Here is a 144,179-nt window from a genome sequence, read left to right on the forward strand (position 1 = left end):
TTAATGGACATGAGTTTGAGTAAACTCCAGGAGATAGTGAAGAATGAGGAAGCTTGGCGTGCTGCAGTTCATGGGGTTGCAAAAAGTCAGATATGACATAGTGACTGAACAACAACAATTGTAAGAATACTTTTAAGAAACTTAGGGAAAGACCAAAAGGAAATTGACTCACTTGGTAGAAAACCATGTCAATAGTGTATCTGGGATGATCCACTTTACTAGCTTGGAGTACAAACATAATCACCACATTTTGATTTATTCAGTTTATTGCTTGAGCACCCACCTGCCCACAGTGACAGGAAAGTGAAGTCGCTCAATCGTGTCTGACTTTTTGCAACCCTGTGGACTGTAGCCTACCAGGCTCCTCCATCCATGGGATTTTCCAGGTAAGAATACTGGAGTGGGTTACCATTTCCTTCTCCAGGAGATCTTCATGACCCAGGGTTTGAACCTGGGTCTACCGCATTGTAGGTAGATGCTTTACCGTCTGAGCCACCTGGGAAGTCTCTAGTGACAGTGACAGGAGGTCCCCCTATTTCCCAAAGCCTCCCCCAATTACCCTCCTTGGGCAGGAATACTATTGAATTAGTGCAAAGAAGACCAGTCCTGCTATAGGAAACCAAGAAGAGAGAAAACGGGAAGCGTGACCAGTACACTAATGCTGTGACTTGAGTCTCTGCCACTTGAAGTTACAGGTGGTCCTGAACATTCTGATGGAGGAAATTTGTCCATGGTTGCTACGATGCTTTTACTGACTCAGTTCCTTCCTTCCCATCACACCAACAGCATTCCTCTGAGCTCTGAGGACTTTCTTCTTTTAGAACACACTCATATGCTCAGCTATTTCTCCCTAAGTTTTAGCACAGTGCCAGGTGGGCCACACTAAAGAAGAACCTAGCCACAGCTCCTGAGGTATTAGAATAAGTTTTGCCCATGGAGCCAGGTTCTTTCCCCCTGCATGGGACCGTATCTCTATATCCCAACAAGGGATCTCCCCATTGCACACAAAGTAGAAATGCAAATGTTGCTAAGCAGCAAACACACACCCATTTAACATACCTACACCTACACACAAGCTTTCACTGGCAAGGATTGCCTTAAATTTTTTAACTTAGATGGTCTTTTAAATCTTTTTCTACAATGAAGCATATTCTCCAAGGCAGCAGTCCCCAACCTTTTTGGCACCAGGGACTGACTTTGTGGAAGATAGTTTTTCCAAGGACCAGGGGTTGGGAGGATGGTTTGGGGATGACTCAAACACATTAGATTTATTGTGCATTTTATTTCAAATCTAATGCTGCCACTGATCTAACAGGAGGTCCATGGCCCAGAGGTTGGGGACCCCTGCTCCAAGGGACTGTCTTGGCTATACAGTAGAGTGGCACCTCATTCCCATACTAATTTTTCACAAATGAAAATCTCCTCCAAGACTATGCCTATTGAGTGAGGCCAAGTAATTATTGCTCAGGGTTTGAATGCTCAGGATGGAGGGGAGAGTTAATCAGCCATTTGCATCTCTCCTAGCATCTGGTAATTTTACCCAGCATTAACTTATTTTTGATTTGTAACACATGTAATTGCAAAAGATTAATATCCAAGCTTTATAAAGAATGCCAATGGTCAAGAAAGAAAGTGTAGTAGAAAAATAGCTATTTCACACAAAGGAAATCTAAATGTCTAATAAGCCTTATTAGTTACCTTGGAAATACATATGAAAACTATGAGATCCATTTCACACCCACCAAGGATAAAAAAAATAGAAATTGGACAAAACCATGTGCTGACGGAATGTGGGGGAATGGAGATGCCAGTGGAAGAGTTAGTCACCTCATCTCCTTGGGAAGTCAGTGGTGATCACGGGCTACTGCACTGTTCAAACAGCCCCATGTGTGGGCAGGTCTGTGAGTTCATCCAATGGGCGTCTGCAGCAGGGGAGCAGCAAGGCCTTTCCAGGACTGGCTGATGTGAGCGCCCGTTGCCTCAAAGGAGGCTTCATGCCACCAACACCGACAAATCTCAAAAACCTTCCCAGACACCCTGCATCAGGGATGTGAGCTCAGGGAGAAGCTAGTGCTTCCTCACTGTGACTGGTATGGTCAGCAGCCTCATGCTGGTTCTAGTGAGCCTGCCCTGTTGGCAGTTAGCACCCTGGTTGTTTCTCCCAGGTCGAGTGAGGCACACTTATGCAATGACACAGGTGTATTTGGAGGCACGGGGACTTTCTCCTGGCTCCTGTGGACCACTTGCTGTGTGTTTGGGCCTGGCTGCCATATTGTAAGGACACTCCAGTGGTCCACTGGGGTTCCACACAAGCCTTGGCCAAATCCTACTGCAGCGTTATGAAGAACCAAGCTGGAGCCACCCGATGAGATTTCACCCGGCCCTGAGAAACAGTGTGATGTCATAAATATTTACTGGTTTTAGCATGTGGGACTTCTCCGGTGACTCAGATGGTAAAGCGTCAATGTGGGAGACGCTTCTCCTACAATGTGGGAGACCCGGATTTGATCCCTGGGTTGGGAAGATCCCCTGGAGAAGCAAATGGCAACCCACTCCAGTATTCTTGCCTGGAAAATCCCATGGATGGAGGAGCCTGGTAGGCTACAGTCCATGGGGTCGCAAAGAGTCAGACACAACTGAGCGAATTCACTTCACTTTTAGCATCTGGAGCGATTTGTTTTGTAGTTGTAGATAATTGAGAACCTTGCCAAATGTGGATTCTCTAATAATAATCTGCTGCAACTGCCAAGGACCTAGGATTTGGCACTTTCAACAAGATCCAGGTGATTCCAATGGACACCCCTGTGGTCTACAAGGAGGAGGCAGATCGGGTCCCACCCGGCTATAGGGAGAGGCAGTCAGGCAAACCAGCTCCTCCTCAGCAGCATCTGTGCCCAGCAGCCTCAGCGGGGTACCAGAGCAGACAGCCTGCCAGGACGGAGGGGCAAGGACACTCCTGCCCAGCGACGGGGACAACCTGAGCACCATACGTGGCAGGGAGGGAAGCGTGGTGGACTCCCGAAGGTTCTGTGAGCCTGGAGCCTCCTGGTGAGTTCTGGTTCCGTTTAATTCAGAGTTTGCTGCATGGACGCCAGAAAATTCTGTGAGCTTTGGTTCTGTTTAATTCTGAGTTTGCTGCATGGGCTCTGGAAGGTTCTGTGAACCTGGAGCCTTCTGGTGAAGTTCTGGTTCTGTTTAATTCAGAATTTGCTGAGTGGGCTCTGGAAGGTTCTGTGAGCTGTGACTCCGTTTAATTCAGAGTTTGAAATCATATTCTTAAGAAAGGAGTTGTATTCTAGCAGAACTGAGTGTATAGAACTAACACAAATAAGACTATCTGAAACTAACAGCATAGTACAGATGAATAAATACTAAGTAAATTCATCAAAGGATTTTGTTGAAGGGAAGAAAAAGGTTTGACCACTGCTTCCACTATTTGTTTTTTCTGAAAATTGTGGGTAATGCAAGAAAATTAGAAACAGGATTTAGAGTTGTAATCAATGGTAGAACACAAGATTACGTTTCTGTTATTCATTGATCGGAGAAGGCAATGGCACCCCACTCCAGTACTCTTGCCTGGAAAATCCCATGGATGGAGGAGCCTGGTAAGCTGCAGTCCATGGGGTCGCTAAGAGTCGGACACGACTGAGCGACTTCACTTTCACTTTTCACTTTCATGCATTGGAGAAGGAAATGGCAACCTACTCCAGTGCTTTTGCCTGGAGAGTCCCAGGGAAGGGGGAGCCTGGTGGGCTGCCGTCTATGGGGTTGCACAGAGTCAAACACGACTGAAGCGACTTAGCAGTAGCAGTATTCATAGATGTCATCCTTATGACATAGAAAACCAATAAAAGCAAATGAAACTTTGTTATATTAGAAAATGACCAGATTAAAGATAGGCGCACATAGATTCTGAATAACCAACTGGATGATGTTTTTTTTTTTTTCCTCAAAAAACTTTCTGTGTATGTATATATTTTTATGTATGTATGCTTGTCTATGCTTGAGTATTTGTATCCAGAAATAACAGAAATACTATTTAAATAAAATGTCTTTCCTCACAATCACTGTTTACCCTTTAATTTTTCTTAAAGCACCTCTTATATAATTATGAAAAAAAATTATAATATCTGTCCCTCAAGACTGATGAGAGCAGGGTCCTGATTTTTGACTGCTGCCCTTAGTGAACACAATGAATAATTGTGGTGGTAGTATAGAAGGGGTGAGTGAAACCTGACAAATGAAAACAGATGTGTTCATCATTATCTTATTTGAATAATCTGAATATTGCAAAGATACCAATCTAATATATTTAAAGCATAATTTATTCAAGCCCCAATGGATATGTAGTTTTGCAGAGTAATAACCAAATTTGATACTAAGATTAGAAAAAGGCAGTAAGAAGGAATTACTAAGAATGCACTGATGAGAGAGGGCTGAGACTTGCCCTAGCAGGTTGTAAAGTAATGTTTTCATTTATGCTAACATTTAGTAGCTGCATCAATGAGACCTAATAAACAGCTCTAAATCTGATCTTGATAGTGGTGAGAGTGGGCACCCTTGTCTTATTCCTGATATTAGAGGAAATGTTTTCAGTTTTTCTCTGTTGAGAATAATGTTTGCTGACAAATAATGTTTGTCATGTGTGGCCTTTATAATGTTGAGGTATGATCCTTCTATGCCTAATTTTTGGAGATTTTTTTAAAAATCATAAATTGGTGTTGAATTTTGTTGAAAGCTTTATTTGCATCTATTGAGATGATCATATGGTTTTTATCTTTCAATTTGTTAATATGGTGTATAGCATTGATTGATTTGTGTATATTGAATCCTTGCAACCCTGGGATAAAGCCTACTTGATCATGGTGTATGATCCTTTTAATGTATTATTGGTTTCTGTTTGCTAGAATTTTGTTGAGGATTTTTGCACTATGTTCATCAGTGATATTGGCCTGTAATTTTCTTCTTTTTGTGACATCTTCATCTGGTTTCAGTATCAGAGTGATGGTGGCCTCGTGGAGTAAGTTCAGGAATCTTCCTTCCTCTGCAATTTTCTGGAAGAGTTTGAGGAGTATAGGTGTTAGCTCTTCTCTAAACTTTTGGTAGGATTTGCCTGTGAAGCCACCTGGCCCTGGGATTTTGCTTGTTGGAAGATTTTTTTATTACAGTTTTGATTTTTGTGCTTGTGATTGGTCTGTTCATATGTTCTGTTTCTTACTGGCTTAGTTTTGGAAGGTTATACTTAGTCAAAATAAGAATTTGGCTAATGAAAAAAGAAACATCACAGAATAACAAGGGTAGAATTAGTCAATAAATTGGATTAGAAAAAATGGATATTAGTGAAAATATGTATAAAAAACACCTGGATATGCTGAGACATTAAACACAGAAATGATTACCACATAAGAGAAGATAGATGAATGAATATTTAACTACTTGTGGATTAGGAAAATGCACATTCAAAAAGGCAGAAACATTATATCAAAAATATATAAATGTTACGCAACAAAGAGAAACTGGTAGAAATGTTTTCAACAAATATTAACAAGAAGTTACTATGCCCCATGTTTTAAAAAACTCTTGCAAATTAATAAAATAAGCATTATAACCCCAATAAAAATGTGGACGAATAGAAACAATTTTCATGCAAAAAAGAAATTAAATTATCCAATAAGTATATGAAAAATTGCTCTGCAATGACATGCTACTTTTAATTTTCCAAGGAATAAATGATTTTTAGAATTGTTAATACTCAGTGATGGTGTGGATGTGGAATGTGGGAGGCATAAGTGGCATGCTGTGTAACAACGGGTTCTCTGGATTTAGTTCTCACATGATTATTGATATTTGTTGATATTTAAATTTTATATTAAGACAAAGGAAACAAAAGGGACAAGAACAAAAGTCAGCATGTCACTCATTCTTCAGTAAGAACTTCCTTGCTACATACAATAATTGACTTCTTGAATAGTGTGAGAATTACTTCTTCTGTGTTGTCACTATTCATAATATAAGCATTATAAACATTGTATATTTTAAAAAACTTGTATCATTAATGTTTTCTCCATTACTTCATTACCTCTTGAAAGGAAACAGGACAATAATTCTAGCACTGGTTTGTAGTATTTTTTTCATAGCTGTGTTGAAATAATCTCACCAAACTGATATCAAGATTTCAGAGTTGGGTTACAAAGAGATACACAGTAACACATCATATATAGTATTTCTACCAAACAGATATGAAAATTAGAGATGAGTTCATATGATGTTATGGGAAAAAATATATTGTATATACATTATAGAAAGTTCATGTAGAAAAGGCAGAGAAACCAGAGAGCAAATGGCCAACATCCACTGGATCATCAAAAAAGCAAGAGAGTTCCAGAAAAACATCTATTTCTTCTTTATTGACCTATGCCAAAGCCTTTGATTGTGTGGATCACAATAAACTGTGGAAAATTCTGAAAGAGATGGGAATACCAGACCACCTGACCTGCCTCTTAAGAAATCTATATGCAGGTCAGGAAGCAACAGTTAGAACTGGACGTGGAACAACAGACTTGTTCCAAATAGGAAAAGGAGTATGTCAAAGCTGTACATTGTCACTGTGCTTATTTAACTTTTATGCAGAGTATATCATGAGAGATGCTGGGCTCGAGGAAGCACAAGCTGGAATCAAGATTGCTGGGAGAAATATCAATAACCTCAGAAATTCAGATGACACCACCCTTATGGCAGAAAGTGAAGAAGAACTGAAGAGTCTCTTGATGAAGGTTAAAGAGGAGAGTGAAAAAGTTGGCCTAAAGCTCAACATTCAGAAAACTAAGGTCATGGTATCTGGTCCCATCACTTCATGGCAAATAGATGGGGAAACAGTGGGAACAGGGGCTGACTTTATTTTTCTCGGCTCCAAAATCACTGCAGATGGTGATTACAGCCATGAAATTAAAAGACACTTACTCCTTGGAAGGAAAGTTATGACCAACCTAGACAGCATATTAAAAAGCAGAGACATTACTTTGCCAACAAAGGTCTGTCTAGTCAAGACTATGGTTTTTCCAGTGGTCATGTTTGGATGTGAGAGTTGGACTATAAAGAAAGCTGAGCACAGAAGAATTGATGCTTTTGAACTGTGGTGTTGGAGAAGACTCCTGAGAGTCCTTTGGACTGCAAGGGGATCCAAATAGTCCATCATAAAGGAGATCAATATGGGTGTTCATTGGAAGGACTGATGTTGAAGCTGAAACTCCAATATTTTGGCCACCTGATGTAAAGAGCTGACTCATTTGAAAAGACTCTGATGTTGGGAATGATTGAAGGTGGGAGGAGAAGGGGACGACAGAGGATGAGATGGTTGGATGGCATCACTGACTCAATGGACATGGGTTTGGGTGGACTCCGGGAGTTGGTGATGGACAGGGAGGCCTGGCGTGTTGAGGTTCATGGGGTCGCAAAGAGTCCGACACAACTGAGCGACTGAACTGAACTATGTATTTTGATTTTTGTTAAACCTGTGTTTACATGAATTTTTAGGTATATATAAACGTTTGTATTTCATCTGGGCAGTATATTTGTAGATAATCTGTATTATATTATCTCGAGGATAATATTTTTCAGATTTTTCTACTCTTAACAGTTTCTGTTGGATCATATTCTGCTTCATGTCTTCCAGGATTTAAAAGGGAGAAAATAAAGATACAAAAAAAAAAAAAAAAGAAAAATAGGCTATGATTCAAAAGATCAAGTCCTGTGGAGTTTGTACATTATAGCATAACTTCATACACCCTAAACAGATTATAAATTCAATTTAAATAGCATTCTATGTCCAGTGTAGGCTCTTGAATTTTTTTCCAAACCATGTTTTTAGGTCTTGAAAACAAATTTCAGTCAGTTCAGTTGCTCAGTCGTGTCCAACTCTTTGCGACCCCATGAATCGCAGCACGCCAGGCCTCCCAGTCAATCACCAACTCCCGGAGTTCACTCAAACTCATGTCCATCAAGCTGGTGATGCCATTCAGCCATCTCATCCTTTGTCGTCCCCTTCTCCTCCTGCCCCCAATCCCTCCCAGCATCAGGTCTTTTCCAATGAGTCAACTCTTCACATGAGGTGGCCAAAGTATTGGAGTTTCAGCTTTAGCATCAGTCCTTCCAATGAACACCTAGGACTGATCTCCTTTAGGATGGACTGGTTGGATCTCCTTGCAGTCCAAGGGACTCTCAAGAGTCTTCTCCAACACCACAGTTCAAAAGCATTAATTCTTTGGCGCTCAGCTTCCTTCACAGTCCAACTCTCACATCCATGCATCACCACTGGAAAAATCATAGCCTTGACTAGATGGACCTTTGTTGGCAAAGTAATGTCTCTGCTTTTTAATATGCTGTCTAGGTTGGTCATAACTTTCCTTCCAAGGAGTAAGCGTCTTTTAATTTAATGGCTGCAGTCATCATCTGCAGTGATTTTTGGAGCCCCCCAAAATAAAGTCTGACACTGTTTCCACTGTTTGCCCATCTATTTGCTATGAAGTGATGGGACCAGATGCCATGATCTTAGTTTTCTGAATACTGAGCTTTAAGCCAACTTTTTCATTCTCCTCTTTCACTTTCATCAAGAGGCTTTTTAGTTCCTCTTCACTTTCTGCAAATTAGAAATGTCCTTGAACTGCCCATTTGAGGTTCTTGCATTAAAGTGAATGCTGTCCAACACATCATTATTCCCCAAAATGATTCAGTGTTTATTTTGATTTGGTATTTCTATAAACATTTTCCATATTGTTATTTGTAGAGAATGTTGCAAGTTCTGTTTTGATTCACTAGTTCAGTCAGAAATGTTCAGAATTAATCCACATAATTCACAGAACTTAAGAAAGTATATGTTTAACTCATAATACTCCAAATCTATTGCTTATGGTAGTAACTCAAGCATATTATGACCAGTTTGCCATAGCACTGTTGTTTAAAAATTGAGGCGTATTGTTTCTATAATTTACCAATGTAAGAATTGATTTACAATAATATTTTTGTCATGCACCTAATATACAATTTTGTGGTTGTTTGCCATGCAATTGTATTTGCAAACTGTAGTAGTAGAGGTATCAGTACTTTTTTATAAAGTATAACTTGAACTATGTTTTTAAGTTTGAAACAGTCAACCTAAAAAAAATACACATAAGTCAGTATGTGCTTGTGTGTGTATGTATCATGTGTGTGCCCTTTCACATGACTAATTTTTACCAAATGGCAGAACTCAGGTTTGTTTATTTTTAAAAGTGAAAGAGGTTGAATTTAAGTTCTTTTTCAGAATGGGTCAATACTCCACTTCTCCACAAGCAGATAAATGTACAGACCTCCTCTGATTATACTACTAATACGTTGTCAAAATTGCTGCAAATACATGGTCTTCAGTTCATTACCACTGACACCTAGTTAGTTCCTCTGATATTTAATAATAAATAGGAAGTTGTTAATAAGTATATTGCTGTACAACCTGTTCCTTGAGGAGGTCTTATTATGGTCAGATTTGTCCATTTTAGAATCATAAGTCAAAACCCATTATAGTTTTAAAAATAGCTCTTTCAGTAGAATTGCTTTGCCCTCAAAATTCAAATTTAGTTGGCCAATGCTATCTTATATAATTACACACTAACCGGAGTATTGTTGATCATTGTATATCCCTCCTTAGTTATCAGCATTTGATCAATATATGTGTTATTTTCATGTTCTCTTCACAGATTCGTATAGCAGAAAGATTTTTGCAGGAAGAACCTATTCTGCTATTGGATATTTATATGTTACCTCTAGATGTGTTTTCTGTATTAACTCTGAAAAGCAAGTGATATAGGAGAATTGTGACAGATAAGACTTCTACAAAATGACAAATATGAGGGTATGTCTCAAACAGATAAAATTAGGTAAGCTCATTCTCCACTAAGGCTTAACCCTTTGATGTTGGACAAAGGCTCTACCTGCCTAAAAACTAAGTTAATTTTGTCAAAAGTTAATAGAATTTTTTCAAAAGTCAAGGTTGCTTATTTGGAACTAAGTAAATAAAATAGGATAAAATAGGCCAATCCCAATACTGTGGCCAGAGCTAATGGTTTCCTTGAAAGTTTAACATTCCCACTGGAAATGAAATGTACCTAGCAGCTCTGTGGTTTAAATCCCCTGGTTAATTCCATACCAGTTATTATTTCATAGCATTTTATAGCAGGGAAATCATGTGGTGACTACCAAATGTATGATCCAAAGTTAAATGTGTTTTCAAGTTAACAGATGACACAAGCCAAAATAAACTGAAAAGGCAGAAAGTTCAACTGAGTACCAGTCATTTAATTGAGTAACATCTATGGGTGAGAAATTTGTTTTTTATGGTACTCATTTTTAAAGTCCTGGTAACAGAGAGACATCTAATCTACTAAATGTGAAGTCATCACATGTTTTTTTTTTTTTTTAAATTTTATTTTATTTTTAAACTTTACATAACTGTATTAGTTTTGCCAAATATCAAAATGAATCCGCCACATGTTATCTTATGTTGCCTTTTGAAGCAGCAGGCAGAATCGTTCCATTATTGTTTAATTCAGGTTTGAGAAAAAGAAAAAGGTGGGATATGAAGAGTCTAGGAAATGACCCCCTTCCAGTTTTCATATTGTACTTGAATCGAATGGAGGCAAAATGAAGAATTGGAAAGAGAATGGGGCATTTGACCAAACAACTAGTTTGTGTTTTAAGGAAAGGCAGGGAAGAAAAGGGATCAAAAGAAAGTGCTTTTTTTTTTTTTTTAATGTAAAAAATACTTCATAGGTAAAAGAACAACCAAAAGAGCACCGGGTTAGAGAATTAAAAAACAAAAGGATAATTCAACTTGATAAATGACAAATTTGAAGTGTCCTCAGAACATTGAAGTAACAATGTATAGAAGGTATTTGACAATTTGAGAGAGAAGCTTGGGTAGATTCTCAAGTACAAGATGTAAGTGAGGGATGAATCCAGATAGTAGAGATAAATTGAAGTCTGTAACTTTATTAAGAGTGATAAGGTAAAGCTTATAAAAGCAGAGACATTATCCCATCCCACTTCCAAGAACTTACAGGCTCACCCCTACATGTCCAAATTGACATATGCTATCAATTAGAGTGATTTTTTTTTTAACAAAGCAAGTATTCATCAGGAGGGGAGTGGCTAGGTAAACTAAGATATATCAGTAAAATGAAATATTACATAACTATTTAAAAGCTGTAGTAATATGCAAAGATTAATAATATATATTAAGTAAAAAACACATGGTTCAGAAGAGTCTATAAAGAGTGCCATCCTCTGTGTAAAAACATATGGAAAAGTAGAATATATATTTTAAATAAATATTTATTTGAATATTAAAAAACACTAAAACATTCAAAATTGACCAAGGTGGTCAATGTATGGTGGCAAGGAAAACAAGGACCAAGTGAAAGGGAATCTTGTCAGTGTATACCTTGTGCTATTGTTTTGATTTTTGAATCATGAGACTGTATTAACTATTCAAAACAAATAACAAAAGAAATTGTCTTAAACTAATTAAAATAGGACAGGCAGAGGGCAAGGATATTTTTTTGGATAAAAAAATAATTAAAAATAAAGCATGGAGACAAGATGCATATCACACAAAGCTGAGAGAAAAGAAAATGAAATGTCAACAAGGTAAGTGGAGACTGTCAGGAGAAGAAGGTGGACAATATCTTCAAATGCTGCCAAAGGATGTAGATGAGGAGACCTAAATAGACCAATGACAAGCGTTTTTCTTCCTATAGATACCAGTGCTGATGCTCTGTGCAGGATAGCCGGTACAGTGCATCGAAGTCTCTGTTGTTTCTGGCAGGTAAATGTATAAGACATAGAAAGCCTTCTTTAGAGTTGTCACAGGCCTCTGATCTTCCCCCTTTTATTTTAATCAAAAATACCCATTTTAAAGCTATAGAACCAAAGAATAAAACTGATGATTAGAAAATTATCCTCATAAATAACATCTAGCATTCACTGTAAAATTTTTTTAAATAAACAACAGCTGTGTGTTTGGTTAAAGAAAAACTTTTCAATGGATTTTTCTTCTAAAAAGGGTGCAGATTTTTTAGGAGTAAAAAAAAAATGGGTGGAGTGTTGAGGTCTGAAAGTTGGAATAGTAATTTTATGATGGAATTCCCTGGAAAAGTGAATATTATGGTTTAATACTGATCAAAAGAGGAGAGGGGAATTATTTAAAAACTGGAAAAACTTTGGATTTTTAAATGGGTAAACTAAGAAATGTGACTGAAAAGCCTCTTGATGAAAGTCAAAGAGGTGGTTGAAAAAGCTGGTTTAAAACTCAACATTCAAAAACCTAAGATCATGGCATCCATCCCCATCACTTCATGGCAAATAGATGGGGATACAATTGAAACAGTGACAGACTTTATTTTCCTGGGCTCCAAAATCACTGCAGATGGTGACTCCAGCCATGAAATTAAAAGACACTTGCTCCTTGGAAGAAAAGCTATGACCAACCTAGTCAGCATATTAAAAGGCAGAGACATTGCTTTGCTAGCAAATGTCCATCTAGTCAAAGCTACGGTTTTTCCAGTAGTCACGTATGGATGTGAGAGTTGAACCATAAAGAAAGCTGAGCACTGAAAAATTGATGCTTTTGAACTGTGGTATTGGAGAAGACTCTTAAGAGTCCCTTGGACTGCAAGGAGATCAAACCAGTCAATCCTAAAGGAAGTCAGTCCTGAATATTCATTGGAAGGACTGATGCTGAAGCTGAAGCTCCAATACTTTGACCACCTGATGCAAAGAACTGACTCATTTGAAAAGACCCTGATGCTGGGAAAGATTGAAGGCAGGAGGAGAATGGGACAAGGGAGGATGAGATGGTTGGATGGGATCGCTGACTCGATGGATATGAGTTTGAGCAAGCTCTGGGAGTTAGTGATGGACAGGGAGGCCTGGCGTGCTGCAGTCCATGGGGTCACAAAGAGTTGCACATGACTGAGCTATTGAACTGAAACTAAGAAAAGTGGGCAGTGAGTCAAACTTGGTTTTCTTTTTTTCTGAAAAATTATTGGAAAACACAAGTCCTCCCAAATTAAGATTATGATCCCTCAACTGAGTGATCTATGTTTGTTTGTTTTTTTTTTGCAATGATTTTTTTTAAAACTTTATTTATAACTTTTTCAAGTTTTTTTGTGGGCAGGCTTTCCTTTTGAAGTCTCAAATCTCCTTCAATGCAAGCTTTCTCTACAGCATGTTTTGTTAAGTGGTGAAGGCATTCACTAGCCAGAATAAAAGTACTATGTAAAAGATTTTTTAATAAAATTTTCCGAGCAATCTTCCTTTTATACCAAATAACTAGGACTATTCCAAACTTCACCTCCAAAGGCAGGGATTTAAGAAACCAGGAAAGTAGTTGCATAATACTTACATTTATATTATTAAATTGCTTTTAACTTTATTTTTAAACTTTAAGCTAAAATACTTATCTGGGTCCCTTGAACACTATATTTTCTGCATTTTAAAAAATGACATTTTAGGCCTTTTACCCACTTAGATCCTTGGGGCCAAAACTGTCTAGCAGAATTGGGTGAGGTTACAGAAGCTCCATGGGCTTCCCTGGTGACTCAGTGGGAAAGAATCTGCCTGCCAGTGCGGGAGACATAGGTTCAATGCCTGGGTCAGGAAGATCCCCTGGAGAAGGAAATAGCAACCCACTCCAGTATTCTTGCCTGGAAAATTCCATGGACAGAGGGGCCTGGCTGGCTATATATAGTCCATGGGGTTGCAAAAGTGGCTATATATAGTCCATGGGGTTGCAAAAGAGGTGAACATGACTTAATGACTAAACAACCATGAAAATGTAGAAGTCCCAGATATATCCTGTAATAATTCTGGTTTGCTATTTCTGCCCTTCTTATACTGTCTTCTCTGTAGAATGACCATTATTCAACAAGTAGGTAGGTAGATGTGCAATGAAGAGGGGAGAGAGCTGGTATAGATTTACAGAGAGAGAGAGATCTGAAATAGTAGGAAAATGGATGATCTAAGGAAACGTAGTAGCATGAAGGGCCCAACTGAGTGTAGTGACAACAGAAACCCCTATTGGATTCCCCTGCCAGTCTCTGCATGTCATCTCTCAGCTGCATAGTGTCCTTGCCTTTGTCCCAAGTGCCCTAAAACTTACACTAGGGTTCTTCCAATGAAGGCCTCTAGTCCTCTTTCTATAACCTAAACTTAGATTTTATGATTCCTTTGTTATGAATGCTCCTAAAGAACAAATTAATGGATTAATTGAATAGTTCTCAGATATGAATAGCTTTTACCGATTGAACTCTTACCTTTTTCAAAGTAGCTGAGCATTGTTCACACTAGAGAAAAGAAAAAAATAATCCAACATTTGGAAGATTCAGATATCATATGAGAGCCTGAGAGGGAGAAACAATGTTTTGGAATAGGCATTAGTTCTCACCTGTGGGAAGTCATGCTTAAGTCCAGACCTTCAGTCAGTTCAGTTCAGTCGTGTGTGACTCTTTGCGACCCCATGGACTACAGCATGCCAGGCCTCCCTGTCATCGCCAACTCCTGGAGTTTACTCAAACTCATGTCCATTGAGTTGGTGATGCCATCCAACCATCTCATCCTCTTTCATCCCATTCCCCTCCTGCCTTCAATCTTTCCCAGCATCAGGGTCTTTTCGAATGAGTCAGTTCTTCACATAAGATGGCCAAAGTATTGGAGTTTCAGCTTCAGCATCAGTCCTTCCAATGAATATTCAGGACTGATTTCCTTTAGAACAGACTGGTTGGATCTCCTTGCAGTCCAAGGAACTCTCAAGCGTCTTCTCCAACACCACAGTTCAAAAGCATCAATTCTTCGGTGCTCAGCTTTCTTTATAGTCCAACTCTTACATCCTTGGGATGATATTAAATCAGCATCTGGTAGGTCTACAGCTTCCAGGAAACAGACACTTTTTTTTTTTTCTTTTTCTTCTCTCTAAATACAGTTCAACCCTGGACAATACATTGGGTTGGCCAATAAGTCATTCTGGTTTTTCTGCAACATCTTACAGAAAAGCCAGAATGAACTTTTTGACCAATCCAATATAAAAACAAATATTAAAAGAGTATTTAATAATATAAATAACAACAACAACAAAAGACTCTTAGAGAAGAAGATCAGATCAGATCAGTCACTCAGTCCTGTCCAACTCTTTGCAACCCCATGAATCGCAACACGCCAGGCCTCCCTGTCCATCACCAACTCCCAGAGTTCACCAGGACTCACGTCCATCGAGTCAGTGATGCCATCCAGCCATCTCATCCTCTGTCATCCCCTTCTCCTCCTGCCCCCAATCCCTCCCAGCATCAGAGTCTTTTCCAATGAGTCAACTCTTCGCATGAGGTGGCCAAAGTACTGGAGTTTCAGCTTTAGCATCATTCCTTCCAAAGAAATCCCAGGGCTGATCTCCTTCAGAATGGACTGGTTGGATCTCCTTGCAGTCCAAGGGACTCTCAAGAGTCTTCTCCAACACCACAGTTCAAAAGCATCAATTCTTCGGCGCTCAGCCTTCTTCACAGTCCAACTTTCACATCCATACATGACCACAGGAAAAACCATAGCCTTGACTAGACGAACCTTTGTTGGCAAAGTAATGTCTCTGCTTTTGAATATGCTATCTAGGTTGGTCATAACTTTCCTTCCAAGGAGTAAGCATCTTTTAATTTCATGGCTGCAGTCACCATCTTCAGTGATTTTGGAGCCCAGAAAAATAAAGTCTGACACTGTTTCCACTGTTTCCCCATCTATTTCCCATGAAGTGATAGGACCAGATGCCATGATCTTCGTTTTCTGAATGTTGAGCTTTAAGCCAACTTTTTCACTCTCCACTTTCACTTTCATCAAAAGGCTTTTGAGTTCCTCTTCACTTTCTGCCATAAGGGTGGTGTCATCTGCATATCTGAGGTTATTGATATTTCTTCCTGCAATCTTGATTCCAGCTTGTGTTTCTTTCAGTCAAGCGTTTCTCATGATGTACTCTGCATAGAAGTTAAATAAACAGGGTGACAATATACAGCCTTGACGAACTCCTTTTCCTATTTGGAACCAGTCTGTTGTTCCATGTCCAGTTCTAACTGTTGCTTCCTGACCTGCATACAAATTTCTCAAGAGGCAGATCAGGTGGTCTGGTATTCCCATCTCTTGAAGAATTGTCCACAGTTTAATGTGATCCACACAGTCAAAGGCTTTGGCATAGTCAATAAAGCAGAAATAGATGCTTTTCTGGAACTCTCTTGCTTTTTCCATGATCCAGTGGATGTTGGCAATTTGATCTCTGGTTCCTCTGCCTTTTCTAAAACCAGCTTGAACATCAGGAAGTTCATGGTTCACGTATTGCTGAAGCCTGGCTTGGAGAATTTTGAGCATTACTTTACTAGCGTGTGAGATGAGTGCAATTGTGCAGTAGTTTGAGCATTCTTTGGCATTGCCTTTCTTTGGGATTGGAATGAAAACTGACCTTTTCCAGTCCTGTGGCCACTGCTGAGTTTTCCAAATTTGCTGGCATAATGAGTTCAGCACTTTCACAGCATCATCTTTCAGGATTTGAAATAGCTCAACTGGAATTCCATCATCTCCACTAGCTTTGTTCCTAGTGATGCTTTCTAAGGCCCACTTGACTTCACATTCCAGGATGTCTGGCTCTAGTTCAGTGATCACACCATCGTGATTATCTGGGTTGTGAAGATCTTTTTTGTACAGTTCTTCTGTGTATTCTTGCCATCTCTTCTTAATATCTTCTGCTTCTGTTAGGTCCATACCATTTCTGTCCTTTATTGAGCTCATCTTTGCATGAAATCTTCCTTTGATATCTCTGATTTTCTTGAAGAGATCCCTAGTCTTTCCCATTCTGTTGTTTTTCTCTATTTCTTTGCATTGATCGCTAAAGAATGCTTTCTTAATCTCTTCTTGCTATTTTTTGGAACTCTGCATTCAGATGTTTATATCTTTCCTTTTCTCCTTTGCTTTTCACTTCTCTTCTTTTCACAGCTATTTGTAAGGCCTCCCCAGACAGCCATTATGCTTTTTTGCATTTCTTTTCTATGGGAATGGTCTTGATCCCTGTCTCCTGTACAATGTCAAAAGCCATAATAAATCATGGGCTTACCCTGCACATGTCAGCAATAGCTATGTTGGAAACTCGGACTTTCACCCCTTTTGGATAGTTACAACCCCCCACCAAAGGGATATCAGTTGAGACCACATGGCCTAGAATTCCATACCTCCTTGAAAATAAGGAGCCATCCAATCCCTCCTCATTTCTCCATTGGAGAGGTGTCAGAGCAGACATAGTGGAAAGTCATGACTTTCATCCTGCTGCAATGAGTTTCCTTTCCCTACAACCTGCTCTGTGTCCGTGGAAATAATATGGGAGGCAGTAATAAAGCATTCCAACCCCTCTCATCAAGGAAGTTATCAGTGAAGGTTAGTGGAGAGCCAAAACTCCTACCACACCCAGAAGTAATAAGGAATACTGCCTGCCTTGGGTGTAGTACAAAGAAAGGCAAGCAGTGAACCTGAATTTCTATCCAAGCCTAATAGTGATGAGGTGACACTCTCATTCCCTTGCTCAAGAAGTGCCAGAAGAAGTCAGCTAAAAGAAATTTAAATAAAATGTAGAACTTTCAAAATATAATAACTAAAATGTCAAAGATTCAATTGGAAGTCACTCATCATATCAAGAATCTAGAAGGTGTCAAATTAGATAAAAATGAAAATGAATATATTCCAACCCAGGGATGACAGAGACTCATGAACCTAGAAGGTATCAAATGAGATTAAAAAAAAGAAAAGAATAGATTCCAAAACAGATGATAGACTTTAGAATTACTTGACAAAGCTGTCATCATAAAAATGCTTCAGTAAGCAATTACAAACAAAAAAACCAATGAAAATATACCAACAGCAAATTATCAGATGTCTTGGCCAACAATATAAAGGAGAATCTGGTGGAAATTTTAAAACTAAAAAATATAACTGAAATAAAAACTTAGTGATGAAGTCAACAATAGGATGGAAGAAACAGAGTAAAGAATCACTGAACTGAAGAATAGGACAATACCAGTGACTCAGTCTGAACAGAGAGAAAGAAAACTGAAATTTTAAAATAAATAGAGCCTCAGGGACCTACAGAACTATAGCAAAATGTCTTAACACTTGTATCATCAGATTTCCAGAAGGAGAGGAAAAAGAGTTCCCATATATCCCCTGTCTCCACACATGCATAACACCCCCCTGCCCCCACCATATAGACATCCTTGAGAATATTCCTTATGTGCTTGAGAAAAATGTGTATTTTGTTGCTGTTGGATGACATGCTCTCAATGAGTTTCTTAGTTCCACTTGGTCTAAAGTATGTTTCAAATCTAACATTTCCTTGTTAATTTTCTGTCTGGATGATCTACCCATTATTGAAAGTGGGGTATTGAACTCTCTCCTACTATTATTGTATTGTTGTCTGTTTCTTCCTTCAGATCTGTAAGTGTTCAAAATACTGAGATGGTCCAAAGTAGGGTATATGTATATTTACAATTATTATATCTTCTTAACTAATTGACCCAGTTATATTATAATGGTCATTTTTGTCTCTTGTTATCATTTTTGGCTTCAAGTCCATTTCATATGATGCAAGTGTAGCTATCTCTGATCTCTTTTCCTTCTACTTACATGGAGCATCTTTTGCTATCTTTTCATTTTGAGCCTATGTGTGTCCTGAAAGCTAAAGTGAGTTAGTTTCTTGTAGGCTGCATATAGTTGAGACTTTTTTTTTTTTAATCTATCCAGCCATTATATATCTTTTGACTGGAGAATGTAATCCATTAACATTAAATAATTATTGACATGTTAAGGACTTATCAATACCATTTTGTTTTTTTCTTGATATTTTGTACTTCCATTTTAGTTTTCTTCGTTTCTTGCTGTCTTCCTTTATAAATTGTTGCTTTTCCATAGTGATATCCTTTGATTCCATTCTGCTTTTCTTTTCATGTATCTATCACAAGGCAAGATTTTTGCCTTGTGATTCCCATGAGACTTACATAAAATGTCTTAGGCATGTAATGTCTACTTTACACTGATGATAACTTCTATCACATATATAGACTCTATCCTTTTATTCCCCTCTTTTACAATTTTAATGTCAGTAGTTACACCTTTTAATATTGTGTATCCATTAACACACTGTTGAAGCTATAGCTCTTTTTAAGACTTTTTTTAACTTTTCCACTAGGATAAGAAATTAATACATCACCATATTATAATATTAATGTATTCTGCGATTATCCTTGGTTTTTTGTTCCACAATGTTGTTAAAACTTCCTAAGTAAACTCTAGAGTCTCCTAGCACTGATTTTGTTCATGGATAGCTGTTCAATCATTGCTCTGTGTGGTGAGATGGGGGGACTGGGTTCTCCTACTTCAGCATTTTCCCACAATCTGGAAGTTTCTATTGGCATATCTCCAAGCTCAGATTCTGTCTTCAGACATGTCTGGCCTGCTAATAAGCCCATCAAAGGCAGTCTCCATTTCTGTGACAGTGTTTTCTTATCTCTAGCATTTCTTTTTGACTTTTCTCTTAGAATTTTCATTTGTTTATATTGTCTGTTCTTGAATGTTGCCTACTTTTTAAATTAAAGCCTTTAGTATATCAATCATAGTTTTTAAAAATTTCTGGTCTGATAATTCCAACATTTCTGCCATATCTGACTTTGGTTCCAATGCTCATTCAGTCTCTCCAGATTTTGTTTTTTGCCTTTTAGTATGCCTTGTCATTTTTAATTGAAAAGTAGACATGATATACTGGGTAAAATAAACTGCAGTGAATAGGCCTTTAATAATGTAATGGTATGGTGGGTGGGGAAGTGTGCCTTTATGATTAGGTATCAGTCTTTTTGTAAGATTGTGCTGCTGGACTGTCAGTTTCACTAGTGCCTTTCAGGCCAGGCAGGAGGAGGAGGCTGAAGGTATCTACCTTCCCCATCGTAGAAAACTAGAGAAAGCTGAATCTGATCATTTCCCTTCACTTCTGTTTAAGTAAGCTCAGATGAAACCCCAATAGTATCTAGTGAAATAGTTTCTCCTGAAAGTGGCTTTGTTAAGAAGAACCAAATGCTCTGGTATATTTAAAAATGGTTCCTTGTCCTCTGCCCTTCTGGAAGCTTGAGAGGGTTTTTCTCTGACCTTTACTAGGACTATTAGAGATCTTGGAGGCAAAATCACAAATGTGTGGAGCTCCCCCATGACTGGGTCTCCCTGAAGTTTTTAACTCTCAGATTTGTCCACAATGAGCTTCCGGCAAATTGTCAATTATACTTTTGGTTGTTCTACAATACCACAGGCTCCCAGAGAGGGTTCTGCTTGAGTTTCTGTCCCACTACATTGTAATTTTCTGTATTTTCTTTCTGTCTCTCCAATTTGGGGGGATGAAATTTGCCCTGTAACCTCACTTTTCTGATAAATTTCTAAGTTATTGATTTTCAGTGTTCAGATTCATTAGGACAGAGTGGTGACTTTTAAATTCCTTACAGAATGTATGGAACCTGGAGTGCTAGCTGGTGTTTTTTTACAAACGTGCAAAAGCCTTCAACAGAAGCAAGATAGACTTTTCAACGAAGGGTGCTGAGGCAACTGAACAATCATTGTCAAAAAGTGAACCATAACCTAAGTCTCACATCTAATTAAAAAAACAAAACTGAAAATGGTTCACAGAATGTATTTAAAATTATAAAATTTTCAAAAAAAAAAACATGGTAGAAAATTTTCAGTCTAGGAACAGGTAAAGAGCTTTTTGACCTAACAGAAAAATCACAACCAAATTAGCAAAAAATCAACTCATTAGACTATAAAATGAAAACTTTTCCCCTGTGAAAGATATTTTATAAGGATGAAAAGGCAAGTTACAGACAAGGAGAAAATTTTTTCAAACCTCCTATTTGACAAAAGACTAATATCTAGAATATTTAGTGAACTCTCAAAATTCAATATAAAAAATTCTCTTAGAAAATAGGATAAACAGAAGAAAAGAATATATTCATGGCAAGTAAACACACAAAAAGACATTCAACATCATAAGCCATTAAGGAAATGCAAATTAAACCACAAGATATTGCTATAAACCTCAGAGTAACTAAAACACCAAAAAAATAATAGTGATAATACTAAATGCTGGAGAGAATGTGGAAAAACCAGACCACTCACACACTGCTGCCAAGAATAAACAATGGTGCAGTCACAGCAAAAAATATTTTGGACTTTTCTTCAAAAAATAAATAAATAAATAAGCCTGTGACTACTATGTAGCCCAGCAATTACACTTCTGGAAATTTATCCCCCCAAAAATGAAAACCTAGTTCACTCAGAGGTATATATATATATATAGACATATTTATAGTAATGTTATTTGTAATAGCCCCAAACTGGACACTATCTTGATATCCTTCATCAGGTGAATGGTTAAATGAACTGTGGTACATCCATACCAAAAAATATTACTCTGCAATGGAAAAGAACAAACTATTGATACATATAGAATGACTCTCCACAGAATTATTCTGAATGAAAAAACCCAGCCCCATGATTCTACATATGTAATATTTTTGAAATCACAGAATCAGAGAAATGGAAAAGATTAGTGATTTCAGGGTCCCAGGATGGTAGGGATGGAAAGTAAGTGTGGGGATGGCTATAAAAGGGCAATTGAGGGATACTTGTGTTGATGGAAACCTCTATGTCTTTACTAAATCAATATCACTGTTCTGGTTATCATATTGTACTATGGGTTCTTAAGACATTACCATTGGAGAAATCTGGTTAAAAAGTATATGTGATCTTGTTACATGATTTCTTACAGGTGCATATGAATCTCTAGTCATCTCAAAATAGTTTATTTAAGAACAGAAGAGAGGGAAGCATACTAAAAAAAAAAAAAAAAAGAAAGAGAGAGAAAACAAACAACAGAGCAGAAAAGATTTCCTAAGAGGCTTCAGTGTGGAAGATAGTAAACCCTTTCATCGATTGCAATCTGATTCTGATTTCTACATACAGATGATGTAGAATTTAGAAATCCCTGGCAAGCCTGAGATACTTTCCTTTTAGGACCGTGCAACCTCACTCTGTGATAGCACTCCTGGAGTTCGTCTCTGAACAGGTCAACAATTTTTCTGGATTCACATTTTGACGTGTCCTTTTAGGACGATGAGCAAGCTACTTGGGCTTCCTACTATCCCAGTATCCCACTTGTAAAACAGTCAGCAACATGCCCAGATCTACTGAAAGCATGCCCTTGTCAACCTTCCAAGTTTATTGATATTTACATTTATGATACAAGTTTTTTGAGAGCCTCTTTTTCTGCTCCCTGGTGTTTGCTTTCATAGGAGAAAGGCCAGACAATTGAGAGGAAAGCAGGCAGCACTCATGCTGGATTTATTGGCACAGCACACTGAAGAGCAAGCAAACCACCAAACAGAGGATATTGATAAGGAGACTAAATTCATTTGAAATCACTAAGACTCAGTTAGGGGCATATTGTATTAAGTGAAATGCCATTACTGAAGGGCCCAGGGAAAGATTGTATGCCAAGTCATGAGAGCTTTTCAGCTCACTGGATGGCTGCCATTGCACCCACGCACTACATTTGATGGTTTGAAAGTAGAGATAATTTCTGCATAGATCATAAAGGGACTTGAAAATAGCTCAGTCCCTAGGAGCACAGGAAAGAGCTGAATTGTCTGCGAGTGAGAACATTCAAGAAAGAATCCCTCTGCAGTTAGAAAAAGAAAAGAAAAAATATACCAAGTGGGTATGAATCCCCACTTTTCATAAAGGCTTCCTTTCATCATAATGGTGGTATGTTAGCGTATTTTAAAAACTCCACACTGAGGACCATCATTCGTGTCTGTGATGGCTTTTCTGCAAAGCATCTTACTTTTTCTAGAGAATACGGCAATGGAACTGAGATTTATTTAATACAGTTTAACCATTTTTAGTTAGAACGTTCTCCCAGCTGAAAGTTCCCCACTCAGGTCATAAGAGCAGCTTAGGGTCTTTTCTTGCTGCAAGAACGAGTTTGTTGCCTGCCAGGAATCACAGAGAAGATTCAGAAAATCTGTTTTCTTCTAAGCAGCTTCCTAGCACTTCCTCAAAGGTTGTTTGAGGTTTCCTTGCTTGATGTCTCTCACACTGCCCTTGCACTGTTAATCCTGGGGAGCAAGGACATATTGTAAACACGAGTCCGTTTCAGTGATGTGTATAAATCTTGTTCAGGTTATTCAGACTAAGGCAGCCCCTTATCTAACAAGCACCAGAGCAGACTTTTGAAAACACTTTTCACCTGTGACAGTAACAGCCCAGTTTTGTCCTCGCCAACAATGGAATAAATGCAATATCTCATGTCAGTTAACTCCATGTCTTATTTATGCCAAATTCTTTTGGGTTCAGCACTTTAAGACTGGCTTTGCATTAGTATTTTATTCCAGGACAGACTCCTAGAATAGCATTGCCCTGAAAAGAAAGGAGAGATTTTTTTCTTTTAAGTAAAATTCTATAATGACCAAAGTAGACAGATTTGTCTTTGCTGTGTTATTTTACCTTAACTACATTGTATGTTAATCTGGAGAAATCATGCTTTGAAGCTATAAGTATGTTGAAAACTACCAGAATTATGCCAAAACAGTACGAGATGATTCAGGCAGTAAGCAAACAGGACTAATTGCTGGTTGGGGAAAGATCAAGGGTTATTCACTGCCCACTGAGTGTTTCTGCCTAAAAATAAGCTTTACAAGTTCAGTTCAGTTGCTCAGTCATGTCTGACTCTTTGTGACCCCATGAATCACAGCATGCCAGGCCTCCCTGTCTATCACCATTGCCTGGAGTCCTCCCAAACCCATGTCTATTGAGTCGGTGATGCCATCCAACCATCTCATCCTCTGTCATCCCCTTCTCCTCCTGCCCTCAATCTTTCTCAGCATCAGGGTCTTTTCAAATGAGTCAGTTCTTCGCATCAGGTGGCCAAAGTATTGGAGTTTCAGCTTCAACATGTCCTTCCAATGAACACCCAGGACTGATTTCCTTCAGGATTGACTGGTTGGATCTCCTTGCAGTCCAAGGGACTCTCAAGGGTCTTCTCTAACACCACAGTTCAAAAGTATCAATTCTTCTGTGCTCAGTTTTCTTTATAGTCCGACTCTCACATCCATACACGACCACTGGGAAAACCATAGCCTTGACTAGATGGACCTTTGTTGGCAAAGTAATGTCTTTGCTTTTTAATATGCTGTCTAGGTTGGTCATAACTTTCCTTCCAAGGAGAAAGTATGTGCATGCTAATGTGAGGTCCTACTAGAAGTATGGAGACATTTCCTTCTCTGTGGCCACAAATGCACATGGCTAGTCTTTTGGCAACAGGATCATATTTTTTTTTTTCTTGATACCTCTGAAGCACCAAAAGGAACTTTATTCTACTGAACTGCGCATTTCAAAATAGATTACAATTTGCAAATGTTTGTAAAACTATCAGAGACCTGATTTGCAAGTAGGTGTTTCAGTATATCAAATTAATAGCAAATGTATCAATTGCAAAATACCTACGTACACTTTCATTAATTGTGAAACTTTATTTTGAGGAAGAAGGCTCAAGTTTTGGAAAAAGAGAGAAAAGCCTGGAATGACTTGTACTTATTTCTCTAATTTTTGCTCTACATAATATCTAAGTGAATTTTCATCATTGAGATCTGATCATATTACTCTCTTGGCAGAACTCTTCAACTGCTGCCCACTTCCTTAAGGATTAAAGCTAATCTCCTTTGAGTAGTAAACTTGTATACCCATTAGGGTCTGATTTCTGTCTAATTCTGCCTCTTAGGGTCTGATTTCTGTTTAACCCTGTCCTCTCTTTCCTAGGTGTTTCCCTAGGTGATCCAGCAACACTGAACTATCAGTCTAGAGGTGTCATGTCTTCTTTGGCCTTTGTGTTTTTGCATTTGTCTAGAAGGCCTTCCCATTACTCAGTGGGAGAACTGTTTATTCAAGTCTGAGTGTAAATATGGTCCCACTCTGGAAGCCTTCCCTAGTGTCACCAGCAGGCTTTCCTTCATTTATGATGTAACTCTACTGCGTTTTGTGCATCTACATATTATGTCATTACAAATACTGGTGGATATATCTGTTTGCCAACTAGAATATAGACTTCCTGAGGGAAGGTACCATATATTTTCATCTTTGTTTCTCTGGCACTTAGTACAGTGTCTGGTATATGCAAGTTCTCAAAAAAATTGTTTGAATGTGTCAATGAATAAATGAACCAATTAATGACAGTAGCTGTAGAGAGAATAAATTTGTTGTTTTAAACACAAAGCAGCGAAGTAAAAATAGAGATGAAGAGAAAAGAAGGAAGTGTCTAATTTCCTCATTTAGTAATTTGCAGTGTAGTGTAGGGAGGCTTAAAGCCCATTCCCAGAGCTGCTGGTGTGCGACTCTTCCTCAACACTGCGACCCATGCTTACATTTTCTCAGAGGTACAATGGCATCATTGTCCTCTTCGTCCTCATCATCATGAATACATCACAACATTACACTCTTCTTTAGTTCAGACTCTGCCCACTCACTAAGACAAAGTAAAGGAAACATTTGCACAAGTTCATGGCTCAAAGAAAATCATTTTCCCCCAGTTTGTGAGGAGAATCAGCTTGCAGAAGCAAAATAAATGAGTCTTTTGGCAGAGCCAAAGAAATCTGCATGTCCAGATACATGCTTTTGTCAGCCTTTAAAATAAACAAAGTACTATTTCAACATGATGGCTTAATGTTTGAGTCTCTTGGACTACATCCTGTGAAGGGAACTGTGTCTGACCTAGGCAGTGTGATCTACAGCAAAATGATCGGAAGCTATTAGTGCTTCCTAATGCCCTTTTGGCATGCTCATAGTCAGATTATTCATGGTCTTCATTTTGAAAGAGAATTTATTTAAATATTTGCTGAATGGCTGTACCCAAAGACATAGTTTTCACACCTACCTCACAGTAATGTTGGTAGAAAAGAAAGAATTAGTTGCTCAGTTGTGTCTGAATGTTTGCAACCCCATAGACTGTAGCCTGCCAGGCATCTCTGTCTATGGAATTCTCCAGGCAAGAATAGTGGAATGGGTTGCCATTTTCTACTCAAACGGATCTTCCTGACCCACGGATCAAGCCCCAGTCTCCTGAATTGCAGGCAGATTCTTTAGAAATGCAAAAATGAAAATTGACATAGGGTTTGATTTCTTTCTTAGAACAATTTGTGTTAAAATTTTCAATGTTGAAGATAATGACTGAGCAAAATTATATTAACATTTGGAGTGCCCAGAGAGTAAAGCATGCTGGATATGCAGATTTTCTGTTGTGTTTCCAGTCAGTTCAGTCTCTCAGCCATGTCCCAGTCTTTGCGACCCCATGGACTGCAGAATGCCAGGCTTCCCTGTCCTCTTGTGTTTCCAAGAGAGCAGTGATTAGCAGAGCAGACCTGGGAATTAATTGCTTGGGTCAAAAATGTGCTCTGCAACTTCTTGTCTGTGTGAGCTTGGAAACTGTATTAACTTCTCTGTAACTTCAGAGTCTTCATTGAAAAAATAAAATAATGAGCATTCATCTTCCTTGTGACATCTGTCGTATTACAGCCTGAAACAAAAAAACAAAACCATGTGCCTCTATAAGTAGTTATAAACTATCCTCCTATATTTTGAATCAAGAGTAAGAAAAAGTTAAAATTTCTACACTCAAAAAACCATGATGACATTTCACCAATGAATTTGATAAAGTTTCAAAATTAATTTATTTGTAATTCTGTAATTACAAAATTAATATACAGACATCTGTTTCATTTCTACACACTAACAATAGACTATCAGAAATAAAACTTGAGACAATCCAATTTACCATTGCATTAAGAAGAATAAAATACCTAGGGATAAACCTACCTAAGGAAGTAAAAGATCTATATTTGTTAATAGAAAGTATAAGACACTATTGAAAGAAATTGAAGATGACCAAAAAGATGGAAAGATATATTGTGTACATGGAATGGAAGAATTAATATTGTTAACATGACCATACAACCCAAGGCAATCTACAAAGTCGGTGCAATTTCCTACAAAAATACAAAGGGATTTTTCACAAAACTAGAAAAAATAATTTTAAAATTTTCTGGAAACACAAAAGACCCCAAATAGCTAAAACAATCTTGAGAAAGAACAGAGGTGGAAAAATCATACTTCCTGACTTAAGACTATAATACAAAACTACAAAAATACAGTAATCAAGAGTATGGTACTGGTACAGCATATAGATTAATAGAACAGGATTGAGAGCCTCAAAATAAACCCATGCACTTATGATCAATTAATCTATGATAAACAAGGCAAGAATACACAATGATGAGAAGACAGTCTATTCAATAAGTGATGCTAGGAAATCTGGACAGCTGCATGTAAAACAATGAAATTAGAACATTTTGCCACACCATATACAAAAATAAATCCAAAATGGATTAAAGGCCAAAATATAAGACTGGAAACCATAACATTCCTAAAAGAAAACAGGCAAGACTCTGACTTAAATCATACAGATATTTATTTTTGGATCTATCTCCTAAAGCAAAGAAAATAAAAGCAAAAATAAACAAATAAAAATAAACAAATTTAAAAGCTTTTGCACAGTAAAGGAAACATTCAAAGAAAAAGACAACCTACTAAATGGAAGGAAATATATGCAAATGATACAATCAATGAGGGGTTAATATCCAGAATACATAAACAGCTAATACAACTGAACATAAAAAAAACTAATTGAAAATGGGCAGATGACCTGACTGGACGTTTTTACAAAGAGAAAATATAGATGGCCAACAGGCACATGGCAAGATGTTCAATGTCAATAATTATCAGGAAAATGCAAATCAAAACCACAATGAGGTATCACTTAAAACCTGTAGAATGGCTTTCATCGAAAAGAACACAATTAATAAATGTTGGTGAGGTTGTGGAGAAAAGAGAACCCTTGTCTACTATTGGAGGGGATGTAAAATGGTACAGCCACTATGGAACACAGTATGAAGGTTTCTCAAAAAAATAAAAATAGAACTACCATATGGCTCAGCAGTGTCACTCATACATCTAAAAAAATACTAATTCACATAGATACATGCATCCCAATGTTCATAGAAGCATTATTTACAATTTTCAAGATATGAAAGTAATCTGCTGCTGCTGCTGCTGCTAAGTAGCATCAGTCGTGTCCGACTCTGTGCGACCCCATAGACAGCAGCCCACCAGGCTCCGCTGTCCCTGGGATTCTCCAAGCAAGAATACTGGAGTGGGTTGCCATTTCCTTCTCCAATGATGAAAGTGAAAAGTGAAAGTGAAGTTGCTCAGTCATGTCCGACTCTTAGCGACCTCATGGACTGCAGCCTACCAGGCTCCTCCATCCATGGGATTTTCCAGGCAAGAGTACTGGAGTGGGTTGCCATCGCCTTCTCCAATGAAAGTAACCTAAGGGTCCCTCAACAGATGAATAAAGAAGATTTGGCGTGCATACATACAATGGAGTATTACTCATTCATCAATTTTTTTTTAACATTTGCAACAATATGGATCAACTTGGAGGGTGTTATGCTAAGTGAAATGTCAGACATAGAAAGATAAATACTGGATGATATATATCACATGTGGAGTCTAAAAAATAAAACTAGTGAATATGACAAAAAAGAAACAGACTCATTGATGTAGAGAGCAACCTAGTGGTTACCAGTGGGAAGACAGAAGGGGGAAGGGGCCTCATAAGGGTAGAAGGTTAAGATGTACAAACTACCAGGTATATAATATAGATAAGCTACAAGGATATATTGTACAACACAGGGAATATAGGTAGTATTTTGTAGTAACTATTAATGAAACATGGACTTCCCTGGTGGCTCAGATGGTAAAGAATCTGCCTGCAATGAGGGAGACCTGGGTTTGATCCCTGGGTTGGAACGGTCCCCTGGAGGAGGGCATGGACATTCACTCCAGTATTCTTGCCTGGAGAATCCCATGGACAGAGGAGCCTGGTGGGCTACAGTCCATGGGGTCGCAAAGAGTCAGAGATGACTGAATGACTAAGCACAGCACATGTGTGCTGTGCTCATTAGTATGTGTGCTGGGTTTAGTCACTCAGTCATGTCTGACTTTTTGTGACCCCCATGGACTGTAGCCAGCCAGGATCCATGGGATTCTCCAGGCAAGAATACTAGAGTAGATTGCCATTTCTTCCTCCAGGGGATCTTCCTGACCCAGGGATCAAACTTGGGTCTCTGGCAGTGCAAGCAGATTCTTTACCATCTGAGCTACCAGGGAAGCCCATATATGACTAAAATTCAGTTATAAAAAAAGAAAAAAACAAAAAACAAAAAAACACATGCTCCAAGTCATCCAGTCTATTAGTTCACCATTGTCAACCCTCATAAACCCACCCAGGGGAGGACATATTGGCCTCATGGTCCCAGAGCCTCAGGCTGATTGGAAATTATTGTTCTCATCATACATAATGCAAGGTCATAAAACAACAAACAGAAACCTGTCTTTATTTAAAAAGGGTTCAGGATGAGGAACACATGTATGCCTATGGTGGATTCATTTCAATATATGGCAGAACCAATAAAATATTGTAAAGTTTAAAAATAAAATTAAAAAAATAATAATAATAAAAAAATCTTCATGTTTTGCTCACCATGGATTTTTTGCCTTAGTATTTATTTTTAAAAATATTTCATTAAAATATTATTTATCTTGATTATTGATTTTTTTTGTGCATTTAACTCTCCTGAATCTCAATCCTACTCACAGGTTATCATGAGAATGAAATGAAATAATGGCAAACCCTTAAAACTGTGCCTGAAACATACTTAATGCTCAATAGTATTGTCATTAAAATTGTTTTTAATACAATCACACAGGCATTTAGACCATAGATTTTTTTTTTTGACCCTTTGGTTTTAGGCCTTTGTGAGGTAATCTTCAATATCCTGGTGTTATTCTTTAATTCTCCTGAGTTCTGTTGATTTATAAGCACCAAGCTGACCATATCAGCTAATTATAGGTCCCATTTTGTATCTTTTAGACATAATCATTGTATAAATACCTTAATTTCTACCTTTTGTCTTTCTGATCAGACCTGACATTCATTTGAATTGAAGAGGTGGGTTGATTTAGTCTGACACTCAAATTCATGCTTTCTCACTGAATTGATCATTTGAGCCAATTGACCTGCCAGTTCAGTCATAACAGTTGAGCCAGGTATTTGTGCAGATTTAGAGGTGAGGCCGATGCCTGTCTTGTGAAGTTTAGTGAGGAGGATGTCACTAGAAAATATAGCTAGCTGACAACTGGTCTCTCCAATCACACTACTCTTTGGATTCTTGCAAAGTGATGTCAATGATGGTTATGCCCTAACTTGAAAGTCCCTGACCCCTGTAAACAGTGCACTCTGGGGCCTTCTGAAGCCTTCTAAAAACCAATCTACTTGACCATACTACAGTACTGAATATACCTGGGAATGTGACACATGAGGTATTTTGAAAGTGTTTCCAATAACAACTTTGTCTAGATAATTTTGCAGTATGATAAAAGCCATAAAACAACTGCATGGCTGATTCCAACATACACAAAGCACATGATAAATAAACAAAAGTAAACAAATGTAAAAGAAAACTTAACTGATGTTGTTTTACATTGAGTGATAATTTGGGGAGGTTTAAGCATTCCTACAACCAATATACTACTGAGAAGACTCAATTTTAGTAACCGCATGAGAATATTATAAGCCAAGCCCACACAATATTAAAATAAGTTAAAATATGTGCAAAATTTATGAGAGAATGTCAGGTGTAATGCTTGATAAAGCAAGCTTAATGCTTAAGAAATTTATTTTCTGGCTAAAAACCAACTCTTCCAATTCTGAGTTCAAGTATAATTTTAGAAACTCTTTCTGTAAAGTCATTCTTTTATTAATGAGATCAACTCTAGGCGAGCTGAGAGAGGTAACTTCCTAAAGCATCTGTGAAGAAAAACAAGATCCTTAAAACACCAGAAATCAGCACACCATGTTAAAAACAAGATACTGAGAGGCAGGTTTGTGCTGTTCTTTCCTGGAGAAAGAGGTGAAAAATCAGTCCTCCAAAATATCTTTTGATTTTTATTCATTCAGTCCTTTTGTTTTCCCTTTAGAAAAGTTGTGAAATTTGCAAATAAATGTTAAAGAATTTGGTGCTGATAAAAGAGGGACATCACTCGAGAGCTTCTCCTTTACTTTGGGATGTCATGTTAATAACAGAGTCATGTTATTACATTGTCTAGTGTGTTCGTTGCTCAGTTGTGTCTGACTCTTGACTGCATAGACAGTAGTCCACCAGGTTCTCCTGTCCATCGAATTCTCCAGGCAAGAATACTGGAATGGGTTGTCATTCCTTTCTCCAGATGACTTCATGACCGAGAGATTGAATCCAGGTCTCCTGCATTGGAGGCAGATTCTTTACCAATTGAGTCACCAGGGAAGCCCGAATATTATACATTATACTTATTATCAGGCTGAACTTCAGTAACAACACATCTCCGGGAAGTCCAGAGAGCAGATTTCCATTGGCTAACTGATCACATACTGCCGCTTCCAGCTGAAATAGTGCTGCGAACCAGCAAGGCAATGAATGAAGAGAAAATCTGCCTCTGCAGTATGACTCAGCCTATCTCTCATTTGTAACCCAGATATCCTTCCCAGTGTCCACAAAGCAGGATGGTATGAACTCAACCAGCTAAGGTAAACCAAGGACTGCTGTATGGCACAATCATCCATCATGAATTAAAAACCACAAAAGACATGTTAAAACTTGTGAATTCACATTGTTTTCAGGACCACTGGTAATTTTTAGATGATTGAAACCATGAAATTAAAAGACACTTACTCCTTGGAAGGAAAGTTATGACCAACCTAGATAGCATATTCAAAAGCAGAGACATTACTTTGTCAACAAAGGTCCGTCTGGTCAAGGCCATGGTTTTTCCAGTGGTCATGTATGGATGTGAGAGTTGGACTGTGAAGAAAGCTGAGCGCCCAAGAATTGATGCTTTTGAACTGTGGTGTTGGAGAAGACTCTTGGGAGTCCCTTGGACTGCAAGGAGATCCAACCAGTCCATTCTAAAGGAGATCAGTCCTGGGTATTCTTTGGAAGGAATGATGCTGAAGCTGAAACTCCAGTACTTTGGCCAACTCATGTGAAGAGTTGACTCATTGGAAAAGTCTCTGATGCTGGGAGGGATTGGGGGCAGGAGGAAAAGGGGACAACAGAGGATGAGATGGCTGGATGACATCACAGACTTGATGGACGTGAGTCTGAGTGAACTCCGGGAGTTGGTGATGGACAGGGAGGCCTGGCATGCTGCAATTTATGGGGTCGCAAAGAGTTGGACATGACTGATTGACTGAACTGAAGAGCTAGACTTCTGGCACACTGTCCAAAACCAGGGGTTTGGCATGTACTTCTTTCTCATGGGCCTGAGTGGGTGAGAAAGATTGAAGAATTCAGGGCTTTCATGAGCCATGCATTTGAAAATCCCAGTTCCTCATTTTTCTGAAGAAGCAAGACATTCTGAAGCAAATTTGGAAACATAAGGAAATGTCTAAGAGATTGATTTTATATCTGTCATATTTCTCTTCAGTCACTTCAATTATGCAACCAAATATCAACAACAGGAATCTAAAAAATGCAATGATTTGGCTAAACTTTACTGAAAAAGCTCAACTCTTTTCTGGTGATTGGTGATTGGGTAAAGGATTGCCATTATTGTAGAATAGCATTCCTGGTGAAATAGCATTATAAGATACTTGAGGTGGTAATCATGCCTATGAAACTTAAATAGAACCAATGAACTTCTTCATAGCTGCTCTGCATCTCTTACGTCTTCATGTAATTATTTTAAAAGCTGTCATGTCAAAGATTAGCATCATTTGTAGACATCAGCTCAACATTAGCTTCTCTTGCTCCAAAGTTAACTCTCCTTTCTGTCTCTTTCATAGTATTTGTGTCGTTCCCTTTCCTCTCATCTCATCCTTCTTTTACTTTCATTGTCTTCAATTTTTTTTTTACTCAATATATTTTTATGCTACTATAGTTTCTCGAAACCCATCTTAATACTTCTTACAAAATGAGGATGATCAATAAATTGTCTGCTTGCCAATTTTAAGTAAATGAAATAATTTCAAAATTGCAGAAAATAGCTGTTGAGTTGTGATTGCCAGATGATGGTCTTTAGATGAGGGAATGCAAATCTATTTATAGAGAATGAAATCTGTAGATGGATTTCTGTATTCAGTAGAATTAACTGAAGCTCTTCCATCAATATTAGGTATTGAATATGACCTTTTTTGAGGAATACTTTATTGAATGGACAGTTGACATTACTTTGGGTCACATGGGTTACAAGGCAGTATACTTACTGTAAGCATTAAAGGCTTTTGGAGAAGGAAATGGGTAGCTTCAGAGGATAACAGCTCTCAATATTCATGGCCAGAGGCCAGAATGTCAGAAAGAAAGTGATCACCTACCTTTTCAACAGTGGCTACCCTGATGGAGATGGAAGGCCTCCTCTTGGTTTTCACGGATGCACAGGCAGAGTATGGCTTGTTCTGGGTTTTTGTACTAGGCCTAGCTCTATGCACAGTCATTACAAGGTTATTACTATCATTATAGTGGACAATGCAGTAATATTTTAAATGGGGCAAATTTGGCTCCCAGCTATTCATGGGCAGCTCTTGCAGGTCTTAAGGAAAATATCTTATGAGTGCAGGGAAATGGAATCTGGCTTATATCCAGTTGCTGCTTCCACTGAAGAATATGTGGTCATGTGATACCTCTTACCTCTGGTTAGAAGTAGCTTTTGTGGATAACTCTTTGGGGATAACTGCAAAACTGGTTTTGAATATAAAAATAAAACAAGAGAAGTTAGCCACCCAAGCTCTTCACTTTCACTTTCTGATACATTTCTCTGTCAACCTGCATGTCTTATTCTGAACCCTTTTCTCATGCACCACTTTTCTTCTTACGAAGAAGAAAAAAATCATGTGAAGTCAACATTTGCCAAAGTATGTTTCTTGGGATAATTATACATCCTAGAAGTTCCACAATAAGAGGATTCTGGGAAAGTCCTTTCTGAGAGCCACAGAGCACATGAATATGTTAGAGACTTTGAGTGCTTCCAGAGGAAAGCAACATGTTTAATTGTGTTGTTGGAACCCTTTTTAGCATAATATATAATAACTTATAGAATTATTATTGTTTGGGAAATTAAAGCTTCAAATTTTAGGGGTCCCATAGAGAGAGTAATGTTTAACTCTGAGAGTGTCATTATGTGAAGTCAGCTGGACATCAAGTTTACACTGTACTAAATAAGATAGTCTTTCAAAACCTTGTCTTCAAAAGCAGACACTCTAGATGTAAACTTTAAAAAAAAATCATGAAGACATTTCTTTGAGGATACCTTGCTTCTCATATAGAACTAATTGCATCCCTTAATGGCATCATTGGGTAGAACTAATATTCATGGTGTTTTAACAATTATAAATCATAATAATAATAGTTTAGCTGCATACCTTCCCTAGCTTGGGAGATAGCTTCACTATCAGTTCAACGACTTCTAGAAACCAAGGCTAAATTTTAGGCATCATTTTGCTTTAATTCCAGCTATGTGAGCAACTAAGCCAACAAACTCTATTCAGGATACATACCCTCTCAACTTCAAAATGAAAATTTCTTGTCAACCAGATTTCTAGTAACTTTCAGTCCTGATGAAATGGTTAGCCAGTTGATTTTTAACCAGCTTAAGAAACAGGATTCCAGAAAGATAGTTCGTCCATATAACCATCTGTACAAAGACACCCCTGGCAATTATTAGCTTGGTCTCCCTCTGCAGAATTTGCCTGGGGAAACATGTTCTGCAGTCAGCTAGCCCTTTTTGTTAATAAGCACTCAGTGCTGCAGAAAGAAATCTCCCAGTTTCCTCTATCCTAGACTTTAGGCAGCTTGTGTGCAGGGAGCAAAGGCTCTTCCGCCTTGTTTCTCTGTTTCCATTTCTCAGCCAAGGTGGCATTACTGGGGCAAACATGGGGGAAGTGGGCAGGTAGAGAAGGATGCACAGCCTTCCTTCCATAGAAGTTTTCTTTGTCCTGGCCAAAATCTAGTTCACAGGTTTATGAGAAACTGACAAAGCAAGCATTACAGTGGGGCATGTGTGAGAGGAGGCACAGAGGCTTATATGCATGCAACATGACCCTTTTGTAGTACTGATGCTAGAGAAGAGAGACTGAACATTCAGGAGTTCGTTTTAGAATAGGATTTGCAGCTAAGACATCAAGTAAGAAATGTACATGAAAAAAGGTTTTATGTCTCTTTTTTTTATCTTACACATAGATGAATGTCAGGATCTCTATCTAAGATCTAAGAGGTACTTCAGAGAGATAAAAGCCAAGACCCCCCCTTCATATGGGGCTGTTGGGTTGTTTGGAAAGGCATGACCTAAGACCAACAAAAGTCAGAATTTCCAATATTTAGGACCTATAAAAGTGAGCTTTGGTGGGCAGTGGGGCACAGAAGAATGGAAAAAAAGAAGGTGAAATATTAAAGACTAATTGAAAACAGGCAGAAAATAACCCTCAGGCTTTCCAAATAAATTGGAGTATTTTAACTGGCCCCATGAATTTACTAAATGTTGAATAATGCTGAGTTAGAATTAAGTGTTACTCTAAGCCAGTTAAGGAAGTTTTTAAGCAAGTTTGAAGTAACCACCATCTGTTTATGATGTGACTTGGAAAGTCAGCCTTCAGCCTTAGAGAGAATTGTAGAGTTCTGTCAGGGAGTAATCCTGTCCATTTACACGGATGTGGAGACAGCAGGGTAAGACCAGACAGTCTGTGTAAGAGAAGAAATACACATTCTGGTTCAAGATATATCCTTTCAGTATTGTTTCTCTTGGTGTGGAACTAGTTCAAGTTAGACTAACTCCTGTTTTTTAAGGTAGGAAATCACTTCCCATAGTTTGCTTGATTCTCATGAGAATGCTGCCTTAATCTTGGTTGATTCAAGCCTACTATACCTAAAGCCTCATTTCTTCATGAAATGAATGAATTAACTGATTTTTTCCCAAACTATCACTTTTTTAAAAATTTATTTTTAGTTGGAGGATAATTGCTTTACAATGTTGTGTTGAATTCTGGCACCAAACTGTCACTTTCATTCGGTCCTTCCTGTGTTTGGAAGCCTACAATAATTTCTGATTTCTCGAAGCCAGGTCAGTGCTCAGTACAGCGATGAAGGGAGCTGAGTTAGTTTATAGATCTTGTTCTTGTTGTTCAGTCACTAAGTCATCTCCTACTCTCTGCGACCCCATGGACTACAGGGTGCCAGGCTTCCCTGTCCTTCACTATCACTTGGAGTTTGCTCAAACTCATGTTCATTGAGTATATCACTCTATCATTGAGTATGTTAGTCTAGGCCTATTCATTTGCATCATTCTGTCCTTAATACCACCTGTCCCCAAGACCCTTTCACTGTTCTCCTTCTGTCCCGATTGATGGCACTACTTAGAGTACTGCTGCTTGTGGAATTTACAGTCTTCTAGAGGAGTCACTTCCAAAATAAATGTATTGACTACCAGTGGAAGGATCTCAGTTATCAGCCAGTAAGTAAAAGAAAATATGAAGGTCGATTATACCTTCTAGTTTGCAAGGTAGCGATTTTGTAATGCTCATTACTTAATATCTCTGTATTTTAGTTTCCTCATGAGTGAAATGGGGATTATGAAAGCCCTTATAAGGTTGTTATGAGGTGTAAATGACTTCGTATTTATTAAAAGCTTAGGAAATAAATAGTAGGTAAGTGTTTAATCATTAAATAAAAATGGGCATTCAGATCTGTCAGGGTGCTAGAATGAGATGTGTTAACTTTAAACACTGAGTTAAAACTACGAAGTTTATGATATGATTCCAATACCTTTATCCATGTATATTAATACTTCATATAACACTCTGTACTGTAGGCAGCCGAGTCTATTAGCTCCCTCCTACACCTGCAATACTCAGTCAAACCTCATTCTCATGTCATGGAGACCTGCCACTTGGACTATTCCCTTCTCTCTCTCTACAACCTCATTAAATTTTACTTAACTTTCAAGGCCTGATTCAATTTTGTTCACCAATCAGCTCTCATCAACTGGAGTCTACATTGGCTCTGTTTTGTTTCTAAACAACAAAATTGCTTACATTGTAAAGCATAATTTTTGTGGTGCTAGACACTTAGAAAGTGTTCAATAAATAAGCTGCAAAAGAGCAGACATTAAAAGTGATATTTTCCTGCTGGCCCAGAGGAGAACTGACCTCCTTCATTCTCTCTTTTGTATAAAGGAGAAGCCCAGGCTAATTGACAACTCAGCCCTCTTGTCGCCCTTGGGTTTCCTCTACAGGTGGGCATGGTCTAATTGTGGAATGCCCTCTGTGTGTCTGTCTTTACCATTGTGGTGACCAACCCTCTTCACCCTAATATCTATTCCAAACTGCTCTCAATGTACCAAGCGTGTTTTCTTCCAAAATGAAATTCACAGGCAGTAAATAATTGAATGTTTCACTTTATCACAAGTACCACTCTCTTGCCACAAAAATAAGGAAATACAGACGTGTACCCTTGCTCCCATTTTGTTGTGCATTTTAGCACCACCTTTATATTTTGATCCATGGCTCATAGCTGCCACAATGTTCAACAAATATTTACGGAGCATCTCTTGTGTGAGGACCTGAACAATGAGATGGGCCTGAAAAAAGGTGACTGAGACAGGATTGCCTTCAAAGAGCTTTCTATAAACAATCATTCTATAGTTGTTGCAGTTGTTTAATAGAAACAAAATAAAGTCACTGATAAGAATCTGTGGGAACAGATGCAAAGCAAATCAGGAGAAATTAAAGTTTTCTATGAATCGGAATAATTCTACCAGGAGCAAGTTTAAAGAGTGAAGGGAGAAATGTTTACCATTGTGTTAAGATATTCCGAATTCTGCTCTCCTTTTCAATTTGGCAAGAGTTGAGGTATCCAACCTAGATCCATAGTAGTGCACTTGAAGACATGAAGATGTAAGGACTCCTATGTGATCTGGATTAAGTCACAGGCAAGTACTACCCTTGAGTGTGGGGGAGAGGACTTGCCTCACCCTGGGCTTTAGAGGGCCTTGCTTTAGCTCTCTCAGCTCGTGCACGTCCCCTGGGGTGGGGAGAGGTTTTGAGATTAAGCCAACAATCTCCCTTTTCGGGGGTACTCTAGTTACCAGGACTCCAAAGCCTGTAGCCACTGGTGTTTATACATTTAGGCCTGAAGGATTGCCATTGGAGCACTGGTGGGGTACAATATGATTGAGACATAGCTGCAGGCACTGGGATATCCCCACAAGAACATTAGGGCTTGTAACAGTGCAGGAGAGTGTAGAGATCAGAGAGAGAAAAAAAAGGGGGCAGGTCAGGGCCATGAGCTGCTGGCTGGCATTCCCTGCACCATGATGGTCTGTGGACCTTCCAGGAGTTCAAGAGCTCTAAGTTCAGATTGAGGTTTTTAGATCATTCTGAAGGTATATTTCTTGAGGTAAGAGGACAGAACATATGTCACTGAACAGTTTTTGGGTTTGACTTATGACATTTAACTATTAGACATATCCTGTATGGGTCTCCATATTTATTTTTGGTCTCACCTCTGCAAAGGTTAGGAATAAGCCTGGGATATGGCAATTGGCACAAAGGAAATGAGTATGACTCAAAACTACTATTCCTTGAGAAAACCGGGCTTGCTCTTCCTGCATTCTCCCTCACTTCCTGAACTGCTTCCACTCTCTGCCTGAACTTACGAGAGTGGACTCACAGATGTAGAGAACAGGCTAATCATTACCAGTGGGGAAGGGAAAGAAGGATGGAATATAGTAGTTGGGGATTAAGAGGTATCATGCTGTTCTATACTGCTAGGTGTAAAACAAGCTACAAGGATATGTTGTACAACACAGGGAACATAGCCAATATTTTATAATAACTATAAAGAGGGTACATTGACATTTTGGGAATCAGAGAAATAAAATGGACTGGAATGGATGAATTTAACCCAGATGATCATTATATATACTACTGTGGGCAAGAATCCCTTAGAAGAAATGGAGTATCTCTTTTGCTGTCTTGTACACAGGGTTATTGTTACCATCTTTCTAAATTCCATATATATGCGTTAGTATACTGTATTGGTGTTTTTCTTTCTGGCTTACTTCACTCTGTATAATAGGCTCCAGTTTCATCCACCTCATTAGAACTGATTCAAATGTATTCTTTTTAATGGCTGAGTAATACTCCATTGTGTACATGTACCATAGCTTTCTTATCCATTCATCTGCTGATGGACATCTAGGTTGCTTCCATGTCCTGGCTATTATAAACAGTGCTGCGATGAACATTGGGGTACACGTGTCTCTTTCCCTTCTGGTTTCCTCAGTGTGTATGCCCAGCAGTGGGATTGCTGGATCATAAGGCAGGTCTATTTCCAGTTTTTTAAGGAATCTCCACACTGTTCTCCATAGTGGCTGTACTAGTTTGCATTCCCACCAACAGTGTAAGAGGGTTCCCTTTTCTCCACACCCTCTCCAGCATTTATTACTTGTAGACTTTTGGATCGCAGCCATTCTGACTGGTGTGAAATGGTACCTCATAGTGGTTTTGATTTGCATTTCTCTGATAATGAGTGATGTTGAGCATCTTTTCATGTGTTTGTGAGCCATCTGTATGTCTTCTTTGGAGAAATGTCTATTTAGTTCTTTGGCCCATTTTTTGATTGGGTCATTTATTTTTCTGGAGTTGAGCTGTAGGAGTTGCTTGTATATATTTGAGATTAGTTGTTTGTCAGTTGCTTCATTTGCTATTATTCTCTCCCATTCCGAAGGCTGCCTTTTCACCTTGCTAATAGTTTCCTTTGATGTGCAGAAGCTTTTAAGTTTAATTAGGTCCTATTTGTTTATTTTTGCTTTTATTTCCAATATTCTGGGAGGTGGGTCATAGAGGATCCTGCTGTGATGTATGTCAGAGAGTGTTGTTTTGCCTATGTTCTCCTCTAGGAGTTTTATAGTTTCTGGTCTTATGTTTAGATCTTTAATCCATTTTGAGATTTTTTGTGTGTATGGTGTTAGAAAGTGTTCTAGTTTCATTCTTTTACAAGTGGTTGACCAGATTTCCCAGCACCACTTGTTAAAGAGATTGTCTTTAATCCATTGTATATTCTTGCCTCCTTTGTCGAAGATAAGGTGTCCATATGTGCGTGGATTTATCTCTGGGCTTTCTATTTTGTTCCATTGATCTATATTTCTGTCTTTGTGCCAGTACCATACTGTCTTGATAACTGTGGCTTTGTAGTAGAGCCTGAAGTCAGGTAGGTTGATTCCTCCAGTTCCATTCTTCTTTCTCAAGATAGCTTTGGCTATTCGAGGTTTTTTGTATTTCCATACAAATTGTGAAATTATTTGTTCTAGCTCTGTGAAGAATACTGTTGGTAGCTTGATAGGGATTGCATTGAATCTATAAATTGCTTTGGGTAGTATACTCATTTTCACTACATTGATTCTTCCAATCCATGAACATGGTATATTTCTCCATCTATTAGTGTCCTCTTTGATTTCTTTCACCAGTGTTTTATAGTTTTCTATATATAGGTCTTTAGTTTCTTTAGGTAGATATATTCCTAGAGACACTGATGTATAGAACAGTCTTATGGACTCTGTGGGAGAGGGAGAAGGTGGGAAGATTTGGGAGAATGTCATTGAAACATGTATATCATGTATGAAACGAGTTGTCAGTCCAGGTTTGATGCACGATACTGGATGCTTGGGGCTAGTGCACTGGGACGACCCAGAGGGATGGTATTGGGAGGGAGGAGGGAGGACAGTTCAGGATGGGGAACACATGTATACCTGTGGCGGATTCATTTTGATATTTGGCAAAACTAATACAATTTTGTAAAGTTTAAAAATAAAATAAAATTAAAAAAAAAAAGAAGAAATGGAGTAGCCATCATAGTCAACAAATGAGTCCAAAATACAGTACTTGGATGCAATCTCAAAAATGACACAATGATCTGTGTTTGTTTCCAAGGCAAAACATTCAATATCACAGTAATCCAAGTTTATGACCCAACCAGTAATGCTGAAGAAGCTCAAGTTGAATGGTTTTATGAAGACCTACAAGACCTTCTAGAACCAACACCCAAAAAAGATGTTCTCTTCATTATAGGGGACTGGAATGCAAAAGTAGGAAGTCAAGAGATACCTGGAGTAACAGGCAAATTTGGCCTTGGAGTACAAAATGAAGGAGGTCAAAGGCTAACAGAGTTTTACCAAGAGAACACACTGGTCATGGCAAACACCCTCTTCCAATAACACAAGAGAAGACTCTACACATAGATAATCACCAGATGGTCAATACTGAAATCAGATTGATTATATTCTTTGCAGCCAAAGATGGAGAAACTCTATATACAGTCAGCAAAAACAAGACCAGGAGCTGACTGGTCAGATCATGTGGCTCAGATCATGAATTCCTTATTGCCAAGTTCAGACTTAAATTGAAGAAAGTAGGGAAAATCACTAGACCATTCAGGTGGGACTTAAATCCTTTATGATTATATAGTGGAAGTGAGAAATAGATTCAAGGGATTAGATCTGATAGACAGAGTGCCTGAAGGACTATGGACAGAGGTTCATGACATTGTACAGGAGGCAGTGATCAAGACCATCCCCAAGAAAAAGAAATGCAATAAGGCAAAATGGTTGTCTGATGGGGCCTTACAAATAGCTGAGAAAAGAAGATAAGCTAAAGGCAAAGGAGAAAAGGAAAGATATAGCCATTTGAATGAAGAGATCCAAAGAATAGCAAGGAGAGCTAAGAAAGCCTTCCTCAGTGATTAGTGCAAAGAAATGGAGGAAAAAAATAGGATGGGAAAGACTAGAGATCTCTTCAAGAAAACTAGAGATACCAAGGGAACATTTCATGCAAAGATGGGCACAATAAAGGATGGGAATGGTATGGACCTAACAGAAGCAGAAGATATGAAGAAGAGATGGCAAGGATACACAGAAGAACTGTACAGAAAATTTCTTAATGACCCAGAGAACCACAATGGTGTGATCACTCATCTAGAGCCAGATATCCTGGAATGCGAGGTCAAGTGGGCCTTAGGAAGCATCACTATGAACAAACCTAATGGAAGTGATGCAATTCTAGTTGAGCTATTTCAAATCCTAAAAGAGGATGCTGTGAAACTGCTGCATTCAATATGCCAGCAAATTTGGAAAATTCATCAGTGGCTACAGGACTGGAAAAGGTCCATTTTCATTCCAATCCCAAAGAAAGGCAATGCCAAAGAATGTTCAAAGTACCACACAATTGTACTCATCTCACATGCTAGCAAAGTAATGTTCAAAATTCTCCAAGCCAGGCTTCAACAGTACATGAGCCATGAACTTCCAGATGTTCAAGCTGGATTTAGAAAAGCCAGAGGATCCAGAGATCAAATTGCCAGCATCTGTTGGATCATCGAAAAAGTAAGAGAGTTCCAGAAAAACATCTATATTTGCTTTATTGACTATACCAAAGCCTTTGACTGTGTGGATCACAAGAAACTGTGGAAAATTCTGAAAGAAATGGGAATACCAGACCACCTGACCTGCCTCCTGAGAAATCTGTATGCAGGACAGGAAGCAACAGTTAGAACTGGACATGGAACAACAGACTGGTTCCAAATTGGGAAAGGAGTACGTCAAGGCTGTATATTGTCACCCTGCTTATTTAACTTATATGCAGAGTACATCATAGGAAATGCTGGGCTGGATGAAGCACAAGTTGGAAACAAGATTGCCAGGAGAAATATCAATAACCTCAGATATGCAGATGACACCGCCCTTATGGCAGAGGGTGAAAAACTAAAGAGCCTCCTGATGAAAGTGAAAGAGGAGAGTGAAAAAGTTGGCTTAAAACTCAACATTTAGAAAACTAAGATCATGGCATCTGGTCCCATCACTTCATGCCAACTAGATGGGGAAACAATGGAAACAGTGAGCGACTTTATTTTCTTAGGCTCCAAAATCACTGCAGATGGTGATTGCAGCCATGAAGTTAAAAGATGCTTGCTCCTTGAAAGAAAAGCTATGACCAAGCTAGATAGCATATTAAAAAGCAGAGAGATTACTTTGCTAACAACAGTCTCGTAAAGCTATGGTTTTTCCAGTAGTCATGTATGGATGTGAGAGTTGGACTGTAAAAAAACTGAGCACTGAAGAATTGATGCTTTTAAACTGTGGTGTTAGAGAAGACTTTTAAGAGTCCCTTGGACTGCAAGGAGATCTAACCAGTCCATCCTAAAGGAAATCAGTTCTGAATATTCATTGGAAGGACTGATGTTGAAGCTGAAACTCCAATACTTTGGCCACCTCATGCAAAGAACTGACCCATTTGAAAAGACCCTGATGCTGGGAAAGATTGAAGGCAGGAGGAGAAGGGGATGGCAGAGGATGAAATGGTTGGATGGCATCACTGACTAAATGGACATGAGTTTGAGTAAGCTCTGGGATTTGGTGATGGATAGGGAAGCCTGGCATGCGGCAGTCCATGGGGTCTCAAAGAGTTGGACACGACTGAGGAACTGAACTGATAAATAGGGTATAACTGAAAAATTGTAAATCCCTACATTGTACACCTGTTAACTAATAGTAAAGTTGTACACTGAGTTCAGTTCAGTCTCTTAGTCATGTCTGACTCTTTGCAAGCCAATGGACCACCAACATGCCAGGCTTCCCTGTCCATCACCAACTCCCAGAGCTTGCTTAAACTCATGTCCATTGAGTTGGTGATGCTATGTATACTGCAATTAAAGTACATTAAACTGAATTAAATTTGTATTCATCAAGTATACTTCAAGTAAAAACAAAAGTTGACAAAAAAATTTCCAGATAAAGAAATTCAATTGTTTGTGTCGATGACAGATGGAAAGAAGTTAGAAAAAAGTGAAGGTACTTAGCCACAAACTTCTGAAGGCATTAAAGCTCAGAGGGACACTATTGGTGATGGCTGAGATGTATGACCTGCCAAGTCCATGGCACATGCAGTGGCCCTGTGCTGTCCTCCTTGTGAATATTTTTGAAAGTGAAAGTGTTAGTTGCTCATAAATGCCTAACTCTTTGAGACTCCTTGGTTGTAGCCTGCCAGGCTCCTCTGTCCATGGAATTCTCCAGGCAAGAATGCTGGAGTAGGCTGCCATTCCTTTCTCCAGGGGACCATCCCAACCCAGGGATTGTGCTCAGATCTCCTGCATTGGAGGCAAATTCTTTACCATCTGAGCCACCAGGGAATAGTTTTAGGTCTACCCTCAAGTCAGTTCTGTTAGACTTATAAACATCTTAATAGTTTGAATATCTAAATAGCTTAACATCTTAAGTTACTTAATTGGCCGCTTCTTTAATTCACTCACTGTACAAATATTCATCTAGTATCTGTCCAAAAGACTGACTAGTGTATTCCAAAACAAACCCATGATGACTTTCCCATTATACATAGAAGTGCTTCATATTATGGAAACATAATTTTTTTAACTCTTCTATACAACTTAATCTCCTCCTTAAACACTAACTTGTCTTATTTTAACTATTTTTGACTGAAATATTTCTAAAGTATCCTCATTTCCTTAGAGTATACTAAATGTTTTTTAATCACTCATAAAGTCAATCACTAATTAATTCTGTGATGTACTCAGGAAATTTCAATGTATAGATGCAATCTTTTTTTTTTTAATTTGTCCTTTATAATTTTTTAGTCTACTCTTGTCCATCACTTCTGTCAGTGTACCTCCTCTAGTAAACTCTCCTCCTTTCATGTGCCTCTCACCTTTGGACTGGAAAACCATGTTTTGTAAAATTTATTCTAACATAGCAGTGAATTTCTGCATATTGTTTATAAAAATGGTATAACATTTAGTGCACTAATTTTATAGCATCTCTTTTGAATCTTGATGACCAGTTGTGATCATTTTCTGTTTCTTAGGTATACTCAGAAAACTTACTAGATGATAAGCTACTACATAAATGAGACATTATTGAAATATGCTATAAAATATGTCACAAGATAACTGCCTAGTTTGAAAAAAAAAGTGATTTTTCCTAAAGAGGCAAATATGGTGAAACTAATTTGATTTAATTTACTTATTATCAGCCACGTCCGTTCACTCAATTGTCTGTCTGCATCTAGTGATAAGCATTTTTTTTCCTATTAACCATCTGCAACTTGAACTGTAAAGTATCTGAAAAACCTATAAAACAAAAATATTAATGTGGGCTTAGGAGGTCAGCCTCTAGTGTGATTTATGAGAAACTATGTTGGCCAGCTCCCAGTAAAATTGTTAAACTATTTTTACAAAAATAATAAAGCCTCTAGAAATAGTTCTAAGAGTGACTGGCCTATGACAAAGCATCTATTCAAGAAAATCTACCAAAATTTGCTAAGAAAAATTAGAATGTATGCTATTTAAACTGAAATGTCTCCCTGTCTTCTCTACTCTTAGTTCGGTGAGATAGAGATTCCACTCCAGACTGATGATGCCAGAAATATAGGGTACTCTCTCTCCTCAGCACCCAGAGGAAAGGCTTTCTTCCCGGGAGGAGCAGGATTTCATAATTTTGCATCCTACTACAAGTTTCTTATTGCTGAGGCTGTTTCAAACCAGTGCAGTTGAGAAGTAAGGACTTTCTTGTGCCCAGCCTCCACTGTAGAAAGGAGGCTTCAATGAGTCCTTGATGACTTCTTCCCTGGCTCATGAGGCCATGGTTCCACATCAGGAGAAGCAAACTGAAAGAATCTCATATTTCTGCCCCTCCTTCATGAAGTTCTTGGTGAAAGTTCTTAAAGTGAAAGTGGCCTCAGAAACCAACTTGACATCTTCCCTACATTCAGATCTAGAGGCCTGGCTCAGAGATTTTTGTTTGGGGAGAGAAGACAAGCCTGCCACAAAATAAACAGCTCTTCATCTCTTCCTAAGGAACTTTCTTGTTCTAACTAGACTGAAAAAAATCAAGTCTAATGGCACTGCCAAGAACAGTTGAAGTGGTGAAAGGCAATTGAGATGAGATTCAAGACACAGCTCAGCAGTAGCCAAACTAGTTTGCAGTAAGAGAACCAGGGAATAATACTGTTGGAACAGCGCTCTGATGATCAGAATAAAAATGAAACACTAACTTCAGAAACTATTAATTGAAAGGAGCCAGAATGAATAAATCAGTTTGTAGAGCAATTTATACCCCCAGATATTGTTAAATGCAACAGAGTAATTAGCTATCAGCTAACGAGGTTTACCAGAGAAGGCAATGGCACCCCACTCCAGTACTCTTGCCTGGAAAATCCCATGGACAGAGGAGCCTGATAGGCTGCAGTCCATGGGGTCGCTAAGAGTCGGACACGACTGAGCGACTTCACTTTCACTTTTCACTTTCATGCATTGGAGAAGGAAATGGCAACCCACTCCAGTGTTCTTGCCTGGAGAATCCCAGGTACAGGGGAGCCTGGTGGGCTGCCATCTATGGGGTTGTACAGAGTCAGACACGACTGAAGCAACTTAGCAGCAGCAGCAATGGGCTTTACCTGCTGAATGTGATCAGGGAAAGAGAGGGAGAGAGTCCAGCCATTATCACTGTCTTCCCTGGGTGCTGTGGGCATATCCAAACCTGTGCATCCTCAAGGAACAACATCAGAGGCTGAACACTGGAGGAGAGGTTTTGGAAATGACACTAAAACAATCAGTTTCTAAGCAAATAAACAAGCGGATAGCAATAACCCCTCAGGGGGTGGGGCAGTGAAAGACAATATCCAGAATTTCTACCATATATTATCTAAAATGACAACTTTTAACAGTAAAACATTAGAAGCATGTAAAGAAATGGTAAATTATAGCTCATATAAGGGAAAAAAATGAAAGCAACTGAAACTACTTGTGAGATCAGATTCTGAATTTATGAGAAAAAGACTTTAGCCATTATAAACATGTTCATGGAATTAAGGGAAATTATGATTAAAGAAGTAAAGGTATAAATGCAATATTGCATTAAATAGAGATGATCAATAAAGATGTAGAATTTCAAAAAACATTCTTTTGGGGTATAGCCTATTAGCAATGCTGTGACAGTTTCTAGTGAACAGGGAAGGGACTCAGCTATATGTATACAAATATCCATTCTCCCCCAAACTCCCTTTTGATCCAGGCTGCCACATAACATTGAGCAGAGTTCATGTGCTATATAGGAGGTCCTTGTTGGTTGTCCATTTTAAATACAGCAGTGTGTACATGTCCATCCCAAACTCCCTATCAAAATGTAGACATTTTTAAAATAATAATGAGAAAGACTTCATTATTGTTATTGTTGTTCAGTCGCCCGGTCATGTCCGACTCTGTGACCCCATCGCCAGGCCTCCCTGTCCCCTCGCCTAATGAAAGACTTCATTAGAGGGGCTTAATAATAGATTTGTACTGGCAGAGAAAGGGATGTGATTTTGAGGATAGACTAATAGAGATTATGCAAGCTGAAAAACAGGGAGAAAAAAGAACTGGAAAAAAATGAAGAGCATTTCAGAGAAATGTGGATAAGCACTTTATGTATACATAATGGGAGTATTAGAGAGACAAAGGCATATAAAAAATATTAAATAGTGACGGAAAACTGAAATATCCATGCTGATATCAGAAAAAAATAGACTTTAAAACAAAAAAAAAATTCCTAGAAATAGAGACATTTTACAGTGATAAAAGTCAATCCATTAAAAACATGTAAGTATAAACATATGTGCTAATAGCAGAACACCAAAATGCAAAAGAGTTGGAGACTTCCATACGCCACTCTTAGTAATGGAAAGAACAAACAGATCAACTAAAAAATAGAAGAATTAAACATTGTAAATCAACTAGACTTAGTAGACATCTATAGAACACCAACCCTAACAACAGCAGAATATGTCATCCCAAATGCACACAGAGCATTCTCCAGGATAAACTATAAGCTAACAATAAATCAAACTTCAATAAATTTGAAATGATATAAATAATACAAAGTATGTTTGTCAGCCATAATGTAATAAAATTAGAATTCAATGGCAGGAAAAGATTTGGGAAACTAACAAAATGTGGAAATTGTATGACACTTTCCTAAATAACTAATGAATTAAAGAAAATATCAGAAGGGAAATTAGAAAATACCTTAAGAGTAATGCAGATGAGGACACAGCATACTAAAACATATGGGATGAAGTTAAAGCAGGGAATGGAGAGAAATATCTAACTGTAAATATTAAATATGCCTATATTAAGAAAGAAGAAATATATCAAATGAATACCCTAATCTTCCCTCCTCAGAAACTGAAAAAAAAAAGAAGAAAGGAAATAAAAAAGACAAAAACAACAACAACAAGAAAGAAATAAAGTCTAGGAAAAATAATGGAAATTGTTAAAGCTACAGCTGGTACTTTTAAAAGATCAAAAAATAACAAACATTTAGCTAGATTGCCAAGAAGAAGAGAGAGAAGAAGAAAATTATTAGAATTAGAAACAAAAGAGAAGACATTACTACTGACCCTACAGAAATTTAAAAATAATTACAAAGAACTACTGCTAACAATTGTACACTAACAAATTAGATAAATTGGACAAATTCCTAAAAGCTAACCTAAGGAATAGACGATCTGAATTGATTTATAATAATATATTAAAATAGTAATCAATAACCTACCTACAAAGAAAAACTCAGTCCCAGATGGCTTCACCACCGCATTCTATCAACATTTAAGCATGAATGCTAGTTAAGAGTCAGACATAACTGAGTAACTAAGTTTCCACAATTCATCACAACCTCATTCCAAAAGTGAAGAGAGAATGCTTCCCAACTCATTCTACAAGGTATTACCATGATACCAAAACCAAAATAATCACACACACAAAGCAAATTATGAATCAATATCTATTATGAATATAGATGTAAAATTCCTCAACAAAATATCAGCAACCCCAGATGCAGCGAACATATTTAAAAAGTTACACATTATAATATACAGATATTCCTGGGATAACTCTCTAGCCACATAGAAAAAAATGAAGTTGAACCCTTTCTTTACACTGCATGAAAAATTAAACTAGATCAAAGACCTAAATGTTAGAATGAAAACTATAAAACTGTTAGAAGAAAAAAAGGGGTAAATCTTCATGACCTTGGATTGGCAAAGGATTCGTGGATATAACACCAAAAGACAAGCAACAACAACAACGCAAAAGTAGATAAATTGGACTTCATCAAAACAAAATATTTTCTGTGCATTGAGACTGTCAAAAAAATGACACTTGACAGAAAAAGAGGGGATATTTGCAAAGTTTATGCCTAATGAAAGGCTTGTTTCCAGAAATTATAAAGAACACTTATCTCAGTAATAAACAAATAACCCAACTTTTTAAATGGGTAAAGAATCTGAATAGACATTTATATTTATCCAAAGCTTCACAAGTGGTCAAAAAGCATATGAAAAGATGTTCAATATCATTAGCTATCAGAATTATACCCATCTAGGATCAATGGCAACCCACTCCAGTGTTCTTGCCTGGAAAATCCCAAGGGCGGGGGAGCCTGGTGAGCTGCCATTTATGGGGTCTCACAGAGTTGAACACGACTGAAGCGACTTAGCAGCAGCAGAAGCAGCAGGATCACTAACTCAAAAGAACAAGAACTGGTGTAGTCTTGAAGAAATCTGACCCCTCATATGCTGGTAGAAAGTAAAATGGATCAGTTTGAAAAATAGCTTTGTCGTTCTTCAAACCATTAAATGCAGTTACCAAATGACTCAGAAAATCCATCCCCAAATATGTACCAAACAGAAACAAAAACATGTTCATATTGAAACTTATACATGAAGGTTTATAGCAGCATCATTAACAATAGCCAAAATGTGGAAAGACTCCAAGTGCCCATTCATTTCATCTAAAAGTTCTGAACAGGGAAATCTATAGTGATGATAAGTGTATTAGTCGTTTCTTTGTGATGAGGCATAGAAGTGGGTAGCTAAACCATATAGAGTTTCTTTTTGAGGTGATAGAAAATACTGAAATTGACTGTGGTGATGGTTGTACATGTTTGTGAATATACTAAAATCCATTGACTGGTACACACCATAACAAAAACAACTGATAAATCAACCACATATAATTTTTAAATAACTGTATTATGAAATAAACCAAATACAAAGTTAAAAGCAACCAAGCAGAAGATACATTTTAAAAAGTTTAATAGAAATCGAAGTTTACTATTAACAATCTATAAATGACTTCTACAATTTAATAAAAAAGACAAAAGAGCAGAGAATTGAAATGGCATTTGACAGAAGAAATCTGAATGTACATCTTATGAAAAGAATCTCAGCTTCAACAGATAACCATGAAATGTAAATGTTAAATAATGAGACAATTTCACACTCCTGAGACCAACAAAAGTTAAAGACCTTAAGAGCATCAATATTGGCAATAAAGCAGTGAAACAGGAACTCTCATTTAGTCTAGTGGGCACACAAGGTGGCACAATAATTTGGAAAGCTATCTGACCAAATCTCATACCCTACACTCAGTTCAGTTCTGTAAGTAACAGTGTGTAAAAGTTATATTTCCTAAAATAAGTCAAGTATATGAACTGAAGGAAACATATATAAGAATGTTCATTGAAACACTGCTTCTTACTTCAAAAATATGGAAAAAATACAAATGTCCATGTACAAGAAATTCATGATGTATTTATCATGGGTGGGGCATTAGACAATAGTTAAAATGAGGAAGAAGGATATATATGCCAATGAAGATAAGTTTTAAAAAACACATTGAATAAAATCAAGGCAATTGCCAAATGATACAGATTTAAATAAGCTTTAAAACCACTCACAAATAAATAATAGTCCATAAATATAAGCACAAAAGTAAATATAAATCTACAAGTAAAAGCACAAAAAGATATAGGATTGATAAGCATTGAATTAATAATTATTGCCATCACAGCAGAGAAATTCAGTAAATAGGGTTGGAAAGGTGTTTATAGTGGGAATATTGTTTTTAAAAGTCCAAAGTAAATGTGTCATAATGTTAGGATTTAAGGGGAAGTCAAGGTGAAAAGGTAGTATAGGATGGAATCATGGGCACATTCTAAACCAGAATGCTTTGGTTCAGTTTTGCCCTCTATCACCTACAATCTGTGTGACTTTATGCAAAGTATGTAACAAATCTACATTCACTTAGAAAATGTGGAATAGTAACAATAGTATCACATCATAGGAGTGTTCTGAGAATTTGATGAGTCAATATGTATTAAAATTCATAGAAGAATGCTTGGTATGTAGTGAGTGTTTAATATTTATATTTGTTCAAGATGCACAATTAAGCCTCAGTATTTATTTTTCTATTCTGCTTTGTGTGTGGTTGAACTATCTCACAATAAAAATACCACTATTTTCTAATTTATAGCAGACTTTACATGGGCAGAAAAGGCAAAGAGGACCTATTCACAGGGACACATTTGATATAAGCTGATCGATCCATGTTACACAATTCAGATTTTTTAAGTTCTAGGAAATAAAAGTTAATTATGGGGTAAAGTTCTAATAATTATGGAAAATAGCCACTTACTGAGTTAAAAAGTATTTGTTAAATGTATACTATTTGTCCAGCTCTATCCTAGGCAGCAGACAATTAAAAAAAATCAAGCAATAGTCACATATTCCCTGTCTTTATTAACATACAGAAGGTGTTCATAAAGGAAATAATCAGAGAACAAGGTGAAGAATTCCACAAATATATTTTATGATCCCATGTGCTAGAGTAATCCATTGACTAAAAGGGCAGTTTGACCCTTGTAGTAATCAGAGAAGTTGGTTGTTTCATTGGTTGGTTTATTTCTTTTGTTTGAATTTTTTTAATTGAAAATAGAATTTGATTTTGAGGAAAGTATGAGATTTCTATAAGCTGAAAAATCAGAAAGAGGGGTGAAGGAAGGAGTGGTACGCAGAGAATAAAAGCTCAGAAGCAAGATGAACTTGACCTGAAAAAGGGGGACTATCTGCTTGTTGGAAACAGAAGGTTAATCCAGGGAGCAGGAAAGAATAGGAATGGGGGTTAGATAAGCAAGGTGCATGCTGTTAATATTAAAATTTACTTTGTGACAATTTAAGAATGACTTCTGATAGTTGATACTGAGAACTCTGTTACTAGGAAGTAGCTTTGGTTTGAATCTTCAAGGAGAAGAACTAGAAATTTTATTTTCTTATCAATAGAGATAAGAAACTAAACCTTGAAGGCATATCTGAATCATCAGATCAGTAGAAGATATATGGATGAATTTTCAACATGAAGGAGTCTCCTTTAGAGCAAATACTTACATATGTAACTAAACAAACAGTTTTAAAAACAATGGTATGTGTTTTAGGAGAGGAAAAGAAACTAGCTGTTGAAGCTCTCACCACATCTTTTCTGGAGCTCACAGAGAGAGAGCCCTAGGGCTGTCTATAACTCCCCAACAGGCTCTTGAAAATAAGACTCTTCTGTGATTTAATAACACCATTTATGGGAAACAAAACTTAACTTTTTTAATACTTTCTAAGAGGATGGAGGTAGGAGAATAAGTCGACATTCCGTGAGCATTTCATTATCTTTGTGAAACAAACATGTATATAATCATTTATTTAATTTCATATATATGGAGTAGGCAGAGGAGAATGTAAATCCTTTCCGGACATGGAGCTGGTGGTTGTAAAAACCCTCTTACCCTACCCTGTGGTCTCACTGACACACTGCTGCTGGAGTGAAAATATTCTACCAATTCTCATAGACTAAAAATCAAAATAAACAGCTTAATTACATGGTGGGTGTTTTTGAATGGCTTTATGAATTGTAAAGGGCTCATCATATGTCTGTGTTGCCACACTCCTTAAGACTTCATCACTTGAAGTACCCAATGGAGTGAGATGGATGCAACAAATAGCCAGGAACCATCATGTTACAAAACGTAATATCTTTGTTCTCTTCATCCCAAATCAAGACAGTGAAATGATCAGCATTGTGACAACAAAGTTGCTGTATTTCTAGTGGAATGTCATGCCTAGCTCAAAACTTGTATTTCAAATCAGGAGATTAAGAAAGATTGGTTGAAAAATACTCAATTATTCTTCTTTAGTTAACCAAGATGGGGAGTTTTATGTTTCTGGATATGTTGTAGGCTTTCAGAAGACAGAGCCATAGCTATCCAACTTGGTGGTATTCCATTCAAAGGGAAGACTAAGTAAAAGCTTTATGAAAACAGTGAAAATATAGTGTCATGTTACTAAAATGAAATCATTTTGTAAATTACTTTTCCCTGAAAGTTGACTGTTGGACTTTGTATTTCAATCAGGCAGTGCGTTTTTGAGCTGTTTTGACATTTTAGCTATGGATGGGAAAGGGGAAGAGAAAGGGAGAGAGAGAGGAGGCGGAGGTGAGATGGAAGGTAGGGGGAGAGGAGATGAAGGAGAAAACAAAGGAAAAGGAGGATAAAAGGAAGGAAAGGAATAAAAATGGAAAGAAGAAATAAATGAAGGAATGAAAGAAGAAATGAGGTATAGAACTTTTACAATTAAACAAATATGATTTCAAAGCTTTCTTTCAGGAGCTTATGGACATATTTGAACAAATTGGTAGTTGGAATTCCTCTTTGGAAACCATCATTTTATTTCTCATAAAAGAAAACGAGACTTACTACATTATATGCTGTTTTTTAATAACAAAATGGTATCCACCATATTCATCTATCTTCATTGTGAATCACTTTTTTTCCCCCAAAACTCAGTCTAGGCTGGTCTTTTGGAAGGAGGAGATGAAGCAATGTGAAGGTATTACATGGACTTTTCTCTGTGTCTGCTGAAAAGGAGAGCAAGTGGGTCTACTGAGCAAGAAGGCCAAGGAGAGATGCAGGTGGAAGGATATTCTCTCCTGGATTTCTTACAGATCTCCATTTCCCATTTCCAGAAGTCCATTGAGTTCTGAGACATCTTTGTAGATTTTATTTTGTATTATCCCAGGTGCAAAAGGTTTGAATAATTCTATTTCTTAGATCATGACACCTTATAGGTGGATGTGAGGCCCCCTCTTGTTTTGTGAATATAAATGTAAGAATGTAGGCAAAGTATGTATTCATTTCATTCTTATTCTCCATTCCACTTCTGCTTATTCCCATAACAACCACTCTGATAGTGAAAGTGTTAGTCCCTCAGTCATGTCTGAATTTTTGTGAGCCCATAGACAGCTACCTGCCAGGCCCCTCTGTCCATGGGATTTTTGAGGCAAGAATACTGGAAAGTGAAGTCAGGAAAGTGAAGTCACTCGGTCATGTCCGAGTCTTTGCGACCCCATGGACTGTAGCCTACCAGGCTCCTCTCTCCATGGGATTTTCCAGGCAATAGTACTGGAGTGGATTGCCATTTCCTTCTCCAGCAGATCCTCCCAACTCAGGGATCAAACCCAGGTCTCCTGCATTGTAGACACTTTACTGTCTGAGCCACCAGGGAAGTCATACTCTAGCAGGTAGCAATTCCCTTTTCCTGTGGATGTTCCTGACCCAGAGACCAAACCTGGGTCTCCTGCATTGCAGGCAGATTCTTAACTGTCTGAGTCACCAAAGAAGCCCTAACTAATATATGTGCTTGTGCTTAGTTGCTCAGTCATGTCCAACTATTTGTGACCTCATGGACTGTATCCCACCAGGCTCTTCTGTCTATGGGATTATCCAGGCAAGAATACTGGAGTGGGTTGCCATGCCCTCCTCCAGGGAATCTGTTCCATTGGTCTATATTTCTGTTTTAGTGCCAGTACCATACTGTCTTGATTACTATAGCTTTGTAATATAGTCTGAAGTCAGGGAGCCGGATTCTTCCAGTTCTGTTTTTCTTCTGAAGATTTTTTTGGCAATTCACAGTCTTTTGTGTTTCTATACCAGCTATAGAATTTGCTGTTCTAGTTCTGTGGAAAATGCCATTGGTAATTTGATAGGCATTGCATTAAATCTGTAGATTGCCTTGGATAGTATAGTTATTTTCACAATATTGATTCTTCCAATCTAAGAACATATATCCCCATGTGTATCCCTCTATCTGTTTGTACCATCTTTGATTATCTCTGGGAACTCTACTCAGTGTTCTATGGTGACTTAAATGGGAAGGAAATCCCCCCAAAATGGGATATATATGTATACGCTTAGCTGATTTATTTTGCTGTAGAGTATCCCAGGGATGGGGGAGCCTGGTGGGCTGCTGTCTATGGGGTTGCACAGAGTTGAACATGACTGAAGTGACTTAGCAGCAGCAGAGTAGAAACTAATAGAACATTGTAAAATGACTATACTCCAATATGCAATGGTTTTAAAAGTTCTACTTAGAGAAAAAAAGATAACAAACATTTAATCCAATAATATTAATATGCAATGAGTTTTAAATACAGACTCTTTAGGATACTATTATTTAAAATATTCAATAGTCATAGTACATCTGAGTCTGTGCTATGTACAGGAGTTTGCTTTTTTGGAATTTGAAATTTGACTCATTATAGGATCTTTTTACTCTAACATGTGATGCAGCATATCAAAATAAATTGTAGTTATTCCTTTTCAAAGAATACATAGAATGAGAAAATTCAACTAGATGCCTGACAGAAGATGATTTCATCCCAAAACTAATAATATTCATTGTTCAGTTCAGTTCAGTTCAGTTGCTCAGTCGTGTCCGACTCTTTGCGACCCCATGAATCGCAGCATGCCAGGCCTCCCTGTCCATCACCAACTCCCGGACTTCACCCAGACTCATTTCCATCGAGTCAGTGATGCCACCCAGCCATCTCATCCTCTGTTTTCCCCTTCTCCTCCTGCCCCCAATCCCTCCCAGAATCAGAGTCTTTTCCAATGAGTCAACCCTTCACATGAAGTGGCCAAAGGACTGGAGTTTCAGCTCTAGCATCATTCCTTCCAAAGAAATCCCAGGGCTGATCTCCTTCACAATGGACTGGTTGGATCTCCTTGCAGTCCAAGGGACTCTCAAGAGTCTTCTCCAACACCACAGTTCAAAAGCATCAATTCTTTGGTGCTCAGCCTTCTTCACAGTCCAACTCTCACATCCATACATGACCACAGGAAAAACCATAGCCTTGACTGGATGGACCTTTGTTGGCAAAGTAATGTCTCTGCTTTTGAATATGCTATCTAGGTTGGTCATAACTTTCCTTCCAAGGAGTACACGTCTTTTAATTTCATGGCTGCAATCACCATCTGCAGTGATTTTGGAGCCCCAAAAAATAAAGTCTGACACTATTTCCACTGTTTCCCCATCTATTTCCCATGAAGTGATAGGACCAGATGCCATGATCTTCGTTTTCTGAATGTTGAGCTTTAAGCCAACTTTTTCATTCTCCACTTTCACTTTCATCAAGAGGCTTTTGAGTTCCTCTTCACTTTCTGCCATAAGGGTGGTGTCATCTGCATATCTGAGGTCATTGATATTTCTCCCGCTAGTAAAGTAATGCTCAAAATTCTCCAAGCCAGGCTTCAGCAATACGTGAACCGTGAACTTCCTGATGTTCAAGCTGGTTTTAGAAAAGGCAGAGGAACCGAGATCAAATTGCCAACATCTGCTGGATCATGGAAAAAGCAAGAGAGTTCCAGAAAAACATCTATTTCTGCTTTATTGACTATGTCAAAGCCTTTGACTGTGTGGATCAGAATAAACTGTGGAAAATTATGAAAGAGATGGGAATACCAGACCACCTGACCTGCCTCTTGAGAAATCTGTATGCAGGTCAGGAAGCAACAGTTAGAACTGGACATGGAACAACAGACTGGTTCCAAATAGGAAAAGGAGTACGTCAAGGCTGTATATATTCATTGTTACTACATAATAAATCAGTTGGGAGAATGACTAAAAATATAAGGTTCAATTGACAATACAAGGGAAAACTCTAAATTACTTAGATACTGACTTAGGAAGGAGAAACTTTTTTTTGTTTGTTTGTTTGTTTAAAGCAACTTAAAATTTTTTATTTTTATTTTTTTGTAGTACGTATATATATATTTTTTAATTTTATTTTATTTTTAAACTTTACATAATTGTATTAGGAGAAACTTTTTAAAGTATATTAAAGGACATAAAAGATGAACCAATTTAAGTTCATTCCATCACCATAGGTGAGATGGTCTAACTGAAAAATTATTAATTCAGATCAAATTATCTTATAATTTCAAAATAATTTTTATCAAAATATCAGCTGGAATTTTGGAGAAACTTGACAAATCTTAGAAAATATGATATAAAAATTAAAAATGAGTTCATTAGTAATAACTTAGTATTGAAAAATAAAAGTAAAAAATGGGGATTTGCATTCTAGATATTAGGACTTAAAAGGCATTGCAATAATTAAAAAAAAAAAAGTTCTGTAGTCCTAAAGGAACAGACACATATAATTATGGAACAGAATTTATTATTCATAATCTGACTCATATAAATGTATGTATATATATAGGGATTTGTTAATCATATGAGGGCCAGCACTAATAAATAAATATAGGACAAGTTGTGGAGTAGACAGTCTCAGAGACAAGCTTCATCTTTTGGTTGGATTTCCAATAAAAAATATACTCTAAAGGTAAAACAAAGTTATTGGGGGAAAATATAATATACTAACTTTGTCTCCTGGTATAGCTAAGAAACCTTAAAAAGCCTAAAACTCAGACAATGGATCCAAAACTTGACTCTTGTATCTTTTTAATACTTGCCCCTTTAAAAGTAGAGCAAAATAAAATAAGCTTGAAAGAGTTTCTGTTATGTTCACCATTTTTATCCTGCTGTATCTACTCTGAAGAGATAAGCTGTGTTACCTTCAAGAATATGCAGCATACTGAAATAGAATCTGAGGGTCTTTAAAAATTGAGAGTCATAAAATAAATGCAGTATCATTGGAATGATACCTTAATTATATCTTAACTCTAAAAGAGACCAACTTTCTACCCTCATGCTGTCCATATAGCCGGAACTCTATATGCTTTCTGTACCTGCATATGTTTCCTTCCTTAGCTTTGGGAATTTTTCAGCCATAATTTTATCAAAAATATTTCTATCCCTGCTTTCTTATTCTCCTGGGGCCCTTATGAATGTTAGTACACTTGCTCTCAACGTACAAGTTCCTTAAGCTCTTCTCATTAAAAAAAAAAAAAATTCTTTCTGCTGTTCTGATTGGGTGAGTTCCATTATTCTGTCTTCCAGATTGGCTTATGTGTTCTTCTGTATCACCTAATCTGCTGTTAATTCCCTCCCTTGAGTGTATTTTTTTCATTTTATTTGTTGTATTCTTTAGTTCTGACTGATTCTTTTTACATAATTTCTTGTTAAAATTCTTCCTGTGTCTGTCTAATCTTTCCCTCAGTTCAGTTAGCATTCTTATTATTGCTTTGAACTCTTTTAACAGGTAAATTATTCATCTGTTTTATTCAGGTTTTCTCCTCAGTTTTTTTTTTTTTTCTTGTTCTTTCATTAGAAATATTTATTTTTCTTTTTGTTTTATTTAACTTTCTGTTTTTCTATGAAATTAGGTGAAACAGTTGCCTGTCACAATCTTTTTTTTTTTTTTTTTTTTTACTGTGTAAAAGATTTATTAGTCTGTACAAGTTTGTACCAAGATTTTCACTGCAACAGTATTTTTCCATACACATCGAAATCTGGAAGCAATATGCCTTTTTCAAATTATAGTTTAGTGTTTTTTTCCCCAACCCTCAAAACACGGAAATATGTTTTTGAATATCAACTAGTCATTTATGGAAGTCATAAGATACAGATATTCATTAACATTACACAAGCTATAATTGAAGTACCGGAACAAACACCACCAACATTTATGGGAAAAGGTGTTGGTTTTAAAGGTGATAAGTGCTACATGAGTTACACAAACATACTACTCCTGTCCGTCTGAAACCAAAATGGGGGAATCTTATTGTGATTCTGTCAAATACCACACAACCCAAAATGCTGCACAGAGGCTCATGAAGCCATGTACACATCACAGAATTAAAACTCCAGCTAAGCAATGAGCTACTCCTCAAGTCAAGGAAGACCAAACTTCTTTAACATATTAATGCTACTTCAGAAGTATCATCAGAACAAACGGGGATTTAATTATAAATTGGCCTCGACCACATCCTGCAAAGAGGATTTTGCTTAGTACTAAAGAGAATCCATCAGCGAACATCCTAGGAAAGCTGTGGAATCATGCTCTTTGTTATTCCCGAAGGGAAATCTACCAGGTTTGATGACATCTGTTTATCTCCCAGTGGTCCTGGGAGTTCTACGATACCAATTAATTCAGTAATTGATAAGTATTTAAGTGAAAAAGAGACCAAAACTAGACCTTGTATCAACATATACTAGAGAGGTGGATTTTAAAAAAATCACATGATGAATGTAAATCATAAAATCAAATGTACTTATAAAGGTACACCTATTTTATGTTACATGAAAAACTGCAGACTGCAAACTGTGCATGCTTACGTTTTACCTGGAAAAGTCAATGAGTGGGCTTTCTCACAAATATTTACTGCCATGATACAAAACAAATATGTGCAAACTGCAAGGTCCCTAAAACAGCAGTTAAGAGAGTTTATATACAGAAAGATGACATTATCTGATCAAATACGCAAGAGATGGCGTTTCCCAGAGTTTATAACACAGAACAGTAACCACCACACGCTCCGCCTCCTTGCCTGTCACAATCTTAAAGGCATGTCCTTATGTGGGATCATCCCTGTTTAGTCCATGTGTGCCCAGGGACTTTGGTGGGAGAACTGGGTCTAAAGTGAGCAAGGGTTATGTCTTCCACTAGGGGAGTACTGGCAGTCATGGCCTCGTTAGGGCTTGGAGAGGCTAGACCAGAACCAGATGCAAACCAGGGCTTCTATGTTCAAGCCATCACAGCCCTGTTTTGGGTGAGGGAAGGACCCTAGGGACTGGAACAAGAGTTCTCAGGAAGTTGGGTTTCTCCTGTGTGTGATGGCTGTCTCCACATTGCTTTGGGGCACAGCTAAGACCTGAGGGATTGGGGCTGCCGTTCTGCGCTAGTTGGATTTTTTTTTCCTATGTGCTTGGTTAGAGGCTGGGTTGGTGCCATACTATTGAGCTTGTTTCAGTCCTTTCCAGGTGTGCCAGGGGACACACACTCTGCTGATGGGGGTCTCCATTCTTGAGCTAGTTTCACTCCCTGCTGAACATACACACTGATGCACACACTGCCCATGGCCACAGGCAGGTCCACAGTCTGAGTTAGCTCTGTTCCTTCGAAGTATACGTACTGTCATTGGTAATGGCAGCCTCCACTTTAGTGGGGAACATAGCTGAAGCAAGAGGAGCCAAAAGAGCAGGATGGCTGGGGAGTGGCTGGAGTGGTCCCGGCAAATGGCCAGTGCCCCAGGCAGTTCTCAATCTGCTGCTTTCACATTGTGACTTGGAGCAAGTAAGTCTTTGCACACATTCTTCAAGAGCAGTCTCAGTTTCTCACAGCCGCTTGGTTGCCCTCACTAGTTTCCACATCAGCTATGAGGGGGCTCATCATCCTGGTGTTGGACCCCAGGGTTTGTGTGTCTAATGTGTGAATTGAAGCCCATGCTTCCTCTCATTCTCTAAACAAAGAAGATTGTAATGGTGAGTGAAGAGGACGTCAACACAAAACCCTTCTGCAATACTACTTTAACAGGTCTGTTTTTTTTGTTTTTTTTGGTTTTTTTTTTATGGTTGCAGAGTTTTTCTTGTGGGATCTTAGTTCCCCTACCAGGGATTGAACCCAGGCCCTTTGTAGTGAAAGCACTGAGTCATAACCTCTGGACCACCAAGGATTTCCCAATAAGTTAACATTTTTATTCTTATTCTGGGCTGTTAAGCTTTGTGTTCAGTTCAGGCAGTTCAGTCGTTCAGTTGTTTCTGACTCTTTGTGACCCCATGGACTTCGACATGTCAGGCTTTTCTGTCCATCACCAACTCCCGGAGCATACTCAAACTCATATCCAAGGCGTTGGTGATGCCATTCAAACATCTCATCCTCTGCTGTCCCCTTCTCCTCCCGCCTTCAATCTCTCCCAGCATCAGGGTCTTTTCAAATGAGTCAGTTCTTTGCATCGGGTGGCCAAAGTATTGGAATTTCAGCTTCAACATCAGTCCTTCCAATGAATATTCAGGGCTGATTTCCTTTAGAACGGACTGGTTGGATCTCCTTGCAGTCCAAGGCATTCTTAAGAGTCTTCTCCAACACCACAGTTCAAAAGCATCAATTCTTCAGTGCTCAACTTTCTTTATAGTCCAAATCTCACATCCATACATGACTACTAGAAAAACCATAGCTCTGACTAGACAAACCTTTGTTGGTAAAGTAATGTCTCTGCTTTTTAATATGCTGGCTAGGTTGGTCATAGCTTTCTTCCAAGAAGCAAGCATCTTTTAATTTCATGGTTGCAGTCACTATCTGCAGTGATTTTAGAGCCCCCAAAATAAAGTCTGTTACTGTTTCCATTGTTTCTCCATCTATTTACCATGAAGTGATAGGGTTGGATGCCATGATCATAGTTTTCTGAATGTTGAGCTTTAAGCCAACTTTTTCACTCTCTTCTTTCACTTTCATCAAGAGGCTTTTTAGTTCCTCTTCTGCCATAAGGGTGGTGTCATCTGCACATCTGATATTTCTCCCGGCAATCTTGATTCCAGCTTGTGTTTCTTCCAGTCCAGTGTTTCTCATGATGTACTCTGCATATAAGTTAAATAAGCAGGGTGACAATATACAGCCTTGGCCTACCCCTTTTCCTATGTGGAACCAGTCTGTTGTTCCATGTCCAGTTCTAACTGTTGCTTCCTGACCTGCATACAGATTTCTCAAGAGGCAGGTCAGGTGGTCTGGTATTCCCATCTCTTTCAGAATTTTCCACAGTTTATTGTGATCCACACAGTCAAAGGCTTTGGCATAGTCAATAAAGCAAAAGTATATGTTTTTCTGGAACTCTCCTGCTTTTCTGATGATCCAGCAGATGTTGGCAGTTCGATCTCTGGTTCCTCTGGCTTTTCTAAATCCAGCTTGAACATCTGGAAGTTCATGGTTCACGTAGTGTTGAAGCCTGGCTTGGAGAATTTTGAACATTACTTTGTTAGCATGTTAGATGAATGCAATTGTGCGGTAGTTTGAGCATTCTTTGGCATTGCCTTTCTTTGGGATTGGAATGAAAACTGACCTTTTCCAGTCCTTTTGTCACTGCTGCGTTTTCCAGATTTGCTGTCATATTCAGTGTAGCACTTTCACAGCATCGTCTTTTAGGATTTGAAATAGCTCAACTGGAATTCCATCACCTCCACTAGCTTTGTTTGTAGTGATGCTTCCTAAGGCCCACTTGACTTCACATTCCAGGATGTATGGCTCTAGGTAAGTGATCACAACATCGTGGTTATCTGGGTCATGAAGATCTTTTTTTTTTTTTTTGAAGATCTTTTTTTGTATAGTTCTTCTGTGTATTCTTGCCACCTCGTCTTAATATCATCTGCTTCTGTTAGGTCCATACCATTTCTGTCCTTTAATGTGCTCATCTTTGCATGAAATGTTCCCTTGGTATCTCTAATTTTCTTGAAGAGATCTCTAGTCGTTCCCATTCTGTCATTTTTCTCTATCTTTGCACTGATTGATGAGGAAAGCATTCTTATCTCTCCTTGCTATTCTTTGAAACTCTGCATTCAAATGGGCATATCTTTCCTATTCTCCTTTGCCTTTAGCTTCTCTTCTTTTCTCAGCTATAAAGGCCTTGTCAGACAACCGTTTTGCCTTTTGCATTTCTTTTTCTTGGAGGTGGTCTGATGGTATTAGTGTCATAATGACAAAGATTTTTTTTTTTTCCTTTTCTGTAGGCTCCAGAATAGCATCTGAATATTTATTTGGGTACAATAAGGCACATTTCTTGGAAAATGACTTCAATTTTAAGGTGGCTGGTTCCATATATCGTATTCCATATATGTTGACTGTGGAAGTGAAAGGGACCACCTTGGACAGCTAGCAAGGTGAAGAAAGTTAATTAGTTTAGAAATGCTAGCTATAGAGCCTTATATAGTCACTCAGTGTTTATAACTTTTGAGGTTTATCTATCGTTGCTTTGACAACTCCCAGTGGCAAATAGTTCATGCATCCCAACTCATTCAGGTGGCTGTTCTGTTGTAAAACTACCCCAGGTACACATGACTTCCCCCCTTGTTCAGTGACAGTATCTTTCCTCCTTTAAGCCACTTATTCATTGATTCAAAGTTTTTCTGTCAGTAAATGGCACCCCACTCCAGTACTCTTGCCTGGAAAGTCCCATGGACGGAGGAGCCTAGTGGGCTGCAGTCCATGGGGACGCAAAGAGTCGGACATGACTGAGCGACTTCACTTTCACTTTTCACTTTTATGCACTGGAGAAGGAAATGGCAACCCACTCCAGTGTTCTTGCCTGGAGAATCCCAGGGACGGGGGAGCCTGGTGGGCTGCTGTCTATGGGGTTGCACAGAGTTGGACACGACTGAAGTGACTTAGCAGCAGCAAGAGTATACTTAATACTCACTTAAAGTCATTAGTTCACATTCTGATCTCCAGAACAGCAAAAAATGAAGCTTTTTATTTTTATAGTATCTCATAAGACTTAAAACACTGGTATGATTTTGGATTTCTATTATTTCAACCATGGCTTGCTTATCCAACTTTCTCCATCTTGGTTTTGTTCCCTGGATTAAGTGTCCCCCTTAAAATATGGCACCCAGAACTGAACAACAAACTCCGGATGTGGTCTGAGTTACAGAGGTTAGGAAAGTGATTACTAGCTATAATTTAGAAAAAGGGCTTGTACTAATGCAACCTATGAATGTGAATTTTTAAAGGCATCTGCCACGTACTGATGGGTCTTATTAAAGTTGTGGTCAGTTAAATCCTCCAGATCTTTTTCACATGATTTTCTGCCAAGGCAAGTTTCTCCATCCTGTATTATACAATTAGTATTTGAACTTTTATGCAGAATGTTGCATTTATCACTATTAAATTTCATTTTATTGGAATTTACTTGGAATTCCAGCCTGTCAGAACAATTTTGAAGGTTGATTGTTATATTTATTATCCTTTACAGCTTTGTGCCATTCAGATTTCATAAGCTTCCTTTCTGTGTTGTCACCAAAATCATTGGTAAACAGACTTAATGAAGCTGAGTCAACAAGGAGCTAGCAGTAATCTACTAGATGATGGAGGTGAAAATAAATTATTTGGGTCTGATCATTAAATTCAGTTAATCCACTTTCACCCAGCTTGCATTTCATCATATACATTAATTTTGGAGAATATATTGTTGAACATTTTATTTAAACAAGCTGTTTATTCAGATTTACTTTGATTGACCAACTTTATGATATTATTTGGAGGAAAAATAAGTTTATTTGTTCACTATTGCCTACTATGTTCCAGGCATTATTTTATATTAGAGAATTACTGTATAGACCAATATGAAAAATTTGACTTTAATTGCAGCAATAAAGCATTAAAAGCTTATTAGGCACAATAAAATAATCAGAGCTTTAACTTTAGATCATTTTTACACTGTGTATAGAATGGATTGGGAGTTGGTGATGGACAAGGGAGCCTGGCATGCTGCAGGGGGTCACAGAGAGTCAGACATGACTGAACAACTGAACTGAACTCATAGAATGGATTATAGAAGAACAAGAATGGAAATAAGGAGCCCAGTTAAGGGCTATAGAGATTAATGGAAGGAACACCTACCTCTGAGTCAGAAGACAAGTTCTGGTCCTGTCAATGGTGGCATAGTTTGGGAGAGACATTCTAGCCAGTCTGAGTTCCTTTATGAAGTGAAGGATTAAAGGAGCTTTGATAGTTTGAACAAAACTTGTCAACTCTAATATTCCACATATATGCAATTTGATCATCACTATTTGCAGGACACCTGAGTTTGATTTCTGGGTCAGGAAGATCCCCTGTGGAAGGGAATGGCAACCCACTCCAGTATTCTTGCTGGAGAATCTGCATGGACAGAGGAGCCTGGTAGGCTACAGTCTGTGGGGGTGCAAAGAGTTGGACACGACTGAGTGATTAACACTTGATTCACTTTACTTACTGTCAACCCCAGAATGTTTCTCGACTCTTGACAGTGTGACCTTGCTTCAGTTTCTGAGGTACACACCCCTCCCTTATTTCAAAACTGAGATGTCCACTGTTGTATGCGATGCTTCAAAAGTTGTGAAGACTAGATATTTGCAGTAACATCTGCTGGACTCGAGTTTCCCTGGTGGCTCAGATGGTAAAGCGTCTGCCTGCAATGCGGGAGATCCCCTGGAGAAGGAAATGGCAATCCACTCCAGCACTCTTGCCTGGAAAATCCCATGGACGGAGGAGCCTGTTAGGCTACAGTCCATGGGGTCGCAAAGAGTCAGATACGACTGAGTGACTTCACTTTCACTTTCACTGCTGGACTCACTTCAAGTAGGTTTGTAGGTATTAGTTTTCTTTACTAACTCCTCGTTTGGACATCACTCCCCATTTGACATAATTTGTTTTCTCTCTGAAGACTTTATTCCTTGTTTAGAAAGTGCTGGCCACTCAGTCATGTCCAACTCTTTGTGACCCCAAGGACTGTAGCCCACCAGGCTCCTCTTTCCATGGGATTTTTTAGGCAAGAATACTGGAGGGGGTTGCCATTTCCTCCTCCAGGGGATCTTCCTGACCTGGGGAATGAACCTAGGTCTCCTGCATTGCAGGTAGATTCTTTACCGTCTGCTGCTGCTGCTGCTGCTGCTAAGTCGCTTCAGTCATGTCCGACTCTGTGCGACCCCATAGATGGCAGCCCACTAGGCTCCTCTGTCCCTGGGATTCTCCAGGCAAGAACACTGGAGTGGGTTGCCATTTCCTTCTCCAATGCATGAAAGTGAAAAGTGAAAATGAAATCGCTCAGTCGTGCCCGACTCTTAGCAACCCCATGGACTGCAGCCTTCCAGGCTCCTCCGTCCATGGGATTTTCCAGGCAAGAGTACTGGAGTGGGTTGCCGTTGCCTTCTCCGCTTTACCGTCTGAGCTACTATGAAAGACTCATTTAGAAGGCCATAGAAAATTAAGAGTTGAATAGTTCTGCTTCCATGTTCTTAGCTATATAGTTGGATTTCTTATATATTAATATCATTATAGACGCATTTGCTGCTGCTACAGCTATCATTGGGGCTAGATATATAATGCATAATAATGCATATGTGCATGCTCACTCATGTATGCCTCTTTGCAACCCCATGGACTGTAGCCCACCAGGCTCCTCTGTCCTTGGAAATTTCCAGGCAAGAATACTGGACTGGGTTTCTGCTTCCTCCTCTAGGGGATCTTCCTGACCCAGAGATCGAACCCCTGTCTCTTGTGTCTCCTGCATTGTCAGGCAGATTCTTTACCACTGGGGACAGATAGGGCACTAAACAAATGCGCAGATTTCAGTAAGAAGCACTCAAAGTGAGCTTCCTGCTGCACTGGTCTACCCACAGGCCAGGAACAGTGTCTCCATCTTCAGGAAGAAGTTCAGCTTCTCTTGGGTTGTATCATCATCACCTGCATCAGCAGCAACATATTGTCCCTGAAATCCATTAAATGTGTAGTATATGTCTGGCACTGAGCTAAAAGATTTATGTGCATTATCTCATTTTATAGGGCAGTTTATTCAGACATCCACTCATTCATTTGATTACTATTTATGGTGCACCTCTGATGTACCAGATATCCAGCAAGCACTAGGAAGCAGGGGTAAACCAAGCAGTCGTATTTCCTGTTTCATGTTATATGCTGTCTAGAGGGAAAAATAAGGAATAAACAGGTGATCACAATGAAGTTGATAGTATTTTTTGGAAATTACAACGTCTCTTGATGCTTGTAGGAGATGGACCTACTAAATGAATCCAAATTTTGCTGTTTTCTAAATATACCAGGAACTCTTATGCTTGAAGATTATTGATCTCCTGCCCCCATTTCCTAAGGTCTTTTTCTTCTAGATATCTACATGGCTTAGCTCTACAATTTATTCACTCAAATAATACCTTAATAAGTAGAAGACCTTGTCTGTCATTCTGCTTAATGATGTAACTTTGCTCCCCATTGCCTTCTGTCTCTTTAGCCACATGATTTTTCTTCATAGAATTCATCAAGCCCTGAAATAATATGTATGTCTCCCTTCAATCTACATCTCTAATAAATAATTTGAATGAGAAAAGAGACTTTGGTTTATTCACTTTCATTTCTGGAGTACTGAGAACAATGTTTGGCACATATAGGTTCCTCGTTCAATAAATGTCAGTTCAATGATCAATTGATTGAATAAATAAATGAATGGATGAATTGTTACATGATAGTTTAGGCAAAAACCTCAAACTTGTCATGCTGTGCCCTAGTTCAGGCAGGGAATACAAGAGACAAGTGTCTTTGGCTCAGAAAATGTTGATTTTACATCTGTGTTGAGGGAGGTTGTATAAGTCTAGGGTTCCTGCACAAAGAGAAAAAAAAATAATCTTGATGAACCTTATAAAACAAACAAGAGGTAGAATATTTATTACAGACAAATGCTGAGTTGATTAAATAATGTTTGCATCTATGAGTGAATGAGTGCAATTCTGGTATGTTTTCCTTATGTCAGATTATGTGCAATATTTCTATGTCCTTGTGTCCTGTGAGCTTGCACCCCTTCTTGGCCAGATCAGTGCCTCTTATCTTTTTCTTAGCCCTCTTTCTACATATATCTGGCCTAGATTCTGTCCTCCAGAGTTAACAGGATAGGAGGCCTATAAAAAGAAAGATCCAAAGTCAAGTAGCAACAAGGGTCACAGAGAGAGAATTATGGATTAAAGAATGGAAACACAAAGAAAATCAGCTGAATGAGAACCAGTATGTGGTCTTAAGAAAGCAGCACTGGAGAAGAGGTGGGAGCCAAGAGCAGTCTCTTTTTCCTAGGCACAAACTGACTAGAAGGCAATCCATATTGTTGGAGAAAGATTATATCTAGAGAGCAGAATCAGAGGTGGTGCAATCAGTGAGTGAAGAGACAGTGGTCATCAAATGGAAAGGGAAATCTGGCTTTAGGAAATCAGAAGAAGCACAGAAATCAACAGGTTCATCACAAAAGCTGCAGGGACACCAGTGGACCACCAAGGGTATGCTAGTAATCAGGAGGAGGAGAAGATAAGGGCCTAGGGTCAGGGGAGAAGGTGGTCCGGTAGGTTGAAGGTATCCCAGAAGGATCAGCAGAGCCTGCGTGATGTCATAGTAACCCCTCCACCCTAATGGGTCCTGTTTTTCTTCTTCCTGTAACAAAGCTCTCTGTCTATCCTAACGCTTTCTGCAGGAGATGATGTGAAGTGCCCTAGCAGCAGTATTGTTCTCAGGAACCACAGAACAACTGACTAAAAAATATTCAGACTCTTTCATGGGTCTCATAAAATAAACACAAATTCTTTTTACAAAATTCTCCCCAAATTTCAGCGATTCCAGTATTTATATGTGAACAGGGCCCCAACTTGTAGCTTCATTGACCTGTGACAGTTAGAAGTGAAGGAATAGTGGGAAATTGTGCCCAAAGAGTGATTTTCGATGTAGATTTACAAATGGAGTGTCAGCATCATAAGAAGTCTTGGCAGGTAAACATCAACATGAGGCCTTCTAAGTCCATTCCTTGTTTCTTCCTTTAAGAAATATGAGATCATGTTCAGTGAATCACCAGATGGAGAATTTGTTCAGGCAAAATGGCTTTGCAAGTTCCCTTGTAAATCGCCTCTGGCTTCTAAAAAACAGTAGCAAATGTGCCGAAGACTGAATTAGCTAGAACAGAAGTTTCACTTTTTCACTAAAGAATTATTTGGGCCTGAGCTAAAATCTGGACTCCTAGAGCTGGAAGGGATGTGAAAAGAGTCTGTCAGCCAGGCCTCTGGTTTTAGTCCAAAGACTTAAATTGCTTATGGAACTTGGAGCAGTGTGAGGACCCCTCCAGACTTGACAACCTTCCTGGAATCTGTAGGGATTCGGGACCTGTGGGATGTGGATTTTGAGGAAGCAGTATTGACCTTGACATCTACAAACTGTGAAACCTCTGACGAGGTTCCCCAGTAGCCTGAGCGTATTGGAAGAGGACGGCCATTTCAAAATAGATAGCAAGAGATGAGACTCTTCCAGAAAGCCAGTGGTTAGAACTTTTGTCTTGCTTTCCACACCTTTCAAACCTCCTAGGAAATGACATTTGATCAAAGAATCTTCAGCTAAGTTGAGTGAAGGACATTGTCCAGATTGAGAGATTTAGTGGGCCTTCAAGTGACCATTGATCCTCAGACCACTGTGTAAGTTACAAGGCATGCATCTTGAGCATATTAAGGATTCTGAAGAGTGTTTAGGAAAGGAAGGCCTTGCTAGAGTACTGTCTTGGAGGCACCCCCTAATAGGGTACTCCACAGGACTCCACAGTCAGGGTTTGCTAAGTGAGACCCTGCTAAGGAAAAGGCTTCACTCCTCCTGCAGTAGAGAGAGAAATTGATGAAGTCACTGGACAAGGTGGGAAAAATTGTCCATTGGCTATTTTCCAGCCTTACCTTTCAATGGCTTGGATGAAAATCAGGGCATTGAGTCAAAATCTTTGAGCCATCCTCCCCAAATTTACTGAACTTTACATGCATTTCTTTTCTTGAAACTAATGCTTGTAACGAGGGGGAAAGAAAAAGCCTGGGGGGATCACGGAGTGTGTGCAATTTAAATTCTTTTGCATTTAGTGACTTGTTCTGACTAGGGAAGGATTCAGGTATTTGGATAATTTCATAAACCATTGACTTTTTAAAGAGGAATATGAAGAAACATATGCCAATTGAGTTAGAAGCTGGGCATAGCTGTGAGATAGATATTAGTCCCTTTTACCAAAATGTGGTTTATGAGGCTTTTAATAGAGATTAAATTGGTGGAAACCAGGTTTTACCTTATTACAGATTTGATAGTTTCTACATTTATCTCCCCAGTGTAATGCTGAACTGTTGGGCACAAGGCGGAGCCTGTAACTCTACATAGATCACCAAGTTGCATTCTAGAAATCAGAAATGACATTCTCTTACATAAAAATAAAAAATAATTCATCAGTGATTATTTTCCTCTATACATACCCCGCCTGCTGTCTCTGTTTCTACTAATGGCCCTAAGAACGCTGGTGTCTAAATTGGGATTACTTTTGCCTTTATGGCCAATTCCCAATCTGGATGTTCTTCACTTGCCAGAATTCTACCCGTTCAATGAAATTACTGAGTTATTATAACTGCTAAAAATGCTTTCTGGATGGCAATCCACACTATGGGGGAAAACAAACCAGATCAAGGGGAAGCAGAATGACAGGACTGAAAGGAGGTGAATTTTAGAAGAGTAGTCAGGAAGAGCTCTCTGAGCAGGTGGGAAGAGAATTAATGAAAAGAGAAAAGCAAAATGGGCAGGAATCAGTGCATTCATGAATAGCATAAGGGCCTGGTAGCTGGAGGGAAATGAGGGAAAGAGTGATGGGGGACAAGATCAGAGAGGCAGGCAGTACCAGACATAAAGGGCTGGATTTTTAACTGAAATCAGTGGAGAGTTGTGAAAGTGAGAGTGATGAGCATGGCAAAGTATCTATCCTCATGGAGCTTATGCTCTAGTGGGAGAAGAGAGATGAATAACTAGTAAACCAGATATGAGCTGCTTCCTGTTGTAAAAGATCACCCCAAATTGATACTTTACAAAATCATGAGTTTGTGGCACCACAAACTTCTGAGTTTACCCCCATCCATAGAGGGACATTATCTACCTTGAACTTTCACCTACATGAAGGTAATATATCAGCTCTTTATTACTTTGTGGCCTGGATTCAGTGCTCCAGGACAGTACACATATTTTCTAAACTACCTTTGGAAAGAAAATAAGATTTTGTTTGTAAAAAGGAACCTCATTAAATCATTATAAAGAACTAATTCTAAGAGGACTAACTTTTCCCCTAAGAGATGCTTTATGTATGTTTGCTTGTCAACATTGGGTCTTAAGACTGATGAAGTTATAAGTTAGGTTATCCAACAGGAGATACTGATGATATTCTGTCTAAAAGAGGAAGTGTGTGTGTATGTATGTGTGTGTGTGTGTGCACATGCACGTGCATTTGTGTATGTCAGCCATGATGTATGTGAATGAATTAAGAAAGGAGGACAAGAGAAGAAATGATCTTAGGCTGCTGTTTCTGAATTTCAGTTTTTTCTTCCTCTCTGGTTCACTTAGCATAACTAACACAAAGGTCTGGATGTGGTTAGCCCCTCCTTTGTCTGCTTCATGTGTCATGAACTGCTCTGTGGTTACCAAAGAAGATAAAGGCCCCGTGGTCCTCCCACACTGGACCCCTCAGACCTCTTATGAAAGAAAGGAAGGCACTAGCCTGCTGGCTAATTTCTAATATTAGTCTGGAACCTTCCACATTCTTTGACCCTGTTTCCTAATATCTAGAAAATGAGGTGAAAGTCAGCCCTGGATAAAACACAAGCAGATTTCAATTCCCATTACTCTCCAAATCACAGAGGAGGAATTGGGTCAGACCACTTGGTCTACAGCTGCTCCTTCTGGGTGAAAGCTTCAGAGGGCTACCCTGTGTGCCCCTGGTTCCCCAGAGGCCTTGACACCCAGATGATGTTTATACACAAGAAATGGCAGGACCCAGAGACAGTGTGGAGGAGGATGAAGCTGGACAGGAGGGGCAGCAAAGGGTAGAGACAATTTCTGTAAAGGAACCTGCCCCTTTACCTATGAATGTTTTTCCATATACAGGTCCATTGCTTTCCTTTCATTCAGTTGAACCACTGTTTAGCTGAGAAGAATCAAAGAATCAGAAGGTTCCTTTAAACAAAGGAAACCAAAGGGGCAGGGCTTGGAGGTGCTGTGATAAAGGCTATCATTCAAAGAAGTGATGGAAGTAATTGAAATGCTACCTTGCTTTGGTCTGAAAATGCTTATGTAGCTTTAACAAAAATTTGTGTGTGGCAGAAGTGGAGGGTGAATGAGGAAGAAGAAGGCAAGTGCCTGCTTCATCTGAAGTCCAGGGAATTAAAGGTCCTGAGCGATGCCCGTCCTGTTCTGGTCACCTGAATGAAAGTCAAATAATAAAGTCACATTATAAGATGCAGAATTCAACCTACAGCAATGAATACAGAACAAAGGTACTTTGGAATATGCCATCCTAATATTCCTGTCTGCACACTTTAGTGTTCTTAATTGTGTTTTATGTTTAATGAAAGAAACAATGACTTTCAGTGGAGGGAAAAAATAGATCTTTAAAGATAATCAAGGCCTTAACTACCTACCTTAGGTAGCTGAGAAAAAGCTACAGTACTCTATTTTTTAACACTGCAGATATGTAATTTAATGCGGGTCTAATGACAGTCTCAAACATGGGGCTTTAATCGAAATTGTTCAAGCTCAGTACTATGACAGGAACTCACAAGCCCCCAACAGTGCTGTCCATTTTCTCAGGTTCTGTAAGAAAAAAGGGAAGAAGGAAAAAAACCTCTTGAACTTATGTTGCTATTGATGTGTAATATAAAATAAAAAAAAAACAGTTAAATTTCAATTACCCACAGGTAATTATAACTTTATTGTTTGACTGTACTACAGGGATTTTTATAATTCCCAAGACTAATAATTTTCTATAATTTTACAGGTTGTCAAATAAACTATTAAAGATTATCTTTGAAAAGGCGTCTGCAATTGTAAGGACATATCATACTGTTCCTGTACTGTATTAGTAATTAGAGATCCCTGGATGGTGAAATATCTGTGCTGGGAGCTCACCACCAGGTAGCACATTTCCTCACAGCCACACCTAATCTCCCACAAAAGCGTTTCAACTTCTCAGGTGTTCTCTTCACTGCTGTAGGACACACATGCAAATTTTATTAATATTCCCCCAGCAATTTGAAATGGTTTATCAAGATAAATCTCTACCTCCTGGTAGGAAGAAGTTAAAATCAGAAGGATGGGCCCCACCTATCGTTAAAGGGAAAATCTCAGGACAAAATGCACAAGGAGAGGAGGTGGGTTGGAGAGGTACAAGTGGAGAGTGGTGTGTGTGTGTGTGTGTGTGTGTGTCTGTGTGTGTGTGTTTTGGGTAGAATTAAAAGGTTTAGGGGCCAAGATATATTTATTTCTACCAATAACTGTTAGTAATATGAAATTAGCCCAATAGCAAGGTTCTTTCTGAACTTTTCTCTTTCTCAAGGCCATTTCTGTCATGTGTGTGTGTGTCTGTGGTCAGTCATATCTGATTCCTTTGCAATCCCATGGACTGTAGCCTACCAGTCTCCTCTGTTGGGGAATTTTCCAGGCAAGAACACTGGAGCAGGTTTCCATTTCCTTCATATCCATATATACATTGTGGGTGTGGACCCTATTGCCTAAAGAGATAACCACCCCCCTCTTTTTTGCCACACCACACAGCATGCAGTATCTTAGGTCCCCAAAGTTAAAATGAAAGTCAGTCTTGTCTGACCTGCTGCTATCCCATGGACTATACAGTCCATGGAATTCTCCAGGCCAGAATACTGGAGTTGGTAGCCTTTCCCTTCTCGAGCAGATCTTCCCAACCCAGGAATTGAACTGGGGTCTCCTGCCTTTGTAGGTGGATTCTTTACCAACTAAGCTACCAGGGAAACCCCCGAGACCCCTTGCAGTGGAAGTGTAGAGTCTTAGCCCTGGACCACCAGGAAAGTCCCAACCATCATCCTAAGATTCCTTTCTTAGGAAACAGACCTTTATGACAGGTTAGGGGAGGTGCAGATATGACTTCCTCATGGAACCTCTAGTTCTTCTTCAAACACACCAAGTCTCTCATGACTCTCTGCTTCTATGTACACTGAATCCTCAGTCCAAATGCCTTCCTCCCATCTCCTGTCAAACACCAACTTACTCTTCTAGACCAGAGGAAGTGTGCTTCCTTGATGAGGATGTTACTCATTCTTCTATTTCTACTAAATATTTTCTCTCCTGAGTTCTCAGAGGAATGTTTTTCATCTTTATTAATGAGGCAAGAGGCACCATGTCAGGTAAACCAAAATGAAACCTAGGACTAGATTGACAACTGGAGAATGCCTTTACCTGCCTTAGGGATACAGGAAAGAGCCAGAAATGACTTTCAGGTCAAAACCAGAAACAAGGACTGTTTTTTAGGGCAGTCACAGTGACTTGATAGCAAGACATGTTTAGAGATGGAGGGGTCAGTTGATTTATTAAGAGACAGTGGTAAAGAAAACAGATGCATCGTGGTCTGACTGGGTTATTGTGGACAGATGCTACCTAAAAAGGTGTTGAAAAGCCCAAAGGGGTCTGTTGGCTGTGCCATACCTCTCATACCAGATTCTACCTGGGCCTAACAGTGCAAACATTGTGGTGTTCTGTAGATCCCACCCATCTCCTCTGCTAGCCTGCAAATTCCTGACAGGCAGACTCTGTCACACTCAGTTCTGTTCCCTCAGCACCATGCCTACTAGGTAGTCACCTGATAAATGTTCAATCTCTGTAGCTTGAAATGCACAGAAGACCTGATCTCTTCTCACAGCCCTGCCATCAGTTCAGTTCAGTTCAGTCACTCAGTCGTGTCCAACTCTTTGCGACCCCATGAATTGCAGCACACCAGGCCTCCCTGTCCATCACCAACTCCTGGAGTTCACTCAGACTCACGTCCATCGAGTCAGTGATGCCATCCAGCCATCTCATCCTCTGTCGTCCCCTTCTCCTCCTGCCCCCAACCCCTCCCAGCATTAGAGTCTTTTCCAATGAGTCAATTCTTCGCATGAGGTGGCCAGAGTACTGGAGTTTCAGCTTTAGCATCATTCCTTCCAAAGAAATCCCAGGGCTGATCTTCAGAATGGACTGGTTGGATCTCCTTGCAGTCCAAGGGACTCTCAAGAGTCTTCTCCAACACCACAGTTCAAAAGCATCAATTCTTCGATGCTCAGCTTTCTTCACAGTCCAACTCTCACATCCATACATGACCACTGGAAAAACCATAGCCTTGACTAGACGGACCTTTGTTGGCAAAGTAATGTCTCTGCTTTTCAATATGCTATCTAGGTTGGTCATAGTCTGTCTCTATAACCTGTGCAATTTGAAGCCTCAGGTTTCCATACTGTGTACACATCCATTTTCCCTCTAAAATTCTAGAGGGAAAGTAGAAATAATTCTTTACTGGCACCCTGAAATCCCTCCCATTTGGATGCTTAATTCTTGAGTTCCTATTATAGGAAAGCAAAATCTTAACTCTGTAACCAGAAAAAAGTACAAATGCAAGAAAGGACAGCAACTGGTTGGCTCTTTCTCACTATGGGGTAGATGGTTGCTTGGAGATTTTTGATGAGAACTCAGTTTGGTGAGAGACTAAGAGTTTACTGATGGTGATAAAGTATCTCATGGGTATGAACAAAGGGACATGAAGGGAGAAAGTAGGTCATGGAAGAGAAGAAAGCACCAGAAAGCAAGTCTTGGGAATTGCAAAACATATTTTGTCCACTTTACATTTGTTAAGTTTTGTTTGGTGAGAAGAATTGATCATAGTTTTATTTTTGGTTTTTACCTAAATAGGACAAATAAAGATCAAATTAAGATAATAATTATATTAAAGTTATGAGATAACAGAGCTTTAAGGAATGGAAAGATGATCATATAAATAAATTCTCCAAGGTCACACTGGATAAGGACAGTTTGAGGACCAAGAATGAAATCTCTTGTCTTTTATTTGAGGTGAAGTGAAAGTTGCTCTGTCATATCTGACTCTTTGCAACCCCATGGATTGTCCATGGAATTCTTCAGGCCAGAGTACTGGAGTGGGTAGCCTTTCCCTTCTCCAGGGGATCTTCCCAACCCAGGGATTGAACCCAGGTCTCCTGCTTTGCAGTCAGATTCTTTACCAGCTGAGCCACAAGGGAAGCCCATGAACACTGTAGTGGGTAGCCTATCCTTTCTTCTGGGGATCTTCCCGACCCAAGAATCAAACTAGGGTCTCCCAAATTGCAGGCAGATTCTTTACCAATTGAGCTATCAGTCTTTTATTTAATCCTTTGCTTTTTCTACTATTTTCTGTTTCCAATCTTTGTGCCAATGCTTAAAAAGATACCCATCCTGCAACACATGAAAGACTTTTCACAATCATTAATTATGTTAAAATGCAGATGAAGTAGGTAAAAAAATATCAATAATACTAGTTTTAAATGAATACTATATTTTTTATCAATACATAATCTCAACAAAAATTTCATTACAATGCAACAGTTCTCCTTACTGGCCACTGCAAAGCTAGTTAGTATTTGTCTTTGTGGTATAAGCATTCTGGGATCTTAAAACTCAAAACTGTAAAATTATTAAATAGTCTTTATTGCAGCATGTCTTACTTCTCAATAAGTCTTTTTGATAACAGCTTTGTGCCCTGAGCTGAAGGCAATGTCAAGGTCAATTATTTCATTCAAGGCCCCTAATTAAGACTACTTTTTTGAGGTCAGGATAATGCATTACTTTATTTTAATAGAGGGGAGATCAAAGCTCTACCTTAAATGTTCCTGAAGCAAAGCGACGCTGCTTTAACCTGGGTTACATTAACAAGGGCAAAAAATGGGTTACTCATTTTAGAGCCCCACCCCCAACTTCACTGCAAAGACGGGATTCAGCTCAATAGAAAATAAGCTTGCATTAGCAAAGCCAGTTTACCCAGAAATGCACCCATGGGCCACTTTAGATACTTCTGAGATCCTGAATTTCCATAGCTCCTGTGCAGTGGTTACTGTTGCTGTTTCAGTAAGACTATAATGGGAGGTGGACACCCACAGATGTGCTTCATGGGATCCAAACACATTCAGCTTCTACAGTGTTTAAGAATCAAGGTATTTCTCATAAACTCTGGATTTCTGGATACAGAAAGAATCAAAAGATCTAACAATGTTCAGCCCATATTCTTTATTTTTTTTTCTGTTGGTTTGGCCTTTTGTTTGTTTTGTTTCTAATTTCATTAAAGTAGTTAATTTCTTCTGTCAAAGTGACTCAGTATTTTATATATATATATATATATATATATATATATATATACACACACACACACACACACATATATATATATACATGCACACATATATACATATATATATATTCTTTTTCATATTCTTTTCCATTATGGTTTTTCATAGGATATTGAATGTAGTTCCCTGTGCTATATAGTATGATCTTGTTGTTTATCCATTCTGTGTATAATAGTTTTCATTTGTTAATCCCAAATGCCCAATACTTCCCTCCTCCAGCTCCTCTCACCCTTGACAACAGAACTACAAGTCTGTTCTCTATGTCTATGAGTTGGTTCCTGCTTTGCAGATATGTTCATTTGGGTCATATTTTAGATTTCACATATAGTATAGTGATGTTATATGGTTTTCGTCTTTCTCTTTCTGACTTAATTCACTCAGTGTAATTTCTAGGTCCATCCATGTTGCTGCAAATGACATGATTTCATTCTTTTTTATGGCTGAGCAATAGTCCATTGCATGTATGTACCACATTTTCCTTATCTATTTGTCTGTCAATGACCATTTATGTTGCTTCATGTCTTAGCTATTGTAAATAGTGACGCTCTGAACTTGGGAGAGCCCATATTCTTGAATGGTAATAATTGACTAGAATAAGGAATGACAGCCTCCTTGAGATAGGATGTGCATTCAAATTTGTTACCATCCCAACTGCTCATTGCTGCAAAGTATAAACAGGCTGACATATTTTGTTTGGCTGATATAGTATCTATGCTATTACTAATGTGTTTTTTAATTGTAATGCTTTGGGGCAGGATTTAAATATGCACTTTCAAAGGCTCAACATCTCTATTGCTGTATACCTGGCCAGATCCACATATTTATATTGCCAGCCTGGCATTGGTAGCAGCTCTTCCTATGTTCTGTCCCATTTTCCTGCAGCCCACAGAAATTCCCCAGATGCTGAGAGAAACAGTTTCTAGCAGTCTTATAGCTGAAATCACTCCTCAAACAAATGTGCACTAAGCCTTGGGCTCAGGTTGCTTTCAGAGAAAACTAAAAGGACAGCATTTAAATGTATTCTATTGTGAGGGCATCCTAATAGTTACATGCTATGCAGATGGTTGATCAGGACTGTGAGGGCTCTGGAAGTGATGCCATAGAGGGAGAATGTGTAGGAACTATGCAGGGCAGACTTAAAGTAAGTCTGATACCTGTAGTCAAATTTCGGGGAAATATCCTATGAAAAGAGATAAAATGAACAGGTTAAGCTCCAGAAGGCAAGATTAAAACTTGGAAATTGGACCTAGCCAGATAAGTTCAATATAAGGACACAGTTTTAACCTATAGAGCACACTCAAACAAAACAGGCTGCTTTGTGCCAAGGTTCACATTTTCTTTCAGAGATTTCAAGTAAATTCCCGTATTTTACACAGATCCTTGTAATCCACATTGCTAACACACATTTATTTAATATCACAAACATGGGGTTATGTACAGGGGAATCTTGCTATTTATCAGGTTGTGTAGCTGTTCAGATGTTTCTTTGGAGGTTGGTGAATGGGAAAAGAAAGAGATAAAGCTGGCATTTGGTGATGAGAGCAGTCATTCCCCCACCATTATAGGGATATAATTTAGCACCCCTATAAAACCTAGGGATGCCTCAAATCAAAATGCATTTTTCTCTTCACACTGAGAATCTGTTAAGTGCATAGGAACACATAAGATCAGGTGAATTATCTATTATCTGAAAGATATTTATGATGCCTAAGGTGGGAGAGCATGACTCATATCTGCTCCTCACAGGAACTCAACATGATAGTAAGCCAGCAGAGAGGAAATAGCTGAAATATTTGGAAGAACAAACCCTCCCTGCCAGAGGTTACTGTGAATTCAAGTGTTTTCCACTTCTGCCCTTCTTCAAAGCTACAAAGCAATGAGGTAGTCAAATTAATGAAGTATTGTAATAGAAATGGAAAGATTACAGTGTGCTGAAGAGTGGAATACAGTTTTGTTCTTAAGAGCCATGATAGGAAAGAAGCACTTTGATGTAAGAGGCTGGCTGGAGGGGCTATTCAACTTCAGTATCACCAAAAAAAGAAAAAAAAAATCAGAATGGATTAGCATGATTTTGTTATCATTCCAGATATGATAATACATGAGAAAATAGACATTATTTGGTTATAATTCAATAGAGAGCTCCTATAAATGTAAGCTATAAGAGTAGGGCTCTATCCAGTGTACATTTTATCAGAGCCTACTGTGTGGATTGAATTACAGCTTCCATAACAGCCAGTAGCCCTCCCATTTATGTTTATGGATTCCAGCCCATCCAACAAAAGTAAAAATTAAATGGAAATTAATTACCAGAAAGCTCAAAAGTCCTGATGGAACTCCCAAAGTGACGGTGGTCAACTTTCAGGGAGGTAGCAAGTCTAATTGCTCTTAACCCAGTGTCACACAGTGGAACTTTTTTTTTTTTTTTTTTTTTTAAACACACAGTGGAACTTTTGCACTCTCACAAGAACTTCACTCCAGATGTCAAGATCTTTCAACTTGAGATTGAAAGTGGTAGCTCTTTGAGGATAGATACAATAAAGTGTGAAGAATCACTCGCATTATTCCCCCAGTGTCTAGGTTCTTAAAATAATACAATCACTACAACAGGAGACCTGATGCCATCTTAGTCTATGTCCTCAGCCTGCCCTGGTGCTGTCTCTAACAGAGGATACTGGCTTCAATCCCCGTGCTCCTGGGGGTGGGCCGCAGCAGCAGATGATTTTTTAAATGACATGCTATTTCCTGTTCTTCTTCTTCTGTAAGTTGATTTCGCAGGGATTTTCTTTTGATGATGCTAATTCCACCAAAGATAATTAGGGAATGAGGAAGTCTGCTTCTGTATTTGTGCCTTTGGGATGTACATATTTATTTAGCATCTGAGGGAAAATGAACTTCAGTCAGTGAGAGAAGAGAGGACCCTTTATTTTGGAAACAGAAAAGAATGCCGCTTAGGCTTTGGAGTCACCTGCAGAAACAAATCTTTTTATTACGACCCTTCTGGTGATACAAACATGCCATTATTTCTTTACTATTTCCTGCTCAGATACAGCCAGCCAATGAAATGGTTGATATTTGTAAAAAGAAACTGATTTTTTAATCATCAAACTCTCCAAGCTGCTGGTGGTGCTGTTGATGGGTGTCACTCTCAATTATTAATGTCTCAATGTTTCACATTTAACATATTTCCTGAAAAAAAAAGATTAGAAAATAATAATAATTCAACAGCCCACCCTGCTTTTTGGATGATGTCTTGCCTGAAACTTTCTGATTAAAACCAAATGTGTCGGTGGTTGTTGCAAGACATTCCATGTAGTAAGACCGACAGTTTGTTTTGAAGGTTTTAGGAGAGGACAAGTGGCATTACAATACTCACAGAAATGCAGTGTTTTAGTGAGGGAAATGATCAGTCAATCCCAGCAACATCCCCATGTCTTAATTATATACATATATATATATATATATATATTAGATTGAAAAGTCCTTAAAAATAATTACTATACTACTCCGTACATGTGCTGTGGTCCCACAACTTCATGAGGAATATGGTAGGCTGTTTCTATGTATTTTTAGGTTTTAGATTATTTTTTAAGTTGCCAATTAGGATTGGAAAATATAATCCCTTAGCTTCTAGAGATTTTGCAATAAGTATTTTAACGTAGCAAAAATTTTACAGTAACACTTAACCTTCAGTAGTGAATGTGACTTGTAAAATAGAAAAGAATCCATAATGTATTGGAAGGCAATTGTTCAACATTGTATGGTTATGGAATTGGGATAACATCAACAAATTCTGCCCAACAGACCAGATATGATGATGTTTGACAAACTTGTTGATACTGCAACTCCTCTAAGTTCACATCGATAATAGCAATGAGTTTCAGTGAGGACGTGGGTCTGAGAAAGAAGTTGAAATTAATATGTAGACAGAGAGACTTCAGAGTAAAGTCAATTATCTTTTAGGTGACTAGGGTACTTTGCATACACAAATTAAATATTATAAGTAACTGAGAATTAATTTTATACTGGAATCAATTCTGAATACCTTACTCTCACACACCTGTGATAGTAGTGGGATATTTTTCATAACAGAAAATTAACAGAATGAGTCATTTTCTTAATTTTGAAGCTGATAGAGAATCCAGTTATATGGAAAGAAGAAAAGGCAAAGGATATGAAAGAGAAGAGAAAATAGTTACAATTTTAAAAGCATGTTGAAAGCTATATCCTTGCATATGACAGAAAAGCACATTTTTTTTCCAAAAAAGAAAATAGCTATCATCATATTTGATACTTAAAACATTATTATAGTATCTATAAACAAGTATATAGCATTATAATAAAAGAAATATGTGTAAGCTCATTACCTGATTTAAAAACTAAACTATTAACCATTTCATTGTTTCTGTGTTAGGGTTTTCATCTTATTTCACAGTCTTCCCCCTATTCTGAATTTTATGTTGATTATTCCCTTGCTTAAAAAAAATAATCCTAATCCAGGAAGGTTCGAGAGGGAGGGGATATATGTATACCTATGGCTGATTCACTTTGAGGTTTGACAGAAAACAACAAAATTCTGTAAAGAGATTATCCTTCAATTAAAATATAAATAAATTTAAAAACAAGCAAACAAAATAGTCTTAATCCATATGCATATAATACATATGCATAAAATGCTATATTATAACCTATTGTTTTGAGCTTTACAAAAATAGTAGTGTTTGATATAATCTATTATGATTTTTATCAGTAAATATTTTTTTAAGATTCATCCCATTATAGGGTACAGCTGTTTTTTCATTTTTATTACTATACAATGTTCCATTGTGTGTATATATCACATGTGGTTTATTTATTATATTGGTCTGCTAGGCTGCCATAACAAAATATCATAGATTGATTGGCTTAAACAATAGGACTTTATTTTCTCACAGTACTGAAGTCTAGAAGTCCAAATTAAAGGTGCTAGCAGAGCTGGTTTCTAGCAAGGCCTCTCTTCCTAGCTTGCAGCCACTTGCTTTCTCTCTCTGCCCTCATGGGGTCTTTCTTCTGTGGATATGTACCATTCACTCTTGTTATCTCTTCCTCTTTTAAGGACACTAGTCCTATTGGATTAGGGTCTCACCTCTGTGACTTAACCTTAAGAACTTCCTTAAATATTTTGTCTCCAAGTACAGCCATGTTGAGAGTTAGGGCTTCAACATAGGGATTTAAGGGGGCACAGTTCAGTCTATAATATATATTATCCTAGGATTGTTCCTATTTTTCTCCTATAATCAGTGCTTCTGTGAACATTCTTGTATTAGATTTCCTGAAACTCATGAGCAGGAGTTTCTTTAAATTACATAAGTAGAGGAAGAATTGCTGATTCTTAAGTCTTGCAAATGTTCAAAATCACAAACTGGCACCAAATCACTTCCCAACATGACTGTATGAAGTTTGACTCCCTCTAGAAGTGTCTGTGTATCCTCACAGGTCCACATACTTAAAGTCAGTTCAGTTCAGTTCAGTCACTCAGTCGTGTCCGACTCTTTGCGATCCCATGAATCGATTATCAAACATCTCAAATGTACCTTATTAAAGTCTTTAATATCATTCCCTTAATTACAAAGGATTCTGATAGTTTTTCATTTGTTTATTCACAATTTGTGTCCTATATTTTGGTAAAATTTCTATTCTATCTTATTTTCCATTTTTATATAAGATTTTATCTTTAAAAAATCTATTAGTAGACAGTTTATGTGCATTTTGGATACAGAATCTTTAATTACATATGTTCTTGTAGTTTGTATTTTGTCATATCATTCACTTCTGATGAGCCTAAGTTTCAAATTTTAATGAAGGTTAACTCATCAGTTTTCCTCTAAGCTTACTACGTTTTGTGTTTTGTTCAATATTATTTCTTGCTCTCAAGATCATAAAGATATTCTCCATGTGTTGCTTTAAATCCTAAGCCCTTTATCTCAACCTCACTGTAAAAAAAAAAAAAAAGAAAAAAAGAAAAAATAGGACTTTACAAAATCCTTCACCAATGTATATACTAAGTATTCTACGTAAATTGGTGATTTGAGTTATAAATTCCTTTGTCCCATTTTATTAATACCTAGTGCATGCAATGGAAAAGGCAATGGCACCCCACTCCAGTACTCTTGCCTGGAAAATCCCATGGATGGAGGAGCCTGGTAGGCTGCAGTCCATGGGGTCGCTAACAGTCAGACGTGACTGAGCGATTTCACTTTCAGTTTTCACTTTCCTGCATTGGAGAAGGAAATGGCAACCCACTCCAGTGTTCTTGCCTGGAGAATCCCAGGGGCAGCAGAACCTGGTGGGCTGCCATCTATGGGGTCACATAGAGTCGGACACGACTGAAGCGACTTAGCAGCAGCAGCAGCAGCAGCAGCAGTGCATGCAAGGGCTTCCCAGGTGGCACTAGTGGTAAAGAACCTACCTGCCAATGCAGGAGAAGTGATGTGGGTTCGATCCCTGGGTGAGGAAGATCCCCAGGAGGATGGCATGGCAACTCACTCCAGTATTCTTTCCTGGAGAATCCCATGGACAGAGGAGCCTGGTGGGCTACAGTCCATAAGGTTGCAAAAAGCTGGACATGACTGAAGCGACTTAGCACGCATGTACACACACACTCCATGCAAAGGAACTGAAAAAGAGAACGAAACTACATAAATTAAATATGGTCCTTGTTCTCAAGATGCTTGAAGTCTAGAAAACAAATTGTATAGCAGAATAACATTAGCACATGGTATTAGGATTATAAGAGAAAGGCAGTGGGATCCCTGAAGTCCTTTAAAATAATTTAATACTAAAAATTACTAGATCCTTATTATATGCAAGGATAATATCAATTATTTTTTTAAAACCACATGAAATTGTTCCTCTACTGGTGTATTTTTAAAATGTCAAAACCAAATGGAAGCTTGGAAAAACATTTCTCAGTTGCCCTGGAGGATCCTGGTCAACAAGGTGTACAACGGGATTTGATCTCAAGTAGCCTGGCCCTGGAGGTCTTCCCCAGGTAACCTTCTCCTCATCCTTATTGAGGGAGCAGCTAGAGCAAGATCAGACATAACAGAAGAATTAACTTAGGCTACAGCATTGGGAACTGACCTTAAAGGCTGCAGAAGATTTTAGAAGGCAGAGAAGAGGGACTGTATTAAAAATAAAATCAGGGAGGTGGTAAGGTGCATGCTCTATTTTGGAGACAGCAAGTGGCACATAGTGATAAGCTGTACCCTTTTCAGAGAAGCTGGAAATATAGGTTCATGAGTGAAAGGAAAGGGAATATTATTCTAAAGAAACAACTCTGGTCTACAGAGCCTCCACCTCCCTTAAGTCTCTCCCCCTTCTGCACTCTCTCCTGGCTCCAGTCACTCTGGCTTTCCTGCTGCTTATGAACACGCTCAGCATAGCCTTGCTTCAGGACTATGCATTTGCTTTTCACTTTTCATGAATGCTCTTCCCCCTTGGCCTGGCATCTTCCTTCCTTTTACCTGAGTTTACACTAACGTGGAACCAATTCACTGGAAAAGACCCTGATGCTGGGAAAGATTGAAGGCGGGAGGAAAAGGGGGCCACAGAGGTTGAAATGGTTGGATGGCATCACTGACTCTATGGACATAAGTTTGAGCTAACTCTGGGAGATAGTGAAGGATAGGGAAGCCTGGAGTACTGCAGTCCTTTGGGATGCAAGGAGTTGGACACGACTTAGGGACTAAACAACGACACTGACATGGTGCTCATTACAGAGGCTTTCCCTGACTCTCTTGTCTAAAGCAGCAAATCCTCTCCCTCTGTTTTCTTTTCTCTGCATTTTCTTTCTTCAAAGCACTTGCCGCCACCCAAGCTTGTGTCAGATCACCATTTCCTTACTTTCTATCCCTGGGCAAGAACTCTGGACAATTTTTAGCCTTGTAAAAGCCCCAGTTCCTAAACTGTGCTTCATATATAATGTGTAGTCCACAAATATTTGTCATGTAGATGAAATAAAAGAATGAATGATGAATGAACCATTGAATGAATAAATGATGGGCATTAGGGCACCATCAGAGGTTTTGTAGGTTATGACATGAACCCTCTTTTATAAATAGTCTTTGGCAGCTATGTAAAAGAGGAATAGGAGAGATAAGATGAAGAAAATAGGGAGAACAATTATTAAACTTTTACAAGAGCAGAGTGGAGCCTAGGAATTCAGAGCTTCATTTCTGGCATCAGGCTGTCAGGGTTTAAATCTCAGCTCTAAGATCTCCTGGCTGAATAACCTTGGGAACATCCCAGAATTTCTGCCTTTCTCTTTGTCTATAAAATGGGGATAACTCTTGAACTGTTGGAAGCCTTAAATGAGATAATGAATTGCTTATGATAGTGATTCATTAAATATAATGGTCCTCAACAATAATATGCACTTAAGCCAGGGCAGCATCAGTAGGAATTGAAGGAAGAAATAAATCAAGAGATGTTGAATAGGTAGGATGATCAAAACCTTGGATAATATAAAAAGGAAGTGCCTAAGACTCATACTTCTGTGTGATTAGAGATTGGCAATAACTTTAAGTAAGACCCAGAATGCAAGTAAAGGATGCAACTTTGAGTCCTCAGAAGGTAGGGAATAGGAAGTAGCAGGAATCATAAGTTTTGTTGTGAAATGTTTGAGTTTATACGAACGTATTTTACATGGGGATATTTAACAGAGTTGAAATATACATGAAGGAGGGGATGACAAAGTTTTAAGTGTGTTTTTTTACCTTCTTCAAGAAGATTTACAGTAAATTTTCTTAAACAGTTCCTTTCCCTTTGTATTTAAAATATAGTTTACTTAACCTGAATATTTCTATCTCTCTAAGGCTTATTTCTATAACAAGGATTTCACAGATTCTACTTACTGCATTTCTTGAGTAAGTCCAAAGCTTAATAGAACTAAATAATGATCCAGTTCCCACTGCCAAACCTACCTTAGTACCTGTTCCCAACCTTTCACTGTATTGAGGAACTGGGAAAGGATTCTCAAACTCCATGTGGATCTGAAGACTTGATTCAAATGTACTATAGAGCTGAATAAAATAGATGTTAAGGGACTCCCCAAAGGGCTTTGACCAACCCTCCAATTTGCAAACCAGAAAGCTCCTGTTTACTATCCTCAATTTTAACCACACACATTCCTACTCAGAGGAAACAGCATGCCCAAAACCAGTAAAAGAGCAAAAAGAGATAGTTAGAAATCTGTAATAAATGTATGTAAGTGAGACAGAAAATTAGAAAATGGCCACCTGCCAGCAGCCACATAAATTTTGGAGGAAATGCATTTTCTACTGGGATGCTTTATCATAGGAATTGCAAATATTTATTAAAAGTATTAAAATAGTCAGAATGTTAAATGTTTCCTCCAGTGGTGAAATTTCACATTGCCACATTAGAAGATGGGATATTCTGATACAGCGTTTGTTAAAATGACTTCATTTTATTAGTCTGTCATCCACAATAAATGGGCAGGTACCTTTAAAATAAGATATATTGAAGATAAAAGAGATTCGGGGGAGGGGCAGTGCTTCATTGTGTGAATGTGGCTTTGACTACGCAAGTATATAAATCTTGCAACCTTTCCCAAATGATACCAACAAGATTTTATTATTGTTTGATATAAAGTTTGCTGGATTTTGTAATCACACGAAAATCAATAGTAGTATTTGCCATTAACTTCCTTTTCTCTCTCATGCAAGATATACCTGATAATGATTTGAATGGTTAGTCCTTTATGGGTTCTCATATGCAATAACAGACATATCCAAGTGAAGATGCAAAACTAGACTCCCAATGAACTGAAGATGGAAGGAGGTGGCTGCTTCATTGCAGAAGGATAATAGAGATGACAGCTCGAGCACATCATCACTGAGTGGCACTAAGTTGAAGAGTGACAGGATGAGCTGGACAGATTACCTACCTAAGAGGCTTGTGCTTCCTGTGAGGCGCTAACCTAATAAAGATCTTATGCCATCACCTGGCAAAAATAGAAAGAGCCTTTCCCCATCTTAAGCCACTCTATTATATAAGTCAGAACAGCTTCCTGAATCCATCCCATGAAAAGGTTGGGGGCACTGAAGGGAATCTTGTTGTTGTTGTTTAGTTGCTCAGTTGTGTCCTATTCTTTGTGACCCCATGCACTGCAGCATGTCAGACTTCCCTGTTCTTCACCATCCCAGAGTTTGCTCAAAGTCATGTCTGTTGAGTCAGTGGTGCAATCCAGACAACTCATCCTCTGTCGTCCCCTTCTCTTCCTGCCCTCGATATTTCCCCGCATCAGGGTCTTTTCCAATAAGTCGGCTCTTCACATCAGGTTGCCAAAGTATTGGAGCTTCAGCTTCATCATCAATACTTACGATTAATTTTTAGGGTTGATTTCCTTTAGGATTGACGGGTTGGGTCTCCTAGCTGCCCAGGGGACTCTCAAGAGTCTTCTCCAGCACCACAGTTTGAAAGCATCAATTCTTTGGTGCTCAGCCTTCTCTATGGTCCAACTCTCACATCCATACATGACTACTGGAATACCATAGCTTTGACTAGATGCAGCTTTGTCAGCAAAGTGATGTCTCTGCTTTTTAATATGCTGTCTGTGTTTGTCATAGCTTTTCTTCCAAGGAGCAAGTGTCTTTTAATTTCATGGCTACAGTCACCATCTGCAATGGTTTTGGAGCCTAAGAAAATAAAGTCTGCCACTGTTTCCAATTTTTTCCCCACCTGTTTGCCATGAAGTGATGGGATGAGATGCCATGATTTTAGTATTTTGAATGTTGAGTTTTAAGCCAGCTTTTTCACTTCTCTTTCACTGTCATGCATTCTGCCATTAGGGTGGTATCATCTGCATAATGAGGTTATTGATATTTCTCCTGACAATCTTGATTCCAACTTGAGCTTCATCTAGCCTGGCATTTCACATTATATACTCTTCATATAAGTTAAATATGTAGGGTGACTATGTACAGCCTTTATATACTCCTTTTCCTATTTTGAACCAGTCCCTTGTTTCATGTCCGATTCTAACTGTTGCTTCTGGACCTGCATACAGGTTTTTCAGGAGTCGGGTAAGGTAGTCTGGTATTCCTTGCTCTTTAACATGGAAACTTACATTACCATATGTAAAATAGATAGCCAATGGGCATTTGCTGTATGTCTCAGGGAACTCAAACAGGGGCTCTGTATCAACCTAGAGGGATAGGAAGGGGAAGGAGATGGGAGGGAAGGAACATATGTACACCTATGGCTGATTCATGTTGATGTTTGACAGAAAACAACAAAATTTTCTAAAGCAATTATCCTTCAGTTAAAAAATAAATAAATTAAAAAAAAAAAGAATTTTCAACAGTTTGTTGTGATCTGCACAGTCAAAGGCTTTAGTGTAGTCAACGAAAAAAAAGTAGATGTTTTTCTGGAATTCCCTTCCTTTTTCTATGATCCAGTGAATGTTGGCAATTTGATCTCTAGTTCCTCTGCCTTTTTAAAGTCCATCTTGTATATCTGAAAGTTCTTGGTTCACAAATGGTTGAAGCCTAGCTTGAAGGATTTTGAGCATTACCTTGCTAGCATGTGAAATGAAAGCAATTATGCAGTAGCTTGAACATTCTTTGGCATTGCCTTTCTTTGGGATTGGAATGAAAACTGACCTTTTCCAGTCCTGTGACCACTGCTGAGTTTTCCTAATTTGCTGGCATATTGAGTGCAGCAATATGAGGATTTGAAATAGCTTGGCTGGAACTCAATCACCTCCACTAGCTTTGTTTGTAGTAATCCTTCTTAAGGCCTACTTGACTTTGCACTTCAGGATGTCTGACTCTAGGTGAGTGGTCATACCATCGTGAGTATCTGGGTTATTAGGACCTTTTCTGTACAGTTCTTCTGTGTAGTCTTTCCACCTTTTTTGGTCCATACCTTTTCTGTCCTTTCTTGTGCCCATCTGTGGCAATATTCCCTTGGTACCTCTAATTTTCTTGATGAGTTCTCTAGTCTTTTTCATTCTACTGTTTCCCTCTGTTTCTTTGCATTGTTCTCTTAAGGGGACTTTTTCTTATCTCTCCTTGCTATTCTTTGGAACTCTGCATTCGGATGGGTATATCTTTCCTTTTCTCTTTTGCCTTTCACTCCTCTTCTTTTCTCAGTGTTTGTAAGGCCTTCTGAGAAAACCATTTTGTCTTGTTGCCTATCTTTTTCTTGGGGATGGTTTTGGTCAACACCTCTCATACAATGTTACACACCTCCTTCTGTAATTCTTCAGGTACTCGTCTATCAGATCTAATTCTTTGAATCTATTTGTCACTTCCAATGTATATCATAAGGGATTTGATTTATCTAATCTAACTTAAAAATGGGATGCCTCTTCATGGATCATAGCCTTGTCATGACAAAAGGGCTTGCATAACTCAATGAAGCTATGAGGCCCATGCTGTGCAGGGCCACCTAAGATGGACAGGTCACAGTGGAGAGTTCTGAAAAACATTGTCCACTGGGGGAGAAAATGGAGAACTACTCCAGTATTCTTGCCGTGAGAATCCCATGAATAGTATGAAGAGGCAAAAAGACATGACACCAGAAGATGAACCCCTCCCCATTGGAAGATGTCCAATATGGGGTGAGGTAGAGATAAGGAAAGGCAGGGCTATTGGAAAGCCAAGTATATCTTGGAGAGAATAATGAAGAAGCTAGTAGCCTTCACTAGGTGGGTGGAATGGCCACCTTGCTTATTGGAATGTAGGTATTATGTTTAACATATTTGATTGGCCAAAATGTTCATTCAGGTTTTTCCATAAGATGATACAGAAAACCCCAAATGAACTTTTTGGCCAACCCAATATCCTATATTTACTCAATGGATATTTTGGGGACATCTCTGAAAAGCTGACCACTAACCTGTGTGCTGGAAATCAGGGGTGAACAATGCAACTCTGGTCCCAGCTCAGAAACGTGTCATTCTAGTGGGGAGAACACGGGTGCTTACAAGTTATGCTATTTCACATGGTAATGAGGGCTTTGAAGAAAGCAAAGTGAGTAAGGAGCCTTCTTTTAGGTGAGGAAAGGGTTGTTGAATGAGGTGACTTTTGAGCAGGTTCCTGAATACAGTGAGGGATCTATCCAGATCCTGGGGGTCACTGAGGGAAGAGCATTCCTGGCAGAGGGAACAGCAGAGGCAAAGCCCCGACCCCCCTGGTGTGAGCTGAGTTCTAGAGCATTGTGTCTTCTCCGTTCTGCATCCAGGCTTCCAGAAAGGAAGAACATCAGAGCTATCTGGTCATTGATACTTTAAATAACTCTTGATTTCATACTTCTGTTATGTTTTTGGCTTCCCTGAATCTCCTCAGAAGAGATTAAAAGTATGTGATGGTGAAATTGCCTCTCTGGCTGTTTGCAAGGACTACTAGGTATGATAATTTTTAGGGGATGTGTGAGTATCTGATGGATGGTTAGACAGACAGAAATTCCACTTCTGTTGAAAACCCAAGGTGACCAGGATAGGTGATCTTAATGAGGCATTATGAATGAGAATTTATACACTAGCCCTCTGGAAAGCCCTCCTTCATTCTTCTTTCAGGTATTATCTGTATACAAGTGTAATGGCACATGAGGTGCCCTGGGGGATGCTGAGCAGTGGGCAGGGTACTAGAGGAGATGCTCAGGGACAGCACGTGTAAACTGGCCTTGTTTGAATTTCGTGTTCCATTGTCAATAGGCTCTCGATGGTCTATAGTTTCCTAACCATATATGGTCATGATGTGGTGACCCAATCTTGTTGGACTTTTGTAGGGATTAAAAGAGAAGATTATAATGGCTTAATATGATGGCTAATACAAAATAAATAATTTTGTGTTAGTGCACAGACAGGATTTAAGGGTTCCTCAACTTAACTATTCCTGTTTTACATTTGGATCAATTATTCGGAATCCATGTTGAATTTTAAATCCATTTCTTATTTCTGCAATTTACTGGAAGACTTTGAAGATTACAGCAGAGAATTAAGACTCAGTGGGTCCATATGTTGTAGATACCAAAATATGGCACTTTCTTGTCATTCATTTATAGGTTTCTTTATTCCACAAATACTCATTCAGTGCCTGATATGTATGTATCTAGGTCTGTGCTAGAGCTGAGGATCTAATAGTAAACAGTAAAGGAATTCAGGACTTCTTGAATTTAGTAGAAAGGTGACTTAGGATGGAAGGGATGTAGATAAAAATCATATTTAGAAGGTGTATTTTAGATGAGCAAAAACACACCACAGGAGATGGACACTGTGCTCTGAGGGAACCATGAGATAACAAGCTTGACTAGACATGAGTCATTGAAAAGCAGAATTCTTTATGCAGTGGTGGTGTACCTGTGAGCCAGCAGTGAAAGCGAGCATGAAGCCCTGCTCCTTCCTCAGGAAGTCTTCAGCCCATGCCACCTGGCAGAGCACTAGGCCCTTGGGCTATGATGTCTAGTACCTGGTGATTAATTTCTTCTTTCTAATATCTGAAGAACATGCTTCCTTTGCCCACAGTCATCAATTTAAAGTCAATGTGATCATTTTATGAGAAGAACATCCTGACCATTTAATATACTGAACTCATTCACTGAGGTTGGCACAGACATCTGCAGTCCAGGGAGGTGACTCTCGGCAGTCAGTCTTGGCGGCAGCAGTGGTTGGTAAGGTAAGGCACTGACTATACCCAGGGTGGGTGGGGAGGCAAGCCTAGCACCAAACCAGTGTTTTGTCTGTAAATCCTTAATACTCAAAGTGTGGTCATGGGACTGGTAGCGTTGGTGTCACATGGGGGCATATTAGAAATATGGAATCTTGAGACCCTACCCCAGACCTACTGATTGGAATCTGCAAATTAAGGAGGTTCTAGAGGGAGGTACATATATTTTGATGCTTGTAAAGCCCTACAGTAGAGTTCGACTTATTTTGGACCTGTAGCTTGACTACCTTCCCCAGTGTGGATGAGATGAGATTAGAGAAAGTAGGTAGGAAGGCAGAGCCATGTTTCTTCCTCCAATTTGCTCAGCCCTAGAGCATACTCAGGCTAAAAGCCCAGATTAGTTGTTTCATTTGATTATGAAGGAAAAAAAGGCATATTTGCTGATCAGTGTGGTGTCATCTATATGATGTCATATATGTTTGTTTAGGAAAAAATGAGTCCTTGAGTTAAATAAGAAGTTTAAATAAATAATAATGGTCTATAAAAATAAGTCCTTCATATTTCTAAGTAAATTATAAAAACTGATTATTAAAATGAAGCAATGAAAAGCCTACAATTTTGTTTCATATATTATATGTTCTCTGATATAGTATGATTTTTTTTGTTTGTTCATTTTTTGCAATTTAGCATTTGTGCATCAAAAAACTTTTGAATTTAAATCCTGTTTTTACCTATTTGGAGAAGGCAATGGCAACCCACTCCAGTACTCTTGCCTGGAAAATCCCATGAACAGAGGAGCCTGGTAGGCTGCAGTCCATGGGTCACTAAGAGTTGGATATGACTGAGCGACTTCACTTTTACTTTTCACTTTCATGCACTGGAGAAGGAAATGGCAACCCACTCCAGTGTTCTTGCCTGGAGAATCCCAGGGATGGGGGAGCCTGGTGGGCTGCCGTCTACGGGGTTGCACAGTCGGACACGACTGAAGCGACTTAGCATTTTACCTATTTCACTTGTGTGATTTGGCCACAAAATATCTTAACTTTTCTGAGCTTCAGTCTATTCATCTATTTTTTTTTTTATGTCAAAAGCAGAGAGCCCTGCAACAAGCATGCCTTTGGGAAGATGGAACCACAGTGGCTTCCTGAAGGGGCACCTCTGACTCCCTACTTCATCCATTAGGAATGTGGGAATTGTGATGGACCAGGAGGTGGCTGTCATCTTAGTTATTGTGAAAGGGGGCAGAACTGACAGGCAGCTGACTTAGGTTCTGGTCTTAGTATTGCACTTACTTAAAAGAACTGCTGAACTCTTGATCATGGTGGTTTTCTTTCTGGCAGGAGAGAGGACTTGAAATATATCATCTTTTAGCCCTTAAAAGTCAACCTCATTTTTAAAAAAAACGATCTTACTTATTTACAAATATTTTTGTTATCGATGTTGTCAGTTCACTATCCCACTATCCATCTCAACAACCTTCCTTTATACCCTCTGTTACAGAGATGGGAGAAAAAGCACTTTGTTCTCAGTCTCTGTTATAGCAAGGAGAGCCATAGGACCCCCTACTGGTCAATATGTTTAAGCAGAAATCTGTTGTCACTGTGTCTTTTACTTCCTCCATCTTCTTGCCAGGCTCACAGAACATATTTGGAGATGCCACAGCAATCACTGAAACATCATTAAGTCACAATAGCAGACCTAGATGACTTGTTACTGTACCTTTTGTTCCCTGAGATTGACAAACCCCCTTCTATTTGGATAAGACAATGTAACTGAACTTCTGTGTAACCATAAGTAAGACTAGTATCTGCCATTTTCAAGCCATTGTTCTGAGGACCAAAGTTCCTGCATTTAGATGCCACTGTGGGGTAATCTGTGGCTTAAATTTGTTTCTGTTTTCTAACAATTTGATGTTGTTCAGTAGCTCAGTCATGTCCAACTCTTTGCAACTCCATGGACTGCATGCAGCATGCTAGGCTTCCGTGTCCTTCACTATCTTCCAGAGATTGCTTGAACTCGTGTATTGCAGAGAAGGCAATGGCAACCTACTCCAGTACTCTTTTTTTTTTTTTTTTTTTCAAATTTGAAGAACATTTATTTATTTTTTTTTATTTTTTAACTTTACAATATTGTATTGGTTTTGCCATATATCAACATGAATCCGCCAAAAGTGTACACGTGTTCCCCATCCTGAACCCTCCTCCCTCCTCCCTCCCCATACCATCCCTCTGGGTCGTCCCAGTGCACCAGCCCCAAGCATCCAGTATCGTGCATCGAACCTGGACTTGTGACTCGTTTCGTATATGATATTATACATGTTTCAATGTCATTCTCCCAAATCATCCCACCCTCTCCCTCTCCCACAGAGTCCAAAAGACTGTTCTATACATCAGTGTCTCTTTTGCTGTCTCGTATACAGGGTTATTGTTACCATCTTTCTAAATTCCATATATATGCATCATCCCACTCCAGTACTCTTGCCTGGAAAATCCCATAGATGGAGGAGCCTGGTAGGCTGCAGTCTATTGGGTCGCTCAGAGTCGGACACAACTGAGCAACTTCACTTTCACTTTTCACTTTCATGCACTGGAGAAGGAAATGGCAACCCACTCCAGTATTCTTGCCTGGAGAATGCCAGGGATGGGGGAACCTGGTAGGCTGCCGTCTCAGGGGTCGCACAGAGTTGGACACAACTGAAGCAACTTAGCAGCAGCAGCAGCAGGATACTGTATTGGTGTTTTTCTTTCTGGCTTACTTCACTCTGTATAATAGGCTCCAGTTTCATCCACCTCATTAGAACTGATTCAAATGTATTCTTTTTAATGGCTGAGTAATACTCCATTGTGTATATGTACCACAGCTTTCTTGTCTATTCATCTGCTGATGGACATCTAGGTTGCTTCCATGTCCTGGCTATTATAAACAGTGCTGCGATGAACATTGGGGTACATGTGTCTCTTTCAATTCTGGTTTCCTCAGTGTGTATGCCCAGCAGTGGGATTGCTGGGTCATAAGGCAGTTCTATTTCCAGTTTTTAAAGGAATCTCCACACTGTTCTCCATAGTGGCTATACTAGTTTGCATTCCTACCAACAGTGAGATAATGCAAATCAAAACCACAATGAGGTACCCTTTCATGCCACTCGAATGGCCACTCCAGTACTCTTGCCTGGCAAATCCCATGGATGGGGGAGCCTGGCGGGCTGCAGTCCATGGGGTCGCTAGGAGTCAGACATGATTGAGAGACTTCACTTTCACTTTTCACTTTAATGCATTGGAGAAGGAAATGGCAACCCACTCCAGCGTTCTTGCCTGGAGAATCCCAGGGACGGGCAAGCCTGGTGGGCTGCCGTCTGGGGTTGCGCTGAGTCAGACACAACTGAAGCGACTTAGCAGCAGCAGCAGCAGCAGCAGCAGCAGCACGTGTATTGAGTAGCTGATGCCATCCAACTATCTCATCCTCTGTTGCCCTCTTCTCTTCCTGCCCTCAATCTTTCCCAGCATCAGGGTCTTTTCCAATGAGTTGGCTCTTCTCATCAGTTGGCCAAAGTGTTGGAGCTTCAGCATCAGTCCTTCCAATGAATATTCAGGGTTCATTTCCCTTAGGATTGACTGGTTGGATCTCTTTGCTATCCATGGGACTCTGAAGAGTCTTCTCCAGCACCATAGTTCAACAGCATCAATTCTTTGGCACTTAGCTTCTTTATGGTGCAACTCTCACATCTGTACATGACTACTGGAAAAACCATAGCTTTGACTATATGGACCTTTGTCAGCAAAATGATGTCTCTGCTTTTTAATACACTGTCTAGGTTTGTTATAACTTTTTTTTCCCCCAAGGAGCAAGCATCTTTTAATTTCATGGCTGCACTCACTGTCCCCAGTGATTTTGGAATTCTCCAGGCCAGAATACTGAAGTAGGTAGCCTTTCCCTTCTCTAGGGCATCTTCCAACCTAGGGATCAAACCCAGGTCTTCTGCATTTCAGGCAGATTCTTTACTAACTGCTATTAGGGAAACCCCTCCATATCTGAGGTTATTGATATTTCTCCCAGCGATCTTGATTCCAGCTTGTAACTCATCCAGACCAGTATTTCCCATGATGTACTCTGCATATAAATTAAATAAGCAGGGTAACAGTATACAACCTTGATATACTCCTTTCCCAATTTTGAACTAGTCCTTTGTTCCATGTCCAGTTCTAACTGTTACTCCTTGACCTGCATACAGGCTTCTCAGGAGGCAGGTCAGGTGGTCTGGTATTCCCATCTCTAAGTATTTTCCACAGTTTGTTGTGATTCACACAGTCAAAGGCTTTAGCCAAGTCAATGAAGCAGATGTTTTTTATGGAATTCTCTTGCTTTTCTATGATCCAGCAGATGTTGGCAATTTGATCTCTGGTTCCTTTGCCTCTTCTAAATCCAGCTTGAACATCTGGAATTTCTCAGTTCATGTACTATTGAAGCCTAGCTTGAAGTATTTTGAGCATTACCTTGCTAGCATGTGGACTGTGTGCAGTTTTGTGGTAATTTGAACATTCTTTGGCATTGCCCTTCTTTGAGATTGAAATTAAAACTGATCTTTTCCGGTCTTGTAGCCACTGTTGAGTTTTCCAAATTTGCTGGCATATTGAGTGCAGCACTTTAACAGCATCTTCTTTTAGGATTTGAAATAGCTCAGCTGTAATTCCATGACTTCCAGTAGCTTTGTTTTTCATGATGCTTCCTAAGGCCCATTTGATTTTACACTCTAGGATGTCTGGCTCTAGATGAGAGATCACACCATCATGATTATCTGCATCATTAAGATCTTTTCTGTATAGTTCTTCTGTGTATTCTTGCCACCTTTTCTTAATCTCTTCTGCTTCTGTTAGGTCTGTACCATTTCTGTTCTTCATTGTGCCCATCTTTGCATGAAACGTTCCCTTGGAATTTTAATTTTCTTGAGAGATCTCTAGTCTTTCCAATTCTGTTGTTTTCCTCTGTTTCTTTGCATTGTTCACTTAAGAAAGCTTTCTTATCTCTCTTGGTATTCTTTGGAATTCTGCATTCTAATAGGTATATCTTTCCTTTTCTCCTTTGCCTTTGCTGCTTTCTCAGCTATTTGTAAAGCCTCCTCAGACAACTATTTTGCCTTTTTACATTTCTTTTTGTAACTAAAAAATATAGGAAATAATGCCTTTCCATAGCCCAAGAAAGTAAGGGCTTCTATTTTGGCTAAAATTACCACAATGATGAAATCCTATGAGTTAAATATTCCCCATGATTATTGCAATGATAACCTCTGCCCAAATTCATGTGTAGGTTCTGGTGTTTCATATATCTCTTTAGACTCTGTGCTATTGGCAGTGCATACAAGGATACAAAGGATAACAGCCCCATAGAGGAATGCCTCAGAAGCAGGATTATACAATGTGATTCTTAAGATACTTGAGAAAAATTAAGGGACTGCAGAAAGTTTCAGCTGATAAAGTAACAATAAAGGCAAACATATTCATCAAGATATGCTGAATAAATGGGGTATGGTTCATAGAAACCCTTCTGAAAAGAAGTAAGGAATAGAGTCTGTGTGTGAGAGAGAAAGAAAATACTACTTTTCTTTATTCAGAGTACTACTGTTCAGTTCAGTTCAGTTCAGTCACTCAGTTGTGTCCGACTCTTTGCGACCCCAGGAATCGCAGCACGCCAGGCCTCCCTGTCCATCACCAACTCCCAGAGTTCACTCAGACTCACGTCCATCGAGTCAGTGATGCCATCCAGCCATCTCATCCTCTGTCGTCCCCTTCTCCTCCTGCCCCCAATCCCTCCCAGCATCAGAGTCTTTTCCAAAGAGTCAACTCTTCGCATGAGGTGGCCAAAGGACTGGAGTTTCAGCTTTAGCATCATTCCTTCCAAAGAAATCCCAGGGCTGATCTCCTTGCAGCCCAAGGGACTCTCAAGAGTCTTCTCCAACACCACAGTTCAAAGGCATCAATTCTTTGGTGCTCAGCCTTCTTCACAGTCCAACTCTCACATCCATACATGACCACAGGAAAAACCATAGCCTTGACTAGATGAACCTTTGTTGGCAAAGTAATGTCTCTGCTTTTGAATATGCTATCTAGGTTGGTCATAACTTTCCTTCCAAGGAGTAAGCGTCTTTTAATTTCATGGCTGCAGTCACCATCTGCAGTGATTTTGGAGCCCCAAAAAATAAAGTTGACGCTGTTTCCACTGTTTCCCCATCTATTTCCCATGAAGTGATGGGACCGGATACTGAGACACATGCAAAATGAAGGACAGAAAGTCAGGAAATGTGGGGAAGAAAGAGCAAAAAAAAGGAAGATAAAAAGGAGAGAAAAGGGAGAGAAAAAGGGAGAATGATGGGAGAAAGAAATTAATAGGAAAGGAGAGGCAAAAAACAGAACAAAGGAAAGAGGAGAAAACCATGCCCATGTGCAGGATGCTAGCTGTGGTAGACAACACTCTAGTACTTTCCCGCCTCTCTCCTCATAACCTCACCACCACTCCAAAGAGGGACATGCTGTCATCCCCATTCTGAGGTTAAGGAGTCAGGCACAGAGAGTGGAATCGACTTGCTCATGGTCTCATGGTGGCTGAATGACCCATATGGGATTCAAAGCCCAGGAATTGTATAGAACTCTATATTTTATGCTGTCACTGTAGACACTAGCCAAGGATCTTAGAAAATGGGTTTGTTTGCAAGGAAATCCAACCAGTCCATCCTAAAGATCAGTCCTGGGTGTTCATTGGAAGGACTGATGCTGAAGCTGAAACTCCGATAGTTTGGCCACCTCAAGTGAAGAGTTGACTCATTGGAAAAGACTCTGATGCTGGGATGGATTGGGGGCAGGAGGAGATGGGGACGGCAGAGGATGAGATGGCTGGATGGCATGACCGACTCGATGGATGTGAGTTTGAGTGAACTCCAGGAGTTGGTGATGGACAGGGAGGCCTGGGGTGCTGCGATTCCTGGGGTCACAAAGAGTCGGAATGACTGAGTGACTGAACTGAACTGAACTGAAGGGTCCACATTTTGAGAACCAATGGTTTAGAGCAGCGCTATCCAAAAGAAATATAATGTGAGCCGTATGTATAGTTTAAAGATTTCCAAGTAGCCAAGTTTTTAAAAAGTAAAAAAGAAAGTTGAATTTTATTTTCATCATATATTTTATTTAACCTAACACTATATCCAAAATATGAGTATGTCAATTTGTTATCAATGTAAAATTAATGACATGTTTTACATTTTTCTTTTGTACTGTCTTTGAAATCGAATGTGTATTTTATACCTAAAGCACAGCTCAATTTTGACACAAAAAAAAGAAAGAAAGAAAATGGGTTTGTTTATTAAGTGAATACTTATTGAGCATCTACAAAGTGCCCTAGTGGATACACTAGGGCATACACTAGAGATAACACTGCTGCTGCTGCTAAGTTGCTTCAGTCACGTCCGACTCTGTGCGACCCCATAGACAGCAGCCCACCAGGCTCCCCCATCCCTGGGATTCTCCAGGCAAGAACACTGGAGTGGGTTGCCATTTCCTTCTCCAATGCAGGAAAGTGAAAAGTGAAAGTGAAGTCATTCAGTCATGTTCGACTTTTAGCGACTCCAAGGACTGCAGCCTACCAGGCTCCTCCATCCATGGGATTTTCCAGGCAAGAGTACTGGAGTGGGGTGCCATTGCCTTCTCTGAGAGATACACTAGTGGGAGAAAAAAATTAAATCCTCTGCTTTATTGAGCTTAAATCTGGAAGGGGAAGACAATTTAACAGCTATAGTGATGCTAATAGCTATGGAAATATTAAGTAGTGTAGGGGATACAGGATAGGTCAGGTTTGGAGTGCGGGTTATTCTTTATATAAGGAAATTGAGAAGAGTTCAATGGTAAGGCAGAACGTGAACAGAAATCTAATCTAGAAAAGGAAGTGAGCTGTGAGGTCATCCTGGGGAAAAAAAAAGTTGCAGGGAGGTACAGCAAGAGAAAAAGCCCTGTGGCTTTTAACAGCTTGAGACAATAGAGCACAAGGAAAATAGAAACCTATATATACAGTGTATTTGGGGCTTCCCAGATGGCACTAGCGGTAAAGAACCTGCCTGTAAATGCAGGAGACATAAGAGACATGGTTTCGACCCCTGGATTGGGAAGATAACTTGGAGGAGGAAATGGCAACCCACTTCAGTATTTTTGCCCAGAAAATACTATGGACAGAGGAGCCTGGAGGCCTACAGTCCATGGGGTCACAAAAAGTCAGACACAACTGAGCACATTTACTTATACACATATATGTATAAGTGAATCGCTTTGCTGTATACCTGAAACTAACACAACATTGTTAATCAACTATATTCTATTATAAAATAAAAGCAAAATTTTAAAACCCACAAAAAATTAGTTTCTGTACATAGTTAGATTAAGGCTTCTGTGATATCCCATTCTATGAAATGTGTACATTAAATTTATAACTGTTAAAAAAAACTACACTAGTAATTTACACTCAAGGCATTGTCAGTTCAATTACAGCTAGTTAGTGGTGAAAGCATTGTGAGGAAATACTGTCAAATGTATAAAGTATATAAAATGTTCCAAGAACAACTAAGTTAGAAAGAGACTGGATCGGAAAAGTTACTACAAAAGATGTTTGTGTGAGTCTTGAAGAACACCTGCTGGTGAAAAACTACAGAGAAGAAATAACTAGCAGAGTTATCCACTAGAATTTGAGACAGGAAAAAAAAAAAAAAAAGCTCCTTGGTATTGGGTCAGGTCATATTTTGTGTTTCTGTTCCATTTCCTACTTGAAGAGTTTCCATATTGTGGTGAATCTGTGTGTGGCTGTAATGGGGGCTTCCATCTGTGATCCTGGAAGAGACACGTCCTGGAGCATAAGCCTGGTCACTCGTTGTCTTGGGAGGAAATTCAATTCAGACCCTGGGCAGAAGGACATCCATATAGCACAACAGATAATCTCCTCAAGACCAGCTGCTCTTTGTGGTTTGGACATGGGATAGGACCCAAATTACAGAATCTGGGACCAGCTCTGTCCTGGGTGCCACATACTGTTTTCCTTCCTGGCGAGAACAATTGGTGTAGCCTTTTCTGTAAGAGTCATGCCAACATGACACAATAGCAGGACAAGCCCATCAAATGTGAACCAAGGTTTTTGGTGTCTATAGAAAAGGTTTTGTCAAAATGAATTCTCATCAATTAGAATAAAATTCCAAGAAACTTACCTTCTGATTTCCATGAATTTCCTGTTTCTCCCTATGCCTCTCTCTCACAGACTCATGATTCAACTGCAGACTTTTTCCCAGAAAGGAGCCTTGTGAGAGGACTAACACCTGGGATTCTTCTCTACATCCCAAGTATTTAGTAAGAGTTAGGCACATAAGAGTTACTCAGTATATTTACAGAAGGCAAATTTAACATGTCTCGAGGGTCAAATTAGCCTGAGTTTGGTTGGTTTTGTCAAAATATAAATGATAGACATTTCACAGGATCTCAATTTCTACTCTGTTTTTTTGAATAACAAAATAAGGAAAAAGTGATGGGCATTTTGGGGGGAAATTCAAAGAAGAATAAGACGTGATTTGAGGACAAGCCCTTCACAATCTAAGGAGAGAATCAAAATAGAAATATATGAGGATGCTGAATTTGAATAATGGTTCCAGCACAACAGAAGAATGTCTCCAGACAGGTCATCTTCTGTTGCCAAGTAAATGGGAAAATATAAGTGCTATAGCAGTTCAGAGGAGGGGGTGATTTTTGTTTTACTCTGTGGTCAGAGAAAGATAATGAGGGTTGGGATGGTGGAGAGATATTTGCCTACCTCTTGAAGGAATGGGTAAGATATCTATAGTTTGAAGAGAGAGGGGAAGGTACATTAGAATTGGCTTAAGTCAAATGCAGAGGAGGGGCTTCCATCTGCAGAAAGTGCATGTCAGGGAACAAAGCAGAGTGGTTAGAGCAGAGTGGCTGTGCCCTGAGGATTAGCAAGAGAAAATGGGGAAAATCAAAGTGGGAACCATATTATCCAAAAACTTCAGGGGCAATCTAAAACATGCTTCTTAAATAAACTTTGGGGAGGCCATAGGTCTTTGTCTTGACACTAAAAGAAATTAAAGCAAGAAATGGATGCATGCCATGATCTCACTTGCAGCCTGTTTCAGCAACATCATTTCTACTTTGCCTCTGTGGCTGCTTTTCCTAATTTCCTCGCTGCACAAAGAAAATAAATAAATAAATGTACTATAGTCTTATTTATCCTTCTTTGGACATTTCTTTACCAGGCAGATGGTCAATTAAGAGCACTAAACAATGACACTGTTTTCTCTGTAAACATTTTTTTCTAATAGCCTAACAAATGTAAGTCTGTGCTGCCATACTGCTGAATACCATCTTGACTTTCTAATTACAAAGAACTGTGTCTTGATAGTTACAATTACAGCTGTAACAATGATGCCAGGCCCTGAACAATACCGTTTGAGGCAAAGTGCTTATCCGAATATTCACAAATAAAGGCTTAAATTTATGCCAGAGATGTAGATGGAGGTTAAACAATTGGGAGGGAGAAAAAGGTTGAAAACACTGGTTTAATGCTACAGATGTGAATTTGAATCCAATTATTCTGAAAAGAGAGAAAAAAAAAAAACTTGAAACGTTGCTGTTTTCTTCTGTTTTAGTAATCAATAAGGTTAAGGGGTGGTTCAACTTAGCTTGCTAATACCTCTAATTTTGATAGTTGGCTACACTCTAGTATTTTCAAAGCATACTATCTTTTAAGCAAAGTGAGTTTTTATGAGGTGCAAGTCTTCATGTTAAAAGACAACCATTCTTCAGGCAGGTAACCCAAATGAAATGATACACAATTTTTGAGTAGCTAGAATATATGTCCAGTACTGTTTTAATGAAGGCCCTGTAACACAGTGATTAAGTTCCCTAGGGCTTTGAAGTCAGGTGTGTAGGCATCAAAAATCATGTTCTGCCTCAGTGTCCTCATCTGTAAAATAGGAATAATAATGGCAATACTGATACAATTGTTGCCACTGAGTTGTAGTGAGGTTTAAAGAGTGGATATAAAGCTTGCAATATGGCGATTGCTATAGTATTTAAAATAGGGCAGCCCATGTCATTATTTGTGGAAAACAGACTTCAGAATAAGTTTTGAAAATCCTGGAACAGGGAAGTGAGGGTGAAATGTCTACTAAGAGGGCATCTATATCAAGGACACTAGGGTCATTCAGTATCTTTGGGTGTGTCCACAGTCTCTCCATAATACATGACCAAAGAGCATGATTACTTCATTTAACAGTATGATTGCACCAATCCTGAATTGCATTTAGCCATTAACAGCATTTTAAAATTTCAGTTGGGAATTTTCTTTCAACTCATGGCTGAGAACATTGGGATTTACCAATGCTAATTATGTCTCCTTTTCTTTTTCTTCAAATTATCCACAATCTACTATAGTACTAAGACACAAAGTGGCCAAAACAATATAAAGACATCCATGTCCCCAACCCTGGGTGGAGTAAAAATGTCATTATATATTAGCCTTATGATTTATTTTAAAAATATCCATAATAACTTATACATAATTGTTTGCACTCTATACCTACCATGGCTAAACCATTTACGTGTAAAAACTTACTTAGTCCTGCCATAAACTTCATAAGAGAAGAAGTATTTTCTTCATTTTGTAGATGAGGAAATCAAAGCAGATATTATGTAACTTGATCAAAGTCAAATCATAAGTAAGTGACCATAGATTTTTAACTCTTATGAACAAATTAATGTTATGAAAATATTAATATGTAAAGATCGAAAAACAAATAAAGACTAATGCTTATTCAGTTCAGTCCAGTTCAGTCGCTTAGTCATGTCCGACTCTTTGCAACCCCGTGGACTGCAGCACTCCAGGCCTCCCTGTCCATCACCAAATCCTTGAGTTTACTCAAACTCAAGTCCACTGACTTGGTGATGCCATCCACCCATCTCATCCTCTTAGTCCCAATCTCCTCCCGCTGTCAATCTTTCTCAGCATCAGGGTCTTTTCAAATGAGTCAGCTCTTCACATTAGGTGGCCAAAGTGTTGGAGTTTCAGCTTCAACACCAGTCCTTCCAATGAATATTCAGGTTTGATTCCTTTAGGAGAGACTGGTTGTATCTCCTCGCAGTCCAAGGGACTCTCAAGAGTCTTCTCCAACACCACAGTTCAAAAGCATCAATTCTTCAGCACGCAGCTTTCTTTATAGTCCAACTCTCACATCCATACATGAATACTGGAAACACATGTATACCTGTGGCAGATTCATTTTGATATATGGCAAAACCAATACAATATTGTAAAGTTAAATAAAATAAAATTAACAAAAAATAAAATTAAATTAAAAAAGAGAGAGAAAAAAAATAAAAACCATAGCCTTGACTAGACAGACCTTTGTTGACAAAGTAATGTCTCTGCTTTTTAATATGCTGTCTAGGTTGGTCATAACTTTCTTTCCAAAGGTAAGTCTCTTTTAATTTCATGGCTGCAGTCAACATCTACAGTGATTTTGGTGCCCAAGAAAATAAAGGCTGCCACTGTTTCCCCATCTATTTGCCATAAAGTGCTTATTTAACTTATATGCAGAGTACATCATGAGAAACGCTGGGCTGGATGAAGCACAAGCTGGAATCAAGATTGCCAGGAGAAATATCAATATCCTCAGATGTGCAGATGACACTACCCTTATGGCAGAAAGTGAAGAAGAACTAAAGAGCCTCTTGATGAAAGTAAAAGTGGAGAGTGAAAAAGTTGGCTTAAAGCTCAACATTCAGAAAGCTAAGATCATGACATCTGGTCCCATCACTTCATGGGAAATAGATGGGGAAACAGCAGAAACAGTGGTTGACTTTATTTTTTGGGCTCCAGAATCAATGCAGATGGTGATTGCATCCATGAAATTAAAAGACGCTTACTCCTTGGAAGGAAAGTTATGACCAACCTAGACAGCATATTAAAAAGCAGAGACATTACTTTGTCAAAAAAGGTCCATCTAGTCAAGGCTATGGTTTTTCAGGTGGTCATGCATGGATGTGAGAGTTGGACTATAAAGAAAGCTGAATGCAGAAGAATCGATGGTTTTGAACTGTACTGTTGGAGAAGACTCTTGAGAGTCCCTTGGACTGCAAGGAGATCTGGTCAGTCCATCCTAAATGAAATCAGTCCTGGGTGTTCATTGGAAGGACTGATGTTGAAGCTGAAACTCCAATATTTTGGCCACCTGATGTGAAGAGCTGACTCATTTGAAAAGACTCTGATGTTGGGAAAGATTGAAGGTGGGAGGAGAAGGGGACGACAGAGGATGAGATGGTTTGATGGCATCACTGACTCAATGGGCATGAGTTTGGATAAACTCGAGGAACTGGTGATGGACAGGGAGGCCTGGCATGCTGCAGTTTATGGGGTCGCAAAGAGTTGGACACGACTGAGCAAATGAACTGAACTGAACTGAACTGATGGGACACAATGCCGTGTTCTTAGTTTTCTGAATGTTGAACTTTAAGCCAACTTTTTCACTCTCCTCTTTCACTTTCATCAAGAGGCTCTTTATTTCTTCTTCACTTTCTGCCATAAGGGTGGTGTCATTTGCATATCTGAGGTTATTGATATTTCTCCCAGCAATCTTGATTCTAGCTTGTGCTTCACCCAGCCCAGTGTTTCTCATGATGTACTCTGCATATAAGTTAAATAAGCAGGGTGACGATATACAGCCTTGACCTACCCCTTTTCCTATTTAGAACCAGTCTGCTATTCCATGTCCAGTTCTAACTGTTGCTTCCTGACCTGCATACAGATTTCTCAGGAGACAGGTCAGGTGGTCTGGTATTCCCATCTCTTTCAGAATTTTCCACAGTTTATTGTGATCCACACAGTCAAATGATTTGGCATAGTCAATAAAGCAGAAATATATGTTTTTCTGGAACTCTCTTTCTTTTTCAATGATCCAGCAGATGTTGGCAATTTGATCTCTGGCTCCTCTCCTTTTTCTAAAACCAGCTAGAACATCTGGAATTTCATGGTTCATGTATTGTTGAAGCCTGGCTTGGAGGATTTTGAGCATTACTTTGCTAGCATGAGATGAGTGCAATTGTGCGATAGTTTGAGCATTCTTTGGCATTGCCTTTCTTTGGGATTGAAATGAAAATTGACCTTTTCCAGTCCTGTGGCCATTGTTAAAACATAAGCACTTAGTTGCAGATTTCGTAATGCTCAGTCTCATTATGAAGATGACTTCCCCTCTACAAATCATGTCCACCCCACCTGTTCGCAGCTGTCACAGTGAATTGCCCAAGTGCCCATGGAATCACATTATCTTTTCTGCTAAAGCTGTCACTGGCTTCCCCGTTTGTACAGGATAAAGGCCAAGTCCTTTCACTTTGGTACAACCAATCCCTGTGATCTAATCCTTATCTCACCTCTGAACATGCCTTCTTCACAGTCATCTTTCAAGATGAGAATTGCAGCTCTGTGAACAGACCTTTGCTGCTTCACACCTTTTGCTTTTGTCTCTACTTTGTGGCTGCCCAGGAGCAGGACAAACATCATTTTCTTTACAGACTTGCATTCAGCCCACCAGGTGGCATAGTCCACACCATCAGCATGTACCCCCATTATCTCACTAGGCATCTGAGTCCTAATACTGCCCAATATATTTTTTTGGTTTCCTCGCTTGATTAGACTTTTAAACTGCTACACGGCAGAGAATCTCTTAATGGCTGTTTTGTCTCTAGCATCTAGATCCATGCAAATAAGCACTCCGTGAATATTGAGTGAATATAAAAGATTAGAAAGAAAAGGATCCCAGAAGAAGAACAGAGGAAACCCCACCCAGCCTCACTGACTTGAATAGTCAATCTGAAAAAAAATGTAACTGAGCCGCCACTCTCTCCCTGCTTATCTACAATAAGCATGCAGAGTATTAACCTTTCCTCTGTCCCTTCTTCTCTCTCTGTGAATTAGAGATTTGAAGATGGGCCCTCAGGGTTATATGCTTTAGAATCTGATGGGATAAGGAGTGGATATTGGCCATTATCTTTGAGATATTGCCTTTTCAGAGACTTTATTAAGTTAGAGAACTCATGAGCTATCTTTCCAGGTCTTGGGTTAGCAGGGCATACAGTTGTCTCTTCAAATACATGATTGTAAGCTCCATGAAACCAAAATCTATGTATAATTCATCTGGGCTCTACCATGTGAACGATGCCCAATAGCTGTCAAATGCACGTAAGGGTTAGGCAACCTATTATTCAGAAGAGAGAAAAAATAACCTGCTGGGTGGGTATGATATTTCAGATCCTATGTATGCAGAGAATAATCTCATGTCCTTGCATTTCCCAGATTCAGAACAGAAATAGAGCTCCATGGGAAGAAAAATTAATTCTGAAGTTTTTATCCTGCATGACAAGGCATAGGTGGTAGTATTGATCAAGATGGAAAGATGAGGAGAATAATAGTTTGGGTTCATTTCAGTTTGGTCATGCTCATTTTGAGACATTTAGTGGACATTCAAAGGGAAATACTGAGTGGATAGTTGGATATATGAATCTGGGGCTCAAGGGAGATATCAGGTTTAGAGATGTCAATTGAGGTGTCAGTACCATGGCATTTGCAGCCATGGGACTGGACCTATGAAGTAGATAAAGACAGAGGAGGTGTGTGAGGCTGAGAATTAGAGCACTTGAAAACTCAGAGGTTGAGAAGAAGAGAAAAATCCAGCAAAGGAATCTAAAACATATTAATTGGTAAGATGGGGGAGAGTGATATTGAGGAAGCCAAGGCTTGAAAATTCTAAGGAGGGAGTGATCAGCTGTATCAGATACTACAGCATTGTCAAGAGAGATAGGATCTGGGAATTAAACCCTGGATTGAGCAATGTGGAAAATTCCACAATTTAGATGACTGTGGTTTATTTCTTATAGAACACACATTGATTGACTTTTTCTGTTTTCATTTGTTAAGTCATCCTTCTAGCTGTTGTGCTTGCTTCCCTGAGTACTACTCTTTCAGTCCATGCCATGAAGAGACTTCCTTATGTTTCTGGTGGGGGCTTTAAACCTCAAGGAACTGAAGCAGGGATCACACATCATTAAGGAAAGGTCAGTTCCCAGGCAGAAATTGGTGTTTTTTCCCTCCCATTTCCATATTACAGAGATGCCTCAGGCTTCCTGGAGTTTCTATTAAGAATTCCAAATCTCCCAGCAATGATTTTTAAATACTAGTTTTCCCTAGGACAGTTGTCTTTAGCTTGGCTCACCCACCACAATGTAGTCAGGGTCCTTCAATCATTGTAAAAGTCTTTTATCATTCTGACTCTACTCCATCCTGTACACAATCTCTAGATTAACCTTTCCAGAATGATGCATTCATAATGGCAATAGCTATAATTAATCTACTCCATATAATTGTCCTTAATCTTTTGCACATAGTAGGCACTCAAATATTTCTCATGTGGCTTGAAATTAGGTAATTTTTTAAAGTGCATTTTAAAATGCATCTCAAAATACACCTCCTATTTGATTAGTAAGATTCATTTTATTTTTGTTCTCTGCCTAGTTATTTTTAAATATAATGAGAGAACCATATCTCTAGATAGTGTGAAAGCATTTTAATATTTTAATAATTCCATATAATTTAAAATGATCTTATTCCTCCCATACTTTACAGTAAATAATAAGTACATAGATGAAAAATATGTGTTTTGTATCTAAGGAAAGAGTTATTAAGTGTTACCAAAAGATGGAGAATATTTTTATCTTAAGTCAGCCACATAAATACCCATTAATTTTTAAAATGATTTTATTTGGTTGATGGAGTATTACATCTCCAAATTACATAGTTTAGATTTCCCATTACACGCTCCTTATGGATCATGTGTATATTCACAAAGTTATACAGAAGATTCTATGATGAGAAGAAGCCAATTTTCATTTTCTCTGTTCTTGTTTGAAGAACCAAAACTGTTAAAGGGATAAAGCTCTCAGAAGTGCCTGTTCCAGGTTAATTGTCTCAAATTGCTCATTTAAAACACCATTATAGTACAGCAAAGCCAGTTAATCTACTCTGAAACTTCCTTTTTTTATGACCGTAGCTACATTTGGTGAAATGGCACCTTTGGCAAACACCCAAATTGGATAAAATTGCCATTTTTCTTGGAACCTGGAAAGAATAACACATGTTTTGAAATCACTTCATATCATGTGGCCCTAAATGGTAAGCTGCATGTTAGTCTTGCTCTGGAATTCACTCTCTTTGGCATTTTCTGATTTGACCCTAAATTGCCTTTGCTTTACTGATGACAGTCAATGATGTGCTTTTGCGCACAATATATAGGTAGGAATTGGGGGAGGGGTGCAGAGGAAACTAGCAAGAGAAATTGTGGCAATATTTTTAAACATCACTACTGCATAAGAAAATGATGTGTCCCTGTACTGACACTTGTGCACAACTTTCAACTGATGGTACCTTTATTATTGGAAACACTGTAGTTTGAGAGCCTCTTCAATGTCGACATAACTAGCAGGTGCCGCGATCATAATGGTAAAAACATTCACTTATTAATCAGCGCACATAATTCCTCTCTAATGCTGTCAATTTAAGATGGCAACCTGATTTTTTTTTTTTTTTGGAGTGGGGAGGAGGGTCAACAATTTAATGAATCTCGTATGCATTTTAATTCCAGCCTAATAATCTGCCTCCGGCTCTTTTCCCTCCCTCACTCTGAGAACATTTCTCTGGATCCTGCTATTAAGCACAATGGGATATTTACCTTCCTACCTCAGTTACACATTTAGGATAGGGAAACAGCCAGCTAGTCAGACCCCCCAACCCAACCAGAACTAATGTTAACCTGTCACTAGCCCTCACTGGCATCATCCTAAAATACCCTCCCTCCAGTTGTTTGTATAGTCTCCTCCCTCCCTGATTTTGACACTGTAGTGCTTTGCAGGTTTCTTTTATTAAACACCACTGGGACCCAGACTCAGAAATGTGCAGTATGTTGACATAGTTAAAATAAATAAATACAACCCATTGCCAGAAATATTTAAAAATTCATCTAAATGTGCTCCTGTCAGAGATGATTTGTTTTCATCCAAACAGGGAAGACTGATGGCTTTAGGATGGACTGGGTAGAGAGAGACTCCATCTTCTCATTCACTCCTTCATTCATTCACACCTTCATTCATTTTCCTATTAAAAAAACAATCCACCACCCCTGGCTCACCATGTCAAATGTAAACAGAATAGACTTTGTTATTAGGAGAGATGTGACTCCAAGTGTCTGAGCTGCAGAGTGACAGCCGGCTCCTCTCTGAATTTCAGGCAGCCTCTGTCACTTGCCTTGACAATGAAGGAAGTTAATATATTCATGACATTACCACACATGCATTCGCAATTCACAGCATATTGTATTGTTTACCCCTGTTCTTTTGTACTACTGCATGTAGTAATTTGCCTTCTAGCAACAGAAAAATTCCTCAACTTAAAATTTTACCCTCATTTTATTTACCCTTAATAGAAAAACCACTGCTTCCTGGTCCATCCGTTGTTGGCAAGACCACCTTTCTGCAGTATTGCAAACAGATAAATGTCAGATTTTACATTTTGATCAGATGTGTCTACAGTCATTTCCTATACATATTCCTCATCTTCTGCCTCCCATGCCTTCCTTCGGCAGTCATTGTCGCCCTTCCTGTGTATTCCTAGCACATTAGGCACTAGGTGGCCTGCTCTTAAAAGAGAGTGAGAGAAGTGTGGCATGGAGTGAGCATCACACTCTCACAATAGTGTCAACAGTGGGGGCAATGAAGAGCATCGTGAAGCTCTGCTCTTTCACCACTTACGTTCAAGATGCCAAGGGTGCTCCTTGTTTTCATCTCCAGTAACACTTCCTTTACTCCCACTGGACTGGATACAGTCCTTGAAATCCACACCACTTATTTAAAACCCATCTGTGGGACACTGATTACTTAGCCTCCTTGGTCTAACTTATTTTTTCTGATGGGGTGCAAACTTGTAAAAATGTTGAATACTTAGGTGGTTTTGCTAAGATGAGTACTGGGTAGGGTGAGTTGTTAGTCTCAGATACTACACTATTGTTCTTCAGAATTTCGCTGTTGGGGACCAGAAACGTGCCTTGATGGCTTAGGGCAACTTTGTAGAGATGGCTGGAGGAGGTAAACAGTCAGGGTTAGCAAGACACAATAGCTGTTTCATTTTCTTTACAGTGATGAGCTGTCTTGCATTCCAATGCATGTCACAAAATTCTTGGGCTGAGAGAGGCCATGAGGGGGTCACTCAGTCCAATGCCCTGCCTTTGAGTGGAATTATTTTAAAAAACACCCTATGTTAAAAGTCTTCAAGACAACCTTTGCCCCTCAGTCCAAATGAATGTTGAAACCCTTTCTTAAACTAGACACAATTTCGTCTGCAATTTAAAAGCATCTCCTGTTCTGTTAGAGAGAAAGCATTTGGTTGTTCTTTATATTCAAACACTTTTCACACTTAAGAATTATAATTGAGCTACATTCTCTCAAATTCTGCTGCTTAAGAGTAGGCTATATAATTCAGTGCTTGCTTGTGCAACCTTCCAGTTCCTTTGTACTAGTTATTTATTGTTTTCATCTATGTATGTTTATCCAATTAACTTGCAAACTCCTATTGTTCAGGAAGAGTCTTTTATAAACTCTTATGAAGGATAAAATAGAAGTTCGAGATTCTCAAACCTGGCTACATACTCAAATCACGGAAGGATACTTTATAATATAAACTGATTCCTGGGCTACATACTCAGAAGTTCTGAGTTAAAGGGTCTGGGGTACAGGTGAAAAAATAAAACTGAAAATGTTAGTCGCTCAGATATGTCCGACTCTTTTGTCTCCACGGACTATAGTCTGCCAGGCTCTTCTATCCATGGGATTCTCTAGGCAAGAATACTGAAGTGGGTAGCCATTCCCTTCTCCAGAGAATCTTCCCAACCCAGCAATCGAACCTAAGTCTCCTGCACTGCAGGCAGATTCTTTACCACTGAGCCACCAGGGAAGCCCAGGGTGCAAAAGGATGTGGGAATTTATTAAAAGCTGCCCAGGTAATTCTAATGTACAATGAGATTGAGAGTATAATCTTGAGCAGGTTGCTTAACATCAGTAACTCTTCGTTCTTTTTATTAGATAAGAAATGTGGATAACATAGCTTTTATAATTGTCTTTTTCTTGGAAGAGTAAAGAGTTCATGTATGTAAAAGCCTTAAGCCCAATGCTGGGACCAGAGTCTATTATCAGTAAATGTTAGCGTTAAAGTTAAGGCTATTATTTGGTCTAAAGTGCCTAATATGTTATTGGAAACATAATAGGTGCTTGATAAATGTGTATTAACTAATAGCTCAGGTTATTTAGCTAAGTAATCCACATCTACATGAAAAAAGTTTAAACAAGGTAAATATCAAAGTTCAGTTCAGTTCAGTTCAGTCGCTCAGTCGTGTCCGACTCTTTGCGACCCCATCAATCGCAGCACGCCAGGCCTCCCTGTCCATCACCAACTCCTGGAGTTCACTCAGACTCACGTCCATCGAGTCAGTGATGCCATCTAGCCATCTCAAGCGAAAAATATAGTTTCAACTCACGTAGCAAAATGCTTGAGAAATATGTGTTTTGGCACATGACCTGAATGTTTGTACTTGTTCACAATTTTCTCATGCGTAGAGAGTACATGGATTGAATGTGGACTTGGAGGTTTATAGTGGACAAAGAAAAGGGTCATAATACATAAAGAACATAGTCAAAATATAAAGGATTACAGAAGTCTGGCAACCAGATGCTGCCAATTAAGGATATTACCAGTTATCATCAAGAGTGACAATAATAATTTTTCACATCCATTATATATCATTATAATAGACTAATCCAATAGACAAGTTATCTGAGAAATCTAACCACCTTTATTTTAAAGATGAGTGAGCTAAGTCTAAGAAAGACAAAATGATTGAACATTAAGTCAGTCCATCCTAAAGGAGATCAGTCCTGAGTGTTCATTGGAAGGACTGACATTGAAGCTGAAACTCCAGTACTTTGGCCACCTGATGCAAACAGCTGACTCATTTGAAAAGACCCTGATGCTGGGAAAGATTGAAGGCAGGAGAAGAAGGAGATGACAGAGGATGAGATGGTTTGATGGCATCACCGACTCAATGGATATGAGTTTGGATAAACCCTGGGAGTTGGTGATGGACAGGGAGGCCTGGCGTGCTGCAGTCTATGGGGTCACAAAGAGTCGGACACAACTGAGCAACTGAACTTAACTGAATAGTGTAAAACATATATATTATATGCATTGTCACCCTGCTTATTTAACTTATATGCATAGTATATCATGCAAAATGCCAGGCTGGATGAAGCACAAGCTGGAATCAAGATTTCCAGGAGAAATATCTATAACCTCAGATACGCAGATGACACCACCCTTATGGCAGAAAGCGAAGAAGAACTAAAGAGCCTCTTGATGAAAGTGAAAAACAAGAGTGAAATAGTTGGCTTAAAACTCAACATTCAGAAAACCAAGATCATGGCATCCGGTCCCAGCACTTCATGGCAAATAGATGGCAAAACAATGGAAACAGTGACAGACTTTATTTTCTTGGGCTCCAAAATCACTGCAGATGGTGACTGCAGCCATGAAATTAAAAGATGCTTGCTCCTTGGAAGAAAAACTATGACCAACCTAGACAGAATATTAAAAAGCAGAGACTACTTTGCTGACAAAGGTCTGTCTATTCAAAGCTATGGTTTTACCAGTAGTCATGTATGGATGTGAGAGTTGGACTGTAAAGAAAGCTGAGTGCCAAAGAATTGATGCTTTTGAGGAGGAGGAGCCAAGATGGCGGAGGAGTAGGACGGGGAGAACACTTTCTCCCCCACAAATTCATCAAAAGAGCATTTAAACGTCGAGTAAATTCCACAAAACAACTTCTGAATGCCAGCAGAGGACATCAGGCACCCAGAAAAGCAACCCAACTCTTCAAAAGGAGGTAGGGAAAAATATAAAAGACAAAAAAAGAGACAAAAGAGGGAGGGACGGAGTTCCGTCCTGGGAAGGGAGTCTTAAAAAGAGAGAAGTTGCCAAACACCAGGAAACCTTCTCACTGCCGAATCTGTGCCGAGCTTTGGAAGCACAGAGGGCAACATAAAAGGGAGAAAAAAAAAAAAAAAAACAATTAAAAATCGCAGATTGTGAGCCCTACGGTAACTCCCCCAGCGGAGAAGCAGCGCAGACGCCTGCACACAGCATTAGCAAGCGGGGGCTGGGCAGGGAAGCACGGCGCGGGCTGTGTCCCTTAGAGTAAGAATCGGCGGGAATGTCCTGAGCGCTATCTGAGCGAAATAATTTGGGCTAGCAAACCAGACTGTGGGATATCTACCACGCGAAAAGCCAGCCCTAACCTAAGACACCGCCAGGCCCGTGCACAGAACAAAGGACTGAACAGAGATAGCCGGTTGCAGACCTTCCCCCTCCGGTGACAGGCAGCCAGAGCCGGAAGGGGGCAATCGCAGCCCAAGAGAGACACTATCTATAAAACTGTAAGCAGGCTTCTTTGCTAACTAAAACTTCTTGGGGGTCTGGACGGTCAACATCTGCCTGAGAAGGTGCGCCGGTTTTACACCCAGATAACCGAGTGGCGGGGAGGCGATAAGTCGCAGCATTGGCGCCCGCCAAACACATCACCTGAGCTGCTCGGACCTGGGAAGAGCACAAAACGCAGGCCCAACCGAGTCTGCGCCTCTGAGGACTACCCGAGTGCCTGAACCTGAGCGGCTTGGACCTGGGAGCTCAGCCCAGGGCCGGCCTCTGATTGTTCCCGGCGGAACAACCTAGAGCCCGAGCAGTGTGGGCAGGGAGGCTACACGCGCCTGTGAGCGGGGGGCAGACCCAGTGTGGCTGAGGCACTGCGAGCGCACGCCAGTGTTATCTGTTTGCAGCATCCCTCCCTCCCTCCCCACAGCGCGGCTGAACAAGTGAGCCTAAATAAAATAAAAAAAAATAGTGTCCTCCACCGCCGCCTTTGTGTCAGGGCGGGAACCAGACACTGAAGAGACCAGCAAACAGAAGAAGCTATAACAGAGGGAAACACCTTGGAAGCTACAGGCCATAGATTAAAACCCTGTGGTTACTACGGACTACATAGGATCTTGAGAAATATAAGTCAGACCAAGGAACTAGCCAAAAATGAACTGAACCCGCAATACTCACAACAAAACCAGAGAAAGACCTAGATATATTTTTACTATTTTTACGATCAATCTTTCTTTCTTTTTTTTCTTTTTTTTAATTAAAAAAAAATTAAGTCCTCTATTGTCCTTTAATTTTCACTTTTATAACTATTACTTTGCAAAAAAAAAAAAAGACCCTATTTTTTTTTCTTCTTCAGCAAACTTCATATATATATATATTTTATAATTTTTTGACCGTGTTTTGTTTTGTTTTGTTTTTTTCTTTTTCTTCTTTTCTTTAACATTGTATTTTTGAAATTCCAAACTCTACTCTAGATTTTTAATTTTAGCCTTTTGGTATATGTTATCAATTTTGTACCTATAGTTTTTTTCATAATTTCTGTGACTTTTTTTTTCCTCTGTTTCTTTCTCTTCTTCTTTTGTATAACATTGTATATCTGCAATTCCAAACTCTACTCAAGATTTTTAATTTATGCTTTTTGGTATTTGATATCAATTCTGTACCTGTATTTTCTTTATAATTTTTGTGACATTATTTTTGTTGGTTTGTTTGTTTTCTCTCTTTATTTTTCTTCTTCTTTTTTTTTTAACATTGTATTTTTGAAATTCCAAACTCTACTCTAGATTTTTAATTTTAGCCTTTTGGTATATGTTATCAATTTTGTACATATAGTTTTTTGTTATAATTTCTGTGACTTTTTTTTCTTTCTTTCTTTCTTTTCCCTCTGTTTCTTTCTCTTCTTCTTTTATATAACATCGTACATCTGCAATTCCAAACTCTACTCAAGATTTTTAATTTATGCTTTTTGGTATTTGATATCAGTTTTGTACCTGTATTGTCTTTATAATTTTTGCGACATTGTTTTTGTTGGTTTGTTTGTTTTATCTCTTTATTTTTCTCCTTCTTTTTTTTTAACATTGTATTTTTCAAATTCCAAACTCTACTCTAGATTTTTAATTTTTGCTTCCTGGTATTAGTTATCAATTTTGTACCTGTAGTTTCTTTAGAATTTTTGCAACCTTGTTTGTTTTTCTTTGTTCGTTTTTTTTCTCTTTCTTTTCCTTCTTCTTTTCATTAACATAGCATTTTTGAAATTCCAAACTCTACTCTAGATTTTTAATTTTTGCTTTTATGTATTTGTTACCAATTTTGTACCTTTAAGAACCCAATCTTCAGGACCCATTTTTCACTAGGGAACGAGATTACTGGCTTGACTGCTGTCTCTCCCTTTGGACTCTCCGTTTTCTCCACCAGGTCGCCTGTATCTCCTCCCTAACCCCTCTCTACTCTACCCAACTCTGTGAATTTCTGTGTGTTCCAGACGGTGGAGAACACTTAGGGAACTGATTACTGGCTGGATCTGTGTCCCTCCTTTTCATTTCCCCCTTTTATCCTTCTGGCCACCTCTGTCTCCTGCCTCCTTCTTCTCTTCTCTGTATAACTCTGTGAACATCTCTGAGCGGTCCAGTTGTGGAGTGCACATAAGGAAGTGACTACTGGCTAGCCCACTCTCTCCACTATTGATTCCACCTCATCTCATTTGGGTCACCTCTAACTCCCTCCTCCCACTTCTCTTCTCCATGTAACGCTGTGAACTTCTCTGAGTGACCCTCACAGTAGAGAAACTTTTCATCTTTAACGTAGGTGTTTTATCAATGGTGCTGTATAGAAGGAGAAGTTTTGAAACTACTGTAAAAATAAGACCGATAACTGGAAGTAGGAGGCTTAAGTCCAAACCCTGACTCCAGGGAACTCCTGACTCTAAGGAACATTAATTGACAGGAGCTCATCAAACGCCTCCATACCAACACTGAAACCAAGCACCACACAAGGGCCAACAAGTTCCAGGGCAAGACATACCAAGCAAATTCTCCAGCAACAAAGGAACACAGCCCTGAGCTTCAAGATACAGGCTGCCCAAAGTCACCCCAAAACCATAGACATCTCATAACTCATTACTGGACATTTCATTACACTCCAGAGAGAAGAAATACAGCTCCATCCACCAGAACATCGACACAATCTTCCCTAACCAGGAAACCTTGACAAGCCACCTGTACAAACCCACACACAGTGAGGAAACACCACAATAAAGAGAACTCCACAAACTGCCAGAATACAAAAAGGACACCCCAAACTTGTAATTTAAACAAGATGAAGAGACAGAGGAATAGCCAGCAGATAAAGGAACAGGATAAATGCCCACCAAACCAAACAAAAGAGGAAGAGATAGGGAATCTACCTGATAAAGAATTCCGAATAATAATAGTGAAATTGATCCAAAATCTTGAAATTAAAATGGAATCACAGATAAATAGCCTGGAGGCAAGGATTGAGAAGATGTAAGAAAGGTTTAACAAGGACTTAGAAGAAATAAAAAAGAGTCAATATATAATGAATAATGCAATAAGTGAAATTAAAAACACTCTGGAGGCAACAAATAGTAGAACAACAGAGGCAGAAGATAGGATTAGTGAATTAGAAGATAGAATGGTAGAAATAAATGAATCAGAGAGGATAAAAGAAAAACAAATTAAAAGAAATGAGGACAATCTCAGAGACCTCCAGGACAATATTAAACGCTACAACATTCGAATCATAGGGGTCCCAGAAGAAGAAGACAAAAAGAAAGACCATGAGAAAATACTTGAGGAGATAATAGTTGAAAACTTCCCTAAAATGGGGAAGGAAATCATCACCCAAGTCCAAGAAACCCAGAGAGTCCCAAACAGGATAAACCCAAGGCGAAACACCCCAAGACACATATTAATCAAATTAACAAAGATCAAACACAAAGAACAAATATTAAAAGCAGCAAGGGAAAAACAACAAATAACACACAAGGGAATACCCATAAGGATAACAGCTGATCTTTCAATAGAAACTCTTCAAGCCAGGAGGGAATGGCAAGACATACTTAAAATGATGAAAGAAAATAACCTACAGCCCAGATTATTGTACCCAGCAAGGATCTCATTCAAGTATGAAGGAGAAATCAAAAGCTTTTCAGACAAGCAAAAGCTGAGAGAATTCTGCACCACCAAACCAGCTCTCCAACAAATACTAAAGGATATTCTCTAGACAGGAAACACAAAAACGGTGTATAAATTCGAACCCAAAACAATAAAGTAAATGGCAACGGGATCATACTTATCAGTAATTACCTTAAACGTAAATGGGTTGAATGCCCCAACCAAAAGACAAAGACTGGATGAATGGATACAAAAACAAGACCCATACATATGTTGTCTACAAGAGACCCACCTCAAAACAGGGGACACATACAGACTGAAAGTGAAGGGCTGGAAAAAGATTTTCCATGCAAATAGGGACCAAAAGAAAGCAGGAGTAGCAATACTCATATCAGATAAAATAGACTTTAAAACAAAGACTGTGAAAAGAGACAAAGATGGTCACTACATAATGATCAAAGGATCAATCCAAGAAGAAGATATAACAATTATAAATATATATGCACCCAACACGGGAGCACCGCAGTATGTAAGACAAATGCTAACAAGTATGAAAGGAGAAATTAACAATAACACAATAATAGTGGGAGACTTTAATACCCCACTCACACCTATGGATAGATCAACTAAACAGAAAATTAACAAGGAAACACAAACTTTAAATGATACAATAGACCAGTTAGACCTAATTGATATCTATAGGACATTTCATCCCAAAACAATGAATTTCACCTTTTTCTCAAGCGCACATGGAACCTTCTCCAGGATAGATCACATCCTGGGCCATAAAGCTAGCCTTGGTAAATTCAAAAAAATAGAAATCATTCCAAGCATCTTTTCTGACCACAATGCAGTAAGATTAGATCTCAATTACAAGAGAAAAACTATTAAAAATTCCAACATATGGAGGCTGAACAACACGCTGCTGAATAACCAACAAATCACAGAAGAAATCAAAAAAGAAATCAAAATTTGCATAGAAACGAATGAAAATGAAAACACAACAACCCAAAACCTGTGGGACATGGTAAAAGCAGTCCTAAGGGGAAAGTTCATAGCAATACAGGCACACCTCAAGAAACAAGAAAAAAGTCAAATAAATAACCTAACTCTACACCTAAAGCAACTAGAAAAGGAAGAAATGAAGAACCCCAGGGTTAGTAGAAGGAAAGAAATCTTAAAACTTAGAGCAGAAATAAATGCAAAAGAAACAAAAGAGATCATAGCAAAAATCAACAAAACCAAAAGCTGTTTTTTTGAAAGGATAAATAAAATTGACAAACCATTAGCCAGACTCATCAAGAAACAAAGGGAGAAAAATCAAATCAATAAAATTAGAAATGAAAATGGAGAGATCACAACAGACAACACAGAAATACAAAGGATCATAAGAGACTACTATCAACAATTATATGCCAATAAAATGGACAACATGGAAGAAATGGACAAATTCTTAGAAAAGTACAACTTTCCAAAACTCGACCAGGAAGAAATAGAAAATCTTAACAGACCCATCACAAGCACGGAAATTGAAACTGTAATCAAAAATCTTCCAGCAAACAAAAGCCCAGGTCCAGACGGTTTCACAGCTGAATTCTACCAAAAATTTAGAGAAGAGCTAACACCTATCCTGCTCAAACTCTTCCAGAAAATTGCAGAGGAAGGTAAACTTCCAAACTCATTCTATGAGGCCACCATCACCCTAATACCAAAACCTGACAAAGATTCCACAAAAAAAGAAAACTACAGGCCAATATCACTGATGAACATAGATGCAAAAATCCTTAACAAAATTCTAGCAATCAGAATCCAACAACACATTAAAAAGATCATACACCATGACCAAGTGGGCTTATCCCAGGGATGCAAGGATTCTTCAATATCCACAAATCAATCAATGTAATACACCACATTAACAAATTGAAAAATAAAAACCATATGATTATCTCAATAGATACAGAGAAAGCCTTTGACAAAATTCAACATCCATTTATGATCAAAACTCTCCAGAAAGCAGGAATAGAAGGAACATACCTCAACATAATAAAAGCTATATATGACAAACCCACAGAAAACATTATCCTCAATGGTGAAAAATTGAAAGCATTTCCTCTAAAGTCAGGAACAAGACAAGGGTGCCCACTTTCACCATTACTATTCAACATAGTTTTGGAAGTTTTGGCCACAGGAATCAGAGCAGAAAAAGAAATAAAAGGAATCCAAATTGGAAAAGAAGAAGTAAAGCTCTCACTGTTTGCGGATGACATGATCCTCTACATAGAAAACCCTAAAGACTCCACCAGAAAATTACTAGAACTAATCAATGACTATAGTAAAGTTGCAGGATATAAAATCAACACACAGAAATCCCTTGCATTCCTATACACTAATAATGAGAAAACAGAAAGAGAAATTAAGGAAACAATTCCATTCACCATTGCAACGGAAAGAATAAAATACTTAGGAATATATCTACCTAAAGAAACTAAAGACCTATATACAGAAAACTATAAAACACTGGTGAAAGAAATCAAAAAGGACACTAACAGATGGAGAAATATACCATGTTCATGGATTGGAAGAATCAATATAGTGAAAATGAGTATACTACCCAAAGCAATCTATAGATTCAATGCAATCCCTATCAAGCTACCAACAGCATTCTTCACAGAGCTAGAACAAATAATTTCACAATTTGTATGGAAATACAAAAAACCTCGAATAGCCAAAGCTATCTTGAGAAAGAAGAATGGAACTGGAGGAATCAACCTACCTGACTTAAGGCTCTACTACAAAGCCACAGTTATCAAGACAGTATGGTACTGGCACAAAAACAGAAATATAGATCAATGGAACAAAATAGAAAGCCCAGAGATTAATCCACGCACATATGGACACCTTATCTTTGACAAAGGAGGCAAGAATATACAATGGATTAAAGACAATCTCTTTAACAAGTGGTGCTGGGAAATCTGGTCAACCACTTGTAAAAGAATGAAACTAGAACACTTTCTAACACCATTCACAAAAATAAACTCAAAATGGATTAAAGATCTCAATGTAAGACCAGAAACTATAAAACTCCTAGAGGAGAACATAGGCAAAACACTCTCTGACATACATCACAGCAGGATCCTCTATGACCCACCTCCCAGAATATTGGAAATAAAAGCAAAAATAAACAAATGGGACCTAATTAACCTTAAAAGCTTCTGCACATCAAAGGAAACTATTAGCAAGGTGAAAAGACAGCCTTCAGAATGGGAGAAGATAATAGCAAATGAAGCAACTGACAAACAACTAATCTCAAAAATATACAAGCAACTCCTACAGCTCAACTCCAGAAAGATAAATGACCCAATCAAAAAATGGGCCAAAGAACTAAATAGACATTTCTCCAAAGAAGACATACAGATAGCTAACAAACACATGAAAAGATGCTCAACATCACTCATTATCAGAGAAATGCAATCAAAACCACTATGAAGTACCATTTCACACCAGTCAGAATGGCTGTGATCCAAAAGTCTACAAGTAATAAATGCTGGAGAGGGTGTGGAGAAAAGGGAACCCTCTTACACTGTTGGTGGGAATGCAAACTAGTACAGCCACTATGGAGAACAGTGTGGAGATTCCTTAAAAAACTGGAAATAGACCTGCCTTATGATCCAGCAATCCCACTGCTGGGCATACACACTGAGGAAACCAGAAGGGAAAGAGACACATGTACCCCAATGTTCATCGCAGCACTGTTTATAATAGCCAGGACATGGAAGCAACCTAGATGTCCATCAGCAGATGAATGGATAAGAAAGCTGTGGTACATATATGCAATGGAGTATTACTCAGCCATTAAAAAGAATACATTTGAATCAGTTCTAATGAGGTGGATGAAACTGGAGCCTATTATACAGAGTGAAGTAAGCCAGAAAGAAAAACACCAATACAGTATACTAACGCATATATATGGAATTTAGAAATATGGTAACTATAACCCTGTGTACGAGACAGCAAAAGAGACACTGATGTATAGAACAGTCTTATGGACTCTGAGAGAGAGGGAGAGGGTGGGAAGATTTGGGAGAATGGCATTGAAACATGTAAAATATCATGTATGAAACGAGTTGCCAGTCCAGGTTCGATGCACGATACTGGATGCTTGGGGCTGGTGCACTGGGATGACCCAGAGGGATGGTGTGGGGAGGGAGGAGGGAGGAGAGTTCAGGATGGGGAACACGTGTATACCTGTGGCGGATTCATTTTGATATTTGGCAAAACGAATACAATTATGTAAAGTTTAAAAAATAAAAAAAAAAAAAGAATTGATGCTTTTGAACTGTGATATTGGAGAAGACTCTTGAGAGTCCCTTGGACTGCAGAGAGATCAATCCAGTCAATCTTAAAGGAAATTAGTCCTGAATATTCATTGGAAGGACTGATGTTGTAGCTGAAACTCCAAAACTTTGTCCACCTGATGAGAAGAACTGACTTATTGGAAAAGACCCTGATGCTGGGAAAGATTGAAGGCAGGAGGTGAAAGAGATGACAGAGGATGAAATGGTTGGATGGCATCATGATTACTTGATGGACATGAGTTTGAGCAAGCTTAGTGAGTTGGTGATGGACAGGGAAGCCTGGCGTGCTGCAGTCCATGGGGTCACTAAGAGTCAGACATGAATAAGCGACTGAACTGAATATAAAATATAATAAATTAAGATAGAATCAAACCAAAAAGCTTAGAAGCAGAGAAGGAAAGAGTTACTTCTGATGTAGATTATCAACAAAAAATTCATATATGTATGGAAAGAATGTACAATTTTAAAAAGGCAGAGAAAAAAAAGAGCATTTTAGACAAAGGGGACAAATGGAATAAGACAAACAAGGAACTTTGTTGATTGGAGCACAATGTGCATCCAAAACGACAATGGATGATAATATTGGAATGGAGGTCTTGGGTCAAAAGGTGAAAGGTATTGAAATAAGCATAGCAGAGATGTCAGAGAAGGTAGCCCATAAGCTGACACTATGCTAAACATTTCTTTAGATCTTTCATAAGACAGCACCAAGTCAAACTTTGAAAGGATCAAGCTGATTTTTTAAAAAGTACCTTAAATATTTATGTTGTTCAGTCACTAAGTTGTGTCCAACTCTTTGTGACCCCATGGACTGTAGCCCACCAGGCTCCTCTGTCCGTGTGGTTCTCTTTCTCTCAAGGAATATCAGTCTTGAATTGCCTATTATGCAATGTCTGAAAAGAGTTATTGTGTGTACTTTGTTCAGTGTTTTAGTTGTTTACAGTGGGGTATTGGTTGAGCATCAATTTCTGTCATAAATCCTTGAATTTCCTTCTCTAGGGGATCTTCCCAGACCAGTGATCAAACCTGCATCTCCTGCATTGGCAGGCAGGTTGTTTACCCTGAGCTACCAGGGAATCCCCTACCTTAAATTAGCACCCTCCCAAAATGAAATAATATTTTTAGAGAAGATAACAATACAATCTATACACTAAAATCATAAAAATAGCAATCTTCAGCATTCAATTAAAACTCACTAAACGTGTTAGCAGGAAAATAGGACCCAGAATCAAGAGAAAAATCAAGTAATATAAAAGGTCCAGTATTTATAAAATGAGGAATTATCAGATAATAATTTAAAACAGTTTTTAAAATATAATTGAATATTAAAGGAAAATCATAATGAGAAAATGTGGAAGATACAAGAAGAACCAAATAAAAAAGCTGTAATGTATATAGTGAAGTGGTGAGCTTCCCTGGTGGCTCAGAAGGTAAAACATCTGTCTGCAATTTGGGAGACCTGGGTTTGATCCCTGGGTCAGGAAGATCCCCTGGAGAAGGAAATAGCAACACACTCTGGTATGCTTGCCTGGAAAATCCAAGTTTAAAAGCACACTTATCACTGAAGAAGGAAACAACCGTGAATTTGATGACACAACAATAGGAAAACTAAACATAGAAGGAAACATAGTTAAAGAAAACACACAAGAAGGAATGAGTGATCTGTGGGTCATTTGACAGTGTTCTATTATAAGTAGTATTATAGTCACAAAAAGGAGAAGGCAATGGCAGCCCACTCCAATACTCTTGCCTGGAAAATCCCATGGATGGAGGAGACTGGTAGGCTGCAGTCCATGGGGTCGCAGAGAGTTAGACATGACTGAGTGACTTCACTTTTCACCTTTCATTTTCATACATTGGAGAAGGAAATGGCAACCCACTGCAGTGTTCTTGTCTGGAAAATCCCAGGGGTGGCGGAGCCTGGTGGGCTGCCGTCTATGGGGTTGCATAGAGTTGGACACGACTGAAGCGACTTAGCAGCAGCAGCAACATAGTCACAAAATGAGGATGAAAAGCTATTGATGAAATGACAGGAAATTGTTCAGAATTGATGTAAACAATATCAACTCAAAGATTTAAGTAGCTCAATGAATCCCAAGAAAAACAAAAAATCATATCTAGACACATCATAATCAAATAAAATTTAAATTTGAAAGTAGCTAGAATATAAAACACTCAATAAATACTGGCAACAAAGATAAATATAAGGGCTAAATTTTCCTTAGAAGAAATAAAACGAAGAATAGAACAATATTTTAAATGAAAAACAGAAAAAATGTCAATGTAAATTCTAAACCTAACAAAGATTAAAAGAGGTTAAGTAAAGATTTTTCAGTCAAAAGGAAAAGAATTCATTACCATGTAACTTGTAGCAAAGGTATTTTGAAGGAAGTACTTCAAACAAAAGAAAAAGTAGTGCCAGAAAAAAAATCCTTAAAAATGAATTAGGAAGACTGGGAATTAAAATATTAGAGTAACTATTAAAGACTTTCTTTTATTTATTTAAGCCATAATTTTAATGCAAAAATAATAGAGTAATTGGGAATTATAAATGTGTAGAAATTAACTATATGACAAGACAAAAAATAGGACAAGGAGGATAGAAAAATATTGTAAATTTTTATACTATACTTAAATGGTTATAATATTTGAATGTACATGGTGGAAAACTAAAAGTGTACCAGTTCAGTTCAGTCGCTCAGTCATGTCCAACTCTTTGCGACCCCATGAATCACAGCACCCCAGGCCTCCCTGTCCATCACCAACACCTGGAGTTCACTCAAACTCATGTCCATCGAGTCGGTGATGCCATCCAGCCATCTTATCCTCTGTCGTCCCCTTCTCCTCCTGCCCCCAATCTCTCCTAGCATCAGGGTCCTTTCCAATGAGTCAACTTTTCACATGAGGTGGCCAAAGTATTGGAGTTTCAGCTTCAGCATCAGTCCTTCCAATGAACACCCAGGACTGATTTCCTTTAGGATGGACTGGTTGGATCTCCTTGCAGTCCAAGGGACTCTCAAGAGTCTTCTCCAACATCACAGTTCAAAAGCATCAATTCTTCAGTGCTCAGCTTTTTTCACAGTTCAACTCTCACATCCATACATGACCACGGGAAAAACCATAGCCTTGACTAGACGGACCTTTGTTGGCAAAGTAATATCTCTGCTTTTGAATATGCTATCTAGGTTGGTCATAACTTTTCTTCCAAGGAGTAAGCATCTTTTAATTTCATGGCTGCAGTCACCATCTGCAGTGATTTTGGAGCCCAAAAAAATAAAGTCTGACACTGTTTCCACTGTTTCTCCATCTATTTCCCATGAAGTGATGGGACCAGATGCCATGATCTTAGTTTTCTGAATGTTGAGCTTTAAGCCAACTTTTTCACTCTCCTCTTTGTTTTTTTTTTTAATTTTATTTTATTTTTAAACTTTACAAAAGAGGCTTTTGAGTTCCTCTTCACTTTCTCCCATAAGGGTGGTGTCATCTGCATATCTGAGGTTATTGATATTTCTCCCACCAATCTTGATTCCAGCTTGTGCTTCTTCCAGCCCAGCGTTTCTCATGATATACTCAGCATAGAAGTTAAATAAGCAGGGTGACAAGGCACAGCCTTGACATACTGCTTTTCCTATTTGTAATCAGTCTGTTGTTCCATGTCCAGTTCTAACTGTTGCTTCCTGACCTGCATATAGATTTCTCAAGAGGCAGGTCATGTGGTCTGGTATTCCTATCCCTTTCAGAACTTTCCACAGTTTATTGTGATTCACACAGTCAAAGGCTTTGGCATAGTCAATAAAGCAGAAATAGATGGTTTTTCTGGAACTCTCTTGCTTTTTCTTTTTTTTTTAATTTTATTTTATTTTTAAACTTTACATAATATCTCTGGTTCCTCTGCCTTTTCTAAAACCAGCTTGAACATCTGGAAGTTCATGGTTCATGTATTTCTGAAGCCTGGCTTGGATAATTTTGAGCATTACTTTACTAGCATGTGAGATGTGTGCAATTGTGTGGTAGTTTGAGCATTCTTTGGCATTGCCTTTCTTTGGGATTGGATATCAAATCACACCCAATAATTAAGTAAAATGGAACAAGGAAAGTACTTAAAAAGCCAAAGAGAGACAAAATGGAGCACTAAAAAAAATGTGTTCATGTAAGCCAAAAGAGGGCAAGAGAAAAAGGTAATAAACAGATAGGACAATGCGTTAAAAAAAAAAAATAGCAAAATGGTTTTGGTTGTTGTTGTTCAGCCACTAAGTCTTGTCCGACTCTTTGTGATCCCATGAACTGCAGCACACCAGGCCTCCTAGTCCTTCACTGTCTCCTGGAGTTTGCTCAAAGTCAAATTCTTTGAGTCGGTGATGTCATCTAACCATCATCTCCTGTCACGCCCTTCTCCTGCCCTCAATTTTCCCCAGCATCAGGGTCTTTTCCAATGAGTCAACTCTTCGCATCAGGTGGCCAGAGTATCAGAGCTTCGGTATCAGTCCTTCCAATGAATATTCAGGGTTGATTTCCTTTAATATTGACTAGTTTGATCTTGCAGTTCAAGGGACTCTCAAGAGTCCTCTCTAGCACCACAGTTTGAAAACATCGATTCTTCGACGCTCAGCCTTATTTATGGTCCAACTCTTATATCCATACATGACTGCTGGAAAAACCATAGCTTTGAATAGACAGACCTTTGTCAGCAAAGTAATATATCTGCTTTTTAATGGCACCCCACTCCAGTACTCTTGCCTGGAAAATCCCATGGATGGAGGAGCCTGGTAGGCTGCAGTCCATGGGGTCACTAAAAGTCAGACACGACTGAGCGACTTCACTTTCACTTTTCACTTTCCTGCATTGGATAAGCAAATGGCAACCCACTCCAGTGTTCTTGCCTGGAGAATCCCAGGGACGAGGGAGCCTGTTGGGCTGCCGTCTATGGGGTCGCACAGAGTCGGACACGACTAAAGTGACTTAGCATTAGGTTGGTCATAGCTTTTCTTCCAAGGGGCAAGCATCTTTTAATTTCATGGCTGCAGTCACCATCTGCAGTGATTTTGGAGCCCACAAAATAAAGTCTGTCACTGTTTCCATTGTTTTGCCATCCATTTGCCACAAAGTGATGGGACTGGATGCTATGATCTTGGTTTTCTGAATGTTGAGTTTTAAGCCAACGTTTTCACTCTTCTTCTTTCACTTTCATCAAGAGGCTCTTTAGTTCCTCTTCACTTTCTGCCATAAGGATGATGTCATATGTGTATATGAGGTTATTGATATTTCTCTTGGCAATCTTGTTTCCATCTTGTGCTTCATCCAGCCAGGCATTTCACGTGATGTACTCTGCATATAAGTTAAATAAGCAGGGTGACAATATACAGCCTTGACGTACTCCTTTCCCAATTTGGACCCAGTCCTTATTTCACATCCTGTTCTGTTGCTTCTTAACCTACATACAGATTTCTCAGGATACAGAAAAGGTGGTCTGGTATTCCCATCTCTTGAAGAATTTTCCACAGTTTATTATGATCTACACAGCCGAAGACTTTGGCATAATCGATAAAGCTGAAGTAGGTGTTTTGCTTGAATTCTCTATAATCCAACTGATGTTGGCAATTTGATCTCTTGTTTCTGCCTTTTCTAAAACCAGTTTGAACATCTGGAAGTTCACACTTCACATCCTGTTGAAGCCTGGCTTGGAGAATTTTGAGCATTACTTTGCTAGTGTGTGAGTTGAGTGCAATTGTGTGGTAGTTTGAGCACTCTTTGGCATTGCCCTTCTTTGGGATTGGAATGCAAACTGACCTTTTCCAGTCCTGTGGCCACTGTTGAGTTTTTTATGCCAAATTTACTGGCATATTGAGTGCAGAACTTTACCAGCATTATCTTTTAGGATTTGATCATCTTCACTGGCCTTGTTTGTAGTGATGCTTCCTGTGGTCCACTTGACTTCACATTCCAGGATGTCTGGCTCTAGGAGAGTGATCACACCATCATGGTTATCTGGATCATGAAGATCTTTTTTGTATAGTTCTTCTGTGTACTCCTGCCACCTCTTCTTAATATCCTCTGCTTCTGTTAGGTCCATACCTTTTCTGTCCTTTATTGTGCCCATCTTTGAATGAAATCTTCCCTTGGTATCTCTAATTTTCTTGAAGAGATCTCTAGTCTTTCCCATTCTATGTTATACATGCTATTGTATATTGAAAACAGTATAGTACTGAGAAAAAAAAAAAACAGACATAGAGATCAATGGAGCAGAATAGGTATGCCAGAAATAAACCCACGTTTATATGGTCAATTAGTCTATGACAAAGGAGGCAAGAATGTACAATGGGATAAAGACAGTCTATTCAGTAAACGGTGTTGGAAAAACTTGACAGCTGCATGCAAAAGCATGAAACTGGACTCACACTATGTATAAAATTAAGTCAAATGTATTAAAGACGTAAATGTAAGATTGCAGCCATAAAATTCTCAGAAGAAACTTTGTAAGCATGCACTCTGGTATTGGTGTTAGTAATATTATTTTGGATATGTGTCTTCAGGCAAGGAAGCAAAAACAAAGTTAAATATGAGATTATATAAAACAAACAAGCAAGAAGCCTTTGCACAGCTTAGGAAACTATTAACAAAACTAAATGCTGCCTATTTAGTGGGAGAAGATATTTTCAAATGATAAGAGGTTAATATCCAAACTATGCAACTCAGCATCAAAAAACAAACAACCTAATTTAAAAATGGGCAGAGGATCTGAATAGACAGCTGTCCAAAGTAGACTCCCAGATGGCCAACAGGCACCTGAAAAGTTGCTCAACATCATTAATCATGGAAATGTAAATCTAATTACTATGAGATATCCCCTTACATGTACTAAATGACTATTATCAAAAAGGAAAAAAATAGCAAGTGTTGGTAAGGATATGGAGAAAAAAGAACTCTGTGTACAGCTGGTAGGAGCAGCCATTATGGAAAAAAGTATGAAGTTTCCTCAAAACAATTAAAAATAGAACTGATACATGATCAGTTGCAATTATGGGTATTAATCCAAAGAAACAAAAGCAGTAATTTGAAAATATATATGCACTTCAATGTTCATTGCAGCATCATTTATAGCAGCCAAGATATGTAAGCAACCTTAGTGTTCATAGACAGATAAATGGAAAAAGAAGATGCAGCACATATAAATGGACTATTACCCAGCCATAAAAAATGAAATCTTGCCATTTGTAGTAACAACATGGATGAATCTTGCAGGTATTATCCTAAGTGAAATAAGTCAGACAGTGAAAGACAAATACATGCTCTTGATTACGTGTAGAATCTAAAACAAACAAAACAAACCAACAAACAAAATGAAAACAGACTCTTAGATACATAGAACAAATGGGTTGTGCCAGAAGGAGTGGTTGGGGGTGGGTGAAATAGTTGAATAGGACTGAGAGGTACAAGTTTCCAGTTATACAATAAATAATTAACAGGGAAATAATAAGGAATATGATCAATAAGGAATATGACCTTATTCCATTATATGACCATAGGAATATGGTCCATAATATCATACTAATTTGGATGGGGACAGCTGGTTATTAGACTTATTGTGGTGACCATTTCATAACATATGCACATGTCAAATCATTATGTAGTATACCTGAAACTAATATAACATTGTACATCAATTATATTTCAATAAAAAAGACTTCCTCAGTAGGAGGGACACATACACACATGAACACACATACACAAACATACAAAATAACTGAAAAAGAAACCAAAATCAATTGGACTTCATAATAATTTCAACTTTGTCATTTGAAAAGCACCATTAAGAACATAAGCCAGCAAACAGACTGAAAAATATTTGTAATACATATATCTGAAAAATTAATTTGTATCAAGAATGTATAAAGTGATCTTCCAGCTCAGTTATAATAAGACAAACAAGCCAATGTAAAAAATGGGCAAAATATTTGATCAAACACTTAGCTAAAGAAAATGTGCAGGACTTTCTGGTGGTCCAGTGGTTGAGACTTCACCTTCCAATGCAGGGGTGCTCATTTGATCCCTGGTCAAAGAGTTACGATACCACATGCCCACATCCAAAAAACCCACAAAACAGAAACAATATTGTAACAAATTCAATATTGTTGTTCAGTTGCTAAGCTCTACTGGACTCTGCAACTACATGGATTGCAGCATGCCAGGCTTCCCTGTCCTTCAGTATCTCCTGGAGTTTGCTCAAACTCATGTCCATTGAGTCAGTGATGCCATCCAACAATCTCATCCTCTGTTGCCCCCTTCACCTGCTGCCCTCAATCTTTCCCAGCATCAGGGTCTTTTTCAATGAGTCAATTCTTCCTATCAGGTAGCCAAAGTATTGGAGCTTCAGCATAAGTCCTTCCAGTGAATATTCAGGGTTGATTTTCTTTAGGATTGACTGGTTGGATCTCCTTGCTGTCCACAGGTCTCTCAAAGAATCTTCTTCAGCACCACAATTCAAAAACATCAATTCTTCAGTGCTCAGCTTTCTTTATGGTCCAACTCTCACATCTGTGCATGTGGAAGTGGAAAAACCACTACTGGAAAAACCATTGACTATATAGACCTTTGTCACAAAGTGATGCCTCTGCCTTTGAATACACTGTCTAGGTTTGTCATGGCTTTCCTTCCAAGGAGCAAACATCTTCTGATTTCATGGCTGCAGTCACCATCCACAATGATTTTGGAGCCCAAGAAAATAAAGTCTGTCACTGTTTACATTGTTTCCCCATCTATTTTCCATGAACTGATGGGGCCAGATGCCATGATCTTAGTTTTTTGAATGTTGAGTTTTAAGCCAGCTTTTTCACCCTTCTCTTTCACCTTCATCAAGAGGCTCTTTAGTTTCTCTTTGCTTCCTGCCTTTAGAGTGGTGCCATCCGTATATCTGAAGTTGTTGATATTTCTCCCGGCAATCTTGATTCCAGCTTATGAGTAATCCAGCCTGGCATTTTGCATGATGTACTCTGCATATAAGTTAAATGAGAAGGGTGACAATATACAGCTCCTTTCCCAGTTTTGAACCATGTCCTCTTCTAATTGTTGCTTCTTGTCCCGCACACACATTTCTCAGGACACAGGTAAGGTTGTCTGGTATTCCCATCTCTTTAAGAATTTTCCATAGTTTGTTGTTGTCCACACAGTCAAAGGCTTTACAGTCAGTGAAGAAGAAGTAGATATTTTTCTGGAATTATCTTGCTTTTTCTGTGATCCAGTGGATGTTGGCAATTTGACCTCTAGTTCTTCTGCCTTTTCTAAATCCAGCTTGTACATCTGAAAGTTCTTGGTTCAAGTACTTTTGAAGCCACCTTGAAGGATTTTGAGTACTATGTTACTAGCATGTGAAATGAGGGCAAAACAGATTCAATGAAGACTTTAGTAATGACACACATCAAAAAAAATCTTTAAAAATGTGCAAATGGCCAATAAGCACATGCAAAATGGTCAGTATCATTGGTTATCAAAGAAACATAAAACCATAACTGATTACCTGTATACATCTGTTCCAATGGCTAAAATTTAAAAGGTTGACAATACCAATTGATGAGGGTGTGGAATACTAGACTGAAACTCTGTTATTGCTAATGGTGAAATAAAATTGTGCAACCATTTTGGAAAGTAGCTCAATTGTTTATTATAAAATTAAACATACACTTAATTCTGTGATCAACTGATTCTTTTGAAATTGTTTACCTAAGAGAAATTAAATATATTTCTACAAAAAGACTTGTAATTGAATAGTCATAGCAAATTTCTTCATAATATCTTAAAACTGGAAATAGTCCAAATGTCAATTCACAGTTGAATGTATAAACCGTTGTGTGCTTTCCATTCAAGGGAGTACTATTCAGCAATAAAAAGAAAGGTTACTGATATACTCAACACAAATATGCTGTGTGATAGAAGCAAAGGGTTATATGTTGTAGAATTTATTTTATATGAAATTCTGGGACAGGAAAAAATAATCTATAGTAACTGAAAGCAGATTAGTGGTTGCACGGAAACTGGGCCAGTTGAGTGGAGTGAGGACAGATATTGACTGCAAATAGGCATAAGGGATCTTACTTAAGTGACAGAAGTTTTCTATATTTTGACTGTGATAAATGTACACATATAGCAAAACTCTTCAAACTGTTCACATTAAATGGGTGCATTTTATTTTATGTAAATTATACATAGATTGAATAGGCCCTGCTAATTTTAAAGACTCATAAACATCTAGTAATCAGTTAGGTTTAGAAAGATATTTTTGACCATAAGAAGCAGTTTCTAAAGTGATAGACTTTAGGAAGCTTCTTAAAATTTCCCCAATAACTAAATAAATGAGTGTGACAGAATGATATTCTTACTCTAGTAGTTTTTCAAAATAACTGATCTATGTTCTTTATGTTAGAATTTTGTTTAGAAAATTAGGGCATCCCAGGTGGCTCAGTGATAAAGAATCCATGTGCAATGCAGGAAATGGATGTTCAGTCCCCGGGTAGGGAAGATCCCTTGAAGGAGGGCATGGCAGCCCACTCCAGTATCCGTGCCTGGGGAAAATCCCATGGACAGAGGGGCCTAGTTGGCCCTAGACCATGGGGTTGCGCAGAGTCAGACATGACTGAGTGACTGAGCACACACACACACACACACACACGCTTTTGTGTATGTTTATATAAACAAAAATAATAAGAAAAATAGACCAAACCTGGAAAATAAGGGAGAGGTATATCGTGCAGATCCTAGAGAAACCAAGAAGTAAGAAATAAAAAGCCCCATGATGCTTAGTGACCTTGTAGTATTTGCTAACTATTAAGTCTTAGTGGTGCCTGAAAGGAATATACTTTTAGATGTCAATGAGAGGCTTTGCATGAAGTACATAATAAGTCTAGCTTAGTGCTTTATACACAATAGTTATTATTTTTAAAAACCTAGGACTTCTTTTGGAAAGGAGATGGAAACAGGAGGGAAGAGAAGGAAAGATGAAGATATCAGAGAAAGTTTCAGAGAATGAAGCATGGTGACAGATGGAGAGGAGGAAAGATTATGGAGGTTGTACCAGATGGCCTCTGCTTTTTCAGTAAAGTAGGAAGGAAGGTCATCTGTTCAGAGTGAGGACGGCATGGTTGAGAATGAGGCATAAAAAAAAAAATGTAGAAAAATGTTAGAATATTTTTTTTTCCCCTGAGAGGAACAGGATATATAGTTCAGAGAGGCATAAGATAATGAGATCATGAGGAATAAATGCTTAAAAGTGAAGCTAAGAAACAGAGTTTAGCAGACCCAATGGCAACTTTCTCATAAGCTTATCTGGCAAAGCCTGGCAGCTTGGGAATGAGTGAATAGCCTACAAATGGTAAAGTAACTTGTGTTGGGGATATGACATAATTTAGGGTACTACAAGGAGTGCTACTAGTGTGTTAGAAAGGATCACATGAAAATAACTAACTTAGAGTCTTGAGGCCTGGGGAAGGCCCCTGAAGCTGAAGGTAGGGTGAAGAACTGAGATAATCGAGACTGAGTATACAGTGGCCATTATAAATGAAAAATAGATGCAGGAAATCTAAAGAATGGATTAGCTAGAAGGTAAGGTGGTTGTAGTGAGCAAGAGGAGCTCTGAAATATGGATTACTAAAGTTGAGTCAGTCTTAAGAGAAGGTGAATCAAAACTGGTATAAGCAGAAGGTGCAAGAAGTACATTAATATCAAGACTATAAGAGTTGAGAGCATTAAGAAAATGGTACAAAAGTGGCAAGATATACTCAGTCTCTGCTTTAAACAACCATATCCACTTACCTGCTAGGTTGTTTTTTCTACTTCAACAATGCTATTATAATATTTCAGGTAATTCACTATATTTTTTAGCTTTATGGAGGTATAATTGGTATTCAAAAACGTACACATTTAATGTATACATGGGTTTCCCAGGTGGCTCAGTGGGTAAAGAATCTGCCTGTGATGCATGAGTCTCAGGAGACATGGGTCAATCCCCAGGCTGGGAAGATCCCCTGGAGGAGGAAATGGTAACTCACTCTAGTATTCTTGCCTGGAGAATCCAATGGACAGAAGAGCCTGGTGGGCTACAGTCCAGGGGATCACAGAGTCAGACACAACTGAAGGGACTGAGCACACAATGTATACATCTTGATGAGTTTAAATTCATTACTTTCTGAACAGGTCCGAAGCCAAGCCAGAGGGAACCTGAGTCCTGCTGAGTGCAGCATTTATTAATAGAATTCTTATGACCTACAGGGTGACCATACCTAGGACAGACCCATTTCACTTCTGAAATCTTAAACAGAGCTGAGTTCTCTGTCAGGCACAGTGCTAGATTTGATCATAATATTAGGGATCCGTGAAAGTGTTTTATCTTCTTTTAAAATAAATGACTATGATAATAATGAAAGTAATATATTATGATGAATCCAGCCTGTATTTTATTTATCTTCATACTATCAGAGTTGTAAAATATAGTCTTTAGTGGGGCTTTGTTTGTTCATTTTTTTCCTGGGAGAAAGGACCCACAGAAGCAAAATTGCCCAAAGATCACAAAGGTCATAATACAGCCCTGGGTGTCATCATGGACAGCTTTCATTCTCCCTCTCAAAATTGTCTTAGTTTCATTGATAAAATTATATGGTGACCCTCCAAATAAGAAAAAGGAAAGGAAAACTGAGGAGGTGCTGGGAGACAGAAACTCTCAAATCTAAAATGAAATACAGATGAAAGTCAGTTTCGGACCGATAGCCACGATAATAACTACAGTCATTTGTAAACTCTGTGTGCTTGTCTGACTCTGAGGTCTCGTTTCCATTCTTATAATTATTCTAAGATAAGCCAGTTCACCCTCCAGAACACTGAAAAGTAGAAATGAAAGAAGAGGTATGGAGATACTGACTCTATCCTCCAGTTTGCAAAAATGCTCCCTTCGCTGTAATCTGTGCCCACCTACCACCTTTCTCATTGTCTCTGTGTCCCAGGCTGCCAAATTGTGTTAGTGTTATTTTTGAAAATGTGCTGATTGCCTCTACCACAAATCCGTGTTCTCCCACCACTCACTGTGGCTCAGCAATCCTTTCCATCTCTTGTTAACTCTGTTTACTCCTCCCCACCAGTGAATGGCTTGGCATGGAGCAGAATGAGAAACAGGTCAGCCTTTCACTCACTCAGCAAGTCTCAGTTGAGGACCTGCAGCAGTGCCCAGGACCACACCAGTCCTGTCATAGACCTGTCCTCAAGTTGCTTATGATATAGAGGGGAAAACAATGTGATTCACCAATTCTTGTTTCATGCCTACTATGTGCCAAGCAAGATAATGAACACCTAAGTATCAAAACGATGGATGTGATGAAAAGCTCACTTTTCAAATATATGTAAATGGATCACTACCAAGCCAAATGCTGCCTTGCTTTAATTGGAGGGTGGGGAGCTGATGACGCTGAGTTCACCTCAGGGCAGCCTACAGCTCTGCCAATGTAGCCCACTCTCCACCAGGACATCTCTTTGCTCTTCATTTGGACCTCTTCCCATCTGCAGACATTTCTACATTAAAACCAAAGTGAATACAAGCTTATTTTTAAAACATTAAAACTCTTGGCTGAAACAACTAGCCAGAGCGTGTTGTTCCTTAGTTAGGAGCTGTCAGAATCACTTAAAAACAAAGCTGAGCAAAGTGTTAAATAAACGTACAAGAAGAGCAGAAGGGCCAGTTCAGATATCGCCAGGTAATCCGAATACACTGTGGATTTGGGGAGAGCACATCTGTAGACTCTTGAGAGACCGCAGTGCTGATTAGCTTTTTAATCTTACCCCAGTAAGGATGGAAATTTTTCCTGTTACTGAGAGACACAAGGAAATCATTATTTCTTTGTAAAGACAAATATCTATTTCAGTAAGTAATTTAAAGCACACATAATGTAGAGAACATGTGTGGATACTTGGCATAGAGCTGGAAGTACCAATAAAATAACTTCCTTAGGTGGTCTCTTTTAGACTAAAAGACAGAAGTAACGGTGTCTCCTTTCTGATATTTACCATATTATGCATCTTTACAGTTGATCAACTGTTGGAAATAAAGCAGTCTTATGGACATAAAATAAAGGAAGGAGGACAAGAGAAATTGATCACCTTTTGTCGCGACTCTTGCTTAGAAAGTCATCAGTATTTATCTACTGCTCTTGATGTCAGCCTGGCCAATGACTCTGTCCTTCATTATTTAGACATGACTATACCTGAATAACCCTGGGATTGTCTCAGTTGTATATTTGGCTTTGAAACTGATGATGTATCCTATAAAAAAAGCATTTATATCTTTAAATGGATATTATCTTGTGACTTGTGTGTGAGGTTAAAAGAAGATTGGAGTTGGTCATTTTGAGGTACAAAGAATAACTTCATTCCAGAAACCATTCCTCTTGGCACCTGTCCATCATCCTGGCATCATGCTGGCCAAAGAGTAGATGCATTCAGTATTCATATGTATAGTCAGAGCAGGGTGCTGGCTGCTATGATGGAAGAATCCTTATCTGTCCTTGTCATTACCTTCATGGAGCTCACTATAACTTTTGGGTAGTAGATACAACATGAAAAAAAAAAAAAAGAAAAAAGCAAATGTATTATCAATTAGTGGAACCAGATCTGGGAGAAGAAAACTTAGAGTGTTGGATCTCATGTGTGTGCCTAGCACTCTACCTGGTTCCTGGTAGGTATTCAGGAAATATTTGTTAAATGAATGAATAAATATCTTCTATATCCCAGATGATAGCTCTGAGCTATCATATACTTGGATCTCCATTGGTAAGAATGAGGCTTCAGATTCTCAGCCATTTTTATTCCTGGAAAATTGTCTTTTAAATACATAGAGTTTAACAAATGAGTATCAGAATAATCAAATCTGCTGCCTCTATGTCCAAGGAGGTTTCTGAGACACAATATTCTCCCATGTGTTAGAGGTAGGGATTTCCAGTGAAGACTTTTTTTAATAGATTTTTGTATGTCACTACTATGCATAGACCTTGCCAGTCTTTAAATATATGGTATCTTTCAGGTACTCTTCATATTAGCTTCCAAATCATCAAATATAATTTCACAAAAATTCATTTTCCCTCCTTTGTGACTATTTCAGTGTATTGTCTTCTGATCAAGTTAAATAGTTCCTCTCTTCCCTTGGCTTTTCTACCTTTGAAATTTTTGTAGACTATAATTATTCCTCATCTTGGCAATGGCTTCAATGAATTATCAATTTTCTTTAATCCGCCCAGATAACTGGATTCTTCTATGGGTTTAATCATCTTGCTGCTCTTGCCTGGAGTTCTTTTCATTGCTGTTCATTTGTTATGAAAGGAGATGCCTCAAACTGAACCCTGCACTCTGGTGAGATTTTTAAGGAGCAGATGTTCTTTTGGTATCCCTATGATGCAATTTTATTGCTATGTGGCTTTTATGACATGATCAACACAAGAAAACTTGTGTTTTCTCCAAAACTGTGCCTAAAGCTTTGTTAACCTTTACTTTCACTTTTGGGCTTCACTTTATTTGCCTTTTCTGAAGAGAGAAAGAGAGAGAGAGATTTGAGAGAAAGGAGGAGAGAGATCGCCCATGTATGTTTATGAGATATAAGACAGAAATGTCAAACATATTTGCATTTCCAGGGGGTGCTGAGGGGAAGGGCAAGATATATAAAATAAATAAGCTAAAAGTATATCTTGTATAACATAAGCAAATATAGCCAATATCTTATAATAAATAGAATGCAATATAAATAGAATACAGTCTTTAAAAATTGTGAATTACTATGTTGTACATTTGAAACATATAATATTGTACATCAACTATATCTTAATTAAAAAATTAAATTAGAAAAAGAAGAGTAGATAAGCTCCCCATTGTTGTTGTTTAGTCACTAACTCATGTCTGACTTTTTAGACGCCATGGACTGTAGCCCACCAGGCTCCTCTGTCCATGAGATTTCCCAGGCAAGAATACTGGAGTGGGTTGAAAAAAAAAAGCAGAAAATAGTTTCTTTGGATCCAATTCACTGGAGTTTACACTTATCCAACTTCACAATCGTTAAGAGCTCTTATTCACTTAGTAGTCTATAGAAATGTTTAATAGATAATGCATAATCTTTGCAACCCCATGGACTATACAGTCTTGGAATTTTCCAAGCCAGAATACTGGAGTGGGTAACTGTTCCCTTCTCCAGGGAATCGTCCCAACCCAGGGATTGAATCCAGGTCTCCTACATTGTAGGAGGCTTGTTTATCAGCTGAACAACCAGGGAAGCCCAAGAATATTGGAGTGAATAGCCTATCCCTTCTCCAGCAGATCTTCCTGGCCCAGGAATCAAACCTGGGTACAGGGGTCTCCTGCATTGCAAGCGGATTCTTTACCAGCTGAGCTACCAGAGAAGTCCAGTTAGATAGATAGAGATATATAATATTTAATCCTATGGGACAGAATTATTCCCATTTTACAGATGATGAAACCAATCACCAGGAGAGCCCAATAGCTGGCCTAATGAGGCAAGGGGCAGATCTGGGACAACCCTGGATTCCCTGACTCCTAGGCCAGAGACATTTCTGCTCCAAAACAGCTGCTTCCTCCATCATAGCTGTTGCTTAGAGAAGCCAATTCCAGTTTCAGGTACTGCATATATAATAAAACATTATAATAAACTTTATGCTCAGCCTCAAATGCTAGTTGTATATTTTGTATACCTAATGCTGATTCATGTTGACGTATGGCAAAAAAAAAAATCACACTATTGTAATCATTGTCCAATTTAAAAAAAATATATATATATATAAACTATATATTTTCATATCCAGAAAAAGAAGAGGGGAAAAAAAACCTAGGAAGCTGGAGTGCAGCTTATATTTTTCTTTGCAGAGACCCCTGTGAAAGACCCATGTCAGGAGCCAAGATAAGCTCAGTACTCCAAGATCTCTGGTAGAGTGAGAGAGACCAAACATTACCACATTCTGGTGATAATAAAACAGAACACAGCATGAAGAATACCATGATGATTTACTGGGCTGAGAGTCCCCAAATTATGAACAGGTTGTCTTCCAAATGTTCTCTTGAAGGAAGTTGTTTAGAAAAAGAATGCATGTTCTCATGAGGGAAAAAAAGGCTTATAAATGAGGTTAAGAGTTTAGGTCTTTAGCCACAAAATCCTGGCTAGATGCATGGAGTTTTAGTACTAGATGTCCCAGTGTCTCTATAGTAAAAATAAATGTGTTCTGGGATGTTGAGGACACAAATCTAAACCACAGCCCCCAAGCACACAGTGAATCAGGAGCTCTCCAGGCTCCCAATCACCAGCATTCAGAGTGAGAAGGTGCCTGAGAAGGTTCTCCAGGGGGATAGGACACTGAGGGCCAGAAGAAGGCCCTTACCAAAAGGAGGACTATGACAGTTGACATTAGAAGCTATTGTGAGGGCCAGAATCTCCTGTCAGGTCAACCTGAGTAGAGGTTCTTCCTTTCTTTGCTCTTGCCAGCTCTAAAAGCTGAACCATCACCCCTGCTTTCTGCCATTAATATTTGCCACTTGTTGCTTCGATACCTTTGAACAGAAACAGTTTGGGTTGGAATAGAGGCCCAGGGTTTTCTCCTTACATGCCATTCCAGTAGCCCGCACACAGTGATGCAAAAGGTTGGCAGCACTGATACCTTTTCAGGGCCCCTTGCATAAGGATGCTATCAGAGGAAGCAGTCTTTGCCGTGCTCTACTCCCCTGCTGCTCTGCCAACGTGTGTGTGTGTGTGTGTGTGTGCACGCGCACGCGCGTGTGCTCAATCAGTTGTATCTGACTCTTCGCAATATTATGGACTGTAGCCTGCCAGGATCCTCTGTTCATGGGATTTTCCCAGCAAGAATACTGGGGTGGGTTGCCATTTCCTACTCCAGCTCTACCAATATCATTCTGTACTTTAACAAAAACTTATTTAATACAGAAATTTGCAAGATATAATTGGCTAAAATATCAGTGACTTAGGTTGTGATTATTTGGAGAACTATATCTGGTGTCATCTGGTACAAATTACCCAGATTTACATCCTTATTCTTGAGGTTATCTATTTATATCTAAATTTCTAGTGCACGTTACCAAAGATTTCCCACATATTCTTGTAACAATGATAGGCACTGGAGTAGGACTGTCTGGTTTACAAGTTTTTGCCATTTATTTGATAACTTAAACAATGAAAGTAAAAGTAATATCTACCTTAAAAGGTTATTGAGAGGATTAATTGATTAGTTTTTGTAATGCACTTATCTTCATAATTACCAGGGTAAGTGCTCAGTGCTTTCTTTTGATTCTATCATTGTAATTTATGAATGGTCTGGCACCTGTTGATTTATAATGACCTTCCAAGCTCTTCCAGTGGAAGACAGAGAGTGGAAAGAAGTGATTCCTCTTCTTTGTTCTAATATAGAGACTGGCCTATCCAAGCCCAACCCCAGAATGAATAAGTGGAGATAGTCCAAGGGCAGCAAATGGAGAAGGATGCAGCAGGGAATAATAGTGATGAACATGTGTTGGGGTGGCATTGTCTGGGCTTGAACCCTCTTTCTGTCCTTAATACCTATAATGACCTTGAGCAAGTTATATAAAGTCTCAGTACCTCAAATTTCTTCTTTGTAAAAAGGAGACAATCATAGGATTTACTCACAAGTTTGTTGGGAATATTAAGTGACTTAATGTATGTAAATAAAATAGAATATTTTTACCTGATATGCTATAAGTGCTATAGAAGGAAGTAAAAAAGGGGGTGATGTCCCAGATTCAGTTAATACACAGTCCTCTTCAATGGCTTTTCTTGAATCCCTTATTATCCAAGATGTGTTAAGTGTCTTTAACTTTTTTTGTTGTTCCAATAATTGTCCAACTATCTTCTCATTTTGGGGTATATGTTTGAATTTTTTTTTCTACCCTGGTTTCTCAGTACCATCCTAACTTTGTTATCAACTTTAGGAAAAAAACAGATAAATTTAAGCCCTCCCTTACATGAATACACTCTCAGTCTGCATCTGGAATGTATCCAGACTTGTCCCCTTTGGTGTCTAGAATGACAGGTAAGAAGCAGTCAGGTCCATTTCTATCTCTGCAGGAGGGATGGCACAGCCTTCTTCTCGTATGATTCCCATTCTAAAGCAACACTGGACTCTTCTTTGATTACTTCACTTATGTCAGGCTATGTAATTTTTCCCTAAAATAGCCTGAAATGATGAGAGACAATAGACATAATAAGAAAGCTTGCTGGACTAAAGCAGGCATTTGCCCCTGTAACTATTATTGAGCTCCTCTGAGCTTCAGTTTCTTCCTATGTAAAATGGACAAAATTCCATGTACTATTTGGTGCACCATTTACAGTTGCTGAGATCATAAATTATTATTGCAATTCTTTGTTTTACTAGAGTAGTTGTGTTTTCTTTCTTGATTTTATAAAAAATCTGCTTTTACCCATGGAAGTGTGCTCTGTAGATGAGTTCCATCTTTCATGTGTGGTGAAGCAGAAAAGGGTTGAGGACATCTCCATAGGTATTGTCTTCCTCACCTGAACTTATGATGTGTCCCCAGAGGCAGAGAGCTCACAGTTGTGTTCCCTGACAAATATGCAGTGTGCTGTTCTAGGCTTCATGTTTGTGCAGAAAACGTGCTGGTCTACCAGCAAACCATGGTGACACAGAGAGTTCAATTTTCTATTATGAATAATAAACATCCTGACAAGGACACTTGGCTGAATTGAAGGCCACCTTTTCTCCCCATGGAAGCAGTTCACAGATGTCTCTGTAGTCATGACCAAACAACTCTTTAAGTGGTTTTGGGTCAACATTGGCACATAAACAGAAGTCCAACCAAAACCCAGGTAATCTAGATCATAAAGCATGACTCTAATAATCTTAGTCTAGAAAATTTTTAAAGCAGATGTAACCAAATGGCTGCTTAGTCATAACAAAAGAAAGATCACAAAAGGGAAAGCAGTCATAGGTGAGTCTCAACGTTCAAATTTATTGTATACCCTCCAATGAAGATCTCTTAGTATTGAACATGTTAATTTGCTGTATATTTGAGTATCTGTGGCATCATTATGAAAAGTCAGTGAGGTCTACAGTGGTGAGTTTTCTGCTTTTGTTTCCACGTCGATATAATTTCTAAAATATGAAAAGACAAAACATACTCTGAGTCATTTAGCAGACTACCTTATAACTTATAAAGTGTCACATGATTTCAGTGCTCTGGTTTATCTGTGAGTTTATTGTCATATTGGTCCCCAATGATAACATACAGATAGAACATTTCTGGCTCACTTTAGGTGATCAGGTCCCAGTGTTAATGAGACAGCATTCATCATGTGTCTGCTATTGTACTCTTGTTGGATTCTTTTACTAATTATAAAGACAAAACTCTTTTATAGTGATCAGCTACAATTGAAAGATATTTTCATAGACTAGGATTTTAGCTCCATAATTTATTTAATAAATCTAGAATGTTTTGACATCATGAAAATGACAATGTGGTGGAATAATGTTCTACATTAATTGTCACAGGCTAATGAGAAAAGAACAGAGGCAGACATAACACATAAATGGGATTTTTGTATCAAATGAAGGGTAAATGATCTCACAGCACCTAGTGAAAAATGCCAGAAGTTTGACAGCTGGTCAAATAGAGAATTCCAGTTGAACAGTTGTCTTTACAGGGCATATAGCAGTGTAAGCATACTGAGCTCACAGAAATCCATGCAGGGCAATAGGTGTCATCCACATTGCTCTTAGATGTCCTCTGCAGACCCATCTTTGTACATCACAACTTGCAGGAGTTCATGAGTAAGGGTAATGAACAATGAGGAATTTTCTATTACATTATATTTTAAAATTATTTTTTAGTATTTTAGTATTAATTTTGGGATGGACAGCTAAATGGATGGGTCCATTAAACCAGTGGATTATGGCTTAACTTAACTATTCTTTAAAGAGGAAAAATGACTGATGACTGTGATTTTTTGTTGCTGTTGTTTTAATTTATTTGGCTTCATCAGGTATTAGTCGTGGCATGTGGGATCTAGTTTCCTGACCAGAGATCAAACCCCTGCATTGGAAGTGAGAAATCTTAGCCACTGGACCACCAGGGATGTCCCCAGTGATAACTGTGATCAAGGGAATTGTCATGAGGCTCAATATTAAAATAAGTTTAAAGTAAATAAATCAAATGCCATATATATATATATATATATATTAATATGTATGTTACAATCAAATCCCCATAGATCATTTAGTTCAGCAAAACGACATAACATCATCTGCCACATCAAATCATTTGAACAGTTTCAGCTACATAGTTTTATTTGTATGTATTAAAACATAAACGGAGGTATATTTAAAATTTTAAGAGTTTACTGAGCATTTATTGATTGGAATCAGGTAGTGTGAAGAGAAGGGCTTCCCAGATGGTGCTAGTGGTAAAGAACCTACCTGCCAATGCGGCAGACATAAGAGACAAGTTCAATCCCTGGGTCGGGAAG

The 144,179-nt window shown here is 38.7% G+C and overlaps 1 long non-coding RNA gene across 1 annotated transcript; it reads left to right on the forward strand.

Moving 5' to 3' along the window:
• Window positions 1-2,817: 2,817 nt before the first annotated feature.
• Window positions 2,818-101,341, forward strand: LOC129623113 (uncharacterized). Its single transcript, XR_008700358.1, has 3 exons — window positions 2,818-3,048; window positions 91,917-92,067; window positions 100,859-101,341. It is a non-coding gene; the product is annotated as an uncharacterized LOC129623113 (long non-coding RNA).
• Window positions 101,342-144,179: the final 42,838 nt, after the last annotated feature.

This window comes from Bubalus kerabau, chromosome 11 (genome assembly GCF_029407905.1).
Source record: "Bubalus kerabau isolate K-KA32 ecotype Philippines breed swamp buffalo chromosome 11, PCC_UOA_SB_1v2, whole genome shotgun sequence".
NCBI lineage: Eukaryota > Metazoa > Chordata > Mammalia > Artiodactyla > Bovidae > Bubalus > Bubalus kerabau.